Genomic DNA, 144,179 nt, shown 5'->3' with positions numbered 1-144,179 from the left:
GTTTATAAATTTTAAAAGTGAAAAAATTTTCAATAATAAAGCACGATATACTGATATAGGGAGAATTTTAGGGATGGGCAATATAGAATACCAAATCCGGAGGATTCGAATCCCAAAGTATTCGAATCCAACAGGATCCGATAACAGGATTCGGTTTTCGCCTCTCCGGCACCATGCGTCGATTTTTGCATTTCGGGTTTCTAAATATCAATTGAAGACGAGCGTTTTTCTCGCGTGGAAATCTCTCTCGTTTAACTAGACTTGCGTCTGCTCGGAAAGAACCCGTAAAATCGGTAAACTTCAAACACTGTAATCTCATGTACATCTCATGGCGAAGACTCGTTATTGCACCATTTTTGCGTTTTCGCCGGGCGTCAATTTTTGTATTTTGGATTTCTAATTTATCAATTAAAGACGAGCGTTCTTTCTCGCGTGGAAATCTCTCTCGTTTAACTAGACTTGCGTCTGCTCGGAAAGAACCAGTAAAACCGGTAAACATCAAACACAGTAATCTCAATCGGCGTATTCTGGACAAGGAGTCGTGAAGTACACCTTACGACGGAGACTCGTTATTGCACCATTTTCTGCGTTTTCCTGCTTTGCTATCTAGCGAGGGTTTAATAATAATAATAATTATTTGTGCCGACTTACTGGCGATATTCCGATAATCTGATTGCAACAATCTTCAATTGTTTACAGGCGTGCCTTGCTTCATTTTACATTACTGTAAATGATTTTCCGCGACCGGCGAGTTTTCCCCAGAAAATGATGCATGTAAATCAAAAGCCAGGCGTAAAATGTTATGACATTACTTGCGATTAATTTAAATCAAATATTATTTTGGAATAATTTTATTACTTTTATTACACCAGTTTTCGAAATACAAAGTTATATCGCATAACACGACGATCTGTCGCATTTAAATTTCACTCCCAAAAGATTACATATCTTTCGGTCCGTTTCTATCGTTCAAGATAGACGCACGTTTGATCGAGAGTCTGTAGTAATTTTATTCGCCGATAAACTTAAAAAAAAGATGCCACATCTGGCGAAAATAGTTACGTATTGAGTTTGAGTAGGGCCAAGTCTGGGTAGATAATGATATGTAACGATAATAATAGAAATTGAATTCGTCTTTAGATGATGTTAACTAATAACTAACTGCGAAATCGCGTTTACGGGAACCTTGTTTTGCACGTCTTGATCGCACAGAATAATAAGTTGATTTTAATTGATAGTGGTTAAATTTAATATTTAACACCGGTCGCATAGGTTGCAGTGGCCACACGCTGGTCCTGCATCTAATTAATTCTCAGCGGGTGTGCTTTAGTACACTCGACACTCAATAACATTAATAATGATTTAATGACGTTTCATATCTATTTTTGTATTTAACCGCTTACTATTAAAGTGTTTGAAGCGTAATATAGCATATAAGTATTCAGAGATTACATACATTTAGAATAATTGAAAGCAAAAATATTGTAATATTCTTAGATTTCATTGTCCTGGGAAATGCCTGTTTAGTATCAAATCTAATGTTAAGGACATTTCCAAATGAATAATACATTTATAGTAATACATTTACAATTTTTTGACATCTAAATCCAGCAATCAGGAAAATTCCCTCTATTTGAATAAGTATGAAAATAGAATAGGATTCGGTATTCTGGATTCGATTTAACTATTCTAGAATAGTAAATTATTCTACATTGCCCATCCCTAGAGAATTTTTTAAGGTATATAGGTATATTACATACTGATGGACGGAGGCGGCACCCTGTATTGTATATATTGAATGGTAATATGATGCTGTCCGCTTGATATTTATTTTACTTTCTACAGTTCTATAGGAACTTTACTTGAGTGATAAAGCTGAAACTGCGAAATCACATAATTCTGGTGCAAATTTACAAACCAACAGCCAACCAAAGGAAACAATGCAGGCAGCCCTAACCCCAGCATTATTTACGCAAGGTGTAATGACCAAGTTTGAGCACAGTAGTGTTGTGATTTTATTGTTTGTGCTCACAAGTTCGAAACAGAATTGGAAAAAACTATATTTCATTGTCTTTTTAAGTAACCTAAATTCTATTTTACAATACAGGATTGCCTCTGTTTTACTATGCACGGATCATGTCATATCTATTAATGCCATAATACAAGATGGATTAATTCGCTGTGACCTTAACATATAAAAATCAGAAGATCTATTTATCAACTTAAAAAAAAGAAACTGCGATTTTGCAGTCTCTAAAAAATGCGGAAGTGCCTCACAGCTCTGTGTGCTTATAGTAAACATCTTAGTAATTTGAATATAACTGATTACTACACTATATGCAAATTTGCCTATAACTAATTGCTCTTCCCTTAAATTCACTTGCTAGAAGAGCATGAGTTGAATTTCACTGATGTATCGAATAGAAAGACAAGAAATTCTTCAGCTCTATAACAGGAAATGTATATTATAGTTTTTTATTATATTTTATGACGATGGTAAGAGTCACAAAATGCAAAAAAATTCTTGTAAATTTATATATCCGCAGTATGGAAAATTATATCAATAATGATTAGATAATGATAGATTTGAATGAAAATATAACTAACATTGAGGGAACTAGTCAGCATACCAACTCTGAGGAGAATTGTGGTAAAACCTTTTTACAAAGTGGTGCTGAAGAATGCAGGAGAGAGGCCCGGCTGATAAAATTGAAATACTGCATAATTGTGAGCAAATCAACACAACCACTAAACTGGATGTGAAATTACAAACCCAGTCACTTGTTCATACCAACATCACATCAGGATCTAATTTACAAACCAACAATAGAGGTAAACCATTTATCTGTCAGCGATGTGGAAAGAGCTTCAAAGTGAAGCAGAATGTAGACAGGCATATGAAAAGTCATACCGAAGAGAAATCCTATAATTGTAAACTATGTGGGAAGTGTTTTTTACGATTATCCCATCTAAAAGCTCATGAACGAACTCACACTGGAGAAAAACCTTATGCCTGTCAACAATGTGGAAAGCGTTTTAAAAAAATATCTCATTTAAGTGAGCATGAGCTAATTCACATTGGAGAGAAACCACATATTTGTAAACAATGTGGAAAAGATTTTTCACGATTATCTAATTTACGAGCGCATGAGCGAACCCATACTGGAGAGAAACCATATATTTGTAAACTATGTGGGAAGTGTTTTTCACGATCATCCCATCTGAAAGGGCATGGACGAACTCACACAGGAGATAAACCGTACGTTTGTGGACTATGTAGCAAGGGATTTTCACGATTGGATCATCTAAAAGGGCATGAGCGAACTCACACTGGAGAAAAACCTTATGCTTGTCAACAATGTGAAAAACAATTCTCAAATTTACGTAGTTTACGTAATCACAAGCAAACTCACACATGAGAAAAATCCTATGCTAGTAAACAATGTGGAAAGGGTTTTTCGCGGAAATTTCATTTACTCATACGGAAGAGAAACCTTGTTTGTAGACTATGTGAGTGGTGGAAAATTCTGATGACGTCATAGCTCACAAAAACGAGCCCCATAAAACCTACAGGAATATTTGAAATTAATAAAAGATGGTCTTCTAGAACAAATATTTTTAACCACTGAAAATTTCAAAGTAATTGGTTCAGTAATCAAAGAGAAAAGCGACTTTCTCAAAACGTGTCAGAGAACAAGGACAATGACAGCAACATAATATTGAAACGATCCATAGGTCCACGAATGTGTCCAATCACAATATACCGCAACGAAACCAAAAATATGAGAAAACTGTATGTAAGCTCTTGCTGCCTTTCAGATGTTTCCATTTATTAAATTTTAGTTTTAAATGAAGTCAGGTTCTATATTACGAACCGAATTGGGTACAAAGTACAAACAGTTATATAACCAAACCTAAAAAAGCCAGACAACTATATAGCAGTTAGCCCTTTTTACACCATATATTAACCCCGGTCTGCGCCAGAAAACTTTGCTTATGTTGTGTACTTTTATTGTTGTCACAATACTCGTTTCTTCTGGTTGAAATCGCACTCATAAATGTTGCTTCTCATGCCACAGCCTCTTGTTCAGTTACCGGTATGGAATTGGTTAGCCAGCCATTTGTTTCAGATGCATGGGCTCATTAGATTTGATCAGTAAGTTATATCCAATTCATCCATCTGCCCATACAGCCTAATTCAAAATTGTATATTGCAGTGTTAGTACTGTAACGCTGCGTTGTCTGGATGTGGCTAAGCTTTCAGATCAAAATGCAAAAAATGGCAAGTTTATAATGCGGTATTCTGAGTGTTTGAAATATAATACGGCAATAGCACACAAGACACAGAAATATTGTATCTCCCTTTTTCAGTCATGTATTATCACAAATTCAAATCCTTATTATAGAGTATGATACCGATGCTGTATTTCATCTAGAGCTCGACCGATATCACTTTTCGACGCCGATACCTTTATACCGGCAACCTAGTGGCCGATAACCGATATTAATATAAATCATATTTTGAGCCACAAAATGGGCTTTTATTATGTACCTTGTAAGTCTGTAAGTTCATTTTGATATTTATTATGATTGCAGTGAGACTTTTATTTAACAAACTCCAGTTAATGCTTGAACAAATTTTATTCTTTTCCTGCGACTTCAATATCAGTCTAGCCTTTTCCAGGAAAAAGAATTGTTAATCTGACGTTTTTAAATATAACTGTGGCCGTGGGAATATTGGAAAAATATAAATTGATATATTTTAAAGTGAATCGTGATATTGATAAATTACTTCGATATTGTGACAGTATATGTGCAGTTACATGTGAAACTTTTAATACCTATGTTTCTAGAGACTCCTAATACCTTATTCAGTCAATTATAATGAATTCACGTGGAGAGACAAGCTGATGATTTAACAATTTGATTGAGTAACATTAGAATTTTTTTATATTCATCTACTTTTTATGCATGGCAACAGTCAGTTTTGCAAAATGTGTCTGGAAAAGTAATGAAAACTTTTCATCAAGAGCCAGCTTGGAAAAGCATATGTTTTTGCACATTCACAGTGAAAATTGTTATGAAACTGTTATGAGCGATCACTTAATTTGCATGTGCATGAGCGAACTCAACTGGAGAAAGTCCTCATGTTTGTAAATAATGTGATTATTTAATTTGCATGTGCACAAAAACCTTACATATGTAAACACCGTGGAAAGAGTTTTACGCAATTTACCTATTTACAAAGACATGTGCGAACTCATACTGGAGAGAAAGCTCATGTATGCAAACGTTGTAGCATTTACTACTTTACAAGTGCATGAGCGATCTCATACAGGAGAAAAGCCTCATGATGTAAACATTGTGGAAAGGGTTTTTCGCAATTGGGCCATTTACAAATGCAACTCAAACACCCAAAGCCAGGGGTGTGCATCCTTTAATACATTAGGGACAGATAGAATTTGCATTTTTGAATCTTGTGGGGGCTAATTATGTGCAAAAGGATTGATTTTCGCCGTTGAACGGTCGCGAATGATTATTTTTGGCCATCGAGGAAATTTACCGTAAGCATAATATAAAATGAAGCATGTCAGAGCAGCATAGTTTGTCTGTTTTTCAAATTGTTTGGGCCGCGGACCCCTAGTTGTGAATCTCAGTTTTGATGGACCCTCATCCTATGCCGTATCAATATCCTATGCCGTAGTATCAATTTCTGTGCCTAACCAATAAGGAATGTTTCATTTACAACACAACAGTTCTCGTAGCAATTTGTGACAGCAAACTCGTACATCTCAACATGTATTGTGTTATTATATTGGTAGGAGCTGAAAATGCAGTCTTGCAAAAGACATTAAAAGGGTCCTAATAATGCAATCCCAGATAGCCAGGGAATAATAAAACAAAACTCCACAAAATATCATTGCTATTTAATATATCCTTTTATCAAACTAAACACATAAGTACCCATTTACAATCAAACAGGGACATGGGATTGGATCCACAAGTACAATTGTAAAAAAAATGAAGAAAATACAGAATGCGTTACCATTCACTCACTTGCATCCTTGGGCAGGTTTTAAAAAAATATTCATTTGAGCACTTTATTCACAGACTTCACAGGTGAAATGCTGTTTAAAATGTATTCTCTGTAGAGCCCTTTCCATATTGTTCATAACTCAGAATAGCCGTTTGTCTCAAATTTGATGACTCTTCACATCATTTTCAAGCATGTGGTTTCTCCCCAGTATGAGTCCTCATATGCACATTTAACTTATATCCCCTTTTCAAGTTCTTTCCACACTGCAGGCAAATAAATCTTTCATCTCTACAGTTGATTTTTAAATTTGGCTTTGTATTAGTATGAACATGTGACAGGGTTTCCAACTGCCCGTCCAATTTGGGGGTCGGACGAATTTGTTCACAATTTTTGGATTTTCCAGATTCATCAGATTTCTCTTCGTTGCGAGTTTTACTTGTTATATTCTGAGTAGGTAGGCTGACTAGTTCCCAGTATGTTGTCAGTTGCATGTTTGTTTAAATCTCCAGTTCCATTATGATTTTCAGCGTGAGTTCATATGCTTTTCAAAACTGGATCCTGTTGAAAAGTGTTCATTACAGATGAAGCAGTGAAATATGTCTTCGGTGAATTCTATGATTACGATATCATTTTCCATAAATATCCAAGAATATCTAAAATAAAAGCATTGCATTTTTAAGCTTTGCAATCAATGAAAAAAGAATTAGGATTTACATATTTATTCCGGTGGAGAAGAAAGTCAATAAGACGGCTCAATCATATGGCGAAACACATGTTGAGTCAGTAATCCTAGAAACATGGTGCAGGGATGAGAACGTATGTCGGGATCCTTATGATATGATGGCAATACCTTTCAATGGTATTTGTAATTTATTATAATGGCAATACTTTGTGTTGTATAGTAACAATACCATCAAATAATAAGCACCTACAAGCTTTGGATGCCTTATTGCAAAGGAATACATTAGAATTAGGTAAACAAAAACTCTCAACAGTTTTAGAAACCTTAATTTTGAAGACCTCCAATAAATTTTTTGACCAGATCATGGGGGCATGGATTTTTTTAACCCTGAAGACATAAATTATGCAGAAGATTTCTTTCTCTCCAGTATGAGTTTGCTCATGTACACATAAATTTGATAAATCTAGAAAACCCCTTTCACATTGTGTACAGGCATAAAGATTTTACTTCAGTATGAGTTCGTTCATGCCTTCATGAAAAGGGTTTTTCACATTTACGACAAATATAAGGTTTCTCCCCAGTATGAGGCCGCGAACCCCTATTTGTGAATCTTGACATTTAATATATATCCCCTTCCACACTTCGCCTCATCACATCCACTTTCGCGATATTGTCCAAGGTTTCGTTCCAGTATGAGATTGCTCATGCACTCGTAAATGAGATGATTGCGAATAACCCTTACCACATTGTTTACAAACATAAGGTTTCTCCCCAGTATGAATTCGCTCATGCCTATGTAAATCAGATGACTTCACAAAACCCTTACCACATTGTTTACAAACATAAGGTTTCTCCCCAGTATGAATTCGCTTATGTACATGTAAATTAGACAATCGTGAAAAACGTTTTCCACATTGCTTGCAAACATGAGGTTTCTCTCTAGTATGAGTTAGTATATGATCTTGTAAACTAGATGATTGCGAAAAACCCTTACCACATTGTTTACAAACATAAGGTTTCTCCCCAGTATGAATTCGCTCATGCCTATGTAAATCAGATGACTTCACAAAACACTTTCCACATTGTTTACAAACATATGGTTTTTCTCCAGTATGAGTTCGCGTATGCACTTTTAAATTACATTGTTGTGAAAAACACTTCCCACTTTGTTTACATATATAAGGTTTTTCAACCGCGTGAGTTCTCATATGCACATTCAAATGCGAATTTGATTTGAAGTTCTTTCCACATTGTTGGCAAGCAAATGGTACATCTCTGCTGTAGCCACTGATATTGTCCTTTCCGTCAGGCTTCTCAGGGTTGACAGGCAGACTAGTTCCCACAATGTTGTTAGTTGCGTATTCGCTTAAATCGCCAGTTCCATGGTTAATGTGCAAAAACATATGCTTTTCCAAACTGGGGCCTGATGAAAAGTTTTCATCACAGATAAGGCAGGGAAATATGTTTTCAGTGGATTCCATGATTTTGATAGAATTCTCTATAGTTAAGAATATCTAAAAAATCATGTATTTTTTATCTTCTGAAATCAATGACTATTGCCTAAAATGCAATACAAATAGTTCACATTCATGTTTTTCAAAATCCAAAATTAAGAAAGAAAGATAAATCAATAATAAATGTATCATGAATGAAATCTCAGCTTGTATAACTATGAGATATTAACTAATCATGTTACAGGCCTGGGAAATAGTCAGCATAGCACTGCAGCATACATGCAGGAACAGAGAAAACGAACAATGAAACACCGACATAGATTAGCCTGGACACCCCAGGCTTCACACTATCATCATCTTCCCTGACATTGTATATTAAGTAAATCGATGTTTGAGTATTTGGAGAGCTGCTTTTATATTCGAATTACCTGTAAATTCCAGAGCCAATATGGAATTATTTAATTATATATTTTTTAAGACAAATAAAATGTTAGTTTTTGATTTATACAATTGAGTTCTAATTAATAGAAGAAAAGGCAACTTGACTCACCTATGCAAAGAGAAATCAAATGTCTAACTGCTAGGGCTGGGAATTTCAGGGGAAACACGTTAACCGGGTAAAATTAACCGGTTAACCGCCGTGTGACGTAATAATTTATAATTACTGCGTGTTACGTCACGATGCTTATAAAGCAATTTCGCATGTTCTTATCGGCAACGCTCAAAATCATTCACGAATCGAGATAGTTTTTTGATTTTTCTGCTGCAAGAGAGGTGAGTGTTTCGGGCGTGTGGAAGTATTTTAAAAACCCAATTCCGTTGTGAAACGTCATTTATGTGACAAATTCTACTTGGAGCTATATATATCATAAAGAAAAACGGCATCAACTGCGCACTTGTTGTATGACATTGAATATCCGATTTTGCAATAAAATCGTGAACAATATATTTCGAAATTGACCGAAAACTGATCCTGAACTCCTCATTGTAAAAAAATAACAGTGTTCGATGTGCAAGGTCTACTTAGAGATATATATCATAAAGAAAACATCAACTGCGCACTTGTTGTATGACATTGAATATTCTATTTTGCAATGAAATCGTGGACAATATATTTCGAAATAGACCGAAAACTGCTTCTAAATTCATCATTGTCAAATTTCCATAATCAGCAACCTTGGTACTTCCATTATTTTTCACTTTTATTGAGTCCTTACCCACACAGTAACATTCTTTTGAATTAAACGCCACGAGAGATAAATTTCCGATGACGTAATCATATTCGAAGAAATTGTACGGTATAAAGATGATTTGTTCCTGAGATGTCAGTTAACGGTTAAAATAAAATGTAACCGTTAACTATCTGAAAGAAATCGGTTAACCATTTTTTTTATGGAATTATTTAATCATATTTTTAAGCCAATTAAAGTGTCAATGTTTTTTTTTTTTGAACAACAATTGCATGTATTGAGTTCCAATTATTTGTAGAAAAGTAAAAACAGTTGCATAAACAATCCATTATACATATGAAATCCGATGTTGACAATCCAGTGTTTGTCTGGTTAATTATTCCCAGCCGGTTTGCCAGACCCCAGCGATCAAAAAAAGCCAAATCAAGACCTAAAAAAAGCCAACAATTTTACTAAGTACAAAAACCCCATGATTTGTCAGATTTTAAGCGCTTGGCAACGTACCGATGATGATGTAGAGCCACCAGTAAATTCAGTGAGGCACACAAATAGAAAGTAAAGTTCCTATAGAACTGTAGAAAGTAAAATCAATATCAATCGGACAGCATCATTTTATCATTCAATATATACAATACAAGGTGCCGCCTCAGTATGTAATATACCTACATGTTTCTACCTCAATTGGTGATATACCTTAAAACATTCTCCCTATATCAGTATATCGTGCTTTACTATTGAAAATTTTTTCACTTTCCAAATTCATAAACCATCAATTTTATTGAAAAATTATCCATCAATTTTATTAAAAAATTATCTAACCCCCTGCCGCTCACAGGTGGACCACTGATATCTAATTCAGTGATTTTAGCGTAGTTAATCACATCGTTACTGCAATTGCAGAATTGTACTAGACACTAGAATAGACTTGAAAAAAACGCCAAACGGAAAGTACCGGTACTACATACTCTATATTGAGTGGGTAAACGGTAAACTTCTCATGATGATACATGAATATAACTAAAAATTGCTAGAAACCCTCCAATAAAGCTTTTAATCAAGATAGCACTGTGGAGCACGCGCAGAAACAATGAAAACGCACATTACGTCGTTACCAGTACCGGTAACTATGACACAGACTACCTTCACGTCTGTTTAGTGTATTGGCTATTTGTGGAAACTGAGATCTGCCTTCATATACGAATTTCTTTTTTTTTTTTTTTTTTAATTGGTTCACTCATTGAGTGATTTCAATAAATATGTAAAAAATAAATAAACAAATAAAATAAATTATAGTCCACATTCCATTCATGATCCATTTGTTAAATTGAGTTTCACAGTATTTCTAGTTTGTTTCATCAGTAATAAGTATCCAACGATAATAATGTTTTTTTAATAATTACAATGATATAATACAATATAAAAGGAAATACACAAAATTAGTAAATACAAAAAACTTATTATAAACCTGATTTAATATCTAAATTAATGCTTTACATAAATTTTGTAATTCTTTTTCAAAGGGTTTGTCTACTCTGGAATTTTCTATATTTTTTCTATACATTAGGGCCATTTTTATCTGTTTTTTAAGGAGAGCAATGTCAGGTGTTTTATTTTCAAATATTATAGAATTTCTCATTATCCAAATTTTATATCGCACTATTGATAATAAAAGAATAATTGCATTCAAATCTAATGCTGTTATATGACTAAATAAAGGATCATTAAAATTCAATAATATACAAGAATCATAATTTATAACAAAATTTATTCTAATTAATTTTAATATAATTAAGGAAACAAATTCATCATAAATTTTCTGAGTAAACTCACAAAACATAAAAATATGTGACACAAACTCAGGTTCTATATTACATAATAAACATAATTCATTTCCTGCTACTCTTTTGATCTCTGGTTTTGTTTTCAAGGGTAGAATATCCCATATTAACTTATAGTTGAAGGTCCTCATATAATTTGCCAAAATTTTATTATGAATACTGTTACAAGTTATACTGAGATTTGACTTACGGATAATTACAAGTCTTTCCCCATTAATACTTTTTAAAACTGTATCATATATAATTCTATGTTCACCAATTTTAATATCATTCATATTTAAACTATAAGTTTTCATAAAATCAATTACGCTTTTATAATATTCATGTGGACTAAATCTATGTAATATACTATTATTCAATGGTAGACCTAAATAAACACATAATTGTTGCCCTATGTTATATTCTAAGTAATTAAAATTGATAGTTCTGTCACTAAATATCACATTATTTTCTATAGTTTCTATATATTCAAAAACACACATAATATACATAGACATTGTAAAAATTGGAATATTCATTATATCGTATCCCCCCATACATTTTGGCTTACAAATGGTCTCTATTTTGAGCTTTCTTTTTCCATTGAATACAAATTTTTCAATAATTTCATCCACTTTTTTGGCTATATTTTTTGGCATCGGGAATATTTTACATAAAAACAAAAATTGAGGTAATATCTTGAGCTTTATTATTAAACATTTTCCTTCTAAAGTAAGAGGTATTTTTTGAAGATCAACTGCTATTTTCTTCACTCTCTCCAGACAATTATTCCAGTTCCAATTTCCAGTATTATTATTGGCAAATTTGACGCTTAATATTTCTATTTTATCTGCTATGGTAATGTCTTGAAATGAAGGGTCCTTTGTCCATATTCCGAGTTTCATTTTAGTTCTATTCAATTTCATTCTAGTAGCCAATTCATGTTCATCGATAACTTTTAATGCTTCATTTATAGAACTTTCCTTATTTAAAAATAGTGTAACATCGTCTGCAAATCCTAAATTTTTCAGTTCCATATTTCCTGGCGTCACGATTCCTTGAACATTTCCATTCAAGTTTATACTAATTAACAAAGGTTCTATTGCTATGATGTACATAAAAATACTCATTGGGTCACCTTGTCTAATTCCCCTTCCCGGTTTGATTTTTTCACTTAAATAACCGTTTATTAGTATTCTAGTCTCAGCACCTTCATATAGACTGTGTAATAACATGATAAATTTATTTTTTATGCCAAATCTTTCTAAAATTCTATATAAATAATCTAAATCTACTGAATCATATGCTTTCATGAAATCTAACGATAATAATGCCTTTTCCCCTACTTTATTTTGTTCTTGTATACAAATATTTCTAATAATTAACAGTGTGTCACTTATCCTCCTCCCTGGTACAGCACCTTGGTGTCTATCTATGATGTCTGGTAGAATTATTTTGATTCTGTTGGCAAGAATTTTACTAAATATTTTATAATCTGAATTTAAAAGAGTTATTGGTCTGTAGTTATTTATTAAATTTGCTTCTCCTTTTTTGTATAGTAAAGTTATGTAACCCATTTTCATTTCTTTCGGCATATCATTTGTTATAAATATTTCTTGTATTACTTCAAAAAATTCATCTTTAATAATTTCCCAGGTCTTTTTATAAAATTCTATTGTTATTCCATCAGGACCCGGCGATTTGTTTCCTTTTAAGATTTGGATGACCCCCATTATCTCATCTAGTTGTATTATGTCTTCTAAATTATTTGCTTGTTCCTCGTTTATTTTGCGATATGATTCATCCACTTTGTTTAAAAATAATCTTTGTTTTGTTTCATCACAATGTCTCTTGGTATACAATTCTTGGTAAAATTCCTTCGCAATGTTCATTTTATCTTGGATAGTTTCACATTCATCTCCATTTTTATTTATTAGTTTCCTTATACTTGATTCTTTCTGTCTTGTTTTGAATAATTTGAAAAAATATTTGTTGCATTTCTCATGACTATCATACTCTTCTGCATTCCTTTGTATACCAATTTTCTCATTCTTTTTCTTCTGCATCCTGATTAATTTTTGTTTTGTTTGTTTAAATCTTGTCATCACTCTTTCTCCTTTATCCAGTTTTTTTTTCAATAACTTCAAATTATCCAATTCAATTTTATATTCTTCTCTTTCTTTCTTGGCCATTTTGACAGAAAATCTAATTGTTAAGTTTTTGATTTTTTCTTTTATCTCAATCCACCACTCAGCTTTAGTTGGAAATAGCCACTGTAATGTGATCCAATTGTCCCATTTATTTTTTAATTCTGAAATATATTCTTCTTCATCATACACTCTAACGAATTTCCTCAATCCAAAACACTGGAGCAATCCAAGTGACCTTGCAGGTTTGCGAAGAACAGTCGAAATGATTCGCTAAAACTGTTGAGGATTTTTTTAATTACTCCTACGCGGATAAACTATATCTGGCAAAAAATAAAAAAACTTGTATTGGTCCTTTAATTTGCTATAAAGCACTACATATGAATAGACCTGTTGACAAGCATGGGATCTGAAGAATATATATCCAAGACCGATTCGCCACAATACAATGAATTTGTGAGTGGAATATTGCCTGTTATTTTCACTATTTGATTTTTGTCGAACATAAAGTAAAATTAAATTTGAGGAAATTATAATTAGGCTTACGCCCTTCTTAATTTTTCACTTCTTTTCGCATTTTATTTACTATTAAAAAAAAGTATAACCTGCATAATCATGCGATGTTCTTTTTTCTTGTAATTTTCAATCTTTGATTGATACCACCCTATTTGCAAATTAAAACAGCATTTCAGCGGATCATAATATGATGCAATATCATGCAAATCTCAGTGTATGTTATCAGATTTATAAAATGGATAGGAATTCACAATCTTATATATGCATTCTTCATATGTCTTTGTGAAAATTATTGAAGATACTATTATAGGGTTACCATATTTGAAAAAGCAAAATTCCGGACAGTGCATGACTATGTCGCACAACCTTAGTCCTAACCGGTACACAGAAACTATGTTCAGGTTGTGCGCCATCTTGGTGCGCATACTTCTTTCTGGAGGTCCCTATTTTCATGAGACCATATATATGCGCTACCGAAATGCTAAGGCTGCATACGTTGTACGATACTCATGCTAAAGCGCCAGCTACCGAAATGAAAAGTATTGTCTTCAGTCACAAGCAGATCTCACACCAGTCAGGTAAGCACACTCTAAATATAGCTACGGGCCGTCGACTGGAAAAATCTCAACTTCAGATTGAAAAATAAGAATGAGAATTAGATTGTGCCGAAACGGAAGAACAGCAATTACATGCTTAAAACAAATTAAAGACAATCACTACAAATCTACTCTTCTGGCCATGCATATTTTTCTGAAGATCTAATTCTCTTCTTGTCTGATTTCAAAAATGAAAACAATTCACTACAGTGCATATCTTTGAAATTATATTAGAGAGTCAACATGCCTTTTATAGTCGCAACTTGTTTCTCTCTTTAGTCCACTGACTTAGCATCAGTGAAAAGACTCTCTCTACATTGGCATTGTGGGATGTAACAGCAAAGAAAAACAGTTCAATCCTTAAAATTTCGGAGTGGCATGTGATATTCGTAGACTGATCGAAATATTTGCACCATTTCTTATGCGTTGGCAGTTTAATAAATTCTTCGTCTTGTAGGTAACTTTCCACAAACTGCTTCAAGTTACAGAATTGGTCAAAGCATTTATCATCGTCCACATCAACCCGTTTACTAATCAGATGTTCCAGGCAAGGCTTTACATCAGGGGTGGGCAACCTTTTGTCGCTCGCGGGCCAAAACCAAAGGTTGCAAGTCATTGGCGGGCCTCATATTTTTAGAATGTTGAAAACCGAACGGATAGCCGATGAATCATATTTTTTCACACATATCAGAAGTTAAATTCAGAGCAGCGCACGAAGACTGACCATTTGAATATTTTCTGCACCATTATTAAACCATTTGCGCTAAGCATCAACTTTTCTGCGTTTGTTGCCATTTGTGTAATTATAATTAAATTATAGGGTCATTAAACGCGCAATTGTGAATTATATACTTGTTAGGTTATAACATAATTTAGCCTACGCGTGTCGCAAAATTAATTCTGTTACGTAAAGAATATAATCGTTAAAACAGCTGTTTTGTTACTATAATCCAGTAAAGCGTCGCGGGCCGGATTATATTGCTCCGCGGACCGGATCCAGCCCGCGGGCCGTAGGTTGCCAACCCCTGCTTTACATCCTTCCAACTTGGTATCTCGTTCAAGGTTAACCATTTGAAACAAGTAAACTCTTCCATTGGTTTCATCCATTTGCACAGGTACTCCAAGCATCTCTCATAGACGTTTGCAACTTTAACAACATTGATAAGGATAACGCTCTGTTATATTAAAATTCCATACAACCTCGTAGTAAAAAATATGCGCACGGTACGAAATAACAATGTTCTGTATTAGCAGTGTGCACATTACGATTGCAGATGCTGTAAAATTCCGGACATTTGAGCATTTTTCAAAATTCCTCCCGGACGCAAAATTTAACCCTAAATTCCGGACGGTATGGCAACCCTATACTATTATATATAGTCTGAAGTAATAATTATATGTACTATATAGCTTGGGAAGTATGGTATTTTTAATTTTTCACCAATTCATTATGTACTTGTATCGGAAATAAATCATTATCTATCTATCTGTTATATCAAGAAAAATTTAAAGGATATTTGAGAGAGCTGTGATCTGCCTTCATGTACGAATTTCCTAAATCCAAAATACTGGAGCAACCTAACTGACCTTGCTGATTTTACAGTACCGGTACCGATATTGGGAAAAGGATGCCCAATGTGTGGCTTAAACAACTACCACTGTGAAGTGACTCTCACGGTGACCTTTGTGTGCAACCAAGCGAAAAGTTCAAACATCATGTCGGAATCGAAGGCGGCACTAAATTCCCATACGCAATAAGGGGGCAAATGAAAATAAAAATGTGACTCGAATTTTATTATTTATATTGATAAGGTTTTTAAACTCTATACAATACAACTTGAGTCGTCGGGAACAAAATTTTATAATTATGCGGAATCCATTGCTGAAAAGCGCCCATTTTGCATATATCGTCATAGGTGAAAAATTGAAAAAATAAACACTTTTCAAACCTTATTCACATGTCTTTCCGCTCAAGTGGCACGAGATTTTATTATTTTATATTGATAAGCTTCTTAAACTCTACACAAAACAACTTGTGTCGTCGGGAACAAAATTTTATAATTATGCGGAATCCATTGCTGAAAAGCGCCCATTTTGCATTAATCGGAATAGGTGAAAAATTGAAAAAATATACACTTTTCAAACCTTATTCACATGTCCTTCCGCTCGAGTGGCACGAGATTTTATTACTTTATATTGATAAGGTTTTTAAACTCTACACAAAACAACTTGTGTCGTCGGGAACAAAATTTTATAATTATGCGGAATCCATTGCTGAAAAGCGCCCATTTTGCATTAATCGGAATAGGTGAAAAATTATGTCTTTCCGCTCGAGTGGCACGAGATTTTATTACTTTGTATTGATAAGGTTTTTAAACTCTACAAAATACAACTTGAGTCGTCATGAACAAAATTATGTAAATATGCGGAATCCATTTCTGAAAAGAGCCCATTTTGCATATATCGGAGTAGGTGAAAATTTGAAAAAATATACAGTTTTCAAACCTTATTCACATGTCTTTCCGCTCAAGTGGAACGAAATTTTATTATTTTATACTGATAAGCTTCTTAAACTCTACACAATACAATTTGAGTCGTCGGGAACAAAATTTTATAATTATGCGGAATCCATTGCTGAAAAGCGCCCATTTTGCATATATCGTCATAGGTGAAAAATTGAAAAAATAAACACTTTTCAAACCCTATTCACATGTCTTTCCGCTCAAGTGGCACGAGATTTTATTACTTTATATTGATAAGGTTTTTAAACTCTACACAATACAACTTGAGTCGTCGGGAACAAAATTTTATAATTATACGGAATACATTGCTGAAAAGCGCCCATTTTGCATATATCGGAATAGGTGAAAAATTGAAAAAATATACACTTTTCGAACCTTATTCACATGTCTTTCCGCTCAAGTGGCACGAGATTTTATTATTTTATATTGATGAGCTTCTTAAACTCTACTACACAATACAACTTGAATCGTCGGGAACAAAATTTTATAATTATGCGGAATCCATTGCTGAAAAGAGCCCATTTTGCATATATCGGAATAGGTGAAAAATCGTAAAATTATGCAATTTTCAAACATTACTCACATGTCTTTCCGCTCAAGTGGCACGAGATTTTATAATTTTATATTGATAAGGTTCTTGAACTCTACACAATACAACTTGAGTCGTCGGGAACAAAATTTTATAATTATGCGGAATTCATTGCTGAAAAAGCCCATTTTGCATATATCGGAATAGGTGTAAAATCAAAAAATATACACTTTTCAAACATTACTCACATGTCTTTCCGCTCAAGTGGCACGAGATTTTATTACTTTATATTGATAAGGTTCTTAAACTCTACACAATACAACTTGAGTCGTCGGGAACAAAATTTTATGATTATGCGGAATTCATTGCTGAAAAAAGCCTATTTCGCCTATATTGTCATAGGTGAAAAATTGAAAAAATATACACTTTTCAAACCTTATTCACATGTCTTTCCGCTCAAGTGGCACGAGATTTTATTATTTTATATTGATAAGCTTCTTAAACTCTACACAATACAACTTGTGTCGTCGGGAACAAAATTTTATAATTATGCGGAATCCCTTGCTGAAAAGCGCCCATTTTGCATATATCGGAATAGGTGAAAAATTGAAAAATATACACTTTTCAAACATCACTCACATGTCTTTCCGCTCAAGTGGCACGAGATTTTATTACTTTATATTGATAAGCTTCTTAAACTCTACACAATACAACTTGAGTCGTCGGGAACAAAATTATGTAATTATGCGGAATATATTTCTGAAAAGAGCCCATTTTGCATATATCGGAGTAGGTGAAAATTTGAAAAAATATACAGTTTTCAAACCTTATTCACATGTCTTTCCGCTCAAGTGGCACGAAATTTTATTATTTTATAATGATAAGCTTCTTAAGCTCTACACAATACAACTTGAGTCGTCGGGAACAAAATTTTATAATTATGCGGAATCCATTGCTGAAAAGCGCCCATTTTGCATATATCGGAATAGGTGAAAAATTGAAAAAATAAACACTTTTCAAACCCTATTCACATGTCTTTCCGCTCAAGTGGCACGAGATTTTATTACTTTATATTGATAAGGTTTTTAAACTCTACACAATACAACTTGAGTCGTCGGGAACAAAATTTTATAATTATGCGGAATCCATTGCTGAAAAGCGCCCATTTTGCATATATCGTCATAGGTGAAAAATTGAAAAAATAAACACTTTTCAAACCTTATTCACATGTCTTTCCGCTCAAGTGGCACGAGATTTTATTATTTTATATTGATAAGCTTCTTAAACTCTACACAAAACAACTTGTGTCGTCGGGAACAAAATTTTAAAATTATGCGGAATCCATTGCTGAAAAGCGCCCATTTTGCATATATCGGAATAGGTGAAAAATTGAAAAATATACAGTTTTCAAACCTTATTCACATGTCTTTCCGCTCAAGTGGCACGAGATTTTATTCGTTTATATTGATAAGCTTTTTAAACTCTACACAATACAACTTGAGTCGTCGGGAACAAAATTATGTAATTATGCGGAATAAATTTCTGAAAAGAGCCCATTTTGCATATATCGGAGTAGGTGAAAATTTGAAAAAATATACAGTTTTCAAACCTTATTCACATGTCTTTCCGCTCAAGTGGCACGAAATTTTATTATTTCATACTGATAAGCTTCTTAAACTCTACACAATACAACTTGAGTCGTCGGAAACAAAATTTTATAATTATGCGGAATCCATTGCTGAAAAGCGCCCATTTTGCATATATCGGAATAGGTGAAAAATTGAAAAAATAAACACTTTTCAAACCTTATTCACATGTCTTTCCGCTCAAGTGGCACGAGATTTTATTACTTTATATTGATAAGGTTTTTAAACTTTACACAATACAACTTGAGTCGTCGGGAACAAAATTTTATAATTATGCGGAATCCATTGCTGAAAAGCGCCCATTTTGCATATATCGGAATAAGTGAAAAATTGAAAAAATATACACTTTTCAAACCTTATTCACATGTCTTTCCGCTCAAGTGATTCCGCTCAAGGCACGAGATTTTATTATTTTATATTGATAAGCTTCTTAAACTCTACACAATACAACTTGAGTCGTCGGGAACAAAATTTTATAATTATGCGGAATTCATTGATGAAAAAAGCCTATTTCGCCTATATCGTCATAGGTGAAAAATCGTAAAATTATGCACTTTTCAAACATTACTCACATGTCTTTCCGCTCAAGTGGCACGAGATTTTATTACTTCATATTGATAAGGTTCTTAAACTATACACAATACAACTTGAGTCGTCGGGAACAAAATTTTATAATTATGCGGAATTCATTGCTGAAAAAGCCCATTTTGCATATATCGGAATAGGTGTAAAATCAAAAAATATACACTTTTCAAACATTACTCACATGTCTTTCCGCTCAAGTACTCTACACCAGGGGTGCACAACTCAAATGAGGACACGTGCCAAATTTTTCAAAATAATCTTGTCGCGTGCCACACACAATCGTTGGTATGGACCTTTCCCCGACCTCTGACCTTCGTAAAATTCTTCCTATACTTTACCATTGCAAAATTGTCGGTGCTTATTTTAAGAATGGTTACGCGAATTGGCGCCTGTAAAATGGGATACTTGTTTCAAGCCATCATTCTGATTCATTGCATTCAACAATCTGTTTTTTTTTTAAATACCGATAAGGAATATTAGCCTATTCTATCACAGCTATATATATCTACACTAATTTTTGATTACTGCAATTAAACTGAAACTCCTAAGAAGACAAAGTGATCATTGAATTATTTTATATATATTTACATATCTGAAATACAACTGAAAACTAACGAATAGAATTCAAAAACGCGAAAACGAGGTAATGTTCGGGAACAGGCCTTAAAATCTGTCTGAGCGACAAAAATGTCTGAGCGTCACTTTTTGCACCTTGCTGATTGGGCAATGTCACGAAGTAAACAAGGAAGTCGATGCTCGGGAAACAACATTTGTAAGTGAACTCCCGTAAAACACACATCAAACAAATTTCAATAATAATACATAATAACGAATATCTACCAATTGAAACAATTTAATAAATTGAAAAACTGCTGATTTTGATACAAATGTGATATTTTAATGTAGCCTATATCATAAATAATTTTTTTTTTACGGGACCGTTCGCGTGCCACGTTTGAGCGTATGGCGTGCCAAATTTGGCACGCGTGCCTCGTGTTGTGCACCCCTGCTCTACACAATACAACTTGAGTCGTCGGGAACAAAATTTTATAATTATGCGGAATTCATTGCTGAAAAAAGCCTATTTCGCCTATATTGTCATAGGAGAAAAATCGTAAAATTATGCATATTTCAAACATTACTCAAATGTATTTCCGCTCAAGTGGCACGAGGTTTTATTATTTTATATTGATAAGGTTCTTAAACTCTACACAATACAACTTGAGTCGTCGGGAACAATATTTTATAATTATGCGGAATTCATTGCTGAAAAAAGCCTATTTCGCCTATATCGTCATAGGTGAAAAATCGTAAAATTATGCAATTTTCAAACATTACTCACATGTCTTTCCGCTCAAGTGGCACGAGATTTTATTATTTTATATTGATAAGGTTATTAAACTCTACACAATACAACTTGAGTCGCCGGGAACAAAATTTTATAATTATGCGGAATTCATTGCTGAAAAAAGCCTATTTCGCCTATATTGTCATAGGTGAAAAATCGTAAAATTATGCATATTTCAAACATTACTCACATGTCTTTCCGCTCAAGTGGCACGAGATTTTATTATTTTATATTGATAAGGTTCTTAAACTCTACACAATACAACTTGAGTCGTCGGGAACAAAATTTTATAATTATGCGGAATTCATTGCTGAAAAAAGCCTATTTCGCCTATATTGTCATAGGAGAAAAATCGTAAAATTATGCATATTTCAAACATTACTCAAATGTATTTCCGCTCAAGTGGCACGAGATTTTATTATTTTATATTGATAAGGTTCTTAAACTCTACACAATACAACTTGAGTCGTCGGGAACAATATTTTATAATTATGCGGAATTCATTGCTGAAAAAAGCCTATTTCGCCTATATCGTCATAGGTGAAAAATCGTAAAATTATGCAATTTTCAAACATTACTCACATGTCTTTCCGCTCAAGTGGCACGAGATTTTATTATTTTATATTGATAAGGTTATTAAACTCTACACAATACAACTTGAGTCGCCGGGAACAAAATTTTATAATTATGCGGAATTCATTGCTGAAAAAAGCCTATTTCGCCTATATTGTCATAGGTGAAAAATCGTAAAATTATGCATATTTCAAACATTACTCACATGTCTTTCCGCTCAAGTGGCACGAGATTTTATTATTTTATATTGATAAGGTTCTTAAACTCTACACAATACAACTTGAGTCGTCGGGAACAAAATTTTGTAATTATGCGGAATTCATTGCTGAAAAAAGCCTATTTCGCCTATATCGTCATAGGTGAAAAATCGTAAAATTATGCACTTTTCAAACATTACTCACATGTCTTTCCGCTCAAGTGGCACGAGATTTTATTACTTTATATTGATAAGGTTCTTAAACTATACACAATACAACTTGAGTCGTCGGGAACAAAATTTTATAATTATGCGGAATTCATTGCTGAAAAAGCCCATTTTGCATATATCGGAATAGGTGTAAAATCAAAAAATATACACTTTTCAAACATTACTCACATGTCTTTCCGCTCAAGTGGCACGAGATTTTATTACTTTATATTGATAAGGTTCTTACACTCTACACAATACAACTTAAGTCGTCGGGAACAAAATTTTATAATTATGCGGAATTCATTGCTGAAAAAAGCCTATTTCGCCCATATTGTCATAGGTGAAAAATCGTAAAATTATGCAATTTTTAAACATTACTCACATGTCTTTCCGCTCAAGTGGCACGAGATTTTATTACTTTATATTGATAAGGTTCTTAAACTCTACACAATACAACTTGAGTCGTCGGGAACAAAATTTTATAATTATGTGGAAATCATTGCTGAAAAAAGCCTATTTCGCCTATATTGTCATAGGTGAAAAATCGTAAAATTATGCAATTTTCAAACATTACTCACATGTCTTTCCGCTCAAGTGGCACGAGATTTTATTATTTTATATTGATGAGCTCCTCAAACTCTACACAATACAACTTGAGTCGTTGGGAACAAAATTATATAATTATGCGGAATTCATTGCTGAAAGAAGCCTATTTCGCCTATATCGTCATAGGTGAAAAATCGTGAAATGATGCAATTTTCAAACATTACTCATATGTCTTTCCGCTCAAGTGGCACGAGATTTCATTATTTTATATTCCGTATAGGATCTAAAATGAATATTTTAATTAATTGTTATTTCCGTCATCGAATTTTATTTTTTTCATGCTGCTCGAAAATTATAAAATAACGCGAAAAAATGTTGTGACAATACAATTAAATTCCATACATTGATTGCTTTGAAGTTGACTCGGTAGTTGTTGTTGTTGTTTGTTTTTCTCATTTTTCAGCGAATGTAGAGGGAATCCGACCTTGCAGACATGGAAAGTCTAAACTGAGAAAATATTCAAATCAATTTACTCCGAGGATGATCGGATAGATTTTTTTACGGCACTATACGCTAGATCAGTGGTTCCCAAGCGGTAGGAAATTTCCCACTAGTGGGGGAAATTAGGGGGTTGCTGGTGGGAAATGAATGCTCTTTCAAAATTGTACGCACAATAAGCTAATTAATAAATATGACACAGCTAAAATTACAATATAGGCTATGTCATGGCTCACATTAAAGCCAATCGAAATTTTGGTGAAATATCACGTTGTTGGCCATGCTAGTCTGATCGCGTACGCATACGCTCTGATGAATAAATATATCGCTCGTGCCATCGTTCTGCTAAACTGTTCATAAAAGGTAGTGACTAATTTAAAAAAAAAGACGATCATGTTATTTCGGCTACGGTTTCACGCTTATAAAGATATTTTTGAGCAACCGACGCAATGCGTTGTTTGCCTTAAGACATGGGTGTGCAACCTTTTTATTACAGGAGGGCCATATTTAAGTAATTGGGTGAAGCCGCGGGCAGCACCCTCATTTTAAGATATCCTTTCTAGTAGTTTCAGGCACAAAAAAAATGTTCGCTAAAATTAAAAGCTTCTTCAAAATGATAGAGTGTGCTGATATCCTGGTGAACAAGTCTGTGGCGTCAAAGATGAAGCGGGTCTTCTTGTCCAATAACAATGATGCGCATTTTCAAAAACAGATCCGGACATCCTGTCTATCATATCAAACAAACAACAGCAAAATTGATATTGGCGGTACAATGTAAACTTTGATGCGTTCTTTGTAATATTATGCGTTGAATTGTTCTATGCGAGAGTGCCCAAGGAATGTTTTCGCGGGATTTCAACTTCTACAAGCGTTTACGAAAAACAAGTCTTACCAATTATTATTGACGGAAAAATTATTATTTTAAAGCGAGTTGATATGTTGTGGGGAATGAAAACTCAGCCTAAATCGAGAGTGAAAAATTAAGAAAAAAAGATTGGAAACCAGGTATTCTTTCCTCCTAGGATAATATGGAAATTCCCTCATGGTATTATGAAAGCTAACCTTTTCGGTTCTCCACATCGAAGTGAGCGTGATTTATTTTATTGCGATTTTCCTTTTTTATCCCATTGGATTTAAATCTTGAAGCTGCATCTGAATAAGACAGGGTTGCAAAGCTGTCATTTACCACCGTTGTTGTGGTGCAGCTTAGAGTGTTATCATTGCACCCTACATAAAGACAGAAGGATCAATATGAATTAACACAAAAGTTCGAAACAATAATTAAACGTTTAATATTATTAACTAAATTATCTGTTGCATGACTAGTTATAAGGATGTAAATCAATATATTACAATCCAATTCACAAAGTCTCGATTAAAGAGACACATTTACAAAAAGTGAACAGCAACATCATTTAATTATTTTAACAGAAATTAATGAAGTCAAATAATAGAATACAGAAGTATGGTACCACTCACGAAAAAATTACACACCATTCCTAAAAAATGAGCCAGAAGTGGCGCCATGTTGTTGATCATCGCAGGAAGCCCTGACACATTGGTTTGGTGTTTTGGAATTTTTGGACAGCGCTTGTGCAAATGTCAGAGCCGCAGTAGCACCTTTTTTCGTATAGGATCTAAAATGAAATATTTTAATTGTTATTATCCGTCATCAAATTTTATTTTTTTCATGCTGCTCGAAAATTATAAAATAACGCGAAAAAATGTTGTGACAATACAATTAAATTCCATACATTGATTGCTTTGAAGTTGATTCGGTAGTTGTTGTTGTTGTTTGTTTTTCTCATTTTTCATCAAATGTGGAGGAATCCGACCTTGCAGACATGGAAAGTCTGAAGTCAGAAAATATTCAAATCATTTTACTCCAAAGATGAATGGATAGTTTTTTACTGCCCTACACGCTAGATGAAAATTTCTGAAATTTCTCTAATCTGTGTTAATATGTATGTATACATATGTTGATCACTTCACTAATCGACGACAATCACACCTCTGCTTGTCGATTAAAACTCGCATCTATATATAAAAAAGTCGAATGTGAGTATGCAACTGAGCAGGGTCCCCGAGATTATCAAATTTTGAAAGTTATTCTTTCCTGCTAGGATAATATGAAAATTCTCTCATGATATTATAAACACTAACCGTTTTGGTCCTCCACATCGAAATGAGCGTGATTGATTTTATTGCGATTTTGCTTTTTTATCACATTGGATTTAAATCTTGATGCTGCAGCTAAATAGGACAGAGTTAATAAACTGTCATTTGCCACCGTTGTTGTGGGGCAGATTAGGGTGTTATCATTGCATCCTACATAAAGACAGAAGGATCAATATAAATTCACACAAAAGTTCGAAATAATAATTGAACGTTTATTATTAACTAAATTATCTGTTGCATGACTATTTATAAGGATGCAATTCAATATATTACAATCTAATTCAAAAAGGCTCGATTAAAAAGACACATGTACAAAAAGTGAACAGCAACATCATTCAATTATTTTAACAGCACTTAATTAATGAAGTTAAATAATGGAATACAGAAGTATGGTACCATTCACGAAAAAATTGCACATCATTTTTAAAGAATGAGCCAGAATTGTTGCCAAGTTGCTGCTCAACAGAGGAAGCCCTGAGACGTTGGTTTGGTGTTTAGGAATTATTTGACAGAGCATGTGCGAATGTCGGAGCCGCGGTAGCAAATGAAATAATTTAATTGTTATTTTCCGTCATCGAATTTTATTTCTCATGCGGCTCGAACGAAATAAAATTGTTTTGACAATAACGCAAAATATTTCCTAAGTGCATTATAACGCTTCACATAAATTTGATTATTCTTGACTTAACCACTCACGTGTAGGTTATCTCACATATCAAGAATCATATCATCATTACCTACAATTCTACAACTGAGTAAGCATTTCACTCTCATTTGTTTTTATTCTGTTTCGCAGTGGATTATTAATTCATCTCGCGTTTGAACCTGACGTGAAGTCAAGTATACATTTATGTTAGTTCTGGCAACTTTCCTGAGTTTCCCACTAGTGCCTTTATCTCCAGTCTTGTGTTATGGCATCGTCTCATAGGCCAAAAACATAGTCAACAAAGTGATATGCAAAATACCGGTACAGAATATGGTGATACTGCACCTGATCTTATTAGAGCCTTTTTTTCTTGACGGGACATTTTATCTGACAGTGGTGTTGTGTTGAGAGAACGATCTATGTAAAACAAAAACATTTCAATATAGCGTTCCATAAACCATGTTAATGAAAAGATTCAAATTATATCACATGGGATAGAATTGATATTTTTAGGGGAGGCCGATAAAATGGTTTATTTATAGGACGCGACACGGCTTTACGACACGGTTACAAGTCCATGTAGAGTATGAAAATAGCCAACCAGGTATTTATTTCCATTGAGCAAGTAACGAGACATTGTCCGTTGTTATGGTGTGCGGACGCTATAATGTCTTCAACATTCCTATTCTTCCCAAGTTGAAGAGGTGCATAAAAAAGGAATCACAACCGCGGTGAGATGAAAAAGCGTTCATAACTCTTAGTCATCCAACGTCACCCATCATATCCAACCATCCAACGTCAACATCGCACAAAATTCATAATTTCGAGTATGTAAACAAGTTTTAAAAAATGGTTTCGAAATTGTGACGTGTATTTGAATGTGTTAATCGGATGGTGCGGTCGAGAAAATTAAAAGAGCCAAAACCTATATAACGGTTTATACAAATACGCGTCCAACAGGTTTTTGTCAATTAGTTATTTGACCGAGCCGTTTCATAATTTCCCGTTTACTCGTTTGTCATCTTTGACTGATAAGAAAGCCCATGCATCAATACACCGCGAGAACTAAAAATCTAACGTGCTATTTTCTTGCAACTTCTAAACCGCGAAAAGGTCATTTTACATTAAAAACGGTATCTTGCGCTTACGCTACTGAAGAAAGAAGTCAACCTATGATCCCCAACACCAAACCATGAGGTATTTGACCTATCTGATTGCTAATCCAATATCTGATATGCAGACCGTACCCCGCTATGCAGTTTTCTGTATCTGCCTCGAGATAAATATGAATTTATACTATCATACAATCCTACCAAATATTCTAAACAACTATTCAAGTATACCAATACGAGCACAAAAATAACATAAAATGCAGGTCATTAACTATGACAAACAAACCTTTTTCAAAAATTGTATCTATATTTTGTTCGAGGATTTTGACGTATGCCTGCAGCCCCATATCGGAAAAGTGAACGTCGTCTCCAGCCCAGTTCCCCCAGTATTCACCTAATGCTTCGAAGTTTATAATGCTCAATCTTTTATTATTGCCAATCGACAAATAGCTTCATTGACCTCGGACACGCAGTGAGCATGTCGGCCTGATTGGGGAAGCACCAATGCCAAAACAACCTGAAATATATAAATAAACTTAATTTGGTATTTGACGCAGCATTTCAAGTTACAATGTGAATATAAAAGCTTGACTTAAAGAGTTTGATAATTCTTATTCCCTATTGTTGTCAAATGTTAACGAAGAAGCAGCAAAAATTATAAAAGTAAAAATGTATTTACCTTTGTATTCGGGTACACGGCGACACGGCATCCAAAAGTGAGTTGAAGTCTTTCTCCATTCGCTTTCTATGCGTTGAACAAGGGCCATTGATGTCGTTCGTACCCAGCGCAGGGACTATAATGTCTACCTGGTGGAACATTTTACCCTCCAATACTTCATATTTTCCATGGAAGAGACGTCCACCAGGAATTGCGCAAACGGATAAGTCAAACCCGCAATGACGGGAAACAACAACTTTCTGTCAAAGAAAACTCAGGTTGGACAAAAATTCAATCCTTGGAAAATTTATGCATTCGTTGTTTAACCCAGTGGTTCCAACCTTTCTACACTGGCGGACCGGTAAAATTAAATTAAATGTACTCGCGGACCGGCAAAAAATTGAAATGACCGGAACATAAAAGAATAACATATATTTGCGTAATACAATACAATGTCGGGCACTCAATATGCATCTAGACAAAAAAGGCACGCTCACACGAAGAAAAACTATCAAATAATGTGCCGACCAAAAATATTTGCGTAATGAAATGCAGTGCTGGGTACCCATTATGAGTAAGAAAGGCACACATAAAACTGCTCACATAAAAAACATGTACATGCCAAATCATGTACAAACGCAATTAACTCTAGTGAAAATTTTGCTGCTGTTTAGTTTCCAATATAGGATTGCAAACGATGCCTCAAGGAAGTTTCTGCAACACGTAGCCCTGCAGCGGCGTACAGCCAATTTCCTTGCTTCGCTTTAACCCTGCTAAAACGCTTAATTAAAGCTAGTGATGAAATTTTTTTTATATATAAGTAATGAAAATATAAGTAACTCCTTGAAAATACGGACAACAGTTTGATATCTCGATTACTTAGCGATGGGTATTCGTTATCAAGAGATCAATTGAATTTTTAGGTTTCTGAATCTTGCGAGATGATGATGGAGCGCATTCACGATGAATCGTAGCCGAAAAAGCAAAAAGTGTGATTCCTTGGCGCCAAGATGTCGCAATATGACGGCGGAAGAGAAATTGCGTAATAAACCAACGCAACCTCGTCCCCACGTAAAGCGATTTAAACAGCATAAACCACAAAACACCGAAATTTTCTCGCGGACCGGCAAAAAAGCTTCGCGGACCGGCGGTTGGGAGCTAATGCTTTAACCGAATATTTGCGATTATAGGATCAAACACTCTACGAGGAAAATAAGCGATCAAATAGGCCACCAATATCCGATGCAATGGTAACGTTGCATAAATAAAATCATTACGGCGGGAGGTATTACTCATGAATACAAAAATCAGTATTATTGGTTTATGACTGAAAAGTTCTGACTTATCGCGTATTGTTCGCCCATAAAACGTTAAATTTACAAGGTCATTAAAATGTTTGATAATAAGTGATAATAAATGACGTACTTGAGGGTTCACCAAGTTGCGCCCATTGCTATCAGTCAGTAGCAATACGTGGCGGTGATGATTCGAACGCAATGCACGGAGTTGGCACGTTTGCTTGCCACTAACACCCTTCGAATAAGTAACAGCTTTTGTGCGATATCCCGGTTGCATATTCTGTAAAAGTGAAAATGATTTGAAAAGAATGCTAATAAAAGATATAAATATAACATCTGAAAATGACATACTCTTATTCTGTAAAATTGACAGTAGCAGATTTCAATGTAAATTTATGAGATTGCGAATAAACAGGCGATTTATAATTCGAAATTTGAATAAGGCATTCGATTTTGACGTCACATTACGTCGCCCCGGTTAACGCTTTCGTTTCTAAGCCATATTTGACATTTTTCCGAAGTTTTAGAGTCATTTTTTTAAATGTCTATATTTTTAAAACAGTTACAGCCACAAAAAAATATGAAAGTTGTATAGTTTTTTCAGAGCTATCTCATGATCAAATGATTGTGTTTTCTATAAGGCTCGATTAAAAGATATTTCCCCCGAAAAATTGGTACAAAAATTAAAGCGATTAATAGTGCTGTTCTCTGAAAAAAAAATATATTTATATATTAATAAATTAGGTATGGCAGTTGGGTAACCAAGATATTTACCTTCTCACAAAAAAATCGCATGATGTTTGCATTTGAATTTTTCGAGCAACGAAGCGGTAAAGTTGTCAAAACTTGCTACTTTTTTTCCTGAACGACGCTCTGACGCACCTATACTACGTCATGATGATAATCGTATGTTGTTGCGCAACTACAACGTGACGCCGTGCGTATCGTCGATATCGCGGCCTCCAGCTGTGCGACGCGGTGAACGTCTTTGGATGTGTCGCCAGTACTTGAATGAAAATTGCACATATTCTATATAGTGGAGTCTGGAAAGATGGAAAAGAATTGAACGATTTTATCCACGATATATGCCTTGACTTGTTAAAACCTCAATCTAAAATAAGTTCGGATCGAGAATCTCGACTAACAAGAACCAAATATTTTGCAGGGGTTGTGATGTTGCTCTTTGCCCATGCATTTGCACCATGTGCAGATTTATATCACATGAAAATACATAATCGTTGACAGCACCTTATCGTTGTCTCCTGTTCCTTTACCTCAATGTCCTGTTTATTTTCCTTCACCCAAGTTTCTTTCATTATTGTACGCTTTATATTTTCTAGTATTTGTGCTATATACAATTGGACACCGCAGCATTGTTGTGTTTTATATATTTTGGAGTGAGGACCAAAAAATAATCGAAGCTCTGAAGCTGATACGGTATATATATTTCAATAGATTTGTTGGTGGAAGCACACATGTCTATGTGATGAGTAAAGCTCTTTATTACCTCGTGTTGTATTGCATTTATGTCTGAATCATCTACATATCTATTTTTTGAAATGTAGAATCAAACGATACGACGAGATTGCTTCTGACGTTTAATTGTGAATACGGGCTTATTTTGATAATTATCCTTGTATGGGTCGATGAGATTAGCGTCGTAAATGTAATTTTCCAAAATTTTCTCGCCTTTGGACTACTTGAAATTATTTGTATATAAAACATCATTTTTTTTCCGTGACGGCGTTGAAATCGGCTTTCGTCATTGGGGTCTAGTTATTTGAAGGACAAAAACCATTCCTTCCGTCGCAACTCATAAAGGACCGTGAGATGTTCCACGTATTTTAAGTCGTCTCCGAATTCATTAATATATTAAACAATTGTTTAAAATCATTATCACGGCTTACCTCAGCGACCACCAAACCTGGTCGGTTTCCTCGCTCTATGTTTTGATTGGAGACTGCTGCTGAGTAACCCGTATCCGTTTTTATTACAGTATATCAAGTATATTACAGTATATTCGTAATCAAACAGCTTTTAAGAACCTAGCAATCCTTTCACGTCGAATAACGTTGGAGGAGTACTCCGATAGTAGCCTTACACAACTCTTTACCCATCGAAATGTTCTCTCTGCTGGCGTCGCCATGTCGCGCGCTGCGTATCAACGTCAGTTACGTCGCAACGACGTCACCATAATCGTGGATCGTGCGTCGACGTGACCATGAAGATACCAATAATATCAAAAATGGCTAATTTATTGGCTATAACTCAGCGACAATTAAAGAGTGAGAGAATTTTTATTGTTTCGTCAAACCAGAAAACACATACAATATATATATGATAGCAAAATGAGAAAAATTAGATTTCGGTAGATGACAGGGTGGTAAAGATACGACCATTAACAGTCATCTGAGTCGGTTACCACCCAAAGCAAGCACATGAATAAATAAATTAATAACACAGGTTCTGTAATATTACACTCTCAGGATATACATATGGAAAAAAAACTATATACACTATGTAAAAAAAAAAAATGATATCTAATTAGAGATGAGAAAAATTTCTAATCTGGATTAGGAAGTTATTAAATAAATTTTAAATAGAGAGGAGCAAAAAATAAGAATTCCATACCAAATTTATTATTATTTAATATATTAATTTACACTTTCAATCTGTTCTGAATCTTCTTTTGTGCTTACACATGATAAAATCTGAGGGATATGATCACAGGGAAATTGAAGGTTCTATGAGTGACAATAATGTGTTGTGTGAAGAAAACCATAGATTGAGATATGAAATATAGGCATAACAGTAGTACAATTTTATATTTTCAATTCATTAGGGTGAAGAAAAAAAGCAGGATGCATATGGAACTTCTGCGAGATTTACACATTACTACGCAGAACAGGTATTAAGATGGGAAACAATCAACAACCCTTCACAAATAATTTAGAAATAGACAAATATGACTATGAGTTGAAATAGATATGTAATATTAAATAAATTTTGACAAGGCTGGGTCAAATTAAATCACGATAGCCCAAAATATATTTCGTCTTGTAGTAATTTATTGCATACACGAGGTTTAAACTATTAGAGATTCTGAACAATTAGCAAATTTGTCTATATCACTATGCACATTAATTAAAAGAATATTGATCACATTAAATTCAATACACAGTATAATACTACATAAATATATATATTAGATCAAGGCCCTCCTATCCTTTGTATCTAAATTGCAATTAAGATGAGCAATTTTGGGTTATTAGTTATACATATATGGCAAACTAAGGGAAGGAATAGTCAAACTATTGTATGTCACAATCAGAAGAACATAATGTACACAACTACATCATAATATAAACTAAAATTATGACCCAGGGCAGTCTAGTTTCAAGCCATTGTAGTATGAACCACAATTGGATGATATGAAATGAGTAATATGATATATCATATTGTAGCTAAATATGTACTATATTTAAGACTACAATAAGATTAGCACCTTTCACATATTTTGTATATCATTTTCATAAGAATCAACCAAAGAATATATATAACAAATGTACATGTTATTATTATACTCCAACAGTATGATTCATATTAAATAAAGAGCGATGATAGCATATGATTACTTAGAATTATTAGAATGAAGTAATTACAAAGATCAATTGTAAAATGAAAAGATTTTGCGGTATACATTAAAATAACCCGGTTAGAATAGTTTATAAGCATAATAAAACAAATATTTGAATGTACACAATGGGAGTGCTTGATCTACTAATTTTAAGGCACAATTCAAAGCAGTATAATTACAAGGTTGCAAACATACACATGTATATAATACAAGTGAAAGTCATATGTGAGGTAGTCACTATGTTAACACCATAATTGGTAAACATGCAATAATAAGAAAATAAATGTTGAAAAGAAAACTGTGAATATACTATACATGAAATGGCTTATTACATTCTACTGACAGATATACAACTCGATTTTATTTATACAACTAGCATTTTCTGCCGTTTTCTCCTGGTGTAAACTTTAAAAAGCACACTTTAAATGTTGTTACCGATAATATTGTTTAGTCATGACCATACATGAAATGGCTTATTACATTCTATGGGATAGAGATACAACTTATAACAACATAATTTCAAATTTTGCGACGTAATGGAAAATAAATATAAAATAAGAAGCCTTGCAAGAGAATGGCGGCAAAGTCCACCATGAACCATGCAAATGTGTCGCAGCAGTATGAGGCACAGGGTCGCACAGAAGATAAACAATCAAAGTGCCAATTTATTTATCGACGTCATTTCAACACGTGGCAAAGCGCGAATAACACCGTGATGAGGGCGAACTTAACTGTGAATCGTAGGGTCGGCTTATATGTGATTTTTATAAAATCGCAGTTTCAAAACAGTTTTTCATGGAGTCGACCGTCGTATAAACGAGAATATGTGGTAAGTTATTGTTCACAGTTTAGGTATGTGGGCTTCAGAATTTTGATAAAAAATGAAAATGTAGGCAGATTAGCACAAGTATTTGCAAAGTGTGTGTACCAGGTATAAATAACAATTTATACACATATCCACATCAGTATCCAATTTAAAATGGTACTTATTGGCTTTACAATTAATATTTGGATATGATGTGTTTCATGAACTCAGTTTTAAATTTTCTATATGAAAATGTTTTGAAAATGTCAGGAATGTCATTCCAAATTTTGGGTCCCATGATTCTGATTGAATTTTGAGCAAATTTAGAATTTGTTCGAGTAATAAAAAATGCACCCTTAGAAGCAGAGCGAGTGTTATAAGAATGCACAGAACTGCAGTCGGTAAAATACGAAATAAATGCCTCTGGTAACATATTATGTCTGAATTGGTACATCAATTTAGCAACTTCATAAATAAATACATCGTTTATTTTTAGAATATACAAACTCTTGTAAATGGGGCTCATACTATGACGCAAGGGAGTATTAGTCATAACTCGAAGAGCTCTATTTTGTAGAACAGAAAGAGCATTAAGTCTAATCTTATTTGCGGAACCCCATGCCACTATTCCATACTGTAAGTGAGAAAAAAAAGAGAGAGAAATAAACAGTGCGCATGATTTTTTTAGGAATCAACCTTTTTAGTCTTGTCATTACTCCAACAGCTCTAGACAGTTTCAGTTTAAGGGAGTTGATGTGGTCATCCCATTTAAGCAATGAATATACCAAGGTATTTAATAGAGTCGCGTACTTTCAAACTGACACCATTTAGAGTGAAATTAGGACCAGGTGCATGTTTATTTATATTACAAGGATGATTAATTAATAGAACTTGTGTTTTCTCAGGATTTATAGTTAATTTATTAGATTTCATCCACTGGGAGACATTTAGTAGGTTTTGTTCAACTTGACTGGTCAATCAATAACACTGGAGGATATTGACGTTGTGCTCGTGTCGTCAGCAAAAAGTTTGACAATGCTGAAGTAGTGTTCACCACATCATTAATATAAACAAGGAACAGAGTCGGGCCAAGAACTGAGCCCTGGGGCACGCCGACAGAAACAAGTTCATGAGGTGATTCATTGGCAGAGAATGAGACAAATTGATAGCGATTGCGCAGGTAACTAGAAAACAATTTACTGACAGTGCCGCGAATTCCATAATGTTGCAATATGCTAATAAGTATTTTGTGATCAACTGTGTCGAATGCTTTTTTTAAGTCCAAAAATATACTACAGCCAACCAAGCCCTTATCTATGATTTCATAATATTTACTAATAATATCTAGAATTGCATGTGATGTTGATTTCGAAAGCCAAATTGATCGCTATTAATAATACAATGTTTATTTAGAAAATTTTGAAGGCGACTCAGCATCAACTTTTCAAAAACAATAGAGAGACATGACAGTATGGAAATGGGTCGATAATTGGATACCTCGTCCTTTTTTCCAGATTTATATACAGGAACAACTCTGGCAACTTTAAGATGGTCTGGAAATACACCATAAAGCACAGAGTAATTGAAGAGTTTACAGAGTATGGGACTTATTGTACTGCAGAGAAGTTTTATGAGATAAGCTGGTAATTGATCGTATCCAGTTGCTTTGTTTGTTTTTAAAGAATTAATAATGTTTACTACTTCATTTAATGAGGCATCTTCCATGAACATGGACGACTTATTTGGAGCACTCATGAACTTCAGGTGATCATGATCACTTACATTGTGAAAAGCAGAAGATAAGGTTTGTCCAATTTGAGAAAAATAGCTATTGAACATATATGAAATTTTAGCACTATCATGAACAACCTCCCCTGAGTGCTGGTCAATTAATCTTTGCGTAACATTATTATTAGTTTTTGAATTTATTAATGAATTAATTGTATACCAAGTCTTTTTTGGGTCATTTATATTTTTTTCAAAGCGTTTCGCAAAATATATTTCTTTGGCTTTCTTTTTCAAGTGGCATAATTTGTTTGCGTATCTCTTATAGTGCTGTTTTTGTTCAATGGATCCGTTAATAAAGTGCGTTTTATGCAATTTATCTCTTATTTTGGTTGAGCGCAAGATGCCAGCTGATATCCAGGGCTTTCTCTCTAATTGACGTTCCTTTCTGGTTAGGTTTCTTAGTGGTGCATGGTTGTCACATACACTTAAAACTTTAGAAATGAAATCACTGAAATGAAGATTAAAATTTTCAGGATTAACATTAAAAAGGTCATAAGAGGTAAAAACATTCAGGGCGTCTTGAACAAAGTTAACACTATTAAAATTTCTCATGTCACGTTTCAATTTATGTTGAAAGTGGGAAGATGCATGACTAAGTTGAATTTGACAAAAAATAGGATATTGATCTGTCATACAATTTTGCCAAACTAAAGACGAAACACATTTTTCAGATATGTTGGAATAAATATGGTCTATTAAAGTAGCACTTGAACTAGTTACTCTTGTCGGGAGGGTTATTACTGGAATAGTGGCATGAGACATCAACATTTCAAGAAAACCTCTTGTGAATGTTGAGAAGCTTAATAAATTAATATTAATGTCACCTAGTATAATGAATTTCTTTTTATCGAATGCCAAATTCTGAAGCGTGTTGCTAAGTTCGCTCATGAAATCAGATTCATTGGATCCTGGGTGGCGATAAACAATACCAATAACAATGGAAAAAAGCTTTTCAAAATGAATAGGTATTTCAACCCAAAGCTCTTCACATGAGTTGACATTTAGCTTATATTCAGGCACCATTAAAGGATTGAGATGAGACTTAATATACAATCCGACTCCACCAGCATGAGTTTTGGTTGGTGCATGGAAAAAATCATAACCTTCAATATCTATATTAACAATTGGGTCTGCTTTAAATTTAGTTTCAGAAAGTGCTATTACTGTAGGAATTGAATTTAGATCAGATATAATGTTTGACAGTTCATCGATATGCTTTTGTAAAGACCGAATGTTGAAATGTGCCAAAGTAAATCGCTTATCAGGTATACCCGAAGAGCCTAAGATGTTATATACATTTTCAATGGTCTCAAGTGATAAGCAGGGTTTAACATTCTCAAAATTGAAATCAGTAGTATCAAGAGGTTCTAATTCATTGTCTGTTATATATGGGCAGCTATAAAATGGAAAAATTGATTTCAAACAAGCACTGCAAAGATTACTATTACTTGTAAAACAGTTAAAGCAATACTGCTGGGCAGCCATTTTACAGGTCCAGTAGGCTACACAAATATATCAATACATAATTTAGGATAATTTATCCAAATCTGAGAGCTTGGTAATTGGGATTCTAGGACTATCTTTAGATTTCTTCAAATAAATGTTGCCATTGGTTGTCCATAGTCTCTCAAACATTTTAGACTTTTTTATTAGTCTCGAGTTATAAAGAAGATTGTTCCTGAAATTAGTGAGGTTTTCGTTTATGTAAAGTGAGGTCATACCTGTAATCCCAAAGTCTTTGATTCGTGACGCGTCATACTTTTTGGCTATAAACTCATTCTTTTTATTTCTGTTGGTGAAACGCACAATGATGGGCCCAGTTTTGGACGAGTCTCTCCTCGGAAGACGATGCGAAACTGAAATGTCCAGCCTTTCAACAGTTATGCCCAGTTTTTTCCCTATTCCCACAACTATTTTATCTGTGTTTTCACCATCTTTGTAAGGAATTCCATGAAATTCAAGATTTTCTCTTCTCATATATTGCGCGAGGTCTTCGAAGTCATGATCAAAACGCTGCTGAAGGGAGTTACAAATGCTGAGTAGGGTTTCATTTTTTGCAGTCAGATCTCTCACCACCTGGTCCAGTTTTGCAATATAATCTTTTTGAATCTCGAATTCTGCACTAATAAATTCTTGACTAGCTTTGACAGTGCATAAGTCGGTGTCCAATTTAGTATTGTTGAAACGCAGATATTCCAGTTCTTGAGTTACTTTGGAGAGCTTCTCAACTAATTGGTCAGTCTGGAGAAACATTGTTTCCAGTTTCTCAGTCATTTGTTGGGTATTATTCATGACTGAGTCGTTGATTTGACTTGATATTTTCTTATCGTGTTCAGTTATTGAATCTTCAAGTAGGTCCCTTATGCTCTCTTCTACGATTGCTTTGATTTCGATTTTTAAATTCTTTGTTATGCGTGATTCCATCAGTTCCAATGTTGACTTCAGTTGGTCAATTTTGCTTTCCATTATAATCAGATTAGAACGACTATATAAATTAGTTTTAAGTAAGTATATGCAAGAACCTTAATTATACAGCGAATAATATTTATTTTAATATTATTTATTTTAATAATATTTAAAAATATAATATTTATTTTGGAATCGATGGAAAGATATTTAAACAGTGTACAATTTTCCTAGCGGGTACTTTCCTCCATCGTGCATACGTTAAGATATCATCGCGTATGAACCAGGCATAGACAATATCGATTTTTCTCTAAAATTCTATTTTTCTTCTTTTGACAACACTCTCAAATAGCAATACTTTTTTTTTCAGTTAGCAGGGCAATTGATTATAGATTTTGTGGATGCGAATATTGTTAAAATTGATCCATCCGACGTCGAGATATTGTGAAAAAGGTTAGTCAGCTTTTTGGGCGTTAATAACTTGGAGAGAATGCGAGCCACGTGAACGATTCGAAATTTGAATTCGGCATTTGAATTTGACATCACAATACTATCACTAACTGTATTAGACGCTTGTCAATATCAAATATTAAAATCTCGCCCCACTAGGGCGGAAGCCATGTGACTAAGGTTTGAAAAGTATATATTTTTTCAATTTTTCACCTATTCCGATATATGCAAAATGGGCGCTTTTCAGCAATGGATTCCGCATAATTATAAAATTTTGTTCCCGACGACTCAAGTTATATTGTGTAGAGTTTGAGAAGCTTATCAATATAAAGTAATAAAATCTCGTGCCACTTGAGCGGAAAGACATGTGAATAAGGTTTGAAATGTGTATATTTTTTCAAATTTTCACCTACTCCGATATATGCAAAATGGGCTCTTTTCAGAAATGGATTCCGCATAATTACATAATTTTGTTCCCGACGACTCAAGTTGTATTTTGTAGAGATTAAGAACCTTATCAATATAAAGTAATAGAATTTCGTGCTACTTGAGCGGAAAGACATGTGAATAAGGTTTGAAAAGTGTATATTTTTTCAATTTTTCACCTATTCCGATATATGCAAAATGGGCGCATTTCAGCAATGGATACCGCATAATTATAATATTTTGTTTCCGACGACTCAAGTTGTATTGTGTAGAGTTTAAGAACCTTATCAATATAAAGTAATAAAATCTCGTGCCACTTGAGAGGAAAGACATGTGAATAAGGTTTGAAAAGTGTATATTTTTTCAATTTTTCACCTATTCCGATATATGCAAAATGGGCTCTTTTCAGAAATAGATTCCGCATAATTACATAATTTTGTTCCCGACGACTCAAGTTGTATTTTGTAGAGTTTAAAAACCTTATCAATATAAAATAATAAAATCTCGTGCCACTTGAGCGGAAAGACATGTGAATAAGGTTTGAAAAGTGTATATTTTTTCAATTTTTCACCTATTCCGATATATGCAAAATGGGCGCTTTTCAGCAATGTATTCCGCATAGTTACAAAATTTTGTTCCCGACGACTCAAGTTGTATTGTGTAGAGTTTAAGAAGCGTATCAATATAAAATAATAAAATCTCGTGCCACTTGAGCGGAAAGACATGTGAGTAATGTTTGAAAAGTGCATAATTTTATGATTTTTCAAATATGACGATATAGGCAAAATAGGCTTTATTCAGCAATGGATTACACATAATTTTAAAATTTTGTACCCATCGACTCAAATTGTATTGTGTAGAGTGTATGAATCTTTTTTATATCACTTAATAAAATCTCGCCCTTCCTGGGCGGAAAGACATGTGAGTAATGTTACGATTTTTCACCTATGCCGATAGTTGAGAAATAGGCACTTTCCAGCAATGGATTACGCATAATTTTAAAATTTTGTACCCATCGACTCAAATTGTTTTGTGTAGACTTTCAAAACCTTATCAATATCAAATAATAAAATCTCGCCTCACTCTCGGCGAAAATACATGCGACTGATGTTTTGATGCTTCATAACTTTTCGTTTTTTGATATATTCCAATGTCTGTGAAATAGGTCATTTTAAGCAATGGATTACGCATGAATACAAAATCGAATATCAATCAAATCAAAGGTATTGTGTAAAATGTTTTAATAAATTAATATTTCGGCGGCAATATCTTCCGACATTTAAAACTTTCAATAATTTTGTTAATTTTTGGTACTCCTTCAATATCATTGACACAATTGCACATAATTGCAAAAATTCATCATATATATATTGATTAAAAATGGTATCCAGCCCCCTTAACTTAAGAGGATCTTGTTGTTTTTTCTAACTTACTGTTTCTTTATATTACAGCCTATACCACATGAAATAAATTATGTACTGACTTCTGGCTTTGCGACGGCTAAAAAATTCTGATATAACAAAACCTATTTTATATTTCGATCAAACTTTTGGTTGCCGCATTGATTAAAAAATTGTGATGTACTATAAAATTCATGTAAAACTTCTTAAATTGCTTCTATTCTCGTCATACAATGCAAAATTGCAGAAATAGAATCCCATGTACAGCTATAGTCAGGCTGCCATAACGTCCTTACTTCAAAGATTTGCCTCCATTTTAAAGGGTTTGTCTCAGAAAATATTTTTGCCTCATTTGTAAAAAACGTCCTCTTTTGACATGTGTCCTTATTTTTGTTTCATTTCAAGGGTAGAGGTTCCTATTCCGGGCGCTTAGGTTGGTCAATTCGATTAATAGGCGCATTAATGGCAACAACAACAGCAAAATATTGCCGCAATAGCCAAGATCAGTTCGTTTATCTCGAACCCAAATACAACTTAGAAGCGAGATGGAACTAATAGTTTTTAAGACTAAAGAACTCATGTAGCAAATCTTTGCTAGTGCAAAGTATGATTGGACCCTGGTCGCTCTGGCATGAATACATTTTAGTTCATTACATTTCGTTCTTTGTTATCTTATGAATATGTTTCCCTGTTGTCCTTATGTTGGGATTAATATTGATGGCAGCCCTGGCTATAGGATTTAGGCCTGTAATTGTCCTGGTTTTAAAACATTTTCAATGTCGTATATGGATACGTGGTCCTCGCGTTATAGGAGCACTGGCATTATTGATGGTATATTCTCTGAGAGTAAACTCCTTTGATTATGAATCTTATGAACTGACTTGCTCAGAGTTTATTTTGTTAGTCGGGTGAATACCTTTTTGGTAACATATTTGGAAAATACAGTATATTCCTTGAAATTCATACCTCTAAGTTACCGTAAAATGTACTTAAATTTACCGCTTATCGGGATATATTTAGTTCATATCCCAAATTCGAGAGAATTTTCCCCGTGTTGAATTTAGGACTCGCCCATGTTTCACACCACCACCCTTCACTGAACCCAAACGAGAGATTCATCGCACCACTACACAGGATTAGAAGAAGGCATGTGAGTCACTTCACAGTGGTCAAAATACTGGAGCAACCTAAGTGACCTTGCTGATTTTACAGTACCGGTACCGATATTGGGAAAAGGATGCCCAATGTGTCGCTTAAACAACTGTTCAAGATTTTTTAAATTACTCCTACGCGGAACAATTACATCTGGCCAAAAAATACCAATTACACAGTTTTGTATTTATTATTAAATTTGCTATTGGTCGCGAGATTTTACAAAATTTAATTTTTAACAAACTTGGGTCTCTCGAGAAGGAATTAAATTTTACACCGTGATAACGTTTTTCTTGCACTATATGCGCTATTGTCATTTGCATATCATGCTCTGAGGAAGTATGTATATAAATTCGAAACGTCGGCAAATTACATCGTTTTTATTACATCTGTTGCACTTCATTTATCCTCCATATGAATATACCTGGTTACAAACATACGCTATCATACTGCCGAATACAAATCAACAGTTCTAAGTTATTTTTGAAATGTTTGCGCGACGGATCAAATACCACTTTTGGATTAACGTTAGGTTATGGCTGACTAACCATTGTTATGGGTGGAACAAGAAAGTCAAGCAATGACAGATGTCTAATTTTTTTTAAATACTGCCAAATATTCATTACAAAACAAATACGCAAGGAAGTCAAGACTTGGAGACCCATTTTGTTAATTTTATGCCAGATGTAATTTTTCTGCGTAGGATTAATTTAAATAGAAAAATTCTGTAACTGTTTCTTTGGCAGTCAGTTAGTGGCAGGGTTACCATATGAGGAAACTAAAATCAAATTACAAGATGCTGAAACTGAATTAAAACAGCATATAAAACAAAAAACAAGAGGGTCAATAATTCGGTCTAGGATTAAATGGACAGAGGAGGGAGAGAAATCCTCAAAATATTTTTTGAATTTGGAAAAAATAAGAGCTAAATCTAAAATGATCAAATCAATAAGAAAATGTGACGGTCTTCTTGTCTAAGAGCATGGGGAAATTCAGAATGAGATTGTTAAATTTTATCGCGATCTATATCACAAGGATACTGAATTAGATGTTAGTGTACAAGAAAGATTAATTGGGAATTATCATAAACTTATAACAGATGACCAAAAAAATAGTTTAGAAAATGAAATAACGGGTGATGAACTTGAATATGCCATGACAGAACTCAAATTAAATAAAGCTCCTGGTTTAGACGGATTAACAAAAGAATTTTATTCTAAATTTTGGCACAAATTAAAACCCATATTAATGTTGCTATATAAAAGTTATCACCAGCTGAGAGAAATGCCCCGAGATACAATAACGGGAGTCATAACATTAATATATAAAAGTGGAGAAAAGGAGGACATAAAGAATTGGAGGCCTATAACATTGCTAAATTTTTATTACAAATTAACAGCTAAAATTATTGCGAACAGAATTATAACTGTATTACCAGACCTAATGGACATCAATCAAACTGCGTTCGTTCCTGGACGATCAATTCATCAAAATCTTCTTTCGATTAGGGACGATATATTTTGGGCAAATAAATAAAATTTACCATTACTTATTTTTTCGATAGATCAAAAAAAAGCATATGATATGGTAGATAGGGATATACTTGTTAAATTATTAAAAAAAATCTGGATTTGGAAAATACCTTATTAATTGGATAATTACTTTATATAAAAACACGTCTTCTAGAATAAATGTAAATGGATATTTATCAGAAAATTTTTTTATGTCAAGGGGGGTAAGGCAGGGATGTCCACTTTCTCCATTGTTATATTTATTTATTTCAGAATTAATATCAACCAATATAAGATGTAATAGAGACATTATTGGATTCAAGAATTGCACGAATCAAAGAGATGTATATAATGGGTTTGCAGACGACATAACACTCATGCTTGAGTCAATGTCGTCTGTAGATTCAGTATTAAAATTAATGGAGTTGTTGGAAAGTGGTACAGGTCAAAAAATTAATAGGGATAAATGTACGATATTATTATGTGGATCCTCTCGAAGCTGGCAAATAAATAATACCTATAAGGATATTGCTTGTAAAAGGGAAGAGATAAAATTATTAGGAATATACATAGGAAACATAGGAAACAAAAGTCTAGAGACAAAAACTGGTCTAATATTCTTGCAAATGTTCAAAAAATTGTAAACCTACGGAAGGGACGAAATCTAACCATTGTAGGAAGAGTTGTTGTTGCAAAATCTTTGATGCTGTCTAAATTATGGTATATGTCTAGTTTTGAGTTTATGCCGGAAAAATATATTCAAAAAATCGAAACGATAATCTGGAAATTTATTTGGAATGATAAAGCACAAATGATTAATAGAAATATCAGCTGTAGCGAATTTTTCGAAGGAGGGGTGAAAATGATGAACATTAGGAATCAAATTAAAGCTTTACAGGTAAATGGGTGTTAAAATTGGTGTTAAAATTGCTTGAAGGTTGTAATAATCCATGGTCTCAGAGAGCAAAGTATTTTGTAAATAACTATTTTGATGTATTATCGAAAGGTAACTTAGAATGCTTGTATTTGAACTTTAAATTGGAAACCAATATACATATACCGAAATTTTATACTAGTATAATCAACTCATTCAAACAAATTGGCTTGAAATGGAATCAACCACAAAATATAGAAGAAATATCACAGGAAATAATTTGGCACAATCCTCTAATATTAGATAGAAATAATATTGAAATAACTGCTAAATCAAATTGGGTTCAGGCAAAAATAATTACTGTTAGTGAAATCTTTGGCAAAACAATATATGATATTTCCAAAAGAGTCTACCCCCAGCTAGAAAACTCTGCAATAAGTACTTTAAGAAAAAACTGCTTGATAAATAAGTGCGAAAATAAATTACGGCAAATATGGGAAGCACTTCCAATAGAATGGAGAGAGATTTTATCAAGGAATAGGGAATTTGGTCAAACAAGAATATTAATTGATAGGTACAATGGGTCGAAAGACTTGACCACTAATCAAATTTATAGGATTCTACAAAGTAAGAACAATGATACATTTTTGAAAAACCATAAGGAATACATCTTTAATAAATTTCACCTAACTAAGGCAATTAATTGGAATAAAATATGGAAAATAAATATTGGAAACAAGTATAAAGAGTTATTACCTATCGATCTTAAGATCGGTAAGTATATTGATAGGTATTTGTCTGTATGTATGTATGTCTGTCTGTCTGTCTGTTAGATGCACGCGATATCTCACGAAAGCGAGATTGAATCTGCTCCAGATTTTGCATGTGCATTCATCTTATCTCGGACCAGTAGCCTATTGATTTTGGGCGAATTATGTCGTATAATTAGCGAGTTATCAATCAATTATTGATATAGTGATCTAGATTTTTGTAAAGCGAGAGAATTTTGAAACCCGCCGAGTGTGTGTGTGCGATGCGCAGTGCGCAAGTTACAAGAGCGGATGAATCGAAACTGCAGTTTCTGTTTTGGGGGATCCCCTAACTATCGATCGATAAGTCTTCGGTTTCCAACCGATATTCTCGTGTTGGAAGTTAATTCATAATGGGTTGCCCACTGGAGACAAAATAAAACACTGGTTCATTGATGAACCAGGAATGTGTGTCTTATGCGAAAATAATGTTGAAGAAACTGTGTGTCATTTATTTTTAGAATGTGACTGGTCTAGTGATTTTTGGCTATGGTGTTGCATAGATATTAATCAAAATACTATTATAGCAAACGATTCGGAATGCAAATCAAAATTAATCACAATATTATGCAGAAAATCAACAATTTGGGAATATCGAAATTCAGTAAAATATGATGAAATAGATAAAATGAAAAGTAGTATGCGTTCAATTTTCAAGTGTAAACTGGTAGGGATTTTAAATTTACTAAAAGCAAGCGAAAGAAATGAATTATTGTTATATGAGCACATGGATGAACTTTTACATAGGTCAATCATGATGTAAGTTTATATGCAACACCATACTCTGAAAATTATTGAAAGTATGTTATTTGTACATCATTTTTATAAGAGGAAGATGTATCGACTATGAAACATAGATAGCGAATGGGAAAAACCCAATATGAAAGCGTGGATTTTTCCATATTCTTTGTCTAATTTTTGTATTCTTGTATTTTTCATGCTAACTAAAAAATTAAAATAAAAACTGATTACCTGTAAATTAAAATTATATTCAACTAACTGCTGAGTGGATTACATGTGGATTAACTCAACTTTTTTGGACATATATTGGATTATATTAAATTAATGACATCATGGTAATGGTATGAATTTTGTCATGGAAACAAAAACATGGAAACAAAAACATATCTATTTATATATTTATAATAAAATGATTTGATACCAAAAAATTAATACGAAAATTCCGTTTGGCATTGGAATTTATTTGGCACAAAAAAAAAAAGGTTACCATATAGGCAAGTTTGCCAATTGGAGTCTCGGCTTATTCGCTTCGGCTCATTCGCTATTTGATTAAGGTTTAATAATAAGCGAAATAGTTACTGTTGGCATTAAAATATATTAGAGTGTGAGGGAGATGGGTGACGACGACGACGATGATTTTAATATAACACATGTAAACACCGCTAATGTGAAATTCTCAAAGGTAAGGTGGTGTGTATACACGCACAACTATATTGCATTTGTAGACTTTATTCACATTCGAAACAGAACACATTCCAGATAGATAAACTTAAAACAGTTAATGCACACAGTACCAACTCATAACAGCTAATGTATCACAGTACACGTGATAAGTACAGTACTTAGAAGTCACCTTCAGACATGAACGGACATGGGTCAAAGGTCACTATATTACATCCCTCCAAACCTTATAAAAAAAAAAAAATTGACATCGATGGACGACAAACCATATGAAAACTTGATATCAAAATTTTAGGTTCTTTTTACAAACTTTTAGTTCACGTCTTCACACAGATAAATATCGATATCAACTTCATGAAATACAATGCAAAACACAGTACACATTAGTTTCAAAATACAGTTAAGCAGCCAATACTGTAATTCGTCCCATATGAAAATCTTTAAATCTACTTGGCACGTTTGGACATCTTCTAGGACGATCTATAACACTTGGAACAGGGGGAACAGAAGATGATGTACTTTCAGCAATAGAATCTGCTGTTTTATTATCAGCATTCAAATTAACAGTATCGTCAGAAATATCATTATCATGTAAAACATCAGCACCAGTGATATTTGTAAAACGCTTGCGAAAGGTACAATCATTCACTTTTTTAAATAGAGAAGCATTTCTAGTTTTACTGCCAATATTGGGACTTTGTGCAGTAATCATAGAACCTTTTACATTTATAACATCCATAGGCTCAGGTCTATATGCTGAAGAAAGCTTATTGTTTCTAGTTTGTCTGAGGATCACAGAATCACCAACATGAATTTGTTCAGTCGGTTTTGAACAATTTCTTGCGTCAGCATACATTTTCTGTTTAGCCTTATAAAAACAATCACGATCACGTAAATCATTATCGACAGTAGGAACAATAATTTCAGGCAATAGGACTTTGATATTAGTACCATACAATAATTCAGCAGGTGGTCTACCTGTTGTAACATGGGGGCATGCTCTATAATTTCTTAAAAAAAATTAATACATTTCCTGCTTCCAAGACTTGCCTTCAACCGTAGCAGTCTTGATAGCCTTACCCAAAGGTTTCATAAAATTTTCGGACTGGGCATTAGCTCTAGGCCACAAGGGAGTTATCTTTCTATGACGTATGCCACACAGTTCCATAAAACGTCTGAATTGATAACTTTGCCAAGGAGGACCATTATCAGTTTTCACAACTTCGGGAAAACCTAGCATTGAAAATATTTTATCAAGAACAGGAATGACATAAAAATTAGACGTAGCTTTAACAATTTCAACAACAGGAAAACGAGAGTATTCATCAATAACAACAAGACAATAGTCTCCACTGGGATATGGACCAGAAAAATCACAACTAACAGCTTGCCAAGCTTTTTGTGGCAACTCACTCATGCTTAAAGGGAGCATTCTCTCATCTTTCACAACAGAAGCACAAGCAGCACAACTTTTCACCACATTTTCTACCATAGCATCCATACCAGGAAACCATATCTTTTCTCTTGACAAAAATTTTGTTTTACTCATACCCATATGTCCCTCATGAGCAATGTCAACAATTTTACGTCTCAAACATACTGGAATAACAATTCGATTACTTCGTAATAAAATACCTTGCTCAGTCACACAAAGTTCACTGGCAATTTTGGCAAAAATAGACATTTCTTCACAATCTTTATACTTATACCATAAGTTATTTTGCAAACATTTTCTCACATTCTGTATCACACTATCATTTTCAGAAGCACTCCTTATTTCACACAGTTTGATAGCTTTGGGACATGTATTCTCGCATACATAATTCACATATTCTTCTGTGACTTTATCAGAATGTACATTTTGCATTTCAATGCGATGCCTTGACATGTAGTCAGCAGGGTTAGTTTTCCCTGGACGATGTACAATATTAAAGGTGTACTGTTGTAAACGCAAACACCAACGCTCAATCCTGGCAGAAGGTTTAGCAGTCACACTAGAAAACACACTCACTAAGGGTTTATGATCAGTAACAACAGTAAATTTTACACCATACAGATAGAGATGAAAATGTTCTATAGCCCAGCACACAGCAAGAGCTTCTCTCTCTATCTGAGAATAACGACTTTCCACATCACTCAACAATCTAGATGCATACGCAATCACACGGACATATTCATTATCAATGTCAGATTCTTTCTGGACTAAAATACAACCAAGTCCAACTGGGGATGCATCCACAATAATTTCAATACAAAGCTTAGGATCAAAATAAGACATAACAGTATCACTTGTGAGACTATTTTTCAATTCACAGAAAGCTTTTTCACAATTTTCACTCCATATAAAATCAACATTTCGTTTAGCAAGCTCTTGTATAGGTTTAACAATAGTTGAGTAAATAGGTATAAAACGAGACACATAGTTCGACATACCAAGAAAAGATTTAACTTGTTGCTTATCAGAAGGTCTATCAGCCTTGTTTATAGCTTCAACCTTATTTGGATCAGGTGACACACCTTTATCACCAAAAATATTTCCAAAAAACTTTATAGACGATTGAAAGAATGAACACTTTTTCCTATTCAAAGTAAGACCACAGTCTCTTATACGTTGCAAACAGGCTCTTAAATCTTTCTCATGCTCAGCCTCATTTACACTACTGATATAAATATCATCTGAGATGTTTTTGACACCTTTTAAACCGTGCAATGCTTGTTCAATCAAATATTGAAATTTTTCACTAGCAGCATTGACTCCATAATTCAATCTTTTATATCTGTATAATCCAATATGGGTACTAAAAGTAGTAATATGTCTACTGTCAGGGTGTAATTCAATTTGGTGATAACCCTGGTTCAAATCCAACTTGGAAAATACTTAATATCCATTTAAATCATGTATAAGTTCATCAACAGTAGGCATAGGGTGTTTTACCCTCTTTATTGCCTTATTCGCAGCTCGCATATCGACACATAGTCGAATGTTTTCTGGGTCACAAGGTTTAGGAACACATACAATAGGAGAGACCCAAGGTGTAGGACAATTTCCCACACTTTCACAAATGTCTTCATCACAAAGTTTAGCAACAGCACTTTCGACTTTTTGACGCATTTTAAAAGGAACTCGTCTGTGCTTTTGATGAACAGGGTTCACAGAATCATCAATATTCAACTTCAATTGGAAGTTTTTCAATTTCCCCAACCCTTGAAAAATTGAATTATAATCCCTTAAAATATTTTCAGTGAGATCCACTCGATCATTTGACACAGAGTTAATAATTTTCAAAATACCAAGATCACTAGCAGTCTTGAAAGAGAGCAAACAACCAATTGCATATCTAACAACATAGAATACAGTGTTGATGCATTTGCCACACTTAGAAGTTACAACTGCATGAAATTTCCCCTTCACAGACAAGGGTTTTCTACTTCCATAAGCATAAAGCTTAATATTTGCAGTTTCCAATTTGCATGGTTTACTGGATCTACTTTTTAAATTTTGAAAAGTTTTGTAATCGAGTACATTGACACTAGCACCACTATCTATAAGCATAGAACAGGAAACATTGTTAATTTTCAACTGTACTTTTGCAGGATTATTGGTATTGGAGCAATTACACATTGATCCATTCACTGAGAGAATATATTCATGATTCTCAGAGCTCATTTCACTCAGTTCATGATCTCTGCAATCATGTTTAGGCTCATTTTGCAAATAGTCATAGTCAAGTTTATTTTTTCCAACCAGTAAAATAATAAATGATGCAAAAAATAAGCAAAAATTCAAGAACATAATTTTACTGGGGAAGGGAAGCCGTGGGGAACCAAAGTAGGTTATCTAGCAGCGGCACCCAAGATTCAACTATTTAATTAACATATAATTTTAGTAGATCAATATAGCATAGAATAGTTTAGCCGTAAATATTTACTAATACGGTTTTAACGAGAAATCGTCATGACACTAGGGTGTATCTGAGAGCCACGCAATACATCAGATAGTAATTTGGGGTATTCCCCGTTTCGTAGCTTACAGGCAGTGAATAAAAGCGTGTTATGGGGAAATATTCGGGAATTTGTAGTGGCTCAGTTATCACAACCAAATTATGATAATCATCAGTTGTAGTGGACGGACAACGGGAGACAATGAAGAAAGAACAGGTATAAATGACATAAATCTACTGAAGCAGATGTTAACCAGCCGCACAGTACCGGTACCGTACCGGTAACTCGAATATGAAATACCGTACGGTACCGGTAACGTGATGAATAATATTCTATCGTCTGTACAGACGCACTGGACTGCACAATATAACAAAAAAGAAACAATGTGACTAGGTGTTGAAGTGTCGTTTCAAGTGTGTAATAAAAAAAGTTACTTTCAACATGACAAATGCTGAGATTTGCAATATATCTGTATATATATAATACTAAGTTCATAGCTACTGAACTACAACAATGACTTGAGAACCCATATCTAATACAAGTTAAGGGGAGTGGGAATCAAATGAAATGAGTATATTTCGGTAAATCTGGCATGAGATTGGCATGTTGTAAAAAAAAAATAAATAAACACAAATAGTGTTAAAAATTTGTTAGACAATGAACCATCAGAAGTACATACTAATATTATGGACCGAGTTAATAGCTCATATTATGTTGAATTGATTTCAGGGTTTGGAAAGACCTGTCCTCATTCGAGATACTTGGACCAAAGAAATTTTTTCATCTTCATTTTAAACAGAGGATAAGACATGCTTCGCATTTCACCAGGTACAGCATTCCACATAATCGCACCTGTGTATTTGAGTGATTTTTGTGTCTTTGAGTAGGTTTGGCGTGGTACAAAGTAGGATGACAATGCAGATGATCTAGTATTGTGATCGTGAACACTACTCTGCTTTACAAAGTATTTAGAAAATGCCTGTGGAAGGCAACAATTATGGTATTGATGCATTAATTTAAATATTTCTAGTTTGTAGATATCATCAAGTTTGAGTACGCCAGTTTTATGGTACATGGTATTCATGTTAACACGAGTGGACGGTCCATAAAGGATTCTAATGGCTCTATTCTGTAAAACGTTTATAGCTCTTAAGGTCGCTTTAGTGGCAGATCCCCAGGCAGCAATTGCATATTGGATGTAAGTCTGGAAAAGTGAATAATATACCACTTTGAGTGTACTCCGGTCTGTATAGTGTTGAAGTTTGCTTAGTATACCTATTGAGCGTGAAAGTTTTTTATGTAACTCTTTGACATGCAGATCCCACCGTAAACGGTGATCAATGTTCAATCCAAGATATTTGTACGAGGGAACAGATTCAAGTTCAGTTTCATTCATTTTGATTATCAGAGGTGTTTTCTGATCGTTGCAACCAGGACGTATATGGACTACTTTAGATTTTTCTATATTGATAGTTAGCTTATTACAGAGCATCCAATCATAGACCTTTTTTAATTCTAGGTTGAAGCAATTTTGAAGATCAGTCGATGATTTGGAACTACCTAGGAGACCAGTATCATCCGCGAACAATTTTGTCAACAAATTCGAACATCGTGAGATGTCGTTTATAAATACGAGGAATAATAAAGGGCCAAGTGAAGAGCCTTGGATCACACCGCAGTCAATAGGAAGAACCTCCGAACGATTATTTTCGACTTCCACATATTGGAATCGGCCATGTAGGTAATCTTTTAAAAGATTAAACTGTTCAACTTGGGCTTGTTGAATTTACTATTCGCTTCTTTACAGAATCTAGCAAAATGACTATACTTGGAACAGTTATAACATCTGCGACCATATGCAGGACACATTTCTGCATGTGGATACACTCCACCGCAACTGAAACATGATTTTCGTTTTGTATGAAAGGTTTTACCTTTATTACTTTGATGCTTCTTTGTCTGATCTCTTGAATGACTAGAATTGTTGGATGAAATGTTCTTTTTCCACTTTCTTTTGTAGGAACTAACTCCACATATCCCTTGGATACTTGACTCACTCTCCATTGCACACAGTTGATCTTTAGCCAACTCCATCGCTTTTCCAGTCTCAAGCAATGTTGTGAGATTCATTGACTTTGTGAGAGCTTTCTTTCTTAGTTCTGAAGATAGGCAACCTTGTATAATTTGACTTTTAATCTCAGAATCACGATTTTCTCCAAATTCACAGTTTAATGAAATCTTCTTCAATCTCGTACAAAACTGATCTAAACTTTCACCTTCCTCTTGTTTTGAATTTCGGAATATATATTTTTCATATTCACTGTTTGACTTGGGAACGAAATATGATGTCAGTTTGTCTTTTACGTCTGAGAATTTGTCAGATTCTTCTTTTAATGTTTCATATATATCATAGCACTCATCACCCATATAGTGCAGTAAAAGATTCTTCTTCTTTTCTCTGTCATCTTCGGTATCTTTGTGGTTCATGGCTAACATTAAAACTTCAAAACGCGATAACCATTTCTTCCACCGGGGACCAGCATTTGATAAGTCTTCACAATCAAATGATCTGAAATCTGGTAGATTTGCCATCTTCTATATGTGGGTTAAAAACTTGTAAACAGCCTAGACCACTTAGGAATGCAGTATAGAATTCTGGAATGTTTCTTAGCTTTTGAAACTGTACAACACTTAGTTGACTCTTGACTTCCGTTGACCACTACTTCACACCAAGTTCCGTAGGTCTTTCCCGTATTCGAGGTTGCACTTAGCTTCCTTTACCACTTAGGTTAACGTTATCTGTTACCGTTGCTTTATCCTCATCGCCAATGTAAGGTGGTGTGTATACACGCACAACTATATTGCATTTGTAGACTTTATTCACATTCGAAACAGAACACATTCTAGATAGATAAACTTAAAACAGTTAATGCACACAGTACCAACTCATAACAGCTAATGTATCACAGTACACGTGATAAGTACAGTACTTAGAAGTCACCTTCAGACATGAACGGACATGGGTCAAAGGTCACTATATTACACAACCGATGGCGATAAAGCTTATATTTGAGCAAATTGGACCAAAATCAATATCTAGCTTATATGCAATTGACAAAACCTGGCGGGTAAAATTCATAACTGAAGAAGCATTCAATAAAGTATTGGAAGAAGGGATTAAATATAAATATAATGAAGAATGTTTCAAGGCCATGCCCGAAGAAGTAATATCAAATGTAACAAAAGTGACTGTAAGTCATGTACCAGAAGAAGTATCAAATAAAACAATAACAAAGCTCTTGTCGACATTTGGTGAGGTCAAGGCAGTCACAAAAAATGAAGATGAATATGGTATAGATCAAGGGATACGAAGATATTTTGCCATATTCCAGTCACACATCCAATATGCCATAGCTGCATGGGGCTCTGCTACCCAGACAAATTTGCGTAAATTAGAGGTTCTCCAGAATAGGGCCGTTAGAGTTCTCTCTAGGGCGCCTTTTCGTTCTAACATAAACACCCTATACCATAAGACCAAGGTGTTAAAACTATCCGACATCCACAAACTAGAAATCTCTAAAGTAATGCATCTATTTCACAACCACCAGTTGCCTGCAGCTTTTGACGATTATTTTGTTAAGCTTAGTAACGCACATGAACATAATACGCGCTCTTCGACAAGATCCAATTTATTTGTACCCCGCTTTTCAACGGGCAAAACTCAGAACTCCTTGAAATATAAAGGCGTTATAACCTGGAATAGTATTCCCAATGGTTTGCGTGACTCCACCTATGCCACATTCAAAGTAAAGTATAAAAATTTTTTCTTTCTTCTTACCCGTCTCCTGCCAGCACCTTGATTTGATGTGCTATCAGCATTTGCCTTGCCATTGTTAGTTCAATACTTGTTCAGATCCACAGCCTATAAAAGTGTCCCCCAGAACCTGGATCAAGGCTGTTGTGAAGGATCCGATTTTAGTGATTCTTTTCCATAATCCCCACAGTTTTGCCCTTCGCTGTATATGCAAAAATGTACCCAGTAATTGATTACCTCACTAAACCTTAAAGGGTGAGATTATGCCTACCTAAGGATATAATCGAATAATCCATGGGTCATATTTTGTTCTGGTTTCTATGATAAGGGTCTTTTTGATTTAGTGATCCTGCTCTCTGAATTAATATTGATTTATTTATATTAATTGTTATTTGGTTCTTAAAAACTAGTGTCTCTATATTTTATATTCTAATTGTGTTGTCTGGTATTTTCAACTTTTTGCATTTCTTAGTTCACAACATAGAATTGAATGATGTATTTACCTGTTAATTTTCCATTTCTCTGTTTACATGAATTGGATTGTATTTTCATCCAATACCAATTCCTTCCTCAAATTTTCCAATGACTCCAGTTCCGGAAACCATACCACAGTGCCAATACTTTCTTGAACTTGCTCCCATATTTAAGATAATTGTAACCATCAAGATGTGCTTATATTTCAAAATATATTTCTTAATAACTAACTGCCTTAATTACGTATCCCGGCGTACATGGCCACTATCATACCGCGCGGCCTCAAAAGCAATATTCTTGTAGGGTTCCACGACGCTGACTGTGGTCGGACTGCTGTTATATTACTATACTGTTGCCCATGATTACCCTGGTTGTGCCTGGAGTCTCTTTTTTTGTTACGGTTTTGGATTTTCTTGGACATTCTTTCCTTCACTGCTTAAATGTGTTCGATTTATTCTATTCTACTTGTATCAAAGTTAGACATTTATCACAGGTGTCGCTGCTAGATAACCAACATTGTTTTTTTCGCGTCACCCTTCACCATGAAATGCCTTTATTTATGTTTTCTCTAATTTTTGTTCGCATTACGTGTATGTTTCATTTTGGTGAAAAATAAACGACTGACTGACAGACATCTCACCGAAAATCAAGCTTCCGGAAAAATATACTGGAGATGAAATTGAGATAATATACCAAAGTAGACCGAGAAATATGAAGAAATTCATAGATTGGTGTTATATTTGCCATTCAATAAATCATCAAGTAGAAAAATGCCCAAGGAGGAGAAGATGCAGATTGTGTGGTGGGGAAGGCAAACCCCACTTGGAGAAAGACTGCCTTTTGAAAATGAGACAAGAAAAGGATAGGGATGTACAAACACGAAATGATCAACTCCAGAGCACTAACAATCAAATACAAAAACAGAAAGAAATAGAGGCAAATCCACAACCACAGAAAAACCAAGAAACTAGTGAAACAGTGGCACAAAATATGTTTGAACGAAATGCACAGGAACAAAACAAAGGTACAATAGGAGAAATACAAGAAGAGCTTCGTAAACAATCAGCTAACGTAACTGTCAAATCATCAACTCAATTAGAAATAAATACAGAGCCAGCATCCAATACTAAAATTCAGACCTCAAACATTCAGATAGAAAATAGCGGAATTGAAGAAATCTCCAAGACAACAAATTTGACTGAATCAGCAGAAGAATCGGAATCGCAAAAAATCAATCATAATGCACAAATATTGATGATAGGGGATTCACAGCTTAAACGAATGGCACCAAAAATTGACACAAAAAAAGTTTGTATCAAGAGAATACCTGGAGGAAGATTTTACAACATAGGAAAAGCTTTACAAGAAATTAATACTAAATACAAAGAAGTAATCGTATATGCGGGAACTAATGACATAAAAGAAACCCCATATGACGACACCAAAATGTCTATCAGAATGACAATTCAGGAAGCGAAAAAAATTTCTAAAAATATCTATTTATGCGGATGTGTACCAAGACACGGTATTAGCAATGGAGATGAAGGTTGTGATCGCCTCAACAAAGAAATCCAAGCGGTAGCTTTCCAACATAGTGTTTATTATATACCCAGACCCGAGCATCTTACTGAGGATATGATATTAGACAGATACTTTGAAAAAGATATGATCCACTTAAGTGAACGGGGTGCGACAGACGTTGTGGACACAATAAGTGAGTTCATAAACATCAAACTTCCATTATCAAGGCAAAAAAGGACGCATGGACAAGATTGTCAAGAAGACAAAAATAAACACAAGAAAGCAGAAGACGAAACTAATTCTGAACCCACAGCAACATCAGCAACAATACATATTGAAGAAATGGAAACATCTGAACAAAGTTCACAACCTAACCCAGGACTTCAAGGTATGCCTGATAGGGATAAGGAGATCACTCAGGATAGGCATACGATGTCACAGCCTGTTTAACTAAACTGAAAAAGTAATAGGAACTATTACGATAGGGATTTCTTAACACTCGTAATTGGATAAAGTGTTTAATGAATTTTTTTTTTTTACACAATAGGCTTATTAATTATAGAGATTTTTGGGTAGGATTAGGAAATCAGGTAGTAATGTGGGATGGCCAATATGCATATTTCTCCAGTAGTAGAATTTTTAACTTTTAATGTAAACGGGATGCGTCAATATGGAAAACGTAAAGCAATATTTGACTTTATTGATAAAAACAAATCGGACATAACTCTTCTGCAGGAAACACACTGTGGTACTGCAGAAGAAGCAGATATTTGGAAAAAAGAATGGGGAAAAAATGCAATATGGTCCACTTTCTCTAAAAATTCATGTGGTATAGCTATTTTATTTTCCAAAAAAGTTGATCCAGATTTGAATTATATTGATATAGATGAGTTTGGCAGATATATAATTACAATTTGGAAATCTTTCCATACTCAATATATCTTAGTCAATATTTATGCACCCAATAGATGCAATGAGAGGAAACAATTATTTGAACAGATAGAAAATAAAATCGAAATCCTTATGGGCAAATTAGGACCGTTCCAATGTCAAGTAATATTAGGTGGAGATTTTAATTGCGTTCTGAATAAAAAAGATAAACACCCTAATAATCATTTTAAAGAAGACAATAGCACAAGGCAACTAAGGCATCTTGTACAAAATTTGAATTTAAAAGATGTTTGGAGAAATTTCAATGACAACTCTAAAAATTATACTTGGAAACAAAAATTTGATAGCTACTCAGTAATGAGTAGATTAGACCGTTGGTATGTTTCGACTAATTATTTAAGCAATATACAGGATTGTGAAATTCAAGTGTGTCCAATATCAGATCATTTCCCTGTCAATCTAAAAATTAAGTCTATGGAAAATATGAAACATGGGTTCGGATACTGGAAATATAATTTGCAATTGGGAGAGTATGAATATTTTTGTAAAGGTATCAACTCAATTTTTAAAAAAATGGTTTCATGAATTAAACAATATGTCATGTAGTTTGAGAGGAGTTTATTGGGATAAGTGCAAAAAGAAAATTAAATTCTGGGCAATTTACTGCGCAAAACAGCAAAGGGCAGAGGAAACAGAAAGAGAGAGTGAACTAATTAGACAATATAAAGAAGTCAACGACGAAATATAAAGATATATAGAAAATGAGGAAATTAAAAAGAACTTACAAAAGATTGAAAATGAATTGAAACTGACCCATGAACAAAAAATGAAGGGGGCAATCATAAGATCCCGCGTTAAATATTTTCTAAATTTGGAGAGATCTCGAGCCAATTCAAAAATGTTCAAATCAATTAGAAAATCAGATGGTAGTATAGCCTCCAAATTTGAAGATATTCAGTCTGAGCAAATTAAATTTTATCGAAACCTGTATAAGAAAAATCAAAATTTAAACGAGGACATACAAGCTAGATTATTGGATAATATATCAAAACAAATATCAGAAGACGAAAAAGAACTATTAGATTCTGAAATAACTGTTGAAGAACTGGATATTGCTATCAAAGAATTAAAAATAAACAAAGCTCCAGGATTGGATGGCTTAACTAAGGAATTTTATTTAAAATTTTGGAAAAATATTAAGCCCATTCTTATAGTTTTATATAAAGGATACCACAGTCTAACAGAAATGTCAAAGAATTTAAATATAGGGGTAATCACAATGTTTCATAAAAAAGGCGATAAAAATGAAATGAAGAACTGGCGACCTATAACCCTCCTTAATTTGAATACAAAATCATTGCTAAAGTTATAGCGAACAGAATAAAACAAGTATTACCGAACATAATAAATGAGGGCCAGACAGCTTTTGTCCCGGGCAGATCTATACATGACAACATGCTCGTGATAAGAGATGATATATTTTGGGCCAATCAACAAATTTACCCCTGGCAATTTTATCGATCGACCAAGAAAAGGCTTATGACTCAGTAGATAGACATTTAATAATAAAAATTATGAGAAAATTGGGATTCGGTTAATATATCATCAAATGGGTCAAAACTCTACTTTCAAAGACTAGATCAAAAATTATCACTAATGGATTTTTATCGCATGATTTTCTTTTAACTAGGGGTGTTCGACAAGGTTGTCCACTTGCTCCTTTATTATATATCTTGGTATCTGAATTGCTGGCTTCAAATGTAAAAATTAATTACAACATAATCGGATTTAGAAACTGCTCTAAGAAAAGAGAAGTTTTTAAAGGGTATGCTGATGATACCACTTTCACTGTTGTAAATTTATCATCAGTAGATGAGATTCTTAACTTAATGGAATTATTCCAAAAGGGATGTGGACTGAAAATAAATAAATCCAAAAGTACTATCCAATTATGTGGAGCAGCAAGAACATGGCCCATAGGTGAAGAGTATTGCGAAATAAAAGTAAAACGGAATGAAATTAAACTACTGGTAGCATATTTCGGCAATAGTACAATATCTCGAGATAAAAACTGGCAAAATATAATAGATAATATAGAAAAGGTATCTAATCTTTGGAAAGATAGAAACTTAACCATAGTGGCAAAATATTAATTACCAAAACCTTAATGATGTCCAAAGCATGGCATATGATTAATTTCGAATATATATCAGATTATTACATCTCTAAATTACAGACTATTATATGGGAATTCATATGGAGCGGTAAAGCTCAAATGATTAATAAAGAGACTACTTGTAGTGAATTCAGTCAAGGAGGGCTCAAAATGATGGACATCAGAAGTCAGATAAAGGCAGTACAAGTTAAATGGATATTTAAAATTTTAAAAAATGAAGAAAAGCCATGGAGTAGGAGGGCCAGATATTTCGTAAACAATTATTGCAGTTGTTTGTCTAAAGGAAATCTAGAAAGTCTCTATTTAAACTTTAAATTTAATAAAAATGTTACTATTCCCATGTTTTATACGACCATTGTTATTGATTTTAAGGACCTAAAATTTCGACGTAACCAACCCATAAATATCTCAGAAATAGAACAAGAAATTATTTGGCATAACCCTTTAATTAGAGAGAATGACACTGAATTGAATGCTGTATCAAGTTGGGTACAAGCCAATATAATAACGGTTCAAGATATCATTAGTACAAACATTTTTGAAATAGTTAGAAAAATTTATCCTAGACTTAGATCACAAGTAAATAAAAGCAGTTCCTATTTGTATAAAAAATGTGTATCAGAATTTCAGAGGGTGTGGATGAGCATACCTCTCAATTGGAAGGAAATATTAGGCCAAAACCAAGATAATAACCCATCTAGGTTGCAAATTGATAGATATGATGAGTCGAAAGATTTGACCACTAAAAATGTATATAAGATTTTGCAAGACAATAAAAATAAAGAAATCCTATCAAATCACTTTAGTTCAATTAGTCATAAACTACAACTATCCAAACCAATAAATTGGAATAGAATTTGGAATACAAAAATCCCAAACAAATGGAAAGAGCTAAGTTGGAAACTCCTTCATATTGGACTCCCCACGGGAGATAAGTTGAAGCATTGGTTCGAAGACGAACCAGGTTATTGTGTGCTATGTAATTACAATATAGAAGAAAATTGTTTTCATTTATTCTATTCATGTACTTGGGTACAGGACTTTTGGGAATGGAGTGGTGTTCCAACATATACCCCAGATCAAATAATAGCAAATGATATAAACTCAAAAGTTATGTTAATTATAGTATTTTGTGCAAAATCAACCATTTGGGAATACAGAAATTCAATTAAATATGATGAATTAGATAAAATGCAGTGTAACATGAGAGCCATTTTTAAATGCAAATTAATAGGGATGATGAGATTAATGAAGAATGAGGAAAGAAATGACTTGCTTATGGACTACATAATTAATAAATCAATTATGTTGTGACACCCATTGTTCCCATTTGTGTTCACTTGAACAAGATGTGTACATAGACATAGAATGTAGAGATTACCTAGGGCATGATGGGTAATTATCTGATTTTTTGTCTAATCCTTCTATAATCTTGTTTTTTCATATGGAATGCTAATAATGAATAAATCGATAATATATATTGTATGATATGAATGCTGTTATTGGAAATATGTATTCATCTGGACACTGGATTAATTGTATCACAAACATGGACAAAAAATAAAACTGGATCTAATGGAATGGGTAAATGTATCGTTATTTTATATTTGTCATTATTTATCTGTTTATTTTTTATATTGTATACTTGTAAAATCACCTAAATTACATGCAAAATTGGAATTCATGCAACTAAATTGAAATCATGTATTTGGATAACCAAAAATATCATATTTCATAAATCCAAATTGGCAATGGATTTTAATTTGGCGCCACCCCCAAAAAAAAAAGTTTGCCAATTTTGGCTTTTTCAAACAGAATTTCCGTTTGGCTTTTTGGCGTTTTTTTGGCTTTTTCCAAGTCTATTCTAGTGTCTATTATTAAAATCATATGAAATACAATATATAGTGTGTAACAACGTACTTAGCTACTTAACATTAGGATTTCCTGGAGCATCAATTTCCTTGTTTGTTACATTAACTCTTAACCATATCCTACCCAATAAGAAATAATTGCAGTTTCTGCAGCTGCTCAGACAGATGTTCAAGCAGTATTGTGAACATTGCTTCGTTTTTATAGTTTTGCCTATTTGTCAGTTTTACATTCTGTTTCCAAAAAATAGTTGTATAACTTAATTTTCATTATGCCTGATACCGGTATGGTTTATAACTTTATGTGAGCTTTAGTTTAATTCTGCAATTGCAGTAACGAAGTGATTAACTACGCTAAAATTACTGAATTAGATATCAGTGGTCCACATGTGAGCGGCAGGGGGTTAGATAATTTTTTAATAAAATTGATGGTTTATAAATTTTTAAGAATAAAAATTTTTTCAATAGTAAAGCACGATTTACTGATATAGGGAGAATTTTTTAAGGTATATCACAAGTTTAAGTAGAAACATGTAGGTATATTACATAGTGACAGACTGAGGCGGCACCCTGTATTGTATATATTGAATGGTAAAATAATGCTGTCCGCTTGATATTTATTTTACTTTCTACAGTTCTATAGGAACTTTACTTTCTATTTGTGTGCCTCACCGAATGAATGGCTTTTTTTATGTCTTGATTTGTTTTTTTTTATCGCTGGGGTCTGGCAACTCTGCTTATCTGTTATGAAAACTTTCCATCAGGGCCCAGTTTGGAAAAGCATATGTTTTTGCACATTCACGATAAAAATTCCTATGGAACTGGAGATTTAAACGGACATGCAACTAACAACATTGTGGAAACTGGTCTGCCTGCCAACCCTGAGAAGCGTTACGGAAATAATGTTAAAACCAGTAAAACTTCTTTACGAAGAGGTGGCGAAGAGAAAGTCAAGAAAGTGGTTTGAGTGATAAAGCTGAAACTGCGAAATCACATAATTCTGGTGCAAATTTACAAACCAACAGCAGAGATGAACCATTTGTTTGCCAACAATGCCGAAAAAACTTAAAATCAAAGTGGCATTTAAACGTGCATATGAGAAATCATACTGGTGAAAAACCTTATATATGTAAACAATGTGGGAAGCAGTGTTAACTCTTAAACGAATTGTGAGTGCGAAAGTGCTTATGCCGATTTCAACAAGTTAGTTGCACAAGCTCTTGTTTTCACTCATTTAAAACAGCATAGATACTCGAAAAAGCGCTCCTTCCGTTAATATCATGAATTAAAGAGGAGCATTTCCGTTAACGGAATTTCGTTTAAATTCTTGTTCAAAACAAGGGAACTCATGGGTAAAGAAAGGACACCTGCTAACACCTGTCGTTAACAAAACTTCACGCAATCCATCTCCCGTGTCAGTTGCTAACTCGCGTGAACAGCAAAGGCTTTCGCATTTGTGTTACTCCTTCCATCTAACAGACAACGCAAGCTGGAATCCATATTAGTTACAGATTGTATAATTTGAACACAGAAATGCCATGTAAGTTCAGCATTCATAAATAGCACTCTCTGTAATGCTGCAGACCTGCAGAGTATGAAATATTCGCATTCCAATTTCACTTGCGACGCTTCCATATATCACACTTACACTAATAGATGACAATTACAATATGACACCAAAGAGTTTTCTTTTGCGAAGGTACACGAAATACAACGAGGATATAAAAAATAAACGAATGGTATGATAGTGGTTCCCAAATAATTTGGTTGATAAATAATTTTCATTCGACCTGATGAAACGCCGAAATCCTGGGAATTAATGTTGAAAGAGAAGTACGATTCCGATTCGCATTCTCAGATATGTCTCTTCATGTGCACAAATCTTACATACATCATCGGTTATTTGTGCATGGAATGTAAAACTCTGCTGCGTTTTTCGTTCATCATTACTGGTTAGTAATTACAATTGGCGTTTCGCCCTCTAAACGCACTGCCTTGTATTCCAACATCTGGTTTCAAAGACGCTGCCGAGCATTTTTGCGGAGGAGCGGGATCTGTGTGCTTGTACAATAATCATATTATATATATATACAATAATTTTGTTAATGCAAAAGCTTTATCTTCCATGTCTGCAAATCATAGGTTAGAATTCCAGCAAATATCATTATGTTATGCAAAATTGTGTTGAAAAGGTACTAGTACGCAACTTATTTGTCAATTTTATACTCGCTCGAAAATATTTGTCAACTTTGAATTTTTGCCCTTTAAAATCGAAAAAAGTGCTATTTCGCAGTCCCTAAAAAAAGTTATTTTTTGCAAAAAAGTGGCTAATAGTGAACACTGGTGGGAAGTGTTTTTCACAACCATTTAATTTAAAAGTGCATAAGCGAACTCATACTGGAGAAAAACCATACGTTTGTAAACAATGTGGAAAGTGTTTTTCACGATAACCTAATTTTCAAGTGCATGAGCGAACTCACACTGGAGAGAAACCTTATGTTTGTGAACTATATGGTGAAGGTTTTGTACAGTCCTCTGATTTACTTCGGCATGAGCGCACTCACACTGGAGAGAAACCTTATGTTTGTGAACTATGTGGTGAAGGTTTTGTAAAGTCATATGATTTACATAGGCATGAGCGAATTTATACTGGTGAGAAGCCTTATGTTTGCAAACAATGTGGAAAGGGTTTCTCACAATTATCTAATTTATATGCACATGCGCGAAGTCATACTGGAACGAAACCTTATGTTTGTAAAGAATGTGGGAAGGTTTTTTCGTGTCCGTCTAGTTTACATGTGCATGAGCGAACTCACACCGGAGAGACCCCTTATATTTGTAAACAATGCAGAAAGTGTTTTATGCGATTATCATGTTTACATGGGCATGGGCTCAACTCATTCCAGTGAAAAACCTTATGTCTGTAAGCAATGTGGCAAGAGATTTTCTTACTCATCCAGTTTACATAAGCAAACTCATACATGAGAAAATCGTATTTGTAAACGATTTGGCAGTTGATTTTTTTAATTTACTTAGGCATGAGCGAACTCCTACCGAAAACACATATCATGTTTGTAACGAATGTGGCAAGGGTTTTATTGAGTAATTCAACATAAAATCTCACAGATGAGAAATTGCAAGTTTATGGGTCATGTAGTAAAAGTTACTGTCAAGACAGACCAATTTAATGATTCACACTAAAATAGAGAAAACAAGATGTATATGAATGTATTTGGGAAGGTTTCCGCACAAAAAGGGTTGTTATAAAGATATTATAACACCCCAATGGGGAAAACCAACCCACAATGGGAAAAACCAGGTTTTCATGTATATGATTGTACTATCTCAAGCTTGAAAGGCTACTATACTGTTTGTGTATTATACATATTATTATTATTACATTGCTGCCGAACTTAGAGAGTAGTTCATCGTGTTTTATACCCATTTTGGTTTCCTCATTTGGTATATATGTTTTTTTTTTACCATGGTGGATTTCAAGATGAATTAGTTGCCATAACTATTATTAACACCTGAATATAATATTATTCTTAAGTTTTGTTGTGAATACAACAGTAATTTAAATAAATTTTATTTCAGTGCCAAAGGTTAGTTTTTCTGCGTACTGCTGCAAAGGTCAGCCTGGTTCTGACACGGCCCGTTGGGTAATTCCATCTGGCCCGCCCAATGCATAACCAAGGTAACTAAATTCTGATGTTTCAGCTAAAGATAGCTCTAGGAATTTGTTGAGATTGCGATTTACTTTCAGCATGAGCTCATTGTTTCCACTTTTGCAACACTGTAAATAGTGTTCATAAAATTTAACTTCATACGTCACACTTACATGGCCCGCCAGTCTAGGTCATCCAAGGGAAACAAAGGTGTAATGACCAAGTTTGAGCACAGTAGTGTTGTGATTTTATTGTTTGTGCTCACAAGTTCGAAACAGAATTGGAAAAAACTATATTTCATTGTCTTTTTAAGTAACCTAAATTCTATTTCACAATACAGGATTGCCTCTGTTTTACTATGCACGGATCATGTCATATCTATTAATGCCATAATACAAGATGGATTAATTCGCTGTGACCTTAACATATAAAAATCAGAAGATCTATTTATCAACTTAAAAAAAAAAAACTGCGATTTTGCAGTCTCTAAAAAATGCGGAAGTGCCTCACAGCTCTGTGTGCTTATAGTAAACATCTTAGTAATTTGAATATAACTGATTACTACACGGTATGCAAATTTGTCTATAACTAATTGCTCTTCCCTTAAATTCACTTGCTAGAAGAGCATGAGTTAAATTTCACTGATGTATCGAATAGAAAGACAAGAAATTCTTCAGCTCTATAACGTGAAATGTATATTATAGTTTTTTATTATATTTTATGACGATGGTAAGAGTCACAAAATGCAAAAAATTCTTGTAAATTTATATATCCGCAGTATGGAAAATTATATCAATAATGTAGATTTGAATGAAAATATAACCTACATTGAGGGAACTAGTCAGCATACCAACTCTGAGGAGAATTGTGGTAAAACTTCTTTACAAAGTGATGCTGAAGAATGCAGAGAGAGAGGCCCGGCTGATAAAATTGAAATACTGCATAATTGTGAGCAAATCAACACAACCACTAAACTGGATGTGAAATTACAAACCCAGTCACTTGTTCATACCAACATCACATCAGGATCTAATTTACAAACCAACAATAGAGGTAAACCATTTATCTGTCAGCGGTGTGGAAAGAGCTTCAAAGTGAAGCAGAATGTAGACAGGCATATGAAAAGTCATACCGAAGAGAAATCCTATAATTGTAAACTATGTGGGAAGTGTTTTTTACGATTATCCCATCTAAAAGCTCATGAACGAACTCACACTGGAGTAAAACCTTATGCCTGTCAACAATGTGAAAAGCGTTTTAAAAAAATATCTCATTTAAGTGAGCATGAGCTAATTCACACTGGAGAGAAACCACATATTTGTAAACAATGTGGAAAAGATTTTTCACGATTATCTAATTTACGAGCGCATGAGCGAACCCATACTGGAGAGAAACCATATATTTGTAAACTATGTGGGAAGTGTTTTTCACGTTCATCCCATCTGAAATGGCATGGACGAACTCACACAGGAGATAAACCGTACGTTTGTGGACTATGTAGCAAGGGATTTTCACGATTGGATCATCTAAAAGGGCATGTTAGGTCCTCTTGGTTTCTTAATTTACATAAATGATCTGTCTAACTGCTCCAATTTCTTGAGCAAATTGTTTGCTGATGATGCTTGCCTGCTCTACAGTGCAAAAGATCCGAGTATTCTCCAAGACAAGGTGAACACTGAAATGAATAAAGTATATGATTGGATGACTTCCAATAAACTTACTGTGAATATACAAAAATCCAAAGTCATGTTATTCGGCCACAAATCTCTAGCCAGACATGCGAACATCTCAATCAAAATTACAGGTCTCCCTCTTGAAATTGTTCACTCTTATAAATACCTTGGCCTCACTATTGACAATCAATTAAAATGGAACTTTCATACCAATGAATTGCATAAGAAATTGTCAAGATCAGTCGGGATCCTAGGGAAGTTAAGGCATTATGTAAACGACTCGACTCTGCGAACAGTATATTTGGCTCTTTTTCAATGTCATATCCAATATGCCTTAGCTGCATGGGGTTCCGCTACCAAAACAAACTTGAATAAATTAGAGATTTTACAAAATAGGGCTGTTAGAATTCTCTGTAGGGCATCTATTCGTTCTAACCTGAATATCCTATACCACAAGACCAGGGTTCTAAAATTGTCCGACATCTATAAACTAGAGATTTCTAAACTTATGCACCAATTTAACAACAACCAATTGCCCCCAGCTTTTGCTGACTATTTCGTCATGCTTAGTAACGTTCATGAGCATAATACACGCTCATCGACTAAATCCAATTTATTTGTCCCTCGATTTTCATCAAGCAAATGCCAAAACTCCTTGAAATACAGGGGAGTTGTAATTTGGAATAGCATAGGTCAAAGCCTTCGTCATTCATCTTATGACACCTTTAAATTTAAATACAAAAAATTCATGCTTTCCCTTTACCATTCTGCTGCCTTTTCATCCGATTAAAGTGGATCCAGAACTTTCTTCGCCATTGCCAGCTCCACTGTCGACTTGATCCAGTGATCCAGAGTACCTGAAATATATAATTTTGGAATTTATCGTGTAATCAAACAAATATTTTTACCTATGTATGTTACATGGACCCAGCCTTACAAAAAGTATTTACTGTATTTTTAATTTCACCCAATATATCAAAGGGCGAGCTTTTGCTAAAATATTGACCTAAATCAAAAATTTTAGGTATCATTCTCTTATTAAATGACAATTGTCCTGCTATATGCATTTACAATCAGTCATGCTTCCAATGCAAAGCTCATATTGTCTTTTCTCACCATGACCTCTTTATTACCTATTTACTACTATGAATTGTTTCTTTTTACATATTTGATTCATCTCTGATTGACCCACTGTGTGAATGAGAGGATATCATGTAAGAAGAAACCATGCATAGTTCATGCACTGTGATGTCATGTAATATAGTCAGTTATATATTGGTAATATTTGAGCCTGATCTAAGTTACTAAGATCTTGGTCTCTGGCACCCTTAATAACATCATTTTAATGTTAAACCATATTCGATTGTAAATTTTTTTTTATTTTTTATCTTTGTACATTTGGCATCGTTATGTCATAAACTGACTGACATTAGATTTTTAACAATCTACCTACCTTTGCTTTTTCCATGTTCTGTATGAAGTGGTTAGTTCCACATGAAATTTAATCCTACCTTGATCTTGTAGAATACCATTTATTCATTGATCATGTGTCTTCCAGTTACACACTGAAGTTCAATTTTCTTACCATAAAAGGTTAAATTATTTATGACTACCGGTACTACCGTTGCATGCATACCATACTACTGGTAGGCTTCCTGTTCGTGAAACTTCATTTTTACCATTGATACCTAAACAACTGTAGCCCTGCCTGCACCATACAATGTTCTACATACGACCACAGTCACTTCACAATGGTACCATTGTTACTTTACCTAAAGGCAGCTATCGTCATGGCTACTTAGATAATTGGTGCACGGAGTCGTTTCTTGTTTTGTTGTTGTTGAAACGCGAGATTACTGGGCATACCTGGTTGGAATGCCTTTACGTATTTATATTTATTTTCAAATTAACGTATATATGATACTGTATATACACAGTTCGACTTTTTTTTGTTATTATTTCCTTGTTAGACTTGCTTATGGGTGCCGCTGCTCGATAACCAAATTTGGTTTCTCGCGGCTCCCCTCACCCTGAAATGCCTTTTTTTTATTTATTGCAATTTGTATATCAAGTGTGCATTTAGTATGGTGAGAAAATAAACTACTGATTACTGATGAGCGAACTCACACTGGAGAAAAACCTTATGCTTGTCAACAATGTGAAAAACAATTCTCAAATTTAGGTAGTTTACGTAATCACAAGCAAACTCACACATGAGAAAAATCTTATGCTAGTAAACAATGTGGAAAGGGTTTTTCGCGGAAATTTCATTTACTCATACTGAAAAGAAAGAAACCTTGTTTGTAGACTATGTGAGTGGTGGAAAATTCTGATGACGTCATAGCTCACAAAACGAGCCCCATAAAGCTTACAGGAATATTTGAAATTAATAAAAGATGGTCTTCTAGAACACATATTTTTAACCACTGAAAATTTTAAAGTAATTGGTTCAGTAATCAAAAAGAAAAGCGACTTTCTCAAAACGTGTCAAAGAACAAGGACAATGACAGCAACATAATATTGAAACGATCCATAGGTTCACGAACGTGTCCAATCACAATATACCGTAATTATAATTAGTCTCATAGATCAAACAAACAATATAAAACTTGTCTAAATATAATGTAAGGTTCGTGAGATATGGGGTTTCAAAGTTGCATAACTCACACGGGATACCGGTATTGTTCCACTAGGCAAATAGCAAAAGAAAAATGCTAAACTTACCCGAATAAAATATAAAACAGTAACAAATCTCCAAACAAATTCACTAACAGAACCTGATCAGCCGACTGACTTTGTTGTGTATATGTTTTCTGGTGGACAAAACAAATAAACTCTCACTCTCTCCCTCTAAAACAGACTGAGGCTGCAACGTTCGCGCGATTCGCCGGACACATAATGGCGTCCGATATGCATCATTGCACTCGGTGTCTCCACTTGGTTTATAGTCACTTTGGACCACTGTGAAGCTAGCAGCACTTTCAGCCAGAATATTTTTACACATTGAATATAGGTTCTACGCGCAAATAGTGTTCACTTATAGTTACATATAAAATTGAAAAAATTGATCAAAATATAATTTTAGCACGGAAATACATGAAAAATCTTCAAACTGACTGAATACAATGAATTTGAAAAAAAATATAGTGTTTAAGAAAAGACCAACTGAGCGAAAATTGAATTTTCAAGTATTCCGCAAATACGAAGTTTCGAAAAATTATCGTATTTAAAACGTCGATTTCTCGAAAACCGCCAATAAAGGCAGCACCACGACACATTCGGAGAAAAGCAGATTCCTTATAGATTTGACTTTGATATGTCAGAACAGTAGCAGCACGTTTTGACTTGGCCATATATAATACAAAAAATAGCGTATAATTTTCAATTTTATTAACTATGTAGATATAACAAATTTAAAAACGGTTTGGTATTTCAACAGAATTTACTGGATAATTCATCAAATACTTTTTTCTCTTGGTCATACATCAAAACTGTACGTTCATTAAACTTGTAATAAGTGGGCAAATCCTAAAATAACAAAAAATGATTTTACGCCCTCTTGTGGATTTTTTCCGGAATTTTTAAGAAAATATCGTTTTTGAAAAGGCGATTTCTCAAAAGCCGCCAATAAAGGCAGCACTACGACACATTCGGAGAAAAGCAGATACCTTATAGATTGGATTTCATTATGTCAGAACAGTAGCAGCACGTTTTTACTTGGCCATATATAATACCAAACATAGCGTGTATTCAAAATTTTATATAAAATGCGGACGTAACATATTTAAAAACCGTTTGGTATTTCAACTAAATTTACTAGACATCTAATGGAACATCTTTTTCTCTTGGACATACATATATACTGTACGTTCATTAAACTTGGAATAAGTTGCGAAAAGTATAAAATACCAAAAAACATTTTACGTCCCCTTGTGGATTATTTCAAAATTTCAAAAAATTATCGTATTTGAAATAGCGATTTCTCGAAAACCGCCAATAAAGGCAGCACTACAACACATTCGGAGAAAAGCAGGTACCTTATAGATTCGATTTTTATATGTCAGAACAATAGCAGCACATTTTGACTTGGCCATATATAATATCAATGTTATGAAAGATAACAGGATACCGATTCTAGGCTTTATCAAACATAAGAACACCACTACCACAACTTAACACTGTAAACAATAAAATAACATGCAGACAGTAAAGTATGCAGTACGACAGATCTAGGGTAATCAAGAGTAAATTGTTTATCTAATAATTACACTGTAAAGAAATACTAACACCACAACCAAACATAGCGTTTATTCGAAATTTTAAAAAACAATGCAGACATAACATATTTAAAAAGAGTTTTGTATTTCAACTAAATTTACTAGATAATTTATCAAACTTTTTTTGTCTTGCTAACACTTCAATACTGTACGTACATTATACTTGGAATAAGTTGCGGAAAGTATAAAATAGCAAAAACCAAGTTACGTCCTCTTGTGGATCATCTTCAAAATTTCAAAAAATTATCGTATTTGAAATAGCGATTTCACGAAAACCACCAATAAAGGCAGCACTACGACACATTCGGAGAAAAGCAGATACCTTATAGATTCGATTTTCATATGTCAGAACAGTAGCATAACGTTTTGACTTGGCCATATATAATACCAATCATAGCGTATAATTTTCAATTTTATTACCAATGTAGATGTAACATATTTAAAAACGGTTTGGTATCTCAACTAAATTTACTGGATAATTCATCAACTACTTTTCTCTCTTGGTCATACATCAAAACTGTACGTTCATTAAACTTGGAATAAGTGGGCGAATCTTAAAATAACAAAAAATGATTTGACGCCCTATTGCGTTGTGGATTTTTTTCGGAATTTCAAAAAATTATCGTTTTTGAAAAGGCGATTTTCTCAAAAACCGCCAATAAAGGCAGCACTACGACACATTCGGAGAAAAGCAGATACCTCATAGATTTGATTTTACTATGTCAGAACAATAGCAGCACGTTTTGACTTGGCCATATATAATACCAAACATAGCGTATAATTTTCAATTTTATTAATTATGTAGATATAACATATTTGAAAACGATTTGATATTTCAACTGAATTTACTCGATAATGCATCAAATACCTTTTTTTTCTTGGTAATACATCAAAACCGTACGTTCATTAAACTTGGAATAAGTGGGCAAATCTTAAAATAACAAAAAATGATTTTACGCCCTCTTTTGGATTTTTTCCGGAATTTTCAAAAAAATATCGTGTTTGAAAGGGCGATTTCTCAAAAACCGCCAATAAAGGCAGCACTACGACACATTCGGAGGAAAGCAGGTACCTTATAGATTTAATTTCATTATGTTGGAACAGTAGCAGCACGTTTTGACTTGGCCATATATAATACCAAACATAGCGTATAATTTTCAATTTTATTACCAATGTAGATGTAACATATTTAAAAACGGTTTGGTATCTCAACTAAATTTACTGGATAATTCATCAACTACTTTTCTCTCTTGGTCATACATCAAAACTGTACGTTCATTAAACTTGGAATAAGTGGGCGAATCTTAAAATAACAAAAAATGATTTGACGCCCAATTGTGTTTTGGATTTTTTTCGGAATTTCGAAAATTATCGTTTTTTGAGTGGCGATTTCTCGGAAACCGCCAACAAAGGCAGCACTACGACACATTCGGAGAAAAGCAGATACATTATAGATTCGACTTTACTATGCCAGAACAGTAGCAGCACGTTTTGACTTGGCCATATATAATACCAATTATAGCGCATATTCTCAATTATTTGAATAGCGTAGATGTTCACATATTTTGAAAATGTTTTGTATTGTAAATAAATTCACCTAATAACGTAATATTCCGTTTTCTTACTTTTTCAAACACAGATACTGTGTATTAAGTAAACTTGGAATAATTTGCAACTTGTATAAAATGTTAAAAAAGGTCTTACTTCCTATATATCATTTTTTTAATTTCCCAAACATGCTGTTTTTGGAGTGACGATTTCTTGAAAACCGCCAATAAAGGCAGCATTACGTCACTTTAGGAGAATAGCAGATACATTGAAGATTCAATGTGATTGAACCAGAACAGTAGCAGCACGTTTTGATTTGGCCATATATAATACCAATGTTATGAAAGATAACAGGATACCGATTCTAGGCTTTATCAAACATAAGAACACCACTACCACAACTTAACACTGTAAACAATAAAATAACATGCAGACAGTAAAGTATGCAGTACGACAGATCTAGGGTAATCAAGAGTAAATTGTTTATCTAATAATTACACTGTAAAGAAATACTAACACCACAACCAAACATAGCGTTTATTCGAAATTTTAAAAAACAATGCAGACATAACATATTTAAAAAGAGTTTTGTATTTCAACTAAATTTACTAGATAATTTATCAAACTTTTTTTGTCTTGCTAACACTTCAGTACTGTACGTACATTATACTTGGAATAAGTTGCGGAAATTTTAAAATACTAAAAAATCATTTCAAGCCCTCTTGTGAATTATTTTCAAAATTTTATAAAATTGTCGTTTTTGGAGTGGCGATTTCTCGAAAACTGCCAATAAAGGCAGCACCACGATACATTCGGAGCAAATCAGATAACTTATAGATTCGACTTCACTATACCAGAACAGTAACAGCACAATTTGACTTGGTCATGTATAATACCAAACATAACGTGTTTACCTAAAATTTTATATTAAAATGGACGTATCGAACTTAAAAAGCTTGTATTTCAACTTAATTTACTGGATAATGGATCAAATATATTTCTCACTTTGTTCAGTATTGATGTGTGACTGGTAGGAAATTATATTTGAACAAGTATTCAGTAAATTTGTTTAAAATACGACAGCTTTATTAATTTTTAACGTCAGCATTATTCAAAAGTTGAAGAATACACGCTTTGTTTGGTATTGAATATGGCCAAGTCAAAACGTGCTGCTACTGTTGTGACATAATGAAATCAAATCTATAGGGTATCCGCTTTTCTCCGAATGCGTCGTAGTGCTGCCTTTATTGGCGGTTTTCCAAAAATCGCCCTTTAAAAAACGATAATTTTACAAAATTTTGAAAATAATCCACAAAATGGCTTAGAATGATTTTTTGGTATTTCATATTTTCCGCAACTTATTCAAAGTTTAATGAACGTACAGTATTGGTGTATGTTTAATAGAAAAAGATGTTTGATGTATTATCTAGTAAATTTAGTTGAAATATAAATCACTTTTTAAATATGTTACGTCTGCATTGTTTATGAAATTTTGAATTCACGCTATGTTTGGTAATATATTGGCCGAGTTAAAACGTGCTGCTATTGTTCTGACATAATGAAATCGAATTTATAAGGTATCTGCTTTTCTCTGAATGTGTCGTAGTGCTGCCTTTATTGGCGGTTTTTGAGAAATCGCTATTTCAAAAAGATATTTTTTTGAAAATCCGAAAAAAATCCACAAGAGGACGTCAAATCATTTTTTGTTATTTTGAGATTTGCCCACTTATTCCAAGTTTAATGAACGTACAGTTTTGATGTATTGCCAAGAGAGGAAAGTATTTGATGAATTATCCAGTAAATTTAGTTGAAATAGCAAACCGTTTTTAAATATGTTACATCTACATAGTTAATAAAATTGAAAATTATACGCTATGTTTGGTATTATAAATGGCCAAGTCAAAACGTGCTGCTACTGTTATGACATAATAAAATCGAATCTATAAGGTATCTGTTTTTCTCCAAATGTGTCGTAGTGCTGCCTTTATTGGCGGTTGTCGAGTAATCACTATTTCAAATACGATAATTTTTTGAAATTTTGAAAATAATCCACAAGAGGATGTAAAATGTTTTTTGGTATTTTATACTTTTCGCAACTTATTCCAAGTTTAATGAACGTATAGTATATATGTATGTACAAGAGGAAAAGATGTCTCATAAGATATCTAGTAAATTTAGTTGAAATACAAAACCCCTTCTAAATATGTTACGTCTGCATTGTTTATAACATTTTGAATACACGCTACGTTTGGTATTATATATGGCCAAGTCAAAACGTGCTGCTACTGTTCTGACATAATGAAATTTAATCTATCAGGTATCTGCTTTTCTCCGAATGTGTCGTAGTGCTGCCTTTATTGGCGGTTTTCGAGAAATCGCTATTTCAAATACGATAATTTTTTGAAATTTTGAAGATAATCCACAAGAGAACGTAACTTGGTTTTTGGTATTTTATACTTTCCGCAACTTAATCCAAGTTTAATGATCGTACAGTATATATGTATGTCCAAGAGAAAAAAAAATGTTTGATAAATTATCTAGTAAATTTAGTTGAAATACAAAACGGTTTTTAAATATGTTACGTCTGCATTGTTTATAAAATTTTGAATACACGCTATGTTTGGTATTATATATGGCCAAGTCAAAACGTGCTGCTGCTGTTCTGACATAATGAAATTTAATCTATCAGGTATCTGCTTTTCTCCGAATGTGTCGTAGTGCTGCCTTTATTGGCGGTTTTTGAGAAAATCGCCTTTTCAAAAACGATAATTTTTTGAAATTCCGAAAAAAATCCACAACGCAATAGGGCGTCAAATCATTTTTTGTTATTTTAAGATTCGCCCACTTATTCCAAGTTTAATGAACGTACAGTTTTGATGTATGACCAAGAGAGAAAAGTAGTTGATGAATTATCCAGTAAATTTAGTTGAGATACCAAACCGTTTTTAAATATGTTACATCTACATTGGTAATAAAATTGAAAATTATACGCTATGATTGGTATTATATATGGCCAAGTCAAAACGTGCTGCTACTGTTCTGACATAATGAAATTTAATCTATCAGGTATATGCTTTTCTCCGAATGTGTCGTAGTGCTGCCTTTATTGGTGGTTTTTGAAAAATCGCCCTTTCAAAAGCGATATTTTTTTAAAAATTCCAGAAAAAATCCACAAGAGGGCGTAAAATAATTTTTTGGCATTTTAAGATTTGCCTACTTAATTCCATGTTTAATGAACGTACAGTTTTGATTTATGACCAAGAGAAAAAAGTATTTGATGAATTATCCACTAAATTCAGTTGAAATACCAAACCTTTTTTAAATATGTTACATCTACATAGTTAATAAAATTGAAAATTATATGCTATGTTTGGTATCATATATGGCCAAGTTAAAACGTGCTGCTACTGTTCCGACGTATTAAAATCGAATCTATAAGGAATCTGCTTTTCTCCGAATGTGTCGTAGTGCTGCCTTTATTGGCGGTTTTTGAGAAATCACCCTTTTAAAAACGATATTTTTTTGAAATTCCGAAAAAAAATCCAAAAGAGGGCGTAAAATCATTTTTTGTTATTTTAAGATTTGCCACTTATTTCAAGTTTAATGAACGTACAGTATATATGTATGACCAAGAGAGAAAAGTATTTGATGAATTATCCAGTAAATTTAGTTGAAATACCAAACCGTTTTTAAATATGTTACATCTACATAGTTAATAAAATTGAAAATTATATGCTATGTTTGGTATCATATATGGCCAAGTTAAAACGTGCTGCTACTGTTCTGACATAATGAAACCGGATCTATAGGGTATCTGCTTTTCTCCGAATGTGTCGTAGTGCTGCCTTTATTGGCGGTTTTTGAGAAACCGCTATTTCAAAAACGATATTTTTTCGAAATTCCGAAAAAAATCCACAAGAGGGCGTAAAATCATTTTTTGTTATTTTGGGATTTGCCACTTCTTCCAAGTTTAATGAACGTACAGTTTTGATGTATGACCAAGAGAGAAAAGTATTTGATGAATTATCCAGTAAATTTTGTTGAAATACCAAAACGTTTTTAAATATGTTACGTCTGCATTGTTTATATAATTTTTAATACACGCTATGTTTGGTATTATATATGGCTAAGTCAAAACGTTCTGCTATTGTTCTGACATAATGAAATCAAATCTATAAGGTATCTGCTTTTCTCCGAATGCGTCGTAGTGCTGCCTTTATTGGCGGTTTTTGAAGAATCGACCTTTCAAAAACGATAATTTCGTGAAATTTATTAAAGAATCCACAAGAGTGCGTAATTTTTTTTTTGGTATTTTAGACTTTCCTCAACTTATTCTAAGTTTAATGAAGTGCATTATTGTGTGTGACAAAGAGAAAAATATCTTCTTTGATTAACTATCCAGTAAATTTTGTTGAAACACAAAATCAGTTTTAAATTTGTTGTATATACATTGTGCATAAAATTGAAAATTATACGTTATGTTTAGTATTATATATGGCCAAGTCAAAACGTGCTGAGACTGTTCTGACATAATGAAATCGAATCTTTGGGGTTTCTACTTTTTACCAATGGTGTTGCAATGCTGCCTTTATTGGAGGTTTTCATGAAACGACCGTCCTAAACGACGAAAATTCAGTCATTTTTAAACAACTCTCAAACAAGTATAAAAAAATTTTATGCACTGTAGCAGTCGCTTTAGCTTGTTTACTATGTATTAACAATACGAGGAGTGTAGTTAATGATTGTTTTGCTTTATTTGCCATTGTGAAACTAATTAAAATGTACACTTTCTTTTAAAAATCATTGGGAACATTTAATTTTACGCGTGGGTATTTTCTGCGATTCTGTCAGTCACAATTTCGTGTTTTGCTGCTAGCTTCACAGAGGTTCACTTTGGCCCTACTAACTGACTGCCAGTAAAACAGTTACAGATTTTTTCTATATAAAATTAATCCTACGCGGAAAAATTACATCTGGTATAAAATTAACAAAATGGGTCTCACTCTCAGAGTCTTGACTTCCTTGCATATTTGTTTTGTAATGAATATCTGGCAGAATTATTTTAAAAATTATACATATGTCATTGCTTGACTTTCTTGTTCTTTCCATAACAATGGTTAGTCAGCCATAACCTAACGGTAATCCAAAAGTGGTATTTGATTCGTCGCGCAAAAATAACTTAGAACTGTTGATTTGTATTTGGCAGTATGATAGCGTATGTTTGTCACCAGATAAATAAAGTGCCACAGGTGTTATAAAAACGATGTAATTTGCCGACGTTTCGAATTTATATACATACTTCATCAGACAATAGCGCATATATTGCAAGAAAAACGTTATCACGGTGTAAAATCTAATAGACCCAAGTTTGTTAAATATTAAATTTTGTAAAAACTCGCGACCAATAGCAAATTTAATGATAAATACAAAACTGTGAAATTGGTTATTTTTGGCCAGATGCAATTGTTCCGCGTAGGAGTAATTTAGAAAATCATGAACAGTTGTTTAAGCGACACATTCGACAGCCCTTCCCCAATATCTGTACCGGTACTGTAAAATCAGTTGCTCCAGTATTTTGGATTTAGGATATTCGTATATGAAACTGTAGATGCTATTTTTTGGGTAATTAATATAGAAAAAACTTGTGCTCAAATTCAAAATTTCATTCAACAAATGACAATATTATTTGATGACTGTAATATTGTTAGTGTACAACAGCCATCAAAATGCAAGGGTGCAATTATTTGTCTTGGTAAATAGATGGATAATACAGTATTGCCATCTTAAGAAATTACAAATTCCATTGGAATAAAGTATTGCCATCATAAGGATTCCACAATAGCTGTTTCAGATTTATGTTGCCTGTACCATGTTCCTATGATAACTAACTCAATTAGCTTCAAATCGATTCTATTTATAGAACTATCGTTTTCTAACGATACTGAATAGACTTATTCTCTGTGTTCTCTCTCAAAAACATCACTACCGTTTGTAACATTCAAGATAAGATGACTAAGCATGAAATGGCTGATCACGTGCCAACAGGCATTAGGAATGACATGTTTACCGTAAAATGAAGGCGAGAGAAATATCAGAAAACCAATTAAACCAGGAACGAGTGTGGTCTAGGCTCGAAGCTCCACCCGCTCGATGAAAAACGTTTCGCAAAGGTGGTTTCAAGCCTTTTCCGCTTTATGTACTTAATTTTAGCGATTCGAAAATTAGCCGAAAAACGCTTTTCACTTTAGAATATTTGGTTCGCTTGGACAGCCCTAGTTTTTATGATGGCAATACCTTTCAATGGTAGTATTATCCGTCTATTAATATGACAAATAATTGCACTCTTGCTCTTTAATGGCTGTTGTATACAGGGATGGCCATTTCCGAATACTAAACTATTCCGAATACATAAATGTTTTCGAATCTGGAATTCCGAATACATTCTAAAATCGAAAATAACACATTTTTGTTTTAGTTGATTAAAATCCAGTAAATTAGGAAATAAGCTTCGATAGAAATATCAGAATGAAGCCACAAACCAACAGTATATGTACACAAAGTAATTGATAGTTTATAGCTATCAATAAAAAATAATAGCAACTTGTGACACAGTCAGTTTATTAAAATTATTCACTTTAAACAAATGACCATATGAAAAGATAGCCAAGGAGTTGTCTGACGCTTTCTATAATGGTACCATGATATTACGATAATAGTCAAGTTTATTGACATACTACTTGTATTCGGATAATTGTGTATATTTTCTGAAAGTAATAAAATTTATTGGCAATACAGGCAACAACCATCAAAATCCATTATGCCTTTAAAAATTCTAATATTTAAGCCTAGAGTATTCTACTACCAACCAGTATATTTGTATATTAATTTATGTGATCCATATTGTTATTATGTGTAACATATTGTTGTGTTTGGAATTAGAAATAAATTAGTAGAGAATAGATGACCACCACTGCCAGCCGCGCAGCCAGGATTTTCGAAATCGGAAATTCCCATTGCCGCCTGTAACACCCACCGCGATTCCTCGCTTGTTAAAAGAGCCGTCTTTTCAGCGTATAATGATCATCCTGTTACGTAAAATATTCAATCCATGACAACTACGAGATTCTGAAATATCTTTATATATTAATTTAATGTGTGCAACGTAACTCGCGGTTGCTTCTTCTTACGTCAAAAAAAAACATTACTATTCGGTCCACGGCGATCTGTGACCTAAAATTACGAGATAAACTGCCTGATGTATTTATTTTAATAAGTATTTTTGCAATCTTGCCAACTCGTTATCGCCGTTAGAAAATTCTCAAATAATTATATAAAATCTTGTTAAGTGTAGAGTATAATTCATTTCATACAATGAATATACATATAAAGTTTAGCAGTATATTAAAAATACATATTCATCGCCGCGATTATGCCACCTGTTAAACGAGTCAACTTTTACAACAAATAATATAACAACGAATATATATTTTTCTGTTGTGCAAAGTGATGAATTCGTGACCGACACGGGCATATTTAAAATGTCTTGCTTTATTAATTTAATTGTCTTCAATTTAACCTGCGGTGGCGTCGACAAAATAAAATCCTCCCAATCTTATATACCATTGCAATCCGCGGTCATAAAAATAAAAACGTGAGGTAAACTGCCCTATTAAATATTGTTTTGATTCGTATTTTGCGAATTCAGCAAATATTTAGATGTACTTGTTAACAGTGACTCCGCTCGATCGAAATGCTGCCACTCTGATTATTTTCAGATAAAACCGTTCGAAAAATTCATAAATATGCTGTAATATGTCAGAGTGAAATTTATTTCATCACAATAAAATTGATTGAATATACTTTAGATTAATTATATTATATACATCCTCACAACCCGGGAAACAGTCGCGTTTCAAACCTTGTATCGTGGTAACACGAAAATATTCGACGGCAATTTAAAGTAATGGATAATCAAGCGAATCCCGCCCTCAATTAGTGACGATATGTTTCTAAACGCCGACCAAACATAATGTGTGCACACGAAATTTTGCGATTTCCACTGCCTAGAAAAGCGTTTTTTAAATTTTCGCGGGCTTCAATAAAACTTATATTGTTTACGGTTTTATTTTCAGTATTTTAAATTGCCTCTTTTCAATCAAAAAGGTTGCGTTGTCTTTAGAAACTCGCCGCCGATGAACGTATTTACCAGATTTACAATTCCGTGCGCGTACAAAAATAAAATAAATGTTATCGTGGAACAAATTTGTGGAAAATTCTCGTTTTAGTTAAAAATAACACAATCGTAAAGGCGTTTACGGGCCTAAATAACACGTTACGCTGATGAGTGATGAAAACAATCACGCGCAAGTTTCTATCGAGAATGTTTTAATTCAACGGAAACGTCTTGAAAGCGGCGTCGAAAATGTGTGACGCCACGCAAATATCCGATATTCTTATGAACGTGAATTCCGATATTCGAATGACGACATATTCGAATTGGCCATCCCTGGTTGTATAGTAACAATACAGTCATCAAATAACAAGCACCTACGAGCTTTGCATGACCTATTGAAATGGAATCCATTAGAATTACTGAATATGCAAGATGTTAGCTGTAATTTATATGTAACTGCACACAGGCGCGCAGCCAGGATTTTCAAAAGGGGGGGGGGGGGGGGGGGTTCATAATCATAAATTTCCATTGCGGTCTGTAACAGACTTCGTATTAGGCGCTCGTTAAAGGAACGTCTTTTCAGCGTATAATGATTATTCTTGTCGCGTCAAATATTCAATCTCTGACAACTACAAAATTCTAAAATGTCTTTATATATTAGTTTAATTGTGCCCAACGTAACTCGTGGTTGCTTCTTCTTACGTCAAAATGAAAACATTAGTTCTCTGAAATGCCACGGCGATCGGTGGACATAAAAATATGAGATAAACGGTGTATTTAATTAAATACGTATTTTTGGAAACTCGTTATCGCCGTTAGAAAAATCTCAATAACTGATATAAATCCCGACAAGTACAATTTTATTTCGTACAATGAAAATGCATATGAAGTATATCGTTAAATAAAAAATACATATTCATCGCCACGATTATGCCACTTGTTAAAAGAGCCGACGTTTACAACGAAAAATGATTTTTCTGTTGTGCAAAGTAATCAATTCGTGACCGATAAGGGCATATTTAAAATGTCTTGCTTTATTATTTTAATTGTCTTCAATTTAACCAGCCTTTGCATCGAAAAAATAAAACAATTTTTTACAATTCACAATTTTAAAATACCTCGGCCATTTGCCGACATAAAAATTTGTGGTAACTGCCCGTCGCCTATCATATATTGTTTTGATCCGTAATTTTTCTATTTTGCAAATTCGACATGTGCTTGTAACATTGACTCCGTTCAATCGCAATGCTGACACTCCGATTATTTTTAAAGATAAAACCTGAAAAATCCATAAATCTGCTGTAAATTCTCATGGAGTAAAATTTATTTCAGTACAATAAAAATTGATGGATATACTTCGGATTAATTATCTTATATATCATCACAAACCGGGAAAAATCGCGTTTTCAACCTGGTTTAATGATAACACGAAAATTTTCTACGACAATTTTAAAGTAATGGAAAAAAGGCAAATCCCACCCACAATTAACCGTGTTTCGATTTTAGTGACAGTATGTTCCTAAACGGCGACCAAACATAATGTGCGCCGTAGGCACACGAAATTTTGCGACTAGAAAAGCGTTTTTAGACTGTCGCGGGACTCAACAAAACTTATATTGTTTACGGTTTTATTTTCAGTATTTTATAATACCGCTTTTCGATCAAATTTAGATCGCGGTTTTACTCCTCCTTTTGTCCTTAGAACCGAGTGGAAGTGGTGACTCCTCTTCGGCCCATGGGCCGGGGCCACGGCCCATCAAGTTGTGTAAAGAAACTATTCACTTGGCTAACACAGACAGTCCCCAAACTCATAATAGAACTATAATGTAAAAAATCTGAACAAAATTTGGCCCTAACCCTAACCTGGTACACATACTACAGGAGTTTATTTTTTGGTTCGAATATTGACAATTTTGTAAAAATAGAAAATTTTGGTAAGATAATTGAATTTTTCCTGACGTTTCCTGTGGCCCAATTAGATGGGCCGTGGCCCCGGCACATGGGTCGTAGAGGAGTCACCACCCCTGTAGTTAGAACCTCTCCACCGATGAACGTATAATAAATAACTCACGAATTCACAATTCCGTGCAAAGTACAAAAATAAAATAATTATCATGTTTATCGTGGCACAAATTTATGATTTAGAAAGAATAAAAACCGACGTAAGGTCGTTTACGGCCTAAATAACACGCTGATGAAAACATGGGCGATTTTAGCAGAAGGCAATTGCACGCTTTTTCAGTTTTCACGTTTCCGTGCGGGTACAAAAATAAAATAATTATCATTGTTCCCGCGTTGATGAACCGCGATTTTAGCAGAAGGCAATTGCACTTGTTATCGGCAACTTTTTCACTTCTCAGAAAATTTAAAGGGGGAGGGTTTTGACCCCGAACCGAACCCCCCCCCTGGCTGCGCTACTGACTGCACATACAATATCACAATTTCAGAGGGAGAATTTATATTGTACAATAGTATCAGATTTAGGATTGCACATTATTATCCGGTTCGATATTTGATTTTGGATAGCCATAATTGTTCATAACACGAAATGGATTATTGAATTGAATAGCTTCTCACAGTGTCTACAAATATATGGTTTTTCTGATAGACTCCGATCATTCAAACTGAATAAATGCGAAAAAAAACTTTCCACATCATTTTCAAATATGATTAGGTATCTCCCCAGAATGAGTTTGATAATGCTTATGTAATCGCCTAGCATGAGTTTGCTCATGTCTATTTAAATGAGATAATCGAGAAAAACATTTTCCACATTCTTTACAAATAAAAGGTTTTTCTCCGGTATGAATTCGCTCATGTGCACGTAAATTTGATAAATCTGAAAAATTCTTTCCACATTGTTTGCAAACATAAGGTTTCACTCCAGTATGAGTTCGCTTATGTGCACGTAAATTTGATAAATCTGAAAAACTCTTTCCACATTGTTTGCAAACATAAGGTCTCTCTCCAGTGTGAGTTCGCTCATGTGCACGTAAATTTGATAAATCTGAAAAACTCCTTTCACGTTGTGTACAGGCATAAGGTTTTACTCCAGTATGAGTTCGTTCATGTCGTTGTAAACTACCTAAATGTGAAAAACACTTCTCACATTGTTTACATATATAAGGTTTTTCACCAGTATGAGTTATCATATGCGCATTTAAATGCCACTTTGATTTGAAGTTCTTTCCACATTGTTGGCAAGCAAATGGTTTATCTCTGCTGTAGCCACTGATAATGTCCATTCTGTAAGGCTTCTCAGGGTTGACAGGCAGACTAGTTCCCACAATGTTGTTAGTTGCGTATTCGCTTAAATCGCCAGTTCCATAGTTAATGTGCAAAAACATATGCTTTTCCAAACTGGGCCCTGATGAAAAGTTTTCATCACAGATAAGGCAGGGAAATATGTTTTCACTTCAGTGGATTCCATGATTTTGATAGAATTCTCTATAGTTAAGAATATCTAAAAAATCATGTATTTTTTATCTTCTGAAATCAATGACTATTGCCTAAAATGCAATACAAATAGTTCACATTCACGCTTTTCAAAATCCAAAATTAAGAAAGAAAGATAAATCAATAATAAATGTATCATGAATGAAATCTCAGCTTGTGAGATAGAATATATATAACTATAAGAAATTAACTAATCATGTTATAGGCCTGGGGTATAGTCAGCATAGCACTGCAGCATACATGCAGGAACAGGGAAAACAAACAATGAAACACCGACATAGATTAGCTTGGACACCCCAGGCTTCACACTGTCCTCATCTTTCCTGGCATCGTATATTAAGTAAATCGATGTTTGAGTATTTGGAGAGGTGCTTTTATATTCGAATTACCTGATTCTAAGACTTCTAATTTCTTCTAATTTTTTTGCCAAATTAAATTTCGGAGCCAATATGGAATTATTTAAATATATATTTTTTAAGTTAATTAAAGTGTTAGTTTTGGATTTATACAATTTTTTTTTTGAAAAACAATTGCATGTATTGAGTTCTAATCAATTGAAAAAAAGGCAACTTGACTCACCTATGAGAAGAGAAATCAAATGTCTAACTGCTAGGGCTGGGAATTTCAGGGAAAACACTTTAACCGTTAACCGGTTAACCGCCGCGTGACGTAATAATTTATAATTACTGCGTGTTACGTCACAATGCTTATAAAGCAATTTCGCGTGTTCTTATCGGTATCGCTCAAAATTATTCACGAATCGAGATAGTTTCATGATTGCTCTCTTTTAAAAACCTAATTTCGTTGTTAAACGTCATTTATGTGACAAATTATCAGTGTTTGATGTGCAAAGTCTACTTAGAGATATATAACATAAAGAAAAACGGCATCAACTGCGCACTTGTTGTATGACATTGAATATCCAATTTTGCAATGAAATCGTGGACAATATATTTTGAAAAGGACCGAAAACTGCTTCTAAATACGTCATTGTCAAATTTCCATAATCAGCAACCTTGGTACTTCCATTATTTTTCACTTTTATTGAGTTCTTACCCACACAGTTAGTAATATTCTTCTGAATTAAACGCCACAAGAGATAAATTTCCGATGACGTAATCATATTTGAAGAAATTGTACGGTATAAAGATGATTTGTTCCAGAGATGTCAGTTAACGGGTAAAATATAACGAATTACCATTTTTTTTATGGAATTATTTGATCATATTTTTTAGGCCAATTAAATCAATGTTTTATACAAATTTTTTTTTTTTTTTTGAAAAACAATTGCATGTATTGAGTTCCAATTATTTGTAGAAAAATAAAAACAGTTGCATAAATTCATTTCAATTCAATCAATTCATTATACATATGAAATCCGATGTTGATAATCCAGTGTTCGTCCGGTTAATCTTACCCAGCCCTACTCAAAGTGACTATAACACAAGTGAGGACAACCATTGGTAACGTTATAAGCGCTTGTGTGACGTCACACCCGCCATTTTGTGTCCAAGAGTTCTATCGCTGTATGATCATAACTAAGTGATTTTAAACCTGCGATTGTTAAACAGTTGAATATAAAAAAAAAGATGCTTAATTCGGAGCAAGCTATCGCAGCGGCAAAACGAATGATCATTATTTTGGAAAATTTATTTAAATTTCTCAGATATCCGGCTCGGCGGTATGGTCAGCATATACGAAGTTATGGTTAAAGTCATCCAACTTCACTTGATAAATCGACACCCAATAAGACCAAAAATATTAAACAAAGAGATACACATTTTACTGTATAAATTTCTGATGTAAGTATCTCTAATTGTACAGAACCTATTTTAACAAACTGACGGAACTACACTACGGGAACTTGCAACTATTTGTTCAACAATGTGTACATTGTTAAAATATAATAAAAAAATATACGATATGCATGAAATGAAGGATATCGGCATATATCGAGGTTGAAAGAACAGAGAGAATTTATTTATTTCGTCAAACCAGAAAACAATAATAATGATACAATAATAAATAAATTATAAAACAATACATAATGCAATTTTCGTTAAGAAAAAAAAATCTAGTGGATACTGGAACTAACCAAATTTATTTTTGTGAGCGGAAGTTTGGTATATAGGATGTAATAAATCAAAGACTATACATTCTTATATTTTCGTTCAATGTGTGACGCGTAGAGTTTGGTATAAAATTTGCCAAATTAGTTTATATATTTTATAATTGCACTGCGAAGTTATATTTAACCCACATTATACAGTACCGCATAATTAGAATTGTGAATAAATTATGGAGTTCCTGCATGTGTGCTCAGAACAAGTACGATGATGGCAATTCGAATATCACAGTGAATTGAATGATTGATTACACAGTACACAAGAAAATATATGTGAATAGATTATGAAGTTCCAGAATGTGTGCACTGAAAAAGTACAAAGATGGCAATTCAAATATCACAGGGAATCAAATAATTTATTATACAGTACTAAATGAAAATATATGCGAATAAATTGTGGAGTTCCTGCATGAATCTAACAACCTGGACTGTATAATATATTATCTATTTGACTTGAGCTCTTGCTGCAGTTTTACTCGCATACTGTTTTTCAATAAGTTTATTTGTCACCTCTTTTGCGTGAATATTCAACCTTATACTGACAAAACGTTTCAAAATTTTAAAAGCGACATTTTGGCAAGATGGGAAATTATATTTCAAGCAGTCAACTTTATCTATCAGAAAAGTAACTGGCGAACATATATTGTGGAGAGCATTGATATTGGCGCGAAATATAGTTTCTACTTCGCGCAAAAATAACATTGCTTTTTGGATGGGTGGCATAAATATTGAGTGAAACTATCAATTTTCAAATTTTTATCAGGTATGTAAGACCGAAAAAGAGTTAATAACGATTGTGGGCATTCATCGGGATTAACCATAACGATTGTGGGCATTCATCGGGATTAACCCTTTCCATAGAAACAAACGCATCTTTGCAGATTCCACAGTCTTGTTTTTTCACTTCTTTGAGTACAGCCCAACCTGATAAATAATACAAAGCATCCGCTTCACATGTGTCAAAGAAAACCGATGCAGCACCAAGCAACACCTCCATTGCACTGGATTCGTCGCTTGTTTCTTTTTTAGAGTCGAATTGCTGGTTATCTAAATTTGTTTTGATAAATTCGAGCAAATGGGGTGTATCATCGTTCTCGTAGTTTGTTGAGGTCGGGGTGCTCATAAATTGTGAGACGGAAATAAGTTTGACAGCCACACGAAATTGCGTTGGTTTCGGGTGTTGAACTCCCTTGCCACGAACCTGAAACATAATTAAATATACTACAAACTTCTTTTGCAATGAATTAACATTTGAAAGAAAATTCAAGTTTCCATTATTACTTGTGAAAATAAATTTTCCAAGGCATCCTGCGTCAACCTCCCAGCCATGAGAAAAATAACTTCACCATTTATTACCAGCTTCTGGTGTAGGCGTAAAATTGTAGTTGTTGACAATTGCAATCCAGACTGCACAGGCTTCCATCCAGTCGCGACAAATTTCATATTTTTTACAACATGCAATGCCTGAAATAGTGGTGACAAAAATGTAAATCAATATCAATTTAATGCTTGTCGCTTGGTAGTTTATTTCTCGAAAAAACTCCAAACTGGCAGCATTTATTCTGATCAAACACCAACAAGAAAATACTGGTAACCACCCTATTTCTAATTTAAAATATTCACCTCAGATAAGAGTTCCAACTTTTTTTCAGAATTGACGAATGGAGCATCTCCCATATGTCTGCAATTGGTTATATCAAACCAATTATTCACAAGAAGGCGGTTGTCAAAGCAGTTTCATTCATAGATTTGTGGGCGACAAGTGCTCTCAAGGCCGATGCAGTGCTATGGCGTAGTAACTGCAAAAATATAAATCGATGGAAACTGCAGTATCGAAAACCCATCATAAGCATTTAAATAATTATTTACTTAACTGTGATGCAGTGTTCACTCGCATTTTCTCATAGTGTGATGGATTGACATTTTTTCTCGCAAGTTTAGGTGCTAGTTTCAGTTCTTTTCCATCTTGCAACTCTACCAATGCATGGAAAAATTTTGAGGACACCTTAAGATAAAGAATGAAATGGGTTATATTATTTTCCTAATTAAACATACGTAATATGGTAACTAAGTACAGTAGTAGCACTCACTATTGAAGTTGGCAAATTATATTTTTCTACAGTAGATTTTGGTAGTTCCAGATCGTATTTCAATAAAGCAGATCTCAAATTTTTTAGCAGATGAGGCACATCGGCCATAAAATATAGATTTTCTTCGGCAAAATAGGGATGCGCAACACATGATGAAATCTGAAACCTGTATAAGTAAAAAAATATGAATGAACCTATTGTAATATTTCAACTAATAATAACATGCTATTAAATTTCTACCTGTTTGTAATTACTCCAGCTTCTTTCCACATACCCTGATTGGATGAAGCCATGTCACTGACCACATTAAAAACCTTGTATTCGCAATTTCCAAGATGGCAAATAATATTCTTAATCATCCCCCACAGTTGGTATGGGGATACGGACATGCCAGTATAAAAATATGCAGAAATAGTAAAATATTATTAATCACATAGACTTGATGAATATCATATCCTATCAACGATGTCTGATTTTTAAACAAATTCTCTTTGTATGATAATATTTCGGATATTTGGTCAAAGACCTGGCAAAAAACACCTACACCAGCGCTCAAAATAAGAAAATCAGTAATTACACAGTGGAGATTTAGATTTTCAAAGCATTTCTAACTCAAGCTGGATAATTATTATATTGTTATTTTAGAACGTGGCAGTGGTTTTTTTTTCTAAATGCCACATTTTTGCATTATTGGCGGAGATTTATACAAAATATCTGATATTTCTACTGACCTATTAGTTGCTTCCACTTTGTTGTTATTCCTTTAACCATGAAACATATAATATGGGATGCTAGAAATATGTTTAAAAAGACCGGATATTTCCGGACTCACTAAGCAAACAACTCCGAACGCCGACTGGCAGATAACCATGACAACTACGGCACAAATACGGTAACGTCTAAGTGACTGGAGCACCATATTGCAAGCTGAGCTGGACGGTAGCGGCACTGTGCTGATGCATGGTTCATAAAGGCTGGGGACGAATTTGTACACGAGGATAATATGAAGAGAGAAAAAAGAATAAAATGTATCTACAGGTTTGGGCAACGGATAAAGAGATCACTAAACCAGGTAATTGCATTGAGTTACATTACTTACAAATAGTCATTTTGTGTGGCATAAATATAACTAATTTCAGAATTTTAAATCACAACGGTTCTGAAGTGCGATCGAATAGGTCATGTAGAATATAGAAATCATCCCAAACTGGGGTCCGCGAAGCACTTGCCGAGGGTCCGCGAAGGAAATCTGTAATATGGGTCATATCTATGGGTTATACAAAAATCAAGTTCTTAAATTTGCAAATATACATTTTTCTCTATTTGCTTCTATGCAATCACTGCTATAGACACTGATTTTTTTCACTTTCTGCTCCGAGCACGCTGCCCCATTGTGATGTCACAGAGCTGTGTGCTGTGATATAGAAGAGAGAGTCGAATTGCTGTCATTACATGTAAACTAACTGCAGGGATGTAGCTGACGATGCTTTTTGCATGTTTGTTGGTACAGGGTGGAGTTACAGTAGGCAGCTTACGAAGTTATGCTAGTACGCATCTGAATGCTGTTTTATAATTTTCATTTGAAAGGTATTTCAGATAGATAGCCTAAAATTGTAGGTAAGTAGAGCATAGCGAAAAACGGCAGGCCTATATTTTTACGTGTTCAGCTTTGTAATATCAAGTTCGAGATGCCGCCTAAAAAGAGATTGAGCTACGACGAATCTTTTGTGAAGTTCGGGTTTATCGTGATAAGCGCAGGCGGAGAAGAGAAACCGCAGTGCGTTTTGTGCCATAAAGTGTTGGCATGCTCTTCACTAAAGCCTTGCAAACTGAAGAGACACTTGGAAACGCATCATCCAAATTCAAAGGACAAAGGTGCAGACTTCTTCAAACGTCATGGTCAAATTTTACAAAATTCTAGATTTGATAGCATGGGAAAGTTTTTTAAGGAGAATACAGCTGCTTTAAAAGCCTCCTATGAAGTTTCGAGAGAAATAGCCATTGCCAAAAAGCCCCACAACATCGGCGAACAGTTGATCCTGCCATGCTGCAAAATTATTATGTCGAATTTGATGAGTGAGTCTGAAGTTGATAAACTGAACCAAGTATCCCTGTCAAATAATACTGTAAGTCGGCGAATTGCTGAACTTTCGAATAACATACTGTCACAAGTAGTCACAAAGATACAAAATTCAAAATTCAACTTTTTCGCAATCCAACTTGACGAAACAACAGATGTCGCTAATCTAGCTCAACTTTGCGTATATGCCCGTTACATTCATGAAGAACATTTGGAGGATGAGTTTTTGTTTTGCGAAATCCTTGACACAAAAACAACGGCAAAACACATATTTCGCAAGGTTGATGAATTTTTTGGGGAACATAATATCCAATGAAAAAACCTTGTCGGCGTGTGCACCGATGGAGCTCCAGCGATGCTTGGTTGTCGCTCTGGTTTTCAAACTTTTGTAAAAGAAAAGTCCCCGGACGTCGTTGGTATTCATTGCACTATTTACCGCCAAGCGTTAATGGTTAAAACAATGCCGTATGAATTATCACATGTTCTTGACAATGTTATCAAAGCAGTAAATTTTATAAAAGCAAATGCACTTAATTCGCGGTCTTACTACTTACTGAATACAGCGCGAAACACCGCAAAGAGCGCAAAACAGCGCGAACAGAGGGAAACAGCGCAAAACAGTGTGGAAACAGCGCGAAACAGAGGGAAACAGTGTGAAGCAGAAAAAAATTTTGCAATGAGTTCGGGACACCTTGTTTTGAGTTGGAGTACCACGGCAGCAAATTAAAAACACAAACCAACGTATGTAGCCAGTAATGCTGTAATGGCAGGTCTGCCCCTGCTGGTGACACATTTAGGGTACCATAATTTAGAACATTTTCCATATGGATATGGTTGGCTTTAGGGTTAGGGTTAGGTAAAAAGGGACCTCCAGAAGTATGTGCACCAAGATGGCGCACAACCTGAATATAGTGTGTGTGTGTAGCGGATTCAGGTTGTGCGACATATTGCTGCACATACTTCTGGAGCACCAAAAAGGTAGATAAAATTTCGCATGATGACCTATAATCCGGTACATAACCTTGTAAATATGCCGGAAATAGCGCCATAAAACCATGGCGAGAGGCGCCGTGGTTCTTTCGTGGCAGGAGGTGGTAATGACCGCGTCTCCTGTTTTGCGCTGTTTCCCTCTGTTTTGCGCTGGTTTCCTTCTGTTTCGCGCTGTTTTCCTCTCTTTTGCGCTGTTTCGCGCTCTTTGCGGTGTTTCGCGCTGTATTCAGTAAGTAGTAAGACCCCTTAATTCGCGTCTTTTTGCGGATTTGTGCAAAGAAAGCGATTCAGTGTTCGAAAAGCTTTTGTTGCATACTCGTGTAAGATGGCTTTCGAAGGGGAAAATGCTGAAAAGAGTTTTTCTTTTGCGAAAGGAAATACACGAATTTCTACGTGACGTAAAACCAGAAATGAATAAAAACTTTTCTGATGATCGTTTTTTGATGTTCCTGTCGTTTTTGGTCGACATTTTTGAATCTGTTAACTCTGTCAACCTGGCACTGCAAGGTAAAGAAGTAAACGTGATCCACTGCCATGAAAAGTTGACGGCTTTTAATATGAAACTCTCACTGTGGCATTCTAAATTAGACAAAAAAACGCTTGCTCCTTTTCCACATCTTAATGGATATTTGGATGAGAATGAAATTCAAATAAGCGACGATATAATCGAAGTTATGAAGTCCCACGTTTCTATTCTCAGTGAAGAAATTACACATTATTTTCCGGATTTACAGGACTTTGAAAAAGTTGATCGTTTCATCAACGCTCCATTTGGACTCAAATTGGACGATTTACCTTCTACAAACAATCAGATTCAAGAACAGTTTATTGATATGATTAATGATGGGAGTGCAAAAAATCTTCACCGTGAAATGTGTTGCAGTGACTTTTGGATAGCAATGACGCAGGCTCATCCAGATCTTGCAAAAATGGCTTTGAAAGTGCTCATTCCCTTTGCCACAACCCACGAGTGCGAGGCAGCTTTTTCCACTCTACTCCATATCAAAACAAAATACCGAAACAGACTGGATGTCACGCATGATATGAGAGTTTCCGAAACCCAACCCAAAATAGATGAAATAATTTCAACGAAACAAGTGCACCCATCTCATTAAACTTCTTATCATAATTTTCGTTCGTTTTTAAGGTTTTTTACTGTACGGAGCATTGATTTTTTAATGTTTATTGCACAGGGCCGGGAGTCGTTGAAAAAATTGCATGGGGTCCGTTTTGAATTTTTTTTGAAAAAGTTTGGGAACCACTGGCCTAGACTGTGCTGTCAAATCTACTGGAACCAGAATCCTGGCATATGCTGCCTCTAATTTTTGAGACATTTTGTTTTTTGAAAAAGCGTAAATGTACCTCAACATATATCTGTGAGGGCATAAGTGAGTCAGTATATTAACAATATATATCAATAAAAGTATTCTAAGTAGATATCCGAGAAATTTGCCAAATAAACATTGATAATTCCATTTATTAAGAATAGTAAAATGTTTATTACAGGTTACTTGGACTCGAGGACTGTGGATCAAGTCGAGTAAACTCATTGTATGATCAAGTAATCCTGGAGAATTCACTTTGCAAATTCAACTGGACCGGTAGGTGGAAATCATGAGTTTTTTATACTCTATTTTGAAAGTGGCATAAGACGAATCACGTAGGGTTTGGGGTAGGTTATTCCAAATTCGCACACCTATGAATTTGAGGGACTTTTGGGATTTGGCAAGTGAGAAGCGAGGAACAAAGTAGTTACGCCTTGTTGAAGAACGAGTGTTATGTTCATGCACTGAACTTAGCGAGACAAAATAGTTGTCAAAAGCTTGGTAGGTGGAAATCATGAGTTTTTTATACTCTATTTTGAAAGTGGCATAAGACGAATCACGTAGGGTTTGGGGTAGGTTATTCCAAATTCGCACACCTATGAATTTGAGGGACTTTTGGGATTTGGCAAGTGAGAAGCGAGGAACAAAGTAGTTACGCCTTGTTGAAGAACGAGTGTTATGTTCATGCACTGAACTTAGCGAGACAAAATAGTTGTCAAAAGCTGCTGGTAATTGATTGTTTTGAAATTAATGCATAATTTTTGAGATTTCTAGTTTATGGATGTCAGTCAATTTAAGCACTCTAGTTTTATGGTATGAATAATTTAAATTCGAACGATATGGTGCTCTAGCGAGGATTCTAACGGCTCTATTCTGTAAAACCTCTAATTCTATGCATGTTGGACTGAGTTGTAGAGCCCCAAGCAGCTATGGCATATTGTATATGAGATTGAAAAAGTGCAAAGTAAACGGTTCTCAAGGTGGAATTTTGTAAATAATTTTTTACGGATTTTGACAGTTTTACATGGATTTCAGTGGTGTGTGTATTCCATTTTAACTGACTATCAATGTGGAGCCCAAGATATTTATAAGACGAGACTATTTCCAATTCGGAACCTTTAATTTTTATTGAAAAATTCATATGTCTAATGCGAGAGTTTGGACTGAATAACATGACCAGGTAATCACATAGTAATTTGTCCGCGGTACCTCTGAAACCGTAATGTGCTAACTTATGAGTAAGGATACTGTGATTCACTGTATCGAAAGCTTTTTTAAGATCTAAAAAAGTGCAGCAGACAAACTCGCCTTTGTCTATTTTATCATAAATGTATGAAGTAACGTCAAGAATAGCATGACTTGTTGAGTGACTAGTCTGAAATCCAAATTGACTTTTGTCGATTAGGTTAAATTTGGTACAAAAACTGATAATTCTAGTATGCAATAATTTTTCCAAAATAATGCCAATAGAAGATAAGACAGAAATTGGTCTATAGTTTGAGGGATTATTTTTGTTGCCATTTTTGAATATTGGTATAACTTTGGCTCTCTTTAAAGACGATTAGTAGTATTACCATTCAAGTACTTTTTTTCCAAACATATTATTTTTGTTTTTAATGGACCTTCGGATTCCTCTGGTGATCCAAGGTTTAGAATATAATTTATTTTCTCGACGAGAGAAGGGTCTCAATGGTGCATGTTTGTTAATTAGCCACTTGAGATCAAATGAGCTATTGAAATTTTCCTCACCTAAGATAGCACTGGTGTAATTGTCACACATCGACTCAACTTCAGATCTGAATGAATCTGCAGAAAAATTAGCCATGTCACGTTTCATGCGACTTTTTGTCTTAACATTGACATTAGTTGTTGGTAGAGTACACATTATTGGGAAATGATCAGTAAGATCACTGAGAAGAATAAATGACGATGAACAAAATTTTGTGGTGTTGGTATATATATGGTCTATCAATGTTTGGAAGGATGAGGTGACTCTTGTGGGTTTTGTGATAATTGGAAACACGAACTTGGACATGAGCATATCTAAATATTGAGAAGTCGAGTTGTCATGATTATCAAGAAGGTTTATATTAAAGTCTCCTAGGATTAGGAATTGCTTTTTGGCTAAAGCCAACTTGTCAAATAAACTAGCCATTGCCCCAGTGGAAAGATGGAATGTTTCGCTTAGGGTGCTTATAAATCACACCAATAATGAGGCTTAGGAATTTTGAGTTTGGTTTGGAATACTTCATCTCGATCCACAGGCTCTCACAGTTTTGAAAAGATAGGTTGAATTCATGACTTATTTGATAATTCACGGTATTTTTAATGTAAAATCCCACACCACCCGCTTGAGTTGGGGAGGGAGCGTGAATGAATATGTAACCAGGAATGTCAATTTTGCTAATGGTACCGTACCCTCAATATGGATCCTAGTTTCGCTTAAGGCGATAATTTGTGGTGCGATATAAAAATTAGATATAAGTTCTATCAGGTCATCCGCATATTTAGCCAAGGATCTTATGTTAAGGTGTAAAATAATAAGATCTGACAATAAGAAGCTGGATGATACTGTGTCGATATCGGATATTTCGAGGTATCGACTAGGGGTTGTGAACATATGTGGATGGAAATTTGTAGACTCCCATTTAAAGTTAGGATCGGAAGTTAGCTCCTTGGCCGAAATTATAGTTTAAATAAAATAATTGAGTATTACCGGACTGGTGTATAGGGTGGACGATTAAATGACATGGGTGACAAGAGTTAGTATGAACTGCATGTAAAGTTAACAGGCTGCTAAAAGAGTATTGTAAATTGAACAAGATGTAATAAAGGATTTTGGCACTATGAAAGAAAAAACAGACTTATCTTATTTTGTCCAAACATTCTTCGTCAATAATAGGTAACGTATGGGTGTCTTTGTTTTTTTTCATCAGCACTTTTCCATTTGAGGTCCATAAGAAAGCATACCCGCATTGCCTTTTAAGAATTTTTGCTTGGTAAAACAAGTTCTTGTTTTTTTCAGTTAGATTTTCGACAATGAAAACTTTCGACATGTTTCTTACAGATGTTGTGTTAACCGCAGTTTTGACTAGATGGCGGTTTTTAAGAATTTTGGCACGTATCCTCCGGTTGGTGAATTTGGCCACAATAGGTTTATGAATTTTGGTGTTGTGTGTAGGGCAGCGATGGGTAACCGAGATGTCCGATGGCTTTATATCCACATGGATCATTTTGCCTATTTCCATAACCAATTTATCAGTGTCTTCGTTATCTTTTGGAGCAATACCGTGAAATTCCAAGTTGTCTAATCTGGATCTTCGTTCATGTTCCTCTAATTTTTCAGTTGCATAGAATAGATCTTCTTCAAGGTTATAGACTAGATCTTCTAATTCTTTCAGTCTTTTACCATGTTGTATCAGTGTTTCATCAGTTTTTTTTTGCTTTGCTAAAATTTCATCATACTTTTCAGATTGGAAATTTTGGGACTCTTTAATTGAAGCAATATCGTGTTTTATTTCTTTAAGAGATAGCATTTGCACCTCCATGCATTCCTTCAAACCAGGACTTATGGGAAGATATTCGGATGAGATGTTCCCAGAGCTGAAATTTTCTGAGATACATTTGGCTATTAGATTGGGAAGTTGGTTTATTATATTACTCTGAATTGCCTCCTGGAGAGCTGTCTGAAGATTTGAGGGTCCCTCAAGCTGCTGGATGATGGGACCAATGGGTGATAGGCCTGGGTCGGGAAGGCTTCTACTTAGTGGTTGTTTTGGCTTTGGTTTGGAGATGTTGCTCACAGAAGCCAGGTCTTTGTTGTTTGTCGACATATCGTTGACAGATATAGATGTTGAAGTTTGACAGTGAATATTAAATGCTAGACTATTCTGCTATTCAAGGTTATATTTAAAACCTGTAGATCTTAATACAACCAAATACTCCAATGGGTATGGGCAATGGGTAAACGAGACTGCTAAGGAATTTGTATCTGAAAGCAAAATGAAAAATGACTACCGAATTTTATACCTTCGTTTTAAAGTAATTTGAACAATATAACCATGGGAATTTGATACATCATTACTTTTCGGAGAGACTGTAGTTCCAAAACCATAGCACATAATATGCTGTATACGTATGATGAAACTAACAATTATGTATAAATATGATTAACATAATTTCACCCTTGCACTCCAGTTGCACACCGAATTTTTAGCGCTGTTGAAACAGTCTCATTTTCCCAAATAGCTGGCTTTCCCGATGAGTTCTTCATTGCACCCATTTGATCTTCGTTTAAAAAACTACCAACCCTCAACTCCACAATATCTATTTTTTGCTTCAACTGATGAAGCATATGAACACAATTGCAAGTTGGGGTAAACCATGAGGAAAATTTTTGATAAGTTATTTCCTTCCCATGTGGTATATAAACAACATATTTTGGCACTTTGACAGCACGAAAACTGCACCTAGAAACAAACTCAAGAACTCCTGACTCATTTATCCAGATGGAAGTAACCAATATTTGTGGTTCATTTATTCTATAAAGATCTGTTGTGTTTCTCGAACTTAAAAACATAAGCCTACTTGTCTTTTTAAGCGTCGAATCTCAAGTTCCTTCTCTATGCATTGAACACATCCATCACCAACCTGTTCCAATGTATCTCCTCCACCTAACTCGCTGTTTTCTTCCATAGAAACTTCCAACATCTCGGTATTCTCAACAAATACTGCACCCTCAATATCGCTAACATTCTTCATTTTTCTACAGTAGCAATGCTCCTCAGCTATATCTATAAATATTTTGAGATGTATCTAATATGAATTTGAGCACTAACTTAGCTACGTAATTTTAGTAATAAATACTCACCACCTGGAGAAGCAATCTTTTTCGGCTCTGTAGACACTGTACGCTTGAGAACACGTCGCTGGCTTGTTAATAGTTTAGGACAATTTGGGACATCAAATAGAGTAGGAATTGCGTTTGGTTTCAACTTGGCTTTGCCATCTAATATTTTACCTTCAAACTGAGATTTCTCAAAATGATCCTAAAGAAGGATAGAAATGTGTCAACATAGCCATTATAAAGTTCATGAGAACAATCGCCATGCACTACCAAAGTCAAAATTTACCTGAGCAATAAAAAATAAATAAATGTGAAAGAGTTACACAGGCGTAAAACGTCATAAATGTTACCTGACACAGACAAGCATTTTTAGAAGGAAACCATTTGTCTCGACGGCAGTTGATTGACCATCGTTTACGCCTGGAAGGATCTGTTGGGAACCTGAACATTCTTTTCCCTTTCTCATATCTTCCGGTGCAATTCGGTGCTGAGCATCCTACCATAGATATATATATGAAGTGTACTTCTCTCTCAAATTTTTCCGCGACGTGTAATGCATTTCTTATGGTATTTGATTGAAATTAATTAACTACGGTACGTCAATCGGTAAATGATTAAAAGCCAAGTTTTCGTAACGACGCAAAGTACAATTAGGCATTGACGTTCAGACGACGTTGTTCTGCGGAACGTTTTAAATTACGCAATCGCGAATTTTGTCGTTCACAGCTGGAGTTCCGATTATATCAGTATCGTAGCATCGGCCGCGGTTTAGGTTAGTGACGTTTCACACCTGCGAGGGAAAACGATAAGTGTTTTACATAAGGAACGCAGAGTCGCTACGTTGCAACACTTTGGTTGCAACGTAATTGCGAAACGTCGCTGTGTCAACACACAAAAAAAAAAAAAATGTGTCAGATTTAGGCACACAGATGTTCCATGTCATACGCGTTTATTGTAAAACGGTTGACTGTAAATAAAGTGAAATAATCAATAAACAATCACAAGATGAGGGCGGAACGAAAATGCATAACCAGAAAGTTAATAGAAAATAAACTTACATATGATAACGCTCCAAAGGCCTAAACCGACAAGAAACTGACAGGTAACGTGAACGATCACGTTATTAGAATATAATAGCAACTAAATTTAGAAAGCAGTTATGAAATGAAAGCAGAATGAAATATAAAAATACATGAACAATTAAAGCAATAAATGACGACGATGGTCATATGGGGCCCCGGTTACGATACCCTCACCACAGTTCTACCTAACGAGACCAAATGCCACCCACACGCTAAGTCAGTAAAGCGGATAATGCGAAACCACACCACTGACACCATAACAAGATTAAACAAGAACGTCCTACGACGCGTAAAGTCGAGATGCAAGAGCCACGCGTGACACGTCAGGTGCAGTAAAGCCCGCGAAATTCGCGTCAAAACAGAAAAGCAATTATCGATAAAAATTAGCCGGTCGGAACACAAGGAAGAACAGCGTTTAAAATATAATCAACTGAAAAGAAACTTCTATCGCCGACACGCTGTTTAACTCAAGTTTGCGCAGCGGAATTGGAGAAACATTGAATAAAATAGCTTATACAATTCTACTGGTGCACGATCAATTCAATCTAATGATACCATTCAAAAGCTATCTTCAACCTCTACAAATGTGTCGATATCATATTAGGTTAAAATACAAGAACAAATCGGAGGTTTTGTTATTCAATTGAGAAGCTTTTCAAAAAAAAATTCACGCTTTTCAATTTTGCCGATTTTTGTATGATGATCGCGACATTTTACCTTCATCACATAATTATAATTAGTCTCATAGATTGTCTCTCAAACAATATAAAACTTGTCTAAATATAATGTAAGGTTCGTGAGATATGGGGTTTCAAAGTTGCATAACTCACACGGGATACCGGTATTGTTCCACTAGGCAAATAGCAAAAGAAAAATGCTAAACTTACCCGAATAAAATATAAAACAGTAACAAATCCCCAAACAAATTCACTAACGGAACCTGATCATCAGACTGACTTTGTTGTGTATATGTTTTCTGGTGGACAAAACAAATAAACTCTCACTCTCTCCCTCTAAAACAGACTGAGGCTGCAACGTTCGCGCGATTCGCCGGACACATAATGGCGTCCGATATGCATCATTGCACTCGGTGTCTCCACTTGGTTTATAGTCACTTTGGCCCTACTAACTGACTGCCAATAAAACAGTTACAGATTTTTTCTATATAAAATTAATCCTACGCGGAAAAATTACATCTGGTATAAAATTAACAAAATGGGTCTCAGAGTCTTGACTTCCTTGCATATTTGTTTTGTAATGAATATCTGGCAGAATTATTTTAAAAATTATACATCTGTCATTGCTTGACTTTCTTGTTCTTTCCATAACAATGGTTAGTCAGCCATAACCTAACGGTAATCCAAAAGTGGTATTTGATTCGTCGCGCAAAAATACCTTAGAACTGTTGATTTGTATTTGGCAGTATGATAGCGTATGTTTGTCACCAGATAAATAAAGTGCCACAGGTGTTATAAAAACGATGTAATTTGCCGACGTTTCGAATTTATATACATACTTCATCAGACAATAGCGCATATATTGCAAGAAAAACGTTATCACGGTGTAAAATCTAATAGACCCAAGTTTGTTAAATATTAAATTTTGTAAAAACTCGCGACCAATAGCAAATTTAATGATAAATACAAAACTGTGTAATTGGTTATTTTTGGCCAGATGTAATTGTTCCGCGTAGGAGTAATTTAGAAAATCATGAACAGTTGTTTAAGCGACACATTCGACAGCCCTTCCCCAATATCTGTACCGGTACTGTAAAATCAGTTGCTCCACTTTGACAGCTCCAGTATTTTGGATTTAGGATATTCGTATATGAAACTGTAGATGCTATTTTTTGGGTAATTAATATAGAAAAAACTTGTGCTCAAATTCAAAATTTCATTCAACAAATGACAATATTATTTGATGACTGTAATATTGTTAGTGTACAACAGCCATCAAAATGCAAGGGTGCAATTATTTGTCTTGGTAAATAGATGGATAATACAGTATTGCCATCTTAAGAAATTACAAATTCCATTGGAATAAAGTATTGCCATCATAAGGATTCCACAATAGCTGTTTCAGATTTATGTTGCCTGTACCATGTTCCTATGATAACTAACTCAATTAGCTTCAAATCGATTCTATTTATAGAACTATCGTTTTCTAACGATACTGAATAGACTTATTCTCTGTGTTCTCTCTCAAAAACATCACTACCGTTTGTAACATTCAAGATAAGATGACTAAGCATGAAATGGCTGATCACGTGCCAACAGGCATTAGGAATGACATGTTTACCGTAAAATGAAGGCGAGAGAAATATCAGAAAACCAATTAAACCAGGAACGAGTGTGGTCTAGGCTCGAAGCTCCACCCGCTCGATGAAAAACGTTTCGCAAAGGTGGTTTCAAGCCTTTTCCGCTTTATGTACTTAATTTTATCGATTCGAAAATTAGCCGAAAAACGCTTTTCACTTTAGAATATTTGGTTCGCTTGGACAGCCCTAGTTTTTATGATGGCAATACCTTTCAATGGTAATATTATCCGTCTATTAATATGACAAATAATTGCACTCTTGCTCTTTAATGGCTGTTGTATACAGGGATGGCCATTTCCGAATACTAAACTATTCCGAATACATAAATGTTTTCGAATCTGGAATTCCGAATACATTCTAAAATCGAAAATAACACATTTTTGTTTTAGTTGATTAAAATCCAGTAAATTAGGAAATAAGCTTCGATAGAAATATCAGAATGAAGCCACAAACCAACAGTATATGTACACAAAGTAATTGATAGTTTATAGCTATATAGCAACTTGTGACACAGTCAGTTTATTAAAATTATTCACTTTAAACAAATGACCATATGAAAAGATAGCCAAGGAGTTGTCTGACGCTTTCTATAACGGTACCATGATATTACGATAATAGTCAAGTTTATTGACATACTACTTGTATTCGGATAATTGTGTATATTTTCTGAGAGTAATAAAATTTATTGGCAATACAGGCAACAACCATCAAAATCCATTATGCCTTTAAAAATTCTAATATTTGGGCCTAGAGTATTGTACTACCTACCAGTATATTTGTATATTAATTTATGTGATCCATATTGTTATTATGTGTAACATATTGTTGTGTTTGGAATTAGAAATAAATTAGTAGAGAATAGATGAACACAACTGCCAGCCGCGCAGCCAGGATTTTCGAAATCGGAAATTCCCATTGCCGCCTGTAACACCCACCGCGATTCCTCGCTTGTTAAAAGAGCCGTCTTTTCAGCGTGTAATGATCATCCTGTTACGTAAAATATTCAATCCATGACAACTACGAGATTCTGAAATATCTTTATATATTAATTTAATGTGTGCAACGTAACTCGCGGTTGCTTCTTCTTACGTCAAAAAAAAAACATTACTATTCGGTCCACGGCGATCTGTGACCTAAAATTACGAGATAAACTGCCTGATGTATTTATTTTAATAAGTATTTTTGCAATCTTGCCAACTCGTTATCGCCGTTAGAAAATTCTCAAATAATTATATAAAATCTTGTTAAGTGTAGAGTATAATTCATTTCATACAATGAATATACATATAAAGTTTAGCAGTTTTTTAAAAATACATATTCATCGCCGCGATTATGCCACCTGTTAAACGAGTCAACTTTTACAACAAATAATATAACAACGAATATATATTTTTCTGTTGTGCAAAGTGATGAATTCGTGACCGACACGGGCATATTTAAAATGTCTTGCTTTATTAATTTAATTGTCTTCAATTTAACCTGCGGTGGCGTCGACAAAATAAAATCCTCCCAATCTTATATACCATTGCAATCCGCGGTCATAAAAATAAAAACGTGAGGTAAACTGCCCTATTAAATATTGTTTTGATTCGTATTTTGCGAATTCAGCAAATATTTAGATGTACTTGTTAACAGTGACTCCGCTCGATCGAAATGCTGCCACTCTGATTATTTTCAGATAAAACCGTTCGAAAAATTCATAAATATGCTGTAATATGTCAGAGTGAAATTTATTTCATCACAATAAAATTGATTGAATATACTTTAGATTAATTATATTATATACATCCTCACAACCCGGGAAACAGTCGCGTTTCAAACCTTGTATCGTGGTAACACGAAAATATTCGACGGCAATTTAAAGTAATGGATAATCAAGCGAATCCCGCCCTCAATTAGTGACGATATGTTTCTAAACGCCGACCAAACATAATGTGTGCACACGAAATTTTGCGATTTCCACTGCCTAGAAAAGCGTTTTTTAAATTTTCGCGGGCTTCAATAAAACTTATATTGTTTACGGTTTTATTTTCAGTATTTTAAATTGCCTCTTTTCAATCAAAAAGGTTGCGTTGTCTTTAGAAACTCGCCGCCGATGAACGTATTTACCAGATTTAAAATTCCGTGCGCGTACAAAAATAAAATAAATGTTATCGTGGAACAAATTTGTGGAAAATTCTCGTTTTAGTTAAAAATAACACAATCGTAAAGGCGTTTACGGGCCTAAATAACACGTTACGCTGATGAGTGATGAAAACAATCACGCGCAAGTTTCTATCGAGAATGTTTTAATTCAACGGAAACGTCTTGAAAGCGGCGTCGAAAATGTGTGACGCCACACAAATATCCGATATTCTTATGAACGTGAATTCCGATATTCGAATGACGACATATTCGAATTGGCCATCCCTGGTTGTATAGTAACAATACAGTCATCAAATAACAAGCACCTACGAGCTTTGCATGACCTATTGAAATGGAATCCATTAGAATTACTGAATATGCAAGATGTTAGCTGTAATTTATATGTAACTGCACACAGGCGCGCAGCCAGGATTTTCAAAAGGGGGGGGGGGGGGGGTTCATAATCATAAATTTCCATTGCGGTCTGTAACAGACTTCGTATTAGGCGCTCGTTAAAGGAACGTCTTTTCAGCGTATAATGATTATTCTTGTCCCGTCAAATATTCAATCTCTGACAACTACAAAATTCTAAAATGTCTTTATATATTAGTTTAATTGTGCCCAACGTAACTCGTGGTTGCTTCTTCTTACGTCAAAATGAAAACATTAGTTCTCTGAAATGCCACGGCGATCGGTGGACATAAAAATATGAGATAAACGGTGTATTTAATTAAATACGTATTTTTGGAATCTTGCCAACTCGTTATCGCCGTTAGAAAAATCTCAATAACTGATATAAATCCCGACAAGTACAATTTTATTTCGTACAATGAAAATGCATATGAAGTATATCGTTAAATTAAAAATACATATTCATCGCCACGATTATGCCACTTGTTAAAAGAGCCGACGTTTACAACGAAAAATGATTTTTCTGTTGTGCAAAGTAATCAATTCGTGACCGATAAGGGCATATTTAAAATGTCTTGCTTTATTATTTTAATTGTCTTCAATTTAACCAGCCTTTGCATCGAAAAAATAAAACAATTTTTTACAATTCACAATTTTAAAATACCTCGGCCATTTGCCGACATAAAAATTTGTGGTAACTGCCCGTCGCCTATCATATATTGTTTTGATCCGTAATTTTTCTATTTTGCAAATTCGACATGTGCTTGTAACATTGACTCCGTTCAATCGCAATGCTGACACTCCGATTATTTTTAAAGATAAAACCTGAAAAATCCATAAATCTGCTGTAAATTCTCATGGAGTAAAATTTATTTCAGTACAATAAAAATTGATGGATATACTTCGGATTAATTATCTTATATATCATCACAAACCGGGAAAAATCGCGTTTTCAACCTCGTTTAATGATAACACGAAAATTTTCTACGACAATTTTAAAGTAATGGAAAAATGTAATGTAATGATCATCCTGTTACGTAAAATATTCAATCCATGACAACTACGAGATTCTGAAATATCTTTATATATTAATTTAATGTGTGCAACGTAACTCGCGGTTGCTTCTTCTTACGTCAAAAAAAAAACATTACTATTCGGTCCACGGCGATCTGTGACCTAAAATTACGAGATAAACTGCCTGATGTATTTATTTTAATAAGTATTTTTGCAATCTTGCCAACTCGTTATCGCCGTTAGAAAATTCTCAAATAATTATATAAAATCTTGTTAAGTGTAGAGTATAATTCATTTCATACAATGAATATACATATAAAGTTTAGCAGTTTTTTAAAAATACATATTCATCGCCGCGATTATGCCACCTGTTAAACGAGTCAACTTTTACAACAAATAATATAACAACGAATATATATTTTTCTGTTGTGCAAAGTGATGAATTCGTGACCGACACGGGCATATTTAAAATGTCTTGCTTTATTAATTTAATTGTCTTCAATTTAACCTGCGGTGGCGTCGACAAAATAAAATCCTCCCAATCTTATATACCATTGCAATCTGCGGTCATAAAAATAAAAACGTGAGGTAAACTGCCCTATTAAATATTGTTTTGATTCGTATTTTGCGAATTCAGCAAATATTTAGATGTACTTGTTAACAGTGACTCCGCTCGATCGAAATGCTGCCACTCTGATTATTTTCAGATAAAACCGTTCGAAAAATTCATAAATATGCTGTACTATGTCAGAGTGAAATTTATTTCATCACAATAAAATTGATTGAATATACTTTAGATTAATTATATTATATACATCCTCACAACCCGGGAAACAGTCGCGTTTCAAACCTTGTATCGTGGTAACACGAAAATATTCGACGGCAATTTAAAGTAATGGATAATCAAGCGAATCCCGCCCTCAATTAGTGACGATATGTTTCTAAACGCCGACCAAACATAATGTGTGCACACGAAATTTTGCGATTTCCACTGCCTAGAAAAGCGTTTTTTAAATTTTCGCGGGCTTCAATAAAACTTATATTGTTTACGGTTTTATTTTCAGTATTTTAAATTGCCTCTTTTCAATCAAAAAGGTTGCGTTGTCTTTAGAAACTCGCCGCCGATGAACGTATTTACCAGATTTACAATTCCGTGCGCGTACAAAAATAAAATAAATGTTATCGTGGAACAAATTTGTGGAAAATTCTCGTTTTAGTTAAAAATAACACAATCGTAAAGGCGTTTACGGGCCTAAATAACACGTTACGCTGATGAGTGATGAAAACAATCACGCGCAAGTTTCTATCGAGAATGTTTTAATTCAACGGAAACGTCTTGAAAGCGGCGTCGAAAATGTGTGACGCCACACAAATATCCGATATTCTTATGAACGTGAATTCCGATATTCGAATGACGACATATTCGAATTGGCCATCCCTGGTTGTATAGTAACAATACAGTCATCAAATAACAAGCACCTACGAGCTTTGCATGACCTATTGAAATGGAATCCATTAGAATTACTGAATATGCAAGATGTTAGCTGTAATTTATATGTAACTGCACACAGGCGCGCAGCCAGGATTTTCAAAAGGGGGGGGGGGGGGGGGGGGGTTCATAATCATAAATTTCCATTGCGGTCTGTAACAGACTTCGTATTAGGCGCTCGTTAAAGGAACGTCTTTTCAGCGTATAATGATTATTCTTGTCGCGTCAAATATTCAATCTCTGACAACTACAAAATTCTAAAATGTCTTTATATATTAGTTTAATTGTGCCCAACGTAACTCGTGGTTGCTTCTTCTTACGTCAAAATGAAAACATTAGTTCTCTGAAATGCCACGGCGATCGGTGGACATAAAAATATGAGATAAACGGTGTATTTAATTAAATACGTATTTTTGGAATCTTGCCAACTCGTTATCGCCGTTAGAAAAATCTCAATAACTGATATAAATCCCGACAAGTACAATTTTATTTCGTACAATGAAAATGCATATGAAGTATATCGTTAAATTAAAAATACATATTCATCGCCACGATTATGCCACTTGTTAAAAGAGCCGACGTTTACAACGAAAAATGATTTTTCTGTTGTGCAAAGTAATCAATTCGTGACCGATAAGGGCATATTTAAAATGTCTTGCTTTATTATTTTAATTGTCTTCAATTTAACCAGCCTTTGCTTTTTACAATTCACAATTTTAAAATACCTCGGCCATTTGCCGACATAAAAATTTGTGGTAACTGCCCGTCGCCTATCATATATTGTTTTGATCCGTAATTTTTCTATTTTGCAAATTCGACATGTGCTTGTAACATTGACTCTGTTCAATCGCAATGCTGACACTCCGATTATTTTTAAAGATAAAACCTGAAAAATCCATAAATCTGCTGTAAATTCTCATGGAGTAAAATTTATTTCAGTACAATAAAAATTGATGGATATACTTCGGATTAATTATCTTATATATCATCACAAACCGGGAAAAATCGCGTTTTCAACCTCGTTTAATGATAACACGAAAATTTTCTACGACAATTTTAAAGTAATGGAAAAAGGCAAATCCCACCCACAATTAACCGTGTTTCGATTTTAGTGACAGTATGTTCCTAAACGGCGACCAAACATAATGTGCGCCGTAGGCACACGAAATTTTGCGACTAGAAAAGCGTTTTTAGACTGTCGCGGGAATCAACAAAACTTATATTGTTTACGGTTTTATTTTCAGTATTTTATAATACCGCTTTTCGATCAAATTTAGATCGCGGTTTTACTCCTCCTTTTGTCCTTAGAACCGAGTGGAAGTGGTGACTCCTCTTCGGCCCATGGGCCGGGGCCACGGCCCATCAAATTGGGCCTCGGCCCATCAGGCTATGGGCCGCGGCCCATCAAGTTGTGTAAAGAAACTATTCACTTGGCTAACACAGACAGTCCCCAAACTCATAATAGAACTATAATGTAAAAAATCTGAACAAAATTTTGCCCTAACCCTAACCTGGTACACATACTACAGGAGTTTATTTTTTGGTTCGAATATTGACAATTTTGTAAAAATTGAAAATTTTGGTAAGATAATTGAATTTTTCCTGACGTTTCTTGTGGCCCAATTAGATGGGCCGTGGCCCCGGCCCATGGGTCGTAGAGGAGTCACCACCCCTGTAGTTAGAACCTCTCCACCGATGAACGTATAATAAATAACTCACGAATTCACAATTCCGTGCAAAGTACAAAAATAAAATAATTATCATGTTTATCGTGGCACAAATTTATGATTTAGAAAGAATAAAAACCGACGTAAGGACGTTTACGGCCTAAATAACACGCTGATGAAAACATGGGCGATTTTAGCAGAAGGCAATTGCACGCTTTTTCAGTTTTCACGTTTCCGTGCGGGTACAAAAATAAAATAATTATCATTGTTCCCGCGTTGATGAACCGCGATTTTAGCAGAAGGCAATTGCACTTGTTATCGGCAACTTTTTCACTTCTCAGAAAATTTAAAGGGGGAGGGTTTTGACCCCGAACCGAAATGGATGATTGAATTGAATAGCTTCTCACATTGTCTACAAATATATGGTTTTTCTGATAGACTCCGCTCATTCAAACTGAATAAATGCGAAAAAAAACTTTCCACATCATTTTCAAATATGATTAGGTATCTCCCCAGAATGAGTTTGATAATGCTTATGTAATCGCCTAGCATGAGTTTGCTCATGTCTATTTAAATGAGATAATCGAGAAAAACATTTTCCACATTCTTTACAAATAAAAGGTTTTTCTCCGGTATGAATTCGCTCATGTGCACGTAAATTTGATAAATCTGAAAAATTCTTTCCACATTGTTTGCAAACATAAGGTTTCACTCCAGTATGAGTTCGCTTATGTGCACGTAAATTTGATAAATCTGAAAAACTCTTTCCACATTGTTTGCAAACATAAGGTCTCTCTCCAGTGTGAGTTCGCTCATGTGCACGTAAATTTGATAAATCTGAAAAACTCCTTTCACATTGTGTACAGGCATAAGGTTTTACTCCAGTATGAGTTCGTTCATGTCGTTGTAAACTACCTAAATGTGAAAAACACTTCTCACATTGTTTACATATATAAGGTTTTTCACCAGTATGAGTTATCATATGCGCATTTAAATGCCACTTTGATTTGAAGTTCTTTCCACATTGTTGGCAAGCAAATGGTTTATCTCTGCTGTAGCCACTGATAATGTCCATTCTGTAAGGCTTCTCAGGGTTGACAGGCAGACTAGTTCCCACAATGTTGTTAGTTGCGTATTCGCCTAAATCGCCAGTTCCATAGTTAATGTGCAAAAACATGTGCTTTTTCAAACTGGGCCCTGATGAAAAGTTTTCATCACAGATAAGGCAGGGAAATATGTTTTCAGTGGATTCCATGATTTTGATAGAATTCTCTATAGTTAAGAATATTTAAAAAATCATGTATTTTTTATTCTTCTGAAATCAATGGCTATTGCCTAAAATGCAATACAAATAGTTCACATTCACGCTTTTCAAAATCCAAAATTAAGAAAGAAAGATAAATCAATAATAAATGTATCATGAATGAAATCTCAGCTTGTGAGATAGAATATATACAACTATAAGAAATTAACTAATCATATTATAGGCCTGGGGTATAGTCAGCATAGCACTGCAGCATACATGCAGGAACAGGGAAAACAAACAATGAAACACTGACATAGGTTAGGCTTCACCCCATGCTTCACACTGTCCTCATCTTTCCTGACATCGTATATTAAGTAAATCGATGTTTGAGTATTTGGAGAGCTGCTTTTATATTCGAATTACCTGATTCCAAGACTTTTTTTTGCCAAATTAAATTCCAGAGCCAATATGGAATCATATTTTTTAGGGTAATCAAAGTGTTAGTTTTTGATTTATACAATATTTTTTTGGAAAACAATTGCATGTATTGAGTTCTAATTAATTGAAGAAAAAGCAACTTGACTCACCTATGCGAAGAGAAATCAAATGTCTAACTGCTAGGGCTGGAAATTTCAGGGAACACACTTTAACCGGCAACCGGGTAAAATTAACGGGTTGACCGCCGCGTGACGTTTGACGTAATGGTTTATAATTTCTGCGTGTTACGTCACAATGCTTATAGAGCAATTTTAAAAACCTAATTCCGTCGATAAAAAAAAAACTGCTTCTAAATTCATCATTGTCAAATTTCCATAATCAGCAACCTTGGTACTCTCATCATTTTTCACTTTTATTGAGTCCTTACCCACACAGTTAGTAATATTCTTTTGAATTAAATACCACAAGAGATAAATTTCCGATGTCGTATCATATTTAAAGAAATTGTACGGTATAAAAATGATTTGTTCCTGAGATGTCAGTTAACGGTTAAAATAAACGTAACTTCACCCCATGCTTCACACTGTCCTCATCTTTCCTGACATCGTATATTAAGTAAATCGATGTTTGAGTATTTGGAGAGCTGCTTTTATATTCGAATTACCTGATTCCAAGACTTTTTTTTGCCAAATTAAATTCCAGAGCCAATATGGAATCATATTTTTTAGGGTAATCAAAGTGTTAGTTTTTGATTTATACAATATTTTTTTGGAAAACAATTGCATGTATTGAGTTCTAATTAATTGAAGAAAAAGCAACTTGACTCACCTATGCGAAGAGAAATCAAATGTCTAACTGCTAGGGCTGGAAATTTCAGGGAACACACTTTAACCGGCAACCGGGTAAAATTAACGGGTTGACCGCCGCGTGACGTTTGACGTAATGGTTTATAATTTCTGCGTGTTACGTCACAATGCTTATAAAGCAATTTTAAAAACCTAATTCCGTCGATAAAAAAAAAACTGCTTCTAAATTCATCATTGTCAAATTTCCATAATCAGCAACCTTGGTACTCTCATCATTTTTCACTTTTATTGAGTCCTTACCCACACAGTTAGTAATATTCTTTTGAATTAAATACCACAAGAGATAAATTTCCGATGTCGTATCATATTTAAAGAAATTGTACGGTATAAAAATGATTTGTTCCTGAGATGTCAGTTAACGGTTAAAATAAACGTAACCGTTAACCATCTGAAATCGGTTAACCATTTTTTTTATGGAATTATTTAATCATATTTTTAAGCCAATTAAAGTGTCAATGTTTTAATTGCATGTATTGAGTTCCAATTATTTGTAGAAAAATAAAAACAGTTGCATAAACAATCCATTATACATATGAAATCCGATGTTGATAATTCAGTGTTCGTCCGGTTAATTATTCCCAGCCGGGTTGCCAGACCACAGCGATCAAAAAAAGCCAAATCAAGACCTAAAAAAGCCAACAATTTTACTAAGTACAAAAGCCCCATGATTTGTCAGATTTTGAGCGCTTGGCAACGTACCGATGATGATGTAGAGCCATCAGTTGATTCGGTAAGGCACACGAATAGAAAGTAAAGTTCCTATAAAACTGTAGAAAGTAAAATTAATATCAAGCGGAGAGCATCATTTTATCATTCAATATATACAATACAAGGTGCCGCCTCAGTCTGTAATATACCTACATATTTCTACTTAAATTGGTGATATACCTTAAAAAATTCTCCCTATATTAGTATATCGTGCTTTACTATTGAAAATTTTTTCACTTACAAAATTATTAAAAAATTATCTAACCCCCTGCCGCTCACAGGTGGACCACTGATATCTAATTCAGTAATTTTAGCATAGTTAATCACATCATTACTGCAATTGCAGAATTAAACTAAAGCTCACATAAACCATATCAGGCATAATGAAAATTAAGTTATACAACTATTTTTTCGAAACAAATGTAAAACTGACAAATAGGCAAAACTATAAAAACGAGACAATTTTTAAAACCCTGCTTGAATGAACATCTGTCTGAGCAGCTGCAGAAACTGCAATTATTTCTTATTGGGTAGGAAATGGTTAAGAGTTAATATAACAAACAAGGAAATTGATGCTCCAGGAAATATAGTATTTCATATGATTTTAATACTAGACACTAGAATAGACTTGAAAGAAACGCCAAACGGAAAGTACCGGTACTACATACTCTATATTGAGTGGTTAAACTTCTCATGATGATACATGAATATAACTAAAAATTGCTAGAAACCCTCCAATAAAGCTTTTAATCAAGATAGCACTGTCAAGCACACGCAGAAACAATGAAAACGCACATTACGTCGTTACCAGTACCGGTAACTATGACACAGACTACCTTCATGTCTGTTTAGTGTATTGGCTATTTGTGGGAACTGAGATCTGCCTTCATATACAAATTTCCTCAATCCAAAACACTGGAGCAACCCAAGTGACCATGCAGGTTTGCGAAGAACAGTCGAAATGATTCGCTAAAACTGTTGAGGATTTTTTTAATTACTCCTACGCGGATAAACCATATCTGGCAAAAAATAAACAAACTTTTATTGGTCATTTAATTTGCTATAAAGCACTACATATGAATAGACCTGGTGACAAGCATGGGATCTGAGGAATATATATCCAAGACCGATTCGCCACAATACAATGAATTTGTGAGTGGAATATTGCCTGTTATATCAAGAAACATTTTATGGGGTATTTGAGAGAGCTGTGATCTGCCTTCATGTACGAATTTCCTAAATCCAAAATACTGGAGCAACCTAAGTGACCTTGCTGATTTTACAGTACCGGGAAGGAATTAAATTTTACACCGTGATAACGTTTTTCTTGCACTATATGCGATATTGTCATTTGCATATCATGCTCTGAGGAAGTATGTATATAAATTCGAAACGTCGGCAAATTACATCGTTTTTATTACATCTGTTGCACTTCATTTATCCTCCATATGAATATACCTGGTTACAAACATACGCTATCATACTGCTGAATACAAATCAACAGTTCTAAGTTATTTTTGAAATGTTTGCGCGACGGATCAAATACCACTTTTGGATTAAAGTTAGGTTATGGCTGACTAACCATTGTTATGGGTGGAACAAGAAAGTCAAGCAATGACAGATGTATAATTTTTTTTAAATACTGCCAAATATTCATTACAAAACAAATACGCAAGGAAGTCAAGACTCGTTAATTTTATGCCAGATGTAATTTTTCCGCGTAGGATTAATTTAAATAGAAAAATTCTGTAACTGTAACCTTTGGCAGTCAGTTAGTAGCAGGGTTACCATATAGGCAAGTTTGCCAATTTTGGCTTTTTCAAACAGAATTTCCGTTTGGCTTTTTTCAAGTCTATTCTAGTGTCTATTATTAAAATCATATGAAATACAATATATAGTGTGTAACAACGTACTTAGCTACTTAACATTAGGATTTCCTGGAGCATCAATTTCCTTGTTTGTTACATTAACTCTTAACCATATCCTACCCAATAAGAAATAATCGCAGTTTCTGCAGCTGCTCAGAAAGATGTTCAAGCAGGGTTGTAAACATTGCTTCGTTTTTATAGTTTTGCCTATTTGTCAGTTTTACATTCTGTTTCCAAAAAATAGTTGTGTAACTTAATTTTCATTATGCCTGATACCGTATGGTTTATGTGAGCTTTAGTTTAATTCTGCAATTGCAGTAACGATGTGATTAACTTCGCTAAAATTACTGAATTAGATATCAGTGGTCCACATGTTAGCGGCAGGGGGTTAGATAATTTTTTAATAAAATTGATGGTTTATAAATTTTAAAAGTAAAAAAATTTTCAATAGTAAAGCACGATTTACTGATATAGGGAGAATTTTTTAAGGTATATCACAAGTTTAAGTAGAAACATGTAGGTATATTACATACTGACAGACTGAGGCGGCACCCTGTATTGTATATATTGAATTGTAAAATAATGCTGTCCGCTTGATATTTATTTTACTTTCTACAGTTCTATAGGAACTTTACTTTCTATTTGTGTGCCTCACCGAATGAACTGATGGCTCTACATCATCATCAGTACGTTGTCAAGCGCTTAAAATCTGACAAATCATGGGGCTTTTGTACTTAGTAAAATTGTTGGCTTTCTCTGGCTTTTTTTATGTCTTGATTTGGCTTTTTTTTATCGCTGGGGTCTGGCAACCCTGCTTATCTGTTATGAAAACTTTCCATCAGGGCCCAGTTTGGAAAAGCATATGTTTTTGCACATTCACGATAAAAATTCTAATGGAACTGGAGATTTAAACGGACATGCAACTAACAACATTGTGGAAACTGGTCTGCCTGTCAACCCTGGGAAGCGTTACGGAAATAATGTTAAAACCAGTAAAACTTCTTTACGAAGAGGTGGCGAAGAGAAAGTCAAGAAAGTGGTTTGAGTGATAAAGCTGAAACTGCGAAATCACATAATTCTGGTGCAAATATACAAACTAACAGCAGAGATGAACCATTTGTTTGCCAACAATGCTGAAAAAACTTAAAATCAAAGTGGCATTTAAACGTGCATATGAGAAATCATACTGGTGAAAAACCTTATATATGTAAACAATGTGGGAAGCAGTGTTAACTCTCAAACGAATTGTGAGTGCGAAAGTGCTTATGCCGATTTCAACAAGTTAGTTGCACAAGCTTTTGTTTTCACTCATTTAAAACAGCATAGATAATCGAAAAAGCGCTCCTTCCGTTAATATTATGAATTAAAGAGGAGCATTTCCGTTAACGGAATTTCGTTTAAATTCTTGTTCAAAACAAGGGAACTCATGGGTAAAGAAAGGACACCTGCTAACACCTGTCGTGAACAAAACTTTCACGCAATCCATCTCCCGTGTCAGTTGCTAACTCGCGTGAACAGCAAAGGCTTTCGCATTTGTGTTACTCCTTCCATCTAACAGACAACGATTGGTACATGCAAGCTGGAATCCATATTAGTTACAGATTGTATAATTTGAGCACAGAAATGCCATGTAAGTTCAGCATTCATAAATAGCACTCTCTGTAATGCTGCAGACCTAGTATGAAATATTCGCATTCCAATTTCACTTGCGACGCTTCCATATATCACACTTACACTAATAGATGACAATTACAATATGACACCAAAGAGTTTTCTTTTGCGAAGGTACACGAAATACAACGAGGATATAAAAAATAAGCGAATGGTATGATAGTGGTTCCCAAATAACATGGAGTGTTTCGCGAAATATCAATTCGTTCGATAAATAATTTTTATTCGACCTGATGAAACGCCGAAATCCTGGGAATTAATGTTGAAAGAGAAGTACGATTCCGATTCGCATTCTCAGATATGTCTCTTCATGTGCACAAATCTTACATACATCATCGGTTATTTGTGCATGGAATGTAAAACTCTGCTGAGTTTTTCGTTCATCATTACTGGTTAGTAATTACAATTGGCGTTTCGCCCTCTAAACGCACTGCCTTGTATTCCAACATCTGGTTTCAAAGACGCTGCCGAGCATTTTTGCGGAGAAGCGGGATCTGTGTGCTTGTACAATAATCATATTATATACAAGAATTTTGTTAATGCAAAAGCTTTATCTTCCATGTCTGCAAAACATAGGTTAGAATTCCAGCAAATATCATTATGTTATGCAAAATTGTGTTGAAAAGGTACTAGTACGCAACTTATTTGTCAATTTTATACTCGCTCGAAAATATTTGTCAACTTTGAATTTTTGCCCCTCAAAATCGAAAAAAGTGCTATTTCGGAGTCCCTAAAAAAAGTTATTTTTTGCAGTAAAGTGCGCTAATAGTGTACACTGGTGGGAAGTGTTTTTCACAACCATTTAATTTAAAAGTGCATAAGCAAACTCATACTGGAGAAAAACCATACGTTTGTAAACAATGTGGAAAGTGTTTTTCACGATTACCTAATTTTCAAGTGCATGAGCGAACTCACACTGGTGAGAAGCCTTATGTTTGCAAACAATGTGGAAAGGGTTTGTAAAGTCATATGATTTACATAGGCATGAGCGAATTCATACTGGCAAACAATGTGGAAAGGGTTTCTCACAATTATCTAATTTATATGCACATGCGCGAAGTCATACTGGAACGAAACCTTGTTTGTAAAGAATGTGGGAAGGTTTTTTCGTGTCCGTCTAGTTTACATGTGCATGAGCGAACTCACACCGGAGAGACCCCTTATATTTGTAAACAATGCGGAAAGTATTTTATGCGATTATCATGTTTACATGGGCATGGGCTCAACTCATTCCAGTGAAAAACCTTATGTCTGTAAGCAATGTGGCAAGAGATTTTCTTACTCATCCAGTTTACATAGGCATAAGCAAACAAACGTATTTGTAAACGATTTGGCAGTTGAATTTTTTTTATTTACTTAGGCATGAGCGAACTCTTACCGAAAAGTAATTCAACATAAAATCATTCATAAATTCAACATAAACATTTGGTATATATGTGATTTTTTTTACCATGGTGGATGTCAAGATGAATTAGTTGCCATAACTATTATTAACACCTGGATATATTCTTAAGTTTTGTTGTGAATACAACGGTAATTTAAATAAATTTTATTTCAGTGCCAAAGGTTAGTTTTTTCTGCGTAGGATTGATTTAAATAAAAAAAATGTTTACTGCTGCAAAGGTCAGGCTAGATCTGACACGGCCCGTTGGGTAATTCCATCTGGCCCGCCCAATGCATAACCAAGGTAACTAAATTCTGATGTTTCAGCTAAAGATAGCTCTAGGAATTTGTTGAGATTGCGATTTACTTTCAGCATGAGCTCATTGTTTCCACTTTTGCTTTTGTAACACTGTAAATAGTGTTCATAAAATTTTAACTTCATACGTCACACTTACATGGCCCGCCAGTCTAGGTCATCCAAGGGAAACAATGCAGGCAGCCCTAACCCCAGCATTATTTACGCAAGGTGTAATGACCAAGTTTGAGCACAGTAGTGTTGTGATTTTATTGTTTGTGCTCACAAGTTCGAAACAGAATTGGAAAAAACTATATTTCATTGTCTTTTTAAGTAACCTAAATTCTATTTTACAATACAGGATTGCCTCTGTTTTACTATGCACGGATCATGTCATATCTATTAATGCCATAATACAAGATGGATTAATGGATGGATCAGAAGATCTATTTATCAACTTAAAAAAAAAGAAACTGCGATTTTGCAGTTTCTAAAAAATGCGGAAGTGCCTCACACTCTGTGTGCTTATAATAAACATCTTAACTGATTACTACACGGTATGCAAATTTGCCTATAACTAATTGCTCTTCCCTTATATTCACTTGCTAGAAGAGCATGAGTTGAATTTCACTGATGTATCGAATAGAAAGACAAGAAATTCTTCAGCTCTATAACGTGAAATGTAAATTATAGTTTTTTATTATATTTTATGACGATGGTAAGAGTCACAAAATGCAAAAAAATTCTTGTAAATTTATATATTCGCAGTATGGAAAATTATATCAATAATGTAGATTTGAATGAAAATATAACTAACATTGAGGGAACTAGTCAGCATACCAACTCTGAGGAGAATTGTGGTAAAACTTCTTTACAAAGTGGTGCTGAAGAATGCAGAGAGAGAGGCCCGGCTGATAAAATTGAAATACTGCATAATTGTGAGCAAATCAACACAACCACTAAACTGGATGTGAAATTACAAACCCAGTCACTTGTTCATACCAACATCACATCAGGATCTAATTTACAAACCAACAATAGTGGTAAACCATTTATCTGTCAGCGATGTGGAAAGAGCTTCAAAGTGAAGCAGAATGTAGACAGGCATATGAAAAGTCATACCGAAGAGAAATCCTATAATTGTAAACTATGTGGGAAGTGTTTTTTACGATTATCCCATCTAAAAGCTCATGAACGAACTCACACTGGAGAAAAACCTTATGCCTGTCAACAATGTGGAAAGCGTTTTAAAAAAATATCTCATTTAAGTGAGCATGAGCTAATTCACACTGGAGAGAAACCACATATTTGTAAACAATGTGGAAAAGATTTTTCACGATTATCTAATTTACGAGCGCATGAGCGAGCCCATACTGGAGAGAAACCATATATTTGTAAACTATGTGGGAAGTGTTTTTCACGATCATCCCATCTGAAAGGGCATGGACGAACTCACACGGGAGATAAACCGTACGTTTGTGGACTATGTAGCAAGGGATTTTCACGATTGGATCATCTAAAAGGGCATGAGCGAACTCACACTGGAGAAAAACCTTATGCTTGTCAACAATGTGAAAAACAATTCTCAAATTTACGTAGTTTACGTAATCACAAGCAAACTCACACATGAGAAAAATAAACAATGTGGAAAGGGTTTTTCGCGGAAATTTCATTTACTCATACTGAAGAGAAACCTTGTTTGTAGACTATGTGAGTGGTGGAAAATTCTGATGACGTCATAGCTCACAAAAACGAGCCCCATAAAGCTTACAGGAATATTTGAAATTAATAAAAGATGGTCTTCTAGAACAAATATTTTTAACCACTGAAAATTTCTAAGTAATTGGTTCAGTAATCAAAGAGAAAAGCGACTTTCTCAAAATGTGTCAAAGAACAAGGACAATGACAGCAACATAATATTGAAACGATCCATAGGTCCACGAACGTGTCCAATAACAATCACAATATACCGCAACGAAACCAAAAATATGAAAAAACTGTATGTAAGCTCTTGCTGCCTTTCAAATGTTTCCATTTATTAAATTTTAGTTTTAAATGAAGTCGGGTTCTATATTACGAACCGAATTGGGTACATAGTACAAACAGTTATATAACCAAACCTAAATAAGCCAGACAACTATATAGCAGTTAGCCCTTTTTACACCATATATTAACCCCGGTCTGCGCCAGAAAACTTTGCTTATGTTGTTGTGTACTTTTATTGTTGTCACAATACTCGTTTGAAATCGCACTCATAAATGTCGCTTCTCATGCCACAGCCTCTTGTTCAGTTACCGGTATGGAATTGGTTAGCCAGCCATTTGTCCATTTGTTTCAGATGCATGGGCTCATTAGATTTGATCAGTAAGTTATATCCAATTCATCCATCTGCCCATACAGCTTAATTCAAAATTGTATATTGCAGTGTTAGTACCGTAACGCTGCGTTGTCTGGATGTGGCTAAGCTTTCAGATTAAAATGCAAAAAATGGCAAGTTTATAATGCGGTATTCTGAGTGTCAACAATAAGTGCTTTGGGACTGTAAATGGTGAAATATAATACTGCAATAGCACACACGACACAGAAATATTGTATCTCCCTTTTTCAGTCATGTATTATCACAAATTCAAATCCTTATTATAGAGTATGATACCGATGCTGTATTTCATCTAGGCTTGACCGATATCACTTTCGCCGCCGATACCGATATATCGGCAAACTAGTGGTCGATAACCGATATTAATATAAATCATATTTTGAGCCACAAAATGGGCTTTTATTATGTACCTTGTAAGTCTGTAAGTTCATTTTGATATTTATTATGATTGCAGTGAGACTTTTATTTAACAAACTCCAGTTAATGCTTGAACAAATTTTATTCTTTTCCTGCGACTTCAATATCAGTCTAGCCTTTTCCAGGAAAAAGAATTGTTAATCTGACGTTTTTAAATATAACTGTGGCCGTGGGAATATTGGAAAAATATAAATTGATATATTTTAAAGTGAATCGTGATATTGATAAATTACTTCGATATTGTGACAGTATATGTGCAGTTACATGTGAAACTTTTAATACCTATGTTTCTTTCACATTCACAGTGAAAATTGTTATGAAACTGTTATGAGCGATCACTTAATTTGCATGTGCATGAGCGAACTCAACTGGAGAAAGTCCTCATGTTTGTAAATAATGTGATTATTTAATTTGCATGTGAACAAGCGAATTCATACTGGAGAAAAACCTTACATATGTAAACACTGTGGAAAGAGTTTTACGCAATTTACCTATTTACAAAGACATGTGCGAACTCATACTGGAGAAAAACCTCATGTTTGTAAACAATGTGAAAAGAGCTATGAGCGATTATTTTATTTACAAGCGCATACGCGAACTCATACTTGAGAGAAAGCTCATGTATGCAAACGTTGTAGCATTTACTACTTTACAAGTGCATGAGCGATCTCATACAGGAGAAAAGCCTCATGATGTAAACATTGTGGAAAGGGTTTTTCGCAATTGGGCCATTTACAAATGCAACTCAAACACCCAGAGCCAGGGGTGTGCATCCTTTAATACATTAGGGACAGATAGAATTTGCATTTTTGAATCTTGTGGGGGCTAATTATGTGCAAAAGGATTGATTTTCGCTGTTGAACGTTTGCGAATGATTATTTTTGGCCATTGAGGAAATTTACCATAAGCATAATATACCCCTAAAATGAAGCATGTCAGAGCAGCATAGATAAGAGCAGTCTGTTGTCTGTTTTTCAAATTGTTTGGGCCGCGGACCCCTATTTGTGAATCTCAGTTTTGATGGACCCTCATCCTATGCCGTAGTATCAATTTCTGTGCCTAACCAATAAGGAATGTTTCATTTACAACAACAGTTCTCGTAGCAATTTGTGACAGCAAACTCGTACATCTCGACCTGTATTGTGTTATTATATTGGTAAGAGCTGAAAATGCAGTCTTGCAAAAGACATTAAAAGGGTCTTAATAATGTAATCCCAGATAGCCAGGGAATAATAAAACAAAACTCCACAAAACAATATCATTGCTATTTAATATATTCTTTTATCAAACTAAACACATAAATACCCTTTTGCAATCAAACAGGGACATGGATTGGATCCACAAATACAATTGTAAAAAAAATAGAAGAAAATACATAATGCATTACCATTCACTCACTTGCATCCTTGGGCAGGTTTTAAAAAAATATTAATTTGAGCACTTTATTCACATAGACTTTCACAGGTGAAATGCTGTTTGAAATGTATTCTCTGTGTAAAGCCCTTTCCATATTGTTTAAAAGTCGGAATAGACGTCATTTTCAAGCATGTTTCTTCCCAGAATGAGTTCGATAATGCTTATGTAATCGCCTAGTATGAGTTGGCTCATGTCTATTTAAATGAGTTAATCGTGAAAAACATTTTCCACATTCTTTACAAATAAAAGGTTTCTCTCCAGTATGAGTTCGCTCATGTGCGTGTAAATTCGATAAATCTGAAAAACTCCTTTCACATTGCGTACAGGCATAAGGTTTTACTCCAGTATGAGTTCGCTCATGTCGTTGTAAATTACAAAATTGTGAAAAACCTTTTTCACATTTACTACAAATGTAAGGTTTCTCCCCAGTATGAGTCCTCATATGCACATTTAATTTATATCCCCTTTTCAAGTTCTTTCCACACTGCGGGCAAATAAATCGTTCATCTCTACAGTTGGTTTTTAAATTTCGCATTGGCTTTGTATTAGTATGAACATGTGACAGGGTTTCCAACTTCCCGTCCAATTTGGGGGTCGGACCAATTTGTTCACAATTTTTGGATTTTCCAGATTCATCAGATTTCTCTTCGTCGCCAGTTTTACTTGTGATATTCTCAGAGTTGGTAGGCTGACTAGTTCCCAGTATGTTGTCAGTTGCATGTTTGTTTAAATCTCCAGTTCCATTATAATTTTCAGCGTGAGTGTGCGAAAACATATGCTTTTCAAAACTGGGTCCCGTTGAAAAGTGTTCATTACAGATGAGGCAGTGAAATATGTCTTCGGTGGATTCTATGATTACGATATAATTTTCCATAATTAACCAAGAATATCTAAAATAAAAGCATTGTTTTTTATTTAGGCTTTGCAATCAATAAAAAAGGATTAGGGTTTACATATTTATTCCGGTGGAGAAGAAAGTCAATAAGACAGCCTAATCATATGGCGAAACACATGTTGAGTCAGTAATCCTAGAAACATGGTGCAGGGCTGAGAACGTTTGTTGGGGGTCCTTATGATGCCAACTGATGGTAATACTTTTCAATGGTATTTGTAATTTCTTATAATGGCAATACTTTGTATTATTCGTCTATTAATTACTATGACAAATAATTGTGCTCTTGCATTTTGATGGCTGTTGTATAGTAACAATACCGTCATCAAATTATGAACAAACTGCATTTTTTGGAGACCTCTATTTAGGGATGGGCAATATAGAATACCGAATCCGGATGATCTAGGATCCGATAACAGGATTCGGTTTCCGTCTCTTCGACGTCAATTTTGTATTTCCTGTTTCTAATTTATTAATCAAAGATGAGCGTTTTCTCTCGCACGACGGCAATGAACACATCGCGGGGAAGAGTCATTATTGTACCATTTCTGCCTTTTCCGCTTGACTATCTAGTTGGCGTATAATAATAATTACTTGTTCCAACTCGTGACATTCCGATAAACTGACTGCAACAATGTTTAATTTTTACAGACGTGCCTTGCTTCAATTTACATTAAATGATTTTCGCGAACTGCAAGTTTTCCCAAATAATGATTGATGGGGCACAACCTGAACTCAGGTTGTGTACCAGGTTAGGGTTCAGGTTATGCGACATCTTGGTGCGCGCATATTTCAGGAGTAACATTTCATGTAAACCAAAATCCAGGTGTTAAATGTTACTTGCGATTAATTTAGATCAAATATTATTAACGAATAATTTTATTATACCATTTTCCGAAATACAAAGTTATGTCGCAAACCGCGAAAATCTCTCCCATTTAAATTTCACTCTCAAAAGATTACTTATTTTTCAGTCCGGTTTGATCGAGTGTCTGTGGTATTTAAGTCGCCGATAAATTTAAAAAAAGTTGCCGCATCTGGCGAAGATAGTGACGTATTGAGTTTGAGTAGGGCCAAGTCTGGGTAGATAATGATATTTAACGATAATCATAGAAAATGAATTCTTCTTTAGATGTTATTACCTAATAACTAAGTACGAAATCGAGTTTACGGGAACTCTTGCTCGCACAGAATAAAACGTTGATTTCAATTGATAGGGGTTAAATTCAATATTTTACAACGGCCGCATAGGTTGCAGTGGCCACACGCTGGTCCTGCATCTAATTAATTCTCAGCGGGTGTGTTTCAGTACACTCGGCAGACTAACATTGATAAAAAAATAATAATTCAACGCCGTTTCATATCTATTTTTGTATTTAACCAGGTACTATTAAAGTGTCTAAAGCGTGTCTTAATTTAGCATATCAGTATTTAGGGATTACATACATAAATTTTATTGTCCTGGGAAATGCCTGTTTAGTATCAAATAGAATCCAATGTTCAGGACAATTCCAAATAAATAACACATTTATAGTAATACATTTACAATTTTTCAACATCAAAATCCAGCAATGTGAAAATTTTCACTATTTGAATAAGTATGAAAATAGAATAGGATTTGGTATTCTGGATTCGATTTAACTATTCTGAAATATTCTAGAATAGTAAATTATTCTATATTGCCCATCCCTACCTCTGATGAATTTTTTGACCAGATCATGCAGGCATGGATTTTTTTAACCCTGAAGTCATGAATTATGCAAAAGGTTTCTCTCCGGTATGAGTTAGCTCATGTGCACGTAAATTTGATAAATCTGAAAAACTCTTTTCACATTGTGTACAGGCATAAGGTTTTACTCCAGTATGAGTTCGTTCATGCCGTCGTAAACTACATAAATGTGAAAAACACTTTTCACATTGTTCACAAATATAAGGTTTCACCCCAGTATGATGAGTCCTTATATGCACATGTAATTTATATCCCCTTTCCAAGTTTATTCCACACTGCGGGCAAATAAATCGTTCATCTCCATGGTTGGTCTTAGTATGAGTTTGCTCATGTCTATTTAAATGAGTTAATCGTGAATAACATTTTCCACATTCTTTACAAATAAAAGGTTTCTCTCCTATATGAGTTCGCTCGTGCGCATGTAAATTCGATAAATCTGAAAAACTTCTTTCACATTGCGTACAGGCATAAGGTTTTACTCCAGTATGAGTTCGTTCATGTCGTTGTAAACTGGATAATTGTGAAAAACCCTTTTCACATTTACTACAGATATAAGGTTTTTCCCCAGTATGAGTCCTCATATGCACATTTAATCGATATCCCCTTCCACACTTCTTTCCACACTGTGGGCAAATAAATCGTTCATCTCTGTGGTTGGTTCCTAAATTTGACACTGGCTTTACCTTTTTAGTATCAACAAGTGATAGGGTGTCCAACTTCCCGTCCAATTTGGGGGTCGAACCAATTTGTTCACAATTTTTGGATTTTCCAGATTCATCAGATTTCTCTTCGTCGCCAGTTTTACTTGTGATATTCTCAGAGTTGGTAGGCCGACTAGTTCCCAGTATGTTGTCAGTTGCATGTTTGTTTAAATCTCCAGTTCCATTATAATTTTCAGCGTGAGTGTGCGAAAACATATGCTTTTCAAAACTGGGTCCCGTTGAAAAGTGTTCATTACAGATGAGGCAGTGAAATATGTCTTCGGTGGATTCTATGATTACGATATAATTTTCCATAATTAACCAAGAATATCTAAAAAAAGCATTGTTTTTTGTTTAGGCTTTGCAATCAATAAAAAAGGATTAGGATTTTCATATTTATTCCGGTGGAGAAGAAAGTCAATAAGATGGCCTAATCATATGGCGAAACACATGTTGAGTCAGTAATCCTAGAAACATCGTGCAGGGCTGAGAACGTATGTTGGGGGTCCTTATGATGGTAATACTTTTCAATAGTATTTGTAATTTATTATAATGGCAATACTTTGTATTATCCGTCTATTAATTACTGTAACAAATAATTGTGCTCTTGCATTTTGATGGCTGTTGTATAGTAACAATACCGTCATCAAATAAGGAGCACCTACCGGGTTCGTTCGGATGCCCTATTGAAATGGAATACATTAGAATAAAGTGAACAACTGCAATTTTCAACTTCCAACAGTTTTTGGAGACCTTTATTTAGGGATGGGCAATATAGAATACCGAATCCGGATGATCGAGGATCCGATAACAGGATTCGGTTTCCGTCTCTTCGGCGTCAATTTTGTATTTCCTGTTTCTAATTTATTAATCAAAGATGAGCGCTTTCTCTCGCGTAGAAATCTCATGTTTAATTATACTTGCAATTTCTCATGAAGAACCCGCAAAATCGGTGAACATGAAATACGATAATCTCACCCAGCGTATTCATAACAAGACGACGGCGATAAACACATCACAAGGAAGAGTCATTATTGTACCATTTCTGCATTTCCGCTTGACTATCTAGTTGGCGTATAATAATAATTACTTGTTCCAACTCGTGACATTCCGATAAACTGACTGCAACAATGTTTAATTTTTACAGACATGCCTTGCTTCAATTTACATTAAATGATTTTTGCGACCTGCAAGTTTTCCCAAAAAATGATTCATGGGACCTCCTGAAGTATGCGCACCAAGATGGGGCACAACCTGAACTCAGGTTAAATGTGACTTGCGATTAATTTAGATGAAATATTATTAACGAATAATTTTATTATACCATTTTCCGAAATACAAAGTTATGTCGCAAACCGCGAAAATCTCTCCCATTTAAATTTCACTCTCAAAAGATTACTTATTTTTCAGTCCGGTTTGATCGAGTGTCTGTGGTATTTAAGTCGCCGATAAATTTAAAAAAAGTTGCCGCATCTGGCGAAGATAGTGACGTATTGAGTTTGAGTAGGGCCAAGTCTGGGTAGATAATGATATTTAACGATAATCATAGAAAATGAATTCTTCTTTAGATGTTATTACCTAATAACTAAGTACGAAATCGAGTTTACGGGAACTCTTGCTCGCACAGAATAAAACGTTGATTTCAATTGATAGTGGTTAAATTCAATATTTTACAACGGCCACATAGGTTGCAGTGGCCACACGCTGGTCCTTCATCTAATTAATTCTCAGCGGGTATGTTTCAGTACACTCGGCAGACTAACATTGATAAAAAAATAATAATTCACCGCCGTTTCATATCTATTTTTGTATTTAACCGAGTACTATTAAAGTGTCTAAAGCGTGTCTTAATTTAGCATATCAGTATTTAGGGATTACATACATTTGGAACAATTGAAAACAAAAAGTTTTGTAATATTCTTAAATTTTATTGTCCTGGGAAATGCCTGTTTAGTATCAAATAGAATCCAATGTTCAGGACAATTCCAAATAAATAATACATTTATAGTAATACATTTACAATTTTTTAACATCGAAATACAGCAATGTGAAAATTTCCACTATTTGAATAAGTGTGAAAATAGAATAGGATTTGGTATTCTGAATTCGATTTAACTATTCTGGAATATTCTAGAATAGTAAATTATTCTATATTGCCCATCCCTACCTCTGATGAATTTTTTGACCAGATCATGCAGGCATGGATTTTTTTAACCCTGAAGTCATGAATTATGCAAAAGGTTTCTCTCCTGTATGAGTTAGCTCATGTGCACGTAAATTTGATAAATCTGAAAAACTCTTTTCACATTGTGTACAGGCATAAGGTTTTACTCCAGTATGAGTTCGTTCATGCCGTCGTAAACTACATAAATGTGAAAAACACTTTTCACATTGTTCACAAATATAAGGTTTCACCCCAGTATGATGAGTCCTCATATGCACATGTAATTTATATCCCCTTTCCAAGTTTATTCCACACTTCGGGCAAATGAATCGTTCATCTCCATGGTTGGTCTTAGTATGAGTTTGCTCATGTCTATTTAAATGAGTTAATCGTGAATAACATTTTCCACATTCTTTACAAATAAAAGGTTTCTCTCCTATATGAGTTCGCTCGTGCGCATGTAAATTCGATAAATCTGAAAAACTTCTTTCACATTGTGTACAGGCATAAGGTTTTACTCCAGTATGAGTTCGTTCATGCCGTTGTAAACTGGATAATTGTGAAAAACCCTTTTCACATTTACTACAGATATAAGGTTTTTCCCCAGTATGAGTCCTCATATGCACATTTAATCGATATCCACTTCCACACTTCTTTCCACACTGTGGACAAATAAATCGTTCATCTCCACGGTTGGTTGGTGAATTTGGCACTGGCTTTACATTATCAGTATGAACAAGTGATAGGGTGTCCAACTTCCTGCCAATTTGTCCACAATTTTCAGATTTTCCAGCTTCATCACATTCACTTTCTCGATGTTGTCCGAGAACATCAGGTTTCTCTCCACCACCAGTTTGTGGGAAAGATTTGCTTGTGAAATTGTCAGAGTTTGTAGGCTGACCAGTTTCCAGTATGTTGTCAGTTGCATGTTTGTTTAAATGTCTAGTTCCAAGATAATTTTTAGTGTGAATGTGCGAAAACATATGCTTTTCCAAGGCAGGCCCTGATGAAAAGTTAACATCACAGATGAGGCAGGGAAATAAGGGTCCGGTGGATTCTATGATCACGATATATTTTTCCATAGTTAAACAAGAATATCTAAAATAAAATCACTGTTTTTAAGCTTTGCAATCAATAAAAAAGCATTAGAATTTACATATTCATTCCGGTGGAGAGGAAAGTCAATAGGACAGCTTAATCATATGACAAACACATGTTGAGTCAGTAATCTTAGAAACATGGTGTAGGGCTGAGAACGTATGTTGGGGTCCTTATGATTTGTAATTTCTTATAATGGAAATACTTTGTATTATCCGTCTATTCTTATGACAAATAATTACGCTCTTGCATTTTGATGACTGTTGTATAGTAACAATACTGTCATCAAATAATAAGAAAACGGAAACAGACATGAAATAGGCTATACAAATGAAACTCTAGTGAAATACACAAGATAAAGAGGTACAACACAACGGCGATATGTACAATATAGTCAATTAGTTTATGGCACGTCCTGGTTCTGGTGTGAGAGGATGAAGATCGTGTCTGGGTCGTTAAAATGATATGTTTTCACAATGAATTTCACAAAACACGAAAAGATGTGTTCGTGACATAAACTTGCCAGAAACCGACGTTGGATGTAAACAAGTCTGTACGATTTTCAACTCTCAACAGTTTTCGAAACCCCAATTTCAGAGACCCACTAATAAATTTTTTGACCAGATTATAGAGGCATGCGATTTTTTCAACCCTGAAAATATAAATTATGTAAAAGGTTTCTCTTTGGTAAAAGTTCGCTCATGTGCACGTAAACTTGATAAATCGGAAAAACTCCTTTCACATTGTGTACAGGCAAAAGGTTTTACTCCAGTATGAGTTCGTTCATGCCGTCTTAAACTACATAAATGTAAAAAACCCTTTTCACATTGTTTACAAATATAAGGTTTCTCCCCAGTATGAGTCCACATATGCACATTTTTTCTATATCCACTTCCACACTTCTTTCCACACAGTGGACAAATAAATTGTTCATCTCTACGGTTGGTTCGTGAATTTGGCACTGTCTTTACCCTTTTAGTGTGAACATGTGATTGGGTGTTCAACTTCTCGCCAATTTGTCCACAATTTTCAGATTTCCCAGCTTCATCACATCTACTTTTTCGACGTTGTCCGAGAACATCAGGTTTTTCTCCACCACTAGTTTGTAAAAAAGATTTGCTTGTGATATTGTCAGAGTCTGTAGGCTGACTAGTTTCCAGTATGTTGTCAGTTGCATGTTTGTTTAAATGTCTAGTTCCATGATAATTTTCAGTGTGAATGTGCAAAAACATATGCTTTTCCAAGGCAGGCCCTGATGAAAAGTTAACATCACAGATGAGGCAGGGAAAGATATATTTTTCCATTGTTAACCAAGAATATCTAAAATAAAATTACTGTTTTTAATCTTTGCAATCAATAAAAAAGGATTAGGATTTACATATTTATTCCGACGGAGATGAAAGTCAATAAGACGGCTCAATCATATGGCGAAACACATGTTAAGTCAGTAATATTAGAAACATGGTGTGGGGCTGAGAACGTATGTTGGGGTCCTTAGGAATTGTAATTTCTTATAATGGCAATACTTTGTATTATCCGTCTATTACTATGACAAATAATTGCGCTCTTGCATTTTGATGGCTGTTGTATAGTAACAATACTGTCATCAAATAATAAGAAAACGGAATCCATTAGAATTAAGTATGTATGTTTATTTGCCTCAAAAATGTAACAATATCTGCATAATAATTAAACAGAGACAGGATTTCCCTGTTCAAGACCTTACTGGCCTAAGACACAGATGTGCGACATGCACCCCTAACAATTATAACAGCAGTTTAGGACTGCTGCGTTATAATAGGGCAACAGACATGAAATAGGCTATACAATTACAACTTTAGTAAAATACACAAGACAAAGAGGTACAACCAGGGATGGCCATTTCCGAATACTAAACTATTCCGAATACATTCTAAAATCGAAAATAACACATTTTTGTTTAAGTTTATTAAAACCCTGTAAAATAGGAAATATTTCAATAGAAATATCAGAATCAGCCACAAACCAACAGTATATGTACACAAAGTAATTGATAGTTTATAGCTATCAATAAAAATATTAGTTGTGTAACTTGTGACACAGTCAGTTTATTAAAATTGTACACTTAGTACAAATGACGATTTGAAAAGATAGCCAAGGAGTTGTCTGACGCTTTCTATTATTGGTACCATGATATTAGATAATAGTCAAGTCTATTGCCAAAAATACTACTTGTATTCAGATTATTGTGTATATTTCTGAGAGAAATTATATTCATTGGCAATACAGGCGACTGAAGCAAGCAACAACGATTGAATATCCATTATGCCTAGAGTATTCTACTACCTACCAGTATATTTGTATATTAATTTATGTGAACCATATTGTTATTATGTGTAGCATATTGTTATATCTGAAATTAGCAATAAGTTAGAGGATAGATGACCACCACTGCCAGGCGCGCAGTCACGATTTTCAAAATTGGAAATTCTCATTGCCGCCTGTAACAGCCGACGCGACTCCGCACTCGTTCCGTCTTTTCAGTGATAATGATCATCTTGTCACGCAAAATATTCAATCCATGACAACTACGAGATTCTAAAATATCTTTATATATTAATTTTATGAGTCCAACGTAACTCGCGGTTGCTTCTTCAATCTTCATTCGTCAAAATAAAAACCATTACTATTCAGTCCACGGCGATCTGTGGTCTAAAACAGTGGTTCCCAACCGCCGGTACGCGAAGCTTTTTTGCCAGTCCGCGAGAAATTTCGTTTTTATGCCGTCTCAATCCCTTTACCGTAGGTTGCGTTGGTTTATTACGCAATTTCTCTTCCGCCGTCATATTGCGACGTCATTCGCGACATCGTGGCGCCGACTAGTCACACTTTTCGCTTTTTCTTCTCCGATTCATCGCGAATGCACTCCATCAAATCTCGCGAGATTCAGAAACCTAAAAATCGGCACGCGTGCTTTTTCTGTTCTGCGTGCTTATCGTGATTAATATGATCATCAATATACAACGTTATGCATATTTCTTTGTTCAAACCAGAAAACAGTCAAGGACAGTATAATATTCCAATATGATATGAACTTGTTGCGATCCTGCAGGTGATCACGAGACGCGCAAAACAGCATGGGCGCAGAGATCTTTTTCAGTATTTTGAGCCTGGTAGCGACGACTTTGTCATTGTATTGTAAACTCATTCCGCGAGACGCGCAAAACAGCATGGGCGCAGAGATCTTTTTCAGTATTTTGAGCCTGGTAGCGACGACTTTGTCATTGTATTGTAAACTCATTCCGTTTGAGGCATCGATCAACTGCAGAGGGATTAATATGATAAACCCGATGAAAAAGAAACCTCTTGATTAAAATTGTAACTCTACCTTACAGTCCAGATTTAAAAAAGAATCACTGTCATAATTTTGGATATCTCTTGATTACGAATACCCATCGCTAAGTAATCGAGCAATCAAACTCTTGTTCGTTTTATCAACCAGTTACTACATTATGCGAAAAAACATTTTCATCACTAGCTTTAATTAAAACGAAGCAAAGAAATCGGCTGCACACCGCTGCAGAGCTACGTTTTGCAGAAACTTCTTTGAGGCCTCGTTTGCAATCGTGCATCGGAAACGAAACAGCAGCAAAATTCTCACCAGAGTTTGTACATTATTTGGCATTTACATGTTTTTTATGTGAGATGTTTTACGCGTGCCTTTTTTTACGCAAGATGGGTGCCCAGCACTGCATTTCATTACGCAAATATATGATATTATTTTATGTTTCACCCATTTCAATTTTTGGCCGGCACATTATTTAATAGTTTTTCTTCGTGTGAAATGTTTTTAAGTGTACCTTTATTGTCTAGAAGCATATTGAGTGCCCGGCATTGCATTATATTACGCAAATAAATGTTATTCTTTTCTGTTCCGGTCATTTCAATTTCTTTGCCGGTCCGCGAGTACTTTTATTTTAATTTTACTGGTCCGCCAGGGTAGAAAGGTTGGGAACCACTGGTCTAAAAGTACGAGATAAACTGCCTGATGTTTTAATTTTAATACGTATTTTTGCAATCTTGCCAACTCGTTATCGCCGTTAGAAAAATCTCAATAACTGATATAAAATTCAGTTGAGTACAACTTCATTTCATACAATGAATATACAGATAAAGTTTAGCAGTAAATTAAAAATACTTATTCATCGCCGCGATTACTGCAACTGTTAAAATAGCCGACTTTTACAACGAGTAATATATATTTTTCTGTTGTGCAAAGTGATGAATTCGTGACCGATATGAGCATATTTAAAATGTCTTGCTTTATTAATTCAATTGTTTTCGACAAAATAAAATTCTCACCACTCTAATATACCGTAGCATTCGCGGACATAAAAATGTGTCGTAAACTGCCGGATTACATATTGTTTTGATCCGTATTTTGCGAATTCGGCAAATTTGAGATGTGTAACACTGACTCCGCTCAATCGGAATGCCGCCACTCCGATTATTTTTAAGATAAAGCTGTTCGAAAAATCCATAAATCTGCCGTATAAACTCAGATTAAAATTTTTCCAGCACAAAAAAAAATGATTGAATATATTTTAGATTAATTATATTATATACATTCTCACAACCCGGGAAAAAGTCGCGTTTCAAACCTTGTATAATGTCACCACGAAAATTTTCGACTGCAATTCAATTAAAGTAATGGATAATCAGGCAAATCCCGCTCTCAATTAGTGACGATATGTTTCAAAAAGCGGACCAAACATAATAAGTGCCAGAGGGACACGAAATTTTGCGATTTTCACTCTCGTATTTTAAACTGTCGCGGGCTTCAATAAAAACTATTTTGTTCATGGTTTTATTTTCAGTATTTTATATTGCCGCTTTTCAATCAAAAAATTTGCGTTTTCTTCAGAAACTCGCCGCCGATGAACGTATTCACAATTCCATGCGAGTACAAAAATAAAATAATTGTTATCGTGGAACAAATTTATGGAAAATTTGTGTTTTAGAGAAAAAAACACAAACGTAAAGGCGTTTACGGCCTAAATAAAACGCCCCGAAAGCAATCGCGCGCAAGTTTCTATCGAGAATGTTTTCATTCAACGGAAACGTCTTGAAAGCGCCGTCGAAAATGTGTGACGCCACACAAATATCCGATATTCTTATGAACGCTAATTCCGATATTCGAATGACGAGATATTCGAATTCATTCGAATACTTTATTCGAATTGGCCATCCCTGGGTACAACACAACGACGAAATGTACAATATAGTCAGTTAGTTTATGGCACGGCCAGGTCCCGGTGTGAGAGGATTTAGATCGTGTATGGGTCGCTAAAATGATATGTTTACAATGAATCTCACTAAACACGTAAATATTTGTTCGTGACATAGAGGCATGCAATTTCTTTAACCCTGAAAATATAAATTATGCAAAAGGTTTCACTCCAGTATGAGTTCGCTCATGTGCACGTAAATTTGATAAATCGGAAAAACTCCTTTCACATTGTGTACAGGCATAAGGTTTTACTCCAGTATGAATTCGCTCATGCCGTCTTAAACTACATAAATGTAAAAAACCCTTGTCACATTGTTTACAAATATAAGGTTTCACTCCAGTATGAGTCCTCATATGCACATGTAATTTATACCCCCTTTCCAAGTTCTTTCCACACTGCCGACAAATAAATCGTTCATCTCCATGGTTGGTCCTAATATGAATTTGCTCATGTCTATTTAAATGAGTTAATCGTGAAAAACATTTTCCACATTCTTTACAAATAAAAGGTTTCACTCCAGTATGAGTTCGCTCATGTGCACGTAAGTTTGATAAATCTGAAAAACTTTTTTCACATTGTGTACAGGCATAAGGTTTTACTCCAGTATGAGTTCGTTCATGCCGTCGTAAACTAGTTATATGTGAAAAACCCTTTTCACATTTACTACAGATATAAGGTTTCTCTCCAGTGTGAGTTCGCTCATGATTACGTAAACTAGTTATATGTGAAAAAGCTTTTTCACATTTACTACAAATATGAGGTTTCTCCCCAGTATGAGTTCTCATATGCACATTTAAACTAGATCCCCTTCCACACTTCTTTCCACACTGTGGGCAAATAAATCGTTCATCTCTATGGTCGGTTCCTAAATTTGACACTGGCTTTACCTTTTCAGTATGAACAAGTGATAGGGTAGCGGACTTCCTGCCAATTTGTCCACAATTTTCAGATTTTCCAGCTTCATCACATTCACTTTCTCGATGTTGTCCAGGAACATCGGGTTTCTCTCCACCACCAGTTTGTAATAAAGTTTCACTTGTAATGTTGTCAGTTGCATGTTTGTTTGAATGTCTAGTTGCATGATAATTTTCAGGGTCAATGTGCGAAAACATATGCTTTTCCAAGGCAGGCCCTGATGGGAAGTGTTCATCACAGATAAGGCAGGGAAATAAGGGTTCGGTGGATTCTATAACTACGATATAACTTGCCATAGTTACGAATATCTAAAATAAAATTATTGTTTTTTAAGCTTTGCAACAAATGAAAAGAATAACTATCACATAATTAACCTGGTAGAGAGGAAAGTCGATAAGATGGATTAAGGTGAATCACAGCCTTAGTTACCAGTCCATGTCGGGTATGAGATTAGCTAACCATTCAATTGTTTTCGAAAGTATGGAATTGATAGTGGAGGAAGCAGCAATGGTTATGTGAACCACCCACAGCGACGAGGAGTTAAGCAATCCTCTCACACGTAAATATCCCTGCATGGGATTCAAACTGAGGAACCCACACAGGGTGATCAGAGGGGATGGAGGCTAACTCGCCACGTTGTCCGGTCAATTTGTTATCCCTTGCACAGTATTCAAACTAAACGCATATAATTAAATATATTTATCTCCGCTATTGAAGTTTTAAGTAAAACAACCATCTTCTAATCCCCCTCCAGTGATTACAAGAGGAACCTTCGCACAGTTGCAGGCTAACACGTTAACTGCCGCTGCATGGCAAGTTAGCCTTCAGCTATCAGAGGCACGTTTCTAGTGTTCAGATTGCATAACATAAAAAAACAATGAGATACGGTACCGTACTTGTAACATACTCAATAATAAGGCTTTAATTACTGAATTACATGGTATACAGTAACTGCTGAAAATATGAAGTACCTGTACGGTACTGTCTCAATCCCAGACTGAATCCCATAGCCGATGCACGCCCGAGGGCGCTAGCGCTCCGCAAAAAATATACGCAAGCGAATTCAATTTTGCTCGCCGAAAACTTGCAATAGTCAACAATGAAAATCGGTTTAAATGGTTTTTAAATCTATAATCCAGTAATATATAGAAGACAACAAAATGTAGTTCCACAATTGTCGACTACATACTAGCTTGCAAGATTGGACATGATCGAAATCGTGTTGAATGATGGGAATCCGGTAGTACCGGTATCTAAAGTTGAACAAACACTCTCAAAATTAATGACAAAGTATCGTAAAACTGGGTAACTTCGGATGATTTCACTATACTTTAATCAATATCTCTGCCGTTTGTTGTACAATTCGCATCAAATTTGGAATATATTACATTGATGTAATTCTCTGTACATGCATTTAATTTTCGTTGATCGGATCATTTTTTCTGTCTTAATTGTCTCATTTTTCACTACATCACTAAATATCTAACTTCGGATGGGGAATCACCTCCCTGCGTAACCGCAACTGGAGCAAAAATTACGTGCGTGAAGACAAAACACGCTTTATGTCGTTTAATCTACGTCGCGAGTGGCGGTGATAATGACGATCGTAGGATTCCTGGTGCGCCACTTTCAAGTTGTTTTTATACTAAAATGTCTCGTTTTATTTTCTCTTTCCGTAACTTTAGATCCGAATATTCACTGATCATAGCCGATAATGTTTTGATAGCGATTATATATTCCACATCGTATATAGTCGCACAATAAATATTTTTTGAGCATGCATACGACCAGATTCTTTATTAAATAGACCTTAAAATGTTGGTCGTGCACGACAAAACACCGGTTTGGCAACTTTGATTTAAAGTACTTTAGTTAAATTCATCAAACAGAACTCACTTGCAACAAGTGTTTGTTTTTTGTTATTTATCGCTCATTATATAATTTTATATTTACGCAGCATTTATTGACTGCTTACAATTTTTCTATTTTAAACCATGCTGCCGTTCCAAATGGAGGAACTTGAATCGTCAAATCAAACGAAAATATTTTTCGTTAATTGCAGTTTTAATAAATTTAATTAAATTACATTTCCAACATTTGACGCCATGAATTTAAGATCCACAGAAAAATGTTGATTTGTATATTTTAGCCGATATTGATCCAATCGAACAAAATATCGCTGTTATTTTCAAATCTATGCCAACTCGTCGGCGCCCGAATGTCTGGCGTCAAATCTGTAACGCCGACACAACATGATGTGCTCTTCGAAGCGTCAGGGTTACGCCAGTTCAACGTGTGCGTCAGATGCTATTATTTTGATATAAAAAGACTATTTGAATTTTAAATGTTTCTCGAGTCTCCTGCAACATCTCGTGATCAGTCTAATTTTGTATATACATTGATAACGCCCTCTATCGAGTGACGGTATTTTGACATAGTTAGCATTGTTAGAAGTCACGATTTGAACCGCTCGAAAACAGAGTGTCAATTTTATGCTGAAACAAAATTTTTTCAATCAAAAAATTAATTGAATTGCGCGATTGAATATGATAACTCACCATAGAAACTGCTGGAAGCACAATATGACGCTAATTAGTCGAGATATAAACGATTGAAAATTTCATCCAAAGTTACAAAGCATCCTAAGTTACCGGTACCGGTACCTGGTTTTACGATACGCGGATTTATTGAACAGTACCGGTACCATATCTCAAGTCAAAGTCAATTGCACGCAGGTGCAGTTGTTTTGTACGCCGGGAATTCTGATTTGCACGCAGGAATTTCTGGTTGCACGCCCGATTTCTCAATCAAGGGGTAAATATACCGGTTAGCACCGTCAGACTGTGGCACACGCAGGAACAGTGGAAAACAAACACCAGTGACCGGCACAGCTTAGCTCAGAAACTCCAGTCTTGTTAACAATTACCGGTAGCCTAGGCTAGTTCAAATTCCAATGTCCGATTGCTAAAGCCAGGTATATATGGAGTTTGGCTAAAGCAACTGTGAACGAATTTGTTTTTAAATTGATCCTACGCGGAAAAATTACATCTGGCGTATAATAAACAAAAAGTTAGTTGAAACGGGTGTTCCTTACAGTTTCAATTCCTTGTGTAGTTGTTCAGTTTTTGATAGCAGAACAAAATATAACAATCAGTTAATGAATATTTGTCAGTATTATAAATAAAATTTCGTGCAACTGTCAATGCTTTGAACAAAAACATTCATACTAAAAACATTAACTTTCTTGTTTCTTTCTGTAACAATGGCCAATCAGCCACAACTTATCGGTGAATAGGATTTACATATTTATCCCAGGGGAAAGGAAAAAGCCGCTAGATTGGTTTAATCATACGACGAACTACTGGTCGAGCCCCACTCCTCCTCTTTTTGAATTTTTTTTTTTAATTGAAAAAGTCGCTAATAGCGCATGAATTGCATTTTGGTAAAATCGTCGATTGTTTTTATCAGCATGACGTGTTATTTAGGCCATAAACGCCTTAACGTTGGTGTTTATTCTCTCTAAATTACAAATTTTTCACAAATTTGTGCCACGATACCGATGATAATTATTTTATTATTGTACTCGCACGGGATTGTGAATCTGACGAGAGTCATTATACGTTCATCGGCGGCGAGCTTCTAAAGACAAATGAAGGAGTGAATCCGCGGGGCCAATTTTTCGATTGAAAAGCGGCAATATCAAATACTAAAAATGAAATCGTAAACTATATTAAGTTCTGTTGAGGCCCCGACAGTCTAAAAACGCTTTTCTACGCATTGAAAATCGCAAAATTTCATGTGCCTACGGCACACAGTATGTTTGGCCGGCTTATAGAAACATATCGTCGTTACAAACAAAACACAGTTAATTGTGGGCGGGATTTTCCTTTTTATCCATTACTTTGAATTTAAGTCAATAATTTTCATTTTAACATTACCCCTTTCCGTGCGGTGGGCACTTATACGTACCAACGACTAAAGTAGCTAGATTGCGGCGGGTACGTTGATGTACTCCACTGTTTTATTTAGCAATCTGTCGCAAAGTGTTGGTCTAGTTTTTCCGGGTTTTAGTTTATTGATAAGAAGTCTTCTCCGAGATTAACATAAGCGACAGTAAATCTCGCTTTCGTTTACGACGGAAATTTTATTTGCGGCGGAACGAGGGAGTGTTTTTGAAAATTTATGCAAATTTCGGTGTTTTTTGGGTGGTAATAGAAGACATATTATCCCTTTCATCTACCAAAGTATTTTGAGTTAGATCACGAAATTGCTACAGCAATATTATGCTATTGTTTGCCAACCACGAAGCGGTAACAGTAAAGGATTTAGCGAATATTTCTATTTTTTTTATCACGGTTTGAAGTTTCAACTCCACAAATCCACCCTCGGTAATGGGCATGGACCACCATATATATATATCAGTTTTATACCGCTCGCCTCCATTATCTCAGTTTTAATTTGCTGATTTTTCATATGTCACCTTCTTATAATTTTGATCAATTGTCTTTTTTTTCTGCGACTTCCCATCTTTTCATCACCTAATTTGGTTGATAGTAAAAGGCGACATCACTTAATTTGGTTGATAGTAAAAGACGAGTGGTACCAAATATACAGTCTTTTTCATCTTTAGAACCCATTGCCGAGCTGGCCAGCCCTTCACAGCAAGTTTGTTTTACGTTATTTTTGGTTATTTTCTGTGTGGTTTTGCTCGGCGGGTTGGCCGCGACTGGCGTTGATTTAAATGTTTACACTTCAGTTATATTATACATCCACCAGATCGCGAGCCACTCGACGAGCATCCGACATTTATTTCATATGGCCCAGTTAAACAGGCCGCATTATTTACTTTTATATCGGCATGTGTTATTTTCATTACGTGTTCAATTTGTTCATTATTTAGATTAAATATCATTTGTATTTATTTTTATAAATATTGTTTTAGCCCTACTGCGTGGGGAAGCCAGGGTTACTGGCGAAGTACCGAAATAAAAGTACTCAAAGTCAATAAAGATGAACAAATCTGAGCAAGTTCGAATGTAGTGGACCTGTATCTCCTCGGCATTGTGCCACAATTTTTGTACTTCGAATATTTTATATATTACTCTCGCCAAAATCTTTTTAATTTCAATGCTTTCATTTGCAAGTGAGATAGGCAGATATCAATCGTGGACCATAGATAACATGCCCCTTATTGCAGACTTTTCGTGTTTTCAACTTTACAAATCCATGTACAAATAACTATATACATATATTAATACTTAGAATTATCGTTATAGTTAGTAAAAAAGTAATTTACAATTTTAATTCTCTGGCATAAAAAACACAAAATGTAAACAAACAAACAAAATGCAGCGATACCTGGGATGTGAGCATAACTTGAATAAAGTTAGAAAGCGTACGTTGCCACTCACAATTATAATAAAACAAGCGTGGCCAAAAAAAATATTAAAATAAGCACACAAAAAAGTGAACGCGGGCATTTCTTCTACCTCAATTTAAAAAAACAGCAAAATTGAGATAGATAATTCAATGTAATAATCATCGGTGCTGATTAAGGACTCGTTGGCGACTTTTCAAATTCCTGATTACAACAATCTTTAATTTTGAACGGACGCATTTCGTTGTATTTTATTGTAAACATGTCTTCTTTGGGCCAGATCGGAGACAAATTTGGACTGGTTCCGCACCTCTGGCTTTCTTCGTCGCTGAGCATCGTTACTATTCCATATTTGTAACCATGTGGGTGGCTAGGTTACCTTTGAAATTCTCTTAACTACTATTCAGGACAGAAGTATAATGGTTTGCTCTCAATAATCCAGCCGTAGCGGGGAATCCCCCGTTTGTCTGCGATCTCTAATAATTATCTAGGTATTTCTATTGAGATATTTTAGTTCTACAATTCGACAAAACCATACGGTACTCTCTGCCAATAACAGTTTTTGGCATTGGTGTATCTAGGGCAGGGGTCACCAACGCGTTGCCCGCGGGCACCAAGTCGCCCGCGAAGACCATATTAGTCGCCCGCAGGTCTGTTCCAAACTAAGCTTATTAACGGCTTTTATAAGTAAGCTAGATCAATTAAATTTTGTCCTGCTATTTTAGTATAAATCACACTTTTATGGGAACTAGAAATGACACTATAATAATTATTGTAATCATCAACCTTATTTTATTTGACCTCAGAAATGTGACGGGTAAATTAACACTCTTCCAATTATGACATCACACTGAGATCACTTTCCACGAACCCGCGCTTTTTCTTGTCCGTTGGTTAGCGGAGCAGTAACAATACAATTATTGATTCCAAAGAAAAATCCATCATTTTCACGATGAATGCTAGGTGGATATATTTATACCACCATAAAAACAGCCTGCGTGTGTCCAATGAGCATATATACAATGAGTGAAAACTGGCAAAGATTTGCTCATTTTGGTATTGTTCCCTGCATTTTTACGTCGTCCAGCTAAATGGTTCGTTGCATATTAAGAAAACGCATTGCTCGCTGCCAAAATCCCTTGCTTCAGCCGAGTCGGGTGCGAAATTGGCCGTATTGAGGTCTGTAATTCTTCAATACATATTTGGTTTTGGGTTTCGAAGTATGGTACGCTGAAAGCATACAACCATGAGCATATGCTTATTGGGAATGCATATCTATTAGGCAGAAAACGTATCTACAGAACAGAATATGAACCAGTCGCCGAGAGGGGTGTGGTTATTTATGTATTTATTCATTGATATAACATGGGATTTACATATTTATCCATGGGAGAGGAAGGGTTTCGAAGTATGGTACGCTGAAAGCATACAACTATGAGCATATGCTTATTGTGAATGCATATCTATTAGGCAGAAAACGTATCTACAGAACAGAATATGAACCAGTCGCCGAGAGGGGTGCGGTTATTTATGTATTTATTCATTGATATAACATGGGATTTACATATTTATCCATGGGAGAGGAAAAACGAGTATAATGCTTAAATACATGGCGAACCACGGCCTCTCACAATCATAGCTCTGTCCTCCATATGAATCACATGGCTCTGCGAGCTATTCGTTTACCTATTAAAAATACTGAGTTTAACTATAAATTACTCTGGGATACCTGGTATCTTGCCTTTGAAAACAAAAGCCAGAAATTGGAAGAAAATCAGGGAATGAAATGTGTGTATTATGTAATGGAGAACCTGAGTTTGTTTCACATATTTTCATGTATTGTAAATTACAAAAAATATTTATGAAGATTTTGTTTTAGATATATTAAAATTGATTAGAATACATTTTGTTATCAATATGATTCTTGCATATCATTTACTTTTAACGATCCTTTATATAGTCATATAGATACTGTTGGTTTGGATGCAATTATACTTTTGTTATCAATAGTGAGAAATATTTCAGGACTGCTATTAACTATGTGAGCTATTTTTTCTGCAATACAAAATACATCCTGCGTCTGCTATTTACTATGTGAATTAATTTTTCTGTAATGTAAAGTATTTCCATAACTGCTTTTACTATGTGGGCTGTTTTTTCGGTACTCTTGTAGTATGTGTACCAGGTTAGGTTACGATTCTCCTTATTTTTGTTCTATTAAAAGTTCGGAAATTGTCTGTGTTACACAAGTGAATATCCATCCCCCTACCGATAGAATTTAGTCCATTTACACAACTTGATATAAAATAGGCGAACAAAATTAGTTACCTTCATATTGGTACACATACTTCTGGAGCACCATTTTTTTTGTAATGTAAAATATTTAATATGTGAACTAATTTTTTTGGAATGCAAAATATTTTCTACAGCTTCTGTATTTTTTATATGTCACTTTTCATTTCATCGATAATACACATGGTCTGGCACATTGTTCATTCTTTGTGGAGTTTTTGGTAAATTTACAGATGGAATAAAACCGACATTCAGCTTTTTTCTGTTTTACAACTGTAATACAAATTGAAGTATGTAAACCCAGTTGGTAGACACCGGAACCATGTGTACCAGGTTAGGGTCTACTACATACAAACTTTTCAAGCTGCACCCCCTTTTTAGAATTTGTGAAGTCTTGCGCCCCACCTCAAAATAGTTAGCTAACAATAATAAGCTACAAGTAACAGTAAGGCATAAGTACGTTTTATTGGAAAAACAGTTGAAAATACATGGATGGAACAAAATAAATGACAAGTTTTGATATGCAAATATTTACAGTATTTTAAACTAATAGAGAGAGAGGGTTTATTTCGTTCGTCAAACCATGAACATATATAAATTATAATAAAAAAAAACAGATGCTCAGGTGTTTGACTGGGAGACAACGTTACAACATTTGGGGTCATTTAACAGGTTCGGTGTTAAATTCTTCAATAGCTCTCATATACCGTATTCACTATATACATTATTCACAAGAATTTTTGATTTGGAAAGTACTAAATGATCATGTTTTGTCCTAAGATCATCATTTATTCAGCTGATAAGTTGACATGTATTGCATATCAACTGCATAAAAATGGGTTAGCGAGGATACCTATTATTTGGAAAATTTGTCTACTAAAAATGAATGTGATAGGACATGGTTTTTTTATAAGCAAAGATGAGGAAAATTCTATTATTATAGCACTTTAATTATAAACATTTGATAATAGTAATGAAATCATGAGTAGATTTCTTTATACACTATAATTTGAACACATCAAATTATAATACTTGATTATGACTGGCAAGTGATTTGGAGGATAGTGACACACATTAATACATGATCAGGATTTGACCCTTCTCTAGCAGATATATATATATATGAAATAAAGTGCTCATGTACATATCTATATTCGGCTACAGAGCACGTATCATAGAATGAATTTTAAGGCGAAATATTGATAATATACTGAAATAGCAATGATAAACAATAGGTTATTTTTAAATAAGTATTACCGGTACTAAAAAATAAATAAAGTGCTCATATACATATAGATATTTGGATACAGAGCAAGTATCATAGAATAAAATTTAAGGCAAAAAACTGATTAAATACCAGAATAGCAAGTATAATAAACATTAAGATACTTTTAAATGAAGTATTACTAAAAAATAAATAATGTGGTCATGTACATAGATATTTGGATACAGAGAAAGTGTCATTGAATTTGGGGCGAAATATGGATGCAAGTATGATAAACAATTTGATATTTTTATAAAAAGTGTTACTAACAAATAAAATAATAGATTATGGAGTTCCAGCAAGTGTGCTCATAACAAATAAAAAGATAGCAATTCATTTACCACAGTGAATTAAATTCATTACACATTACTACTTGCTATAACACGGCGGGCACATGATACTCATCGTGTTTTATACTTTTTTAAAGGCTTTGCTCGCTCTCCAGAACTCTCCATTTTTTATTTGTTTGTATTGTCAGATTGTGAACTTTTCAAAATAAACTATCTCTATCTATATCAATGAATACAATATCCCAGGTCACCACTTGGCTGGTTCATATTCTGTTCTGTAGTTAAGTTTTCTGCCTAATAGATGGTATGTATTCCCAATAAGCATTACAGTATGCTCATTCGTTCACTCAATGAGTGATTTTAATTACGGTTAATATAAAATAATATAATATAAATAAGTTCATATTCCATTTTGCATCCATGATTCAGTATTTATTTTGTTCAATTCCAGTAGTAATCCATACCATAATTAGGTTATTTTAATAAACGCATTGATATAAAACAATAAAAATGAAATTAGTAAATATAAAATACATATCATAAACATATAATTTTCTTTTTGAAATAACGCTTCACATAAATTTTTCAATTCCCTCTCAAATGGGTTGTTTATTCTATAATTCTCTATATTTTTCTACATATTCCATGCTTCAAGTCCATGCTTCCGAAAACAAACAATATAACTAATCCCATACCCGACTTGGAATGGTAACCGGACGAGAGACCGTGGTTCGCCATATGGATGAGCCGTCTTATCGGCTTTCCTTTCCCCCGGGATAAATATGTAAATCCTTATCCTTATCCTAATAAATACATAAATAACCGCACTCCACTGGGCGACTGGTTCATATTCTGTACTGTAGCTACGTTTTCTGTCTAATAGATATGCATTCCCAATAAGCATATGCTCATAGTTGTATGCTTTCAGCATACCATACTTCGAAACCCAAAACCAAATATGTATTGAAGAATTAAAGACCTCAATACGGCCAATTTCGCACCCGACTCGGCTGAAGCAAGGGATTTTGGCAGCGAGCAATGCGTTTTCTTAATATGCAACGAACCATTTAGCCGGACGACGTAAAAAATGCAGGGAACAATACCAAAATGAGCAAATCTTTGCAAGTTTCCACTCATTGTATATATGCTCATTGGTGTGTCTCATTAGTGGGGCGATTTTAGCGACGGCAGAGCGGAGAAATATTTCACATCTTGTCACGTAATCTTCCGCGCTAACTACCCACTGGTCAAAGCTCGCGATTCAAATCATACAGCAATCCTATTTTACGAGACCATCGTTTGTTTCAACCTATCCATTCGAATCAGCATTTTTGACAATCTCAGGATAGGAGGAGATTTACATATTTATCCCGGGGGAGAAGATAGCCGATAGGACGGCTTAACCATATGACAAAACCACGGCTTCTCGCCGGTTACCATTCGATGTCGGGTATGGGATTAGTTAGTTATTTGTTTCTGGAAGCCTGGACTTGATGGCGAAGGAAGCCTTAACCGACCAGCGGTTACGTGAACCACCCTACGGCGGCGAGGAGTCCAGCAATCCTTTCGCACATAACTATCCCCGTATGAGATTCTAACCTGCGAGCCTAACGCTTAACACGATGGGCCATAGCGTCGCGACTCACTCCACCAGGAACAAACATGGAACACGCCTCACTGATGAAAATATGCGAGACTCGCTCAGAGTTACAGTTTGATATTGCAACTGTTAAGTCCATTTTATCTTAGACTTGTGCAGAGTGTTGAAAATCAAATTAAAAACACTCAGTTCTGAAATACAAGTGTTATTGATAGAAATTTATTTGCAACGTTGTGATAATCGTTTGATTTCCTGAAGAATCCTAAAGTTTATTAGTGTCTATACTTCACTAAATACCAGTAATTATATCAATAATTGAAGCTTAATCGAGCAACTGATTTTTTAGAAGTGTACATTGAACTTGTAGCCCGCAGCTTAATTTGTACCCTAAAAGTAGCCCTCGGCTTCGAAAAGGTTGGTGACCCCTGATCTAGGGTGTGGCAGCCATGGCTCGTGCCATGGGGCCGTTTGAGCAGGGGCGCAAAGACTGCAAAAAAGCATAATCATAAAAAGTTTCAATGAAATAATTTCAGATTGAGAACAATTGAAACTCGTATTTTTGCTCAAATAATAACGTACAAGTACCTCAATTCAATAACAGTCATTATAAATATAAATTGTCAAACAACTATCAAGAGAGCGCATTTTTAGACTTTGCCATGGGCGCCATTCTACGTAGATACGCCACTGGTTTTTGGACATGTAGTGTAGTGGACGTAACTATCGTTTTGTTGTTCTTTGACACGTTTTGGAGAAATCGCTTTTCTCTTTGATTACTGGAGAAATTGCTTTGCAATTTTCAGTGAGTAAAGATTATATTTTTTGCTAGTTTTATAATTAAATCACCCGATCTTTCTTGCGTGTCGCTGCTCGATGACCAGGTTTTCAGTTTTCCGCAGCTTTCCTTCCACAGTAAAATTATACGATTATCTCTTTCTTATATGATTGTTTTTTACTGGATAGATAAAATAAATTTGACTTGACTCTCTTTAAGGGTCGGTCACCCTTGTTGACGTCTCAGCCTTATCGGCGCCTCCTAATTATAAATTCTGTTCTTTTTTTTATACAGTGTGTACTTTTAATTGTATTCGTAAATAAATTAACGGGCTTTGACATATTTACAATATAAATACAACGAAATACGTCCGTTCAAAATTAAAGATTGTTGTAATCAGGAATTTGAGAAACCGTTTT

General features: G+C 34.5%; 7 protein-coding genes, 2 long non-coding RNA genes and 1 pseudogene across 10 annotated transcripts; 4 read left to right on the top strand and 6 right to left on the bottom strand.

Annotated features, from left to right (window-relative positions):
- Nucleotides 1–1,833: 1,833 nt before the first annotated feature.
- On the top strand, nt 1,834–4,906 carry LOC120344099 (uncharacterized). The gene has a single exon (XM_078112510.1). It carries the CDS (start codon nt 2,682–2,684, stop codon nt 3,417–3,419), a length of 738 nt encoding a protein of 245 aa, XP_077968636.1. The 5' UTR covers nt 1,834–2,681; the 3' UTR covers nt 3,420–4,906.
- Nucleotides 4,907–7,369: 2,463 nt separating this feature from the next.
- LOC120344108 (uncharacterized) lies at nt 7,370–8,378 on the bottom strand. The gene has a single exon (XM_078112621.1). It carries the CDS (start codon nt 8,198–8,200, stop codon nt 7,370–7,372), a length of 831 nt encoding a protein of 276 aa, XP_077968747.1. The 5' UTR covers nt 8,201–8,378.
- Nucleotides 8,379–49,409: 41,031 nt separating this feature from the next.
- On the top strand, nt 49,410–51,346 carry LOC144422748 (uncharacterized). Its single transcript, XR_013475358.1, has 3 exons — nt 49,410–49,825; nt 50,339–50,437; nt 51,129–51,346. It is a non-coding gene; the product is annotated as an uncharacterized LOC144422748 (long non-coding RNA).
- Nucleotides 51,347–56,030: 4,684 nt separating this feature from the next.
- LOC144422792 (uncharacterized) lies at nt 56,031–68,231 on the top strand (annotated as a pseudogene).
- LOC120344093 (uncharacterized) lies at nt 63,324–118,485 on the top strand. 2 transcript variants are annotated; one of them, XM_078112504.1, is made up of 3 exons: nt 63,324–63,962; nt 115,077–115,192; nt 115,545–118,485. In XM_078112504.1, exon 3 carries the CDS (start codon nt 115,893–115,895, stop codon nt 116,811–116,813), a length of 921 nt encoding a protein of 306 aa, XP_077968630.1. In that variant the 5' UTR covers nt 63,324–63,962; nt 115,077–115,192; nt 115,545–115,892; the 3' UTR covers nt 116,814–118,485. The 2 variants fall into 2 exon arrangements, with proteins under 2 accessions (XP_077968630.1, XP_077968629.1); XM_078112503.1 differs by lacking the exons at nt 63,324–63,962; nt 115,077–115,192 and adding an exon at nt 63,999–64,211 and having other exon boundaries at nt 115,361–118,485.
- LOC144422749 (uncharacterized) lies at nt 65,560–67,459 on the bottom strand. The gene is made up of 3 exons (XR_013475359.1): nt 67,148–67,459; nt 66,458–66,551; nt 65,560–65,696 (listed from the first exon to the last, which is right to left on the bottom strand). It is a non-coding gene; the product is annotated as an uncharacterized LOC144422749 (long non-coding RNA).
- Nucleotides 82,134–83,474, bottom strand: LOC144422743 (uncharacterized). The gene has a single exon (XM_078112512.1). The coding sequence runs from the start codon at nt 83,037–83,039 to the stop codon at nt 82,353–82,355; it is 687 nt and encodes a 228-aa protein (XP_077968638.1). The 5' UTR covers nt 83,040–83,474; the 3' UTR covers nt 82,134–82,352.
- LOC120344106 (uncharacterized) lies at nt 86,058–87,742 on the bottom strand. Its single transcript, XM_078112620.1, has 5 exons — nt 87,604–87,742; nt 87,364–87,529; nt 86,897–87,278; nt 86,555–86,737; nt 86,058–86,474 (listed from the first exon to the last, which is right to left on the bottom strand). The coding sequence occupies exons 3-5, from the start codon at nt 86,948–86,950 to the stop codon at nt 86,058–86,060; spliced, it is 654 nt and encodes a 217-aa protein (XP_077968746.1). The 5' UTR covers nt 86,951–87,278; nt 87,364–87,529; nt 87,604–87,742.
- On the bottom strand, nt 107,134–125,961 carry LOC120343885 (uncharacterized). The gene is made up of 4 exons (XM_078112619.1): nt 124,947–125,961; nt 122,047–123,062; nt 119,524–120,300; nt 107,134–107,990 (listed from the first exon to the last, which is right to left on the bottom strand). Exons 1-4 carry the CDS (start codon nt 125,959–125,961, stop codon nt 107,199–107,201), a joined length of 3,600 nt encoding a protein of 1,199 aa, XP_077968745.1. The 3' UTR covers nt 107,134–107,198.
- A 15-nt stretch (nt 125,962–125,976) lies between these two features.
- Nucleotides 125,977–132,330, bottom strand: LOC120343886 (histone-lysine N-methyltransferase PRDM9-like). The gene is made up of 2 exons (XM_039412906.2): nt 132,135–132,330; nt 125,977–127,297 (listed from the first exon to the last, which is right to left on the bottom strand). The coding sequence occupies exons 1-2, from the start codon at nt 132,326–132,328 to the stop codon at nt 126,643–126,645; spliced, it is 849 nt and encodes a 282-aa protein (XP_039268840.2). The 5' UTR covers nt 132,329–132,330; the 3' UTR covers nt 125,977–126,642.
- Between the last annotated feature and the right edge of the window lie 11,849 nt (nt 132,331–144,179).

This window comes from Styela clava, chromosome 5 (assembly GCF_964204865.1).
Source record: "Styela clava chromosome 5, kaStyClav1.hap1.2, whole genome shotgun sequence".
NCBI lineage: Eukaryota > Metazoa > Chordata > Ascidiacea > Stolidobranchia > Styelidae > Styela > Styela clava.
The sequence above is the reverse complement of the archived record's forward strand: the minus strand, read 5'-3'. Positions and strand labels throughout refer to the sequence as shown.

Excerpts from the sequence above, each read along its gene's own strand:
- LOC120344106 (XM_078112620.1), bottom strand. The coding sequence starts at position 86,950 with ATGGGAGATGCTCCATTCGTCAATTCTGAAAAAAAGTTGGAACTCTTA. Across the intron at positions 86,738-86,896 it reads AGTTGGAACTCTTATCTGAG|GCATTGCATGTTGTAAAAAA; the intron begins GTGAATATTTTA and ends CCACTATTTCAG. Across the intron at positions 86,475-86,554 it reads TGGAAAATTTATTTTCACAA|GTTCGTGGCAAGGGAGTTCA; the intron begins GTAATAATGGAA and ends ATTATGTTTCAG.
- LOC120344099 (XM_078112510.1), top strand. The coding sequence starts at position 2,682 with ATGCAGGAGAGAGGCCCGGCTGATAAAATTGAAATACTGCATAATTGT.
- LOC120343886 (XM_039412906.2), bottom strand. The coding sequence starts at position 132,328 with ATGCAACTAGACATTCAAACAAACATGCAACTGACAACATTACAAGTG. Across the intron at positions 127,298-132,134 it reads CACTTGTTCATACTGAAAAG|ATATTCTTGGTTAACAATGG; the intron begins GTAAAGCCAGTG and ends ATTTTATTTTAG.
- LOC120344108 (XM_078112621.1), bottom strand. The coding sequence starts at position 8,200 with ATGGAATCCACTGAAAACATATTTCCCTGCCTTATCTGTGATGAAAAC.
- LOC120343885 (XM_078112619.1), bottom strand. The coding sequence starts at position 125,961 with ATGGAAAAATATATCGTGATCATAGAATCCACCGGACCCTTATTTCCC. Across the intron at positions 120,301-122,046 it reads ATACCGGAGAGAAACCTTTT|CAATGCTTTTATTTTAGATA; the intron begins GCATAATTCATG and ends CTAAATAAAAAA. Across the intron at positions 107,991-119,523 it reads CTCATTCTGGGAAGAAACAT|TTAACTATAGAGAATTCTAT; the intron begins GCTTGAAAATGA and ends TTTTAAATATTC.
- LOC144422743 (XM_078112512.1), bottom strand. The coding sequence starts at position 83,039 with ATGTTTTTGCACATTAACTATGGAACTGGCGATTTAAGCGAATACGCA.
- LOC120344093 (XM_078112504.1), top strand. The coding sequence starts at position 115,893 with ATGACGATGGTAAGAGTCACAAAATGCAAAAAAATTCTTGTAAATTTA.